Here is a 126,538-nt window from a genome sequence, read left to right as displayed (position 1 = left end):
ATTCGGTTAGGATATCTGGTGGGCATGGATGAGTTGGACCAAAGAGTCTGTTTCCATGCTGTACTTCGCTATGACTCTCTTGGTCTCTGGTGATCAGCACTGCCTGCTAGCCCGTCTCAGGCCACAGTGATCAGCACCATTTACACACCTCCTTTCCAGACTCGAGAAAAACAAGGACAGCAGGAATAAAAGCAGGAGATGACAGTGTATTGAATGAGGACACTTACGGACCTTTCTCAACAGAAAGCAATTCCCCTCCTTCATCCCACATTGATGCCCGTATCTGCCTAAGACAGTTCTCATACAGAAAAGCGAATGGGATGTTGAAAAACTCTTTAGGTACTAGCCATGCCAAGGCGTGGATCAGAATGTTGCCCAGAGAGAGAGAGAGAGAAAGAGAAAATGGCCACAATCATCCTTGTGTATTGCATATTGAACAATATCACCAATTATAAGGTCTAGACTAGGTCAGCCTGGTAGAGGTCCTGGGAGGCATAACTGAATAAAAACATCCTGGAGGTGAAACAAGATGTGAATGTTGAATCGATGCTGGGGGCAGCTGAAGTTACGCAGCAGGTAACCCGTAGGCAAGGCTGTCAGTTGCCAACTCACGGGCACCTCCTTACACAATAAAACCCAACTCATACGCTGAGACATTTCACAAGTCCCAGAGCTTGTGCATCTTCTGTGTACTTCCACTTGCATCCATTTCTCCTGTCCCTTCTCTCATGTGTAATCAACTCCCACATCCCTTTCGTGCGTCATTGCCTTGGATGCTGTGGGTCTTCCTGCTCTGATCTGGTGTCAAATGCATCCGAGGATTCACATCCCACACTGATTTTGTCAGTTTGAAAGTCTCCAAGGAAGAAGAATGCACATTTCTAAACTAGAAATCTCTGTCAAACATTTACCAGGGGAACTGAGACAGCAGCTGCCATAAGGTGGGGTTTTACTCAGATGGGACAATGACAAGTTTAAATCCCCACCTGATCTGCTGCTCAGTCACCTCCATTTAACGGGTCAGTTTCCCGAGTTTCATGAAACTCATATTAAAGAACAGAAACCAGCATATCCTATTATAATAGATTAAAGTTTTAATCTAAGATTGTTTACTATATCACATTTTCCGTGATACTGGACTCCTTTGGCTATAAATTCTGTGAGCATGATCTTAACTTCCACAACCATCTGATAGAGGAGCGGCGCTCGAAAGCTCGTGCTTCCGAATAAACCTGTTTGACTTTAACCTGATGTTGTATGATTTTTAACTTTGCCCACCCCAGTCCAACACCGGCACCTCCACATCAGAAATATTTGGATTGACTGTGAGAGACGTCAATCAGAGAGTCCACCCACTCTGCCCATTGTCTCCTCTTCCTCTTCCAGAGCTGGTTCACTTCCTATAGGGACTGAAACCAAGTGAGGAGATGGTGAGTGAAGGAGCAGCTTTTATACAAATTGTATCCCATAATATCCACACCAATCTTCAGGCAGTCTGACTATCCTGTGGGCAGTCAGGGGTGGAAATGTCCCTTATGCTGTGTGAGAAGATCCAGCTGAGAGAGCGGTTTACTCGGTGCTTTGTGCTGAACTGTTTGACTGGAGCTGTGTGTTGGATATTGAGTGTGTTTATTGGAAGCATTTCCCTCTGATTTCCAGACTGAGTTTTGTTGATGGCTCATTCCTGAATATCAGAACGTGAGGTGACATTATCTGGGAGATGCAGAATGTCTGGGGATTCTTATTAATTTCTTACTATTGAGTTGTGTATGTGTTGGGAGTTGACGATTATCCTGCAGACTGGGAATAGTCAGTTCTTTTTATGTTGGGACCTGGATTTTGTCTGTCTTATTTAATCCTTCCATGGTATCACAGTACCCTGTCTCTGTGAACCTCTTATGAAAAATAATTACAATGGCATAGAGCTTTTCACTGTGGGAAATACTTCAATAATTTCAGTTCGAGACAAGATCTGAAGCAACAGTATCGTCTATTATACGCTTGCAAGCGTGCCTAAAATAGACACGCAGAGTTTAGCAAGTACATATCTTAGAGTCATAGAGATGTATAGCATGGAAACAGACCCTTTGGTCCAACCCGTCCATGCCAACTAGATATCCTAACCCAATCTAGTCCCACCTGCCAGCACCCAGCCCATATCCCTCCAAACCCTTCCTATTCATATACCCATCCAAATGCCTCTTAAATGTTCTTACATAGGGTTTGTTTCTCTTTCCCTCCTCCCACTACTCTAAACCTGGCGCCCATTACTATTGCCTCGCCTTATCTGGCCTTGTGCACAACAAAATACAAGTTTTACTTGGCCATTTCACCACATCCTGCTGTGGTCCACTGTTAGGTATATCCTCCTTCACTACCATCTGTTTCCCTTACTTGTAATATTTCCTCCCATCCATATTGAGCCTTATGACCTTTTAATTGTGGTTTGTTTTTGTTTTGCAGAAGTGGGAAACAGATGCTTATAACTACTGTTTGTACAAGCATATCTGGCTTAATCTACACCCTCACAGTACCTTATCTATTTGTCTGTAACATCTACCATTGTTTGCAGGCATATTTCATTATTGTATGCACATTTTAGCTAATACAAAAACAATTATATATTTCTTTCACATAATTTTCATTCTTGTTGACTCAGCTCTTAGTTGAAACAATTATACACTGGTGTGAGTTCATTTACCTTGCACAAGTAATTATGATTACAGAAGTAACACTACTTTACCTATATCCCACATGACAAACACAGATGTCCCACAATGCTTAAAATCCAGTTAAAATCTCAGAAGTGTGTTCTCTGCTGTTCTGTCAGAAACATGGCCATCAAAGTGCGCAGAGCAAGCTCCCATAAATATCAATGTGATAATTTAGGTCATTTTTTTTGGTGGTGTTGGCTAAGATATACATGGGATCCTGACGAAATTTTAAAAGGCATTTGAATTCCAAATGACATGATTTCACATCTTATGATGTTTATTCTGACAAACCAGGTCAAAGCAACATTGTGTTAAACAATCCTTATCCACAACTAAAACAGTAAACTGCAGAGGAGGCATCCCTTCTTAATTTTTAACACCACGATACACTCATGCTACAGTTGTACTTTATATTCTGCAATCTGCTCTCAGTATTTATAGGTGCCAGTCCAATGACATCCTTAATTTGCAATGGGCTCGGTTATTAACACATGAATTTGGTGCAGGAGTAGTCAATCTGGACCTTTGACCCTGCTCTGCTATTCAAAAAGATCATGGTTGATATCTATGTTGTCCTTTTTTCATGTAAGGGGGGGCATGGTGGCTGTGCTTAACACTGCTTCCTCACAGCACCAGGGACCTAGGTTCAATTCTAGCCTTGGGTGACTGTGTGGAGTTTGCGTGTTCTTCCTGTGTCTGCGTGAGTTTCCTCCAAGTGCTCCGGTTTCCTTTCTCAGTCCAAAGATTTGCAGGTTAGGTGGATTGGCCAATGCTAAATTGCCCACAGTGTCCTGGGGTGTGTGAGTTAGTCTTGGGAAATGCAGGGTTATAGGTAGGGGAGTGTGTATCTGGGTGGGTGCTCTTCGGAAGATTGGCGATGGGCCAAACAGCCTGCTGCCACACTGTAGGGATTCTATGTACTTCATGATGATAATCCTGGAATGAGGGCTGAGAGATTCTGGTGAAATACAGGGCTGCTGCTGCTGCTGCTGATAATGATGATGATAGCTCACTGCGCTTCATGGACATCTGGTTTTTGGATCTCTCCTTAGCCTACTTCCCTCATGATGATGAAGTACCCATTCATCAGTTGGAAGGGGAGTCATAGTTTTCCTTGAACTTGTTTCACCTGAAGCCCTGGCAATCCTTGGAGGCAATATTAAGGACTGTTCTACCTCCCAGTAGAATGGAACATATCCAAGGACAGTGACCATGAGTCTGGGATGTATCCAGATTGATATGATTTAGTGTTGATAGTTCACCGTGAATTAATGGCCCACTCTAAATTCTGTCTGTCTTTCCCATTGCCCCAATGGTGCCTGGGACAACGGGGGATGTGGAGGGGTGGTTATGCTCGGTGAAGGAAAAGAAAGTAGTCACATTGTCTGCTCTGAGTCACTATCCATGGTTCCTGCTAGAAACACAGAGCGTGTTACAAACAGTTGTGGAAAAAGAAAGCACTTGTATCTGATTCCCCCAAACAGTTGAATAGGAGCCTATCACTCACTGTGGAACAGTCTCTAACTGAGCAGTCAGCCCCCTCAGCAAAGGAGGAGAGGGAGTTGGAAAAAATCATGTTTCCTCTTGCTGTTTTACAGAAGGATTGCACTGTACTACACCAGAGAATCAAAGAGGATATAGACTGTAGATAGATCCTGTTCATCACCCAAGGAGCAATTGCACAGTCGTGGGAAGACATTTAGTCCTGCACAGCATTGCTCAACACAGAGAAGGTTGGGCAGTGAAATTGTCATCTGGAAATCAGTCAGGTCGGGGAGCTTTGACATATCATCAGATCTGAAATGGGTCAGTGGTGTGGAGCACTCCATCAGAACCAACCTTTCTGAAGGTTCGATTGTGGGTGATCAGTCAGGGTAAGGCTGGGAAGAAGTGTGAGTGGCTTCAAGTGTGGTGACAGCTTCAATCATTCATCAAGCCTCAAACTACTGACCCATTCCTCTGGGTAAAGAGGCTTTTCAACTGTGAGATTTGTGAGGAGAGTTTCACAGGCTCATCAGATCTCCCAGCAACAGTGAATCACTATTAGTACAAGGTCAGCTGCATGGAAGAAAAACCTTTCAAGTGTGAATTGTGCAACAAATCATTCTGGTGCTCGTCAGACTTTCTTGTGCACCAACGCACTCACACAGGGGAGAAACCATTTACCTGTGACGTGTGTAAGAAATCATTCTCTCAGTCAGCGACCCTACGTGTTCACCAACGCATTCATACAGGGGAGAAGCCATTTACATGTGAGGTATGTGAGAAATCATTCACACAGTTATCGAGTCTCCGGGTCCACCAAACAATCCATACAGGGGAGAAACTCTTCAAGTGTGAAGTTTGTGATAAAGCATTCGCAACATCTACGAGGCTCCTGGAACACCAGAGCATCCATACAGGGGAGAAACCCTTCAGGTGTCAGGTGTGTAACAAATCATTCTCACGCTCAACTCACTTCCGTACACACCAACGCATTCACACCGGGGAGAAACCGTTCACCTGCCAAGTGTGTAACAAATCATTCTCACGGTCATCGAACCTCCTTGAACACCAACGCCTTCACACTGGGGAGAAAACTTTCAAATGTGAGGTGTGCAATAAGACCTTTGCACAATTGTCAGGCCTGGTGAAACACCGACACACTCACACAGGGGAGAAGAAAATATTCACTTGTGACCTGTGTAATAAGGAGTTTGAACAGTTGTGGGGAATGTTGGATCACCGTCGCATTCACACAGTCAGGGAAGCTAAATGAGGTGTGTGACTGAGCATTCACACAGACAGTGACATTCATCAAATATGGACACAACCACACCGAGAAAGACTTTTTACTAGGCTGTGACAAATGCTCCACCACGCATCATTGCTGACCAAAGAGAAACCATTGAAATGTAAGGTATGCAGTTGTGTATTCACACTGTCAGTGACACTGACATGTCCACGTAATGCAAGGTGTTTAATGAGGCCTTTGTACAGTCATTAGGCTTGATGTATCACAAAAGTATTCCTGCTGGGAAAAGAACTGTTGATGTGTGAAATCTGTAACATTTTCTTCACAAACTCATCAAAACTGCTCCCTCAGAGAATCTTCACGGTGGAGTGACTGAGTGCGAAATCCTTAACTCTTTTGTAACACCAGAAGGTTCAAGCAGGAGATGAACTCTTCCAGTGTAAAGTTTATAATAAGATATTCACCCCAGATTTCCAAAAATACCACTGGATCCAGACTTGTCTAAAATGTGATACACAGTGAGTGTACCTCCGGTCTGTCAATGCATTCATGTAAGGGAGAAACACTGTCTGTGTGAGTCCTGTAATAAAGCATTCAATTCTTGGCTCTCCTGGTACATCAGTGAATCCACACGAGAGACAAATCTTTCCAGTGGTGATGTATGTCCAGATTGTTTCACATTGTCCTCGTCCTTCTCCTCTCACCAGACACCGACATCTCCTCATGGGCTCAAAGCTGAGTCACCTGCTTCCATGGCACTGAGAGCTGTCTGTGTTATTTACCCTGCAGTGCTCACGCAAGCGAGTTATCGTTCCAAAGTACTGTCTGTCTCAACAGTATCTATTTCAATCCTCTCCCACTATCAGTCCTATTGTTTCAAAAATGTGTAACACTGGGCCTGATTACCAAACATCACCAGAAGATATCAATATGTACAGAAGCTCCTGTATAAATTCAGCATTCTTTCACTCTGACCAAGAAGACAGTCAGGTAGTCAGTAGTTTGATAGGCTTCAGTTTCTGATTGACCAGCACAGGCACCAGGGGTAATAACGGAGATACCTCAATTAGCCTCAGTATCTTTGGACTGTGGAGAAGGAGAAGAATCAACCAGCAATCCCATTCCTCATCAGTGGGCCCAGCTGGGAGGTCAGAAGGAGGGCAGGATGTGCCTCTACTGTGACAGTCTCCACTGTCTCGCAACATTCACTCTGTCGCTGTCCACATGCTAAGTGGTGACTCGAATAGAGCAGTAGAGGCCAGTCAATATCCATAGACTGTCCTCCAGGCTAGTACCTTGAAGACAGAAGAATAAGCAGACAACAGCTTGTATATATTTAAGGCCCAAAGTGTTTCCTAGAGATGTGATCCGAAAGAAATTAAAGCAGCAGAGACAAAGGATTGACAAGAAAAAGATTAACTAAAATATGGTGTAAGTGATGGGTTTAACAATGGTGCTAAACAAGAGGGCACAGGTAATGATGCAGAGAGGTTCAAAGAGGGAATTCTGAAAATTACTGTATGCTCAGGGGCATTACACATTGTTAACATGGGGTGGGGGAGAAGAGAAACCCTTCAAGTAAAATTTACATTCAAGCTTTCATGATACTTTGAACCTTCTGAGACACAGAGGAATCAGGTGTGTGACTGATCCCCCAACCTCATACTTCTTCTCGCCTTCTTCCCATGGTACTTTCATATTTTACAGTTCTCTCTTGAATTCTCCATTGAGCCTGCCTCCACAACTCTTGAGTCTTATGTTCCAGACCCTAACCACTCACTGTATAAAATATTGTTTCTAATGTCATCACTACCAGTTTTGCCAATCACCTTAAGCGTCTGTCCCTTCACACTGGATCCTTGCATGAGTGGGATCAGTTTCTTCTTGTTTGGTCTATCTGGACCCCTTGTGATTTTGAAAACCTTCATCACATGTGCTCTTAACCCACTCTTCTCCAGTGAGAACAGTCCCTCTTCTGCAATTTTATTCTATATCTGAAGCCTGTCATTCCTGGAGCCATTCACATGAATCTTTATTCCACCATCAATAATATCTCAGGCCTAGTGCTCAGAACTGGACACAGCTCAGGTGAAGACAATGTTTAATCTGGGTTTCATATGTAATTATCTTGCTTTTGTAATCTGTGCCCTTGTTGATAATTCCTGGGATGCCATTTGCTTTATTAACTAATCGCTCAAACTCTCCTGCAACTTTCATTGATTTTGCACAGCTTCACAGAGATCCTTTTGCTCCTCCACCCTTTTAGAATTGTACCTTTAGATTCGGTTGCTTTTCTGTGCTCTGTTTATCAAAATAAACCACATCACACTTTTGAGCATTAAATTTTATCTCCCATCTCTCTGCCCCATTTCACAAACCTGTTTATTTCCTTTTGAAATTTTACAGCATCCTCCTCACAGTTTATAACATTTGCACATTTAATGTGAATGTTGTTATTGTGCTGTGCACACCAAGATCTAGGTCATTAATTATATCTCAGGAAGAACTATGTCCCTTAGCACCAATCCTGGAGAACATCACTATAAACCTTTTTCCCACTTGAGATACATCCATTAATCATTCCTCACTATTTATTGTCACTCGGATCATGTTATAACCATGAAGCAATTTTCCTTTTCCTTAACTTTACTCACAAAGCTGTGTGTGGCATGTTTTCAACTGCATTTTGGATGCCCATGTACACTATATTATCCAGGCTTGAGCTGACATGTGGCAAGTATTATTTGCACCACACACAGGCCAGGCAAGAACTATCTCAACTAAATGACCCTTTGGTATTCAATGTTAGCACCACTGAATCCCCTACTATCAATATCCTGGGGGTTACCATTAACCAGAAACTCAACTGGACTTGCCACATATACACAGTGGCTATAGGAGCAGGTCAGATGCTAGGAATACTGTGGTGAGGAACTCACCTCCTAACTTCCCAAAGTCTGTCCACCATGCACAAGGCATAAGTCCGGAGTGCAATGGACTACTTCCCACTTACCTGGATGGGTGCAGCTGCAATAACACTCAAGGAGTCTGACACCATGCTTCATCAAGCCTTTCTTTTGCATCATCAAAAGATTTCTGGAGATTAGTAAAATACTCATTGCCCTTTATCTTTCCTTAGTAAACTCACATTTGCCCAAGTGACCTATTTTGTCCTGACTTATTGTTTCTAGAAGGTTTACTCCCACTAATGTCAATTACTGCATTTATCTTACATTCATATTTGAACGAGGCTGTAATAATTGCAGTTTTTCCAATCTCCTGCTCCACACCCAATTCTCAGGGAAGACTGGAAAATTATGGCCAGTGCCTCCACAATTCTCACTTCAGCCAAATAATCTAATCTTTAAAGGCAGCCCAATGTACATTTACCATTTCACCTGATAATCTTTTATTCTAATTTATCTTACCAGATCTGTTCCTTACCCAACTGCAGTTGGTTTTTCCTTGTTAACTATTCTTGTTCATGGTTGTTCCTTGTCTTTCTCAGTCACCACATCTAAACCTTCTGATATAATGGTCACTGTACCCTGTGAATACCCCTCCTGATACTTGTACCTGTTCAGTAACATCCTCAATCCTGGCATTAGCAAGGTAACATACCATCCTGAATTCATGTCTCAGGCCACAAAAACATTTGTCTATTCCTTGAACTATCAAGTCTCTTACTGCTGTTCCAGTCTTCAGGTACCTCCCTGTAAAGATGTGCCAGCTGTGGTGCCATGGTTCCTAGATCACCCATCTCTTTCATCAGGATTCAGAGCTCAGGACTGGCTGGAGAGTGAGATACATTCAGAGGTCCTGCACTACTTGCCTTCCTCTAACTTCCTAAACCTATTCCTTAACAGCCTTGCTCCAATTTTAATGTAATGGCCACTGTGCTTGTAAAGGTATCCAGTTCCCAGGAATGGGTAAGGGGTAGAAACAGACCTGTTGTGATGTGAATTATTGACAGATCTTCCTCAGGTGCTGGGTGTTTGAATAATACTATGGTGAATATTTGTACTCTTCTGTCTATGAAGACTACTATCCTGAGTATGGTGAGGGACTGGGGATAAGCCTCTACAGATCTCTTGCATTCCCTCAGCCTGTAAACACCTTGGTGTTATAACAATGTGATAGGTTCACTTTACACCCTTCAGAGATTCATTTCATGATTGGGGAAACATTTTGAGTTATTTTCAGGTGCTTTGATATTTTGGCTTGATTCTAAATTTGGTGTAAGCTAAATATTGCGGTGATGTTCCTGTGTTGTTTTAACTCACATTAAATTCACTGTTTAGCTTAAGCCAAGCAGTCTTAATGTCTTAGCCCAGTGTGTTTTTTTTTTCACACAAACACTTAGGATCCTATGTAAGAGTCTGGTACACAATATACTGATCCATGTCTCTATGAACTGGGACAGTCCAGGGGTTTATAATGTCAGTATATAGTGTCATGGAATTGTACTGCACGGAAACAGACCCTTAGGTCCAATCAGTCCATGACGACCATAAACCCACAATAAACCAGTCCCACCTGCCTACGCTTGGCCCATACCCTTCTTAACCTTCTGTATTTGTGTACTTATCCAAATGTTTTTTCATTTTTTTGACTATTAAAGATCCCAAAAGAATCACACCAAAAATATTAAACTACTGAAATGTAATAACTTTCATAATTTAGAAGCAAACCTGCAATCTCAGGTGCTCTCAGTCCACTATTTCCCATGAAGCATCCATATTCCTAAAAGAAAAACTTGCATATGTCAACTTTCACCACCTCAGGGTATCAAAAAGCACTTCACAGCCAATGAAGTTAACGGTTGTAAGTAACTGATTTCATAAATCATGTGTTCCCAAAAGTAGCAACATGTCAGAATCAGTACTCTGGTTTTTGAAGGGAGCCAAGAAACTACAACCTTCTAACTCAGAGACAAAATGTGCACTAAACTATAATCAGCCTTCAGTCACACAAACAGCCTCCTACCACCACCCTCTGCCTCCTGTCACGAAGCCAATTTTGGATCCAACTTGTAACTTACCTTGGATCCCATGTGCTTTTATCACCTTTAATCTTTTTTCCACATGAGACCTTATTAAAGGCATTGCTGAAATTCATATAAACGACATTAGCTGAACAGCCCTGATCAACATTCAGCCAGATTTGTTAGGCATGACCTTCCTCCGACAAAGCCATGCTGTTTCCCCCCAGATAAAACCTTTCTTCATTGGGTATATGATAAAGTGGATATGAAACAATTGGCTCAAAGTGGTGTTGAAGGAAGAGGTTTTGATTAACTCTTGTAATGCACATAAGAAATCCTGAGGATTTGGCATGTTTTAGAATTGAGCAAGTGGTGACCACCAACTTGTTAAAGACTGAAAAAATAGAATAAGTATAAATGAGCCAGAAACAATAAAACTGAATCTGAAGCTTTTACAAATGTAGAAGAAAGAGAGCGACTGAAGTAAATGCTTTGGTCCTTCAAGCCAGAAACGGGAAATTGTCACAAGGAATGAAGGAAGAGAAAACAATTTGTTACATACCAACAATAGATTGCAATTAAGGATCAAGTAAAAATGAGGAATTCCAATCTTTCTCTGTTTCTGTTATTTACTTTCGGAGAAACTTGAGACAAAAAGCTGATGAATTTCTGATATGATTCTGAGATTATGAGATGGTTAGGTTCAAAGAATAAATTGTTGAATACTCCAGAGAAACACTGCACTCATTTTATCTTGGGATTTCAGTCCTCACTTTTACCAACATTTGAATACACTCTTATGCATTGTGACTGAAGTTTTAAAAAAAACACATTCTACTGCCACAAGAGGTTCATTTAATATATTTTCTACTTCTCCACCAACATTGATTACTGTTATTGGATTGCAGTTCTCCTTGTATTGGCTTAAATAGGATATTATAAAATGGGAAAAGGTGCAGAAAGATTTACAAAGATATTACTGAAGCTGGAGGGTTTGACTTATAAGAAGAGGCAAGATAGTCTAGGACTTTTTTCACTGGAGCATAGGAAGCTCAGGGGTGACCTTACAGAGATTTCTAAGACCATGAGGAGTATGTTGCCAGGATTGGAGAGCTTGAGCTATAGGAAGACATTGAATAGGCTGGGGCTGTTGTCCCTGCAGCACTGGAGACTAAGGGGTGACCTTATAGAAGTTTATAAAATCATGAGGGGCATGGATAGGGTAAATAGACAAGTTATTTTCCTTGGGATGGGAGAGTCCAGAATTAAAGGGCATAGGTTTAGGATGAGGGGGAAAGATTTAAAAGGGACTTTTGGGGCAACTTTTTCACGCAAAGGGTGGTGTGTGCATGGAATGAGCTACCAGAGGAAGTGGTGGAGGCTGGTAAAATTACAACACTTAAAAGGCATCCAGATGGGTATATGAATAGGAAGGTTTAAAGGAATATGGCAAGTACTGGCAAACGGGACTAGTTTAATTTCAGATATCTGGTCAGCATGGACGAGTTGGTCAAAAGGCCTGTTTCCATGCTGTACATCTCTGTGACTATAGATAAGGTGAATGGCAAATGTCTTTTCCCTTGAGTAGGGGATAATTTTAAGGTGAGAGGAGAAAGACTTAAAAGAGGCAACTTTTTCACTCACAGTTTGTATGTTGTACATTCGAACTGCCAGAGGAAATGTTAGATGTAGATGCTGTTCTAACATTCAAAAGACATTTGGACAGGTACATGAAAAGGAAAGGATATGGACCCAGTTTAGATTAGGATTCTTGGTCGACAATGAGAGGCTGGGCTGAAGATTCTGTTTCCATGCTGTAGACTCTATGACTGACAACAACATATAATATTTCTGTGTAAGGGGTTATGTCCCAAGGCCATGTACAAAAGGCTTTTCAATTTCAAACCTTAAAGTTTGATTTGATTTTAAAGTGGTGACCAATTAGAGCTGCAGGTGTCACTTTTGTCTGGGTCCCTGAAGCTGTGAAAGGTGGTAAAGTCCCTGGTGTCAGGAGGCATAAAACTGATGGAGAAAACTGGGCTGACTCCAGAAGTGATGAACAACGTACTGAAAGAGGTTCCCCACATCAATAAAGCCCCAACATCAGAAATCCTTCTGGATAATCCAAGATGGAGGATGGAAAAAAATTTCTGGCTGTAACAGCTGCTCCTTTTTTGAGATATTTTAGGTGCTGGAGGTGACTTCTTCGAATTCCAGGAGCAGCAATTACTGTTTTATATGCTGTTGCACCGATTTGGAACTTTGGGGAAAAACAAGTCAAAACAACAGCAGTTTTAAAAGGGAGACGAGCAGACAAAGAAAGCACATGGTGAGGACAGTGCAGGGAAGAGAGAGAGAGAGCCTGCACAGTTATTGCCTTTGATGTTTGAATTTGTGTATCACTGGACATCGGAGTGCGTCTGGGAAAATTAACAAACAGTGAATTTCGCAAATGATCTTAGAGGAACCGGTTTGGACGAAGTTCACAACACAGAAGTAGATAAGTGTATTTTTTTTAAGTGGGACATACAGAAAGTCTGCAGGAGTGAATAGTGTTCGTTCTTTCTTGATTATATGTTTTTGGAGATATGTCTCTTGATTAAACTTAAAATATAAGCCATAACTATTAATTTAACCTGGGGCAGTGTTTGTAGAGGAATAAGACGGTGTTATTTTCTGGGTCTGTAGATTGTGAAGGAGCAAAAATGGTCTTTAATAGAGTGATATGTGCTTCTTGTCAAATGTGGGAGTTTAAAGAGAGTTTAAGGGTTCCTGCAGATTATATCTGCAATAAATGCTATTGGTTGCGAATCTTATCAGATCGAATGGATTGGTTGGAGAGACAGATAGAAGTGATGAGGAATTTGCAACAGCAACAGTGTATGATGGATGGCAGTTATAGCAAGAGGGGAAAGTCTCAGATACAGTCACATAGATGGGTTAACTCCCAAAAAGGCAAGAGAGGTAGGAAGCTAGTGCAGAAGCCTTCTGTGGCTATACCTATTTCAAACAAGTATTCCGTTTTGGAAAATATAGAGGGTGATGGGTTCTCAGGGGAATGTAGCATGAACAGCCAAGTTTCTGGTATTGAGACTGGCTCTAACGAGGGGTACGTCAGGTTCCAAGAGATCAATTGTGTTAGGGGACTCTCTAGTCCAAGGTACAGACAGACGTTTCTGTGGCCAGCAGTGAAAAATCAGAAAGGTGCCAGGATCAAGGATGTCTCTGAGAGGGTACAGAATGTTCTCACGGGGGAGAGGGGCCAGCAAGAGGAACCAACGACATAGGGAGGACAAAGGTTAAGATTCTGAAAGGAGATTACAGAGAGTTAGGCAGGAATTTAAAAAGGAGGTCCTCGAGAGTAGTAATATCTGGATTACTCCCAGTGCTACGAGCTAGTGAGGGCAGGAAGAGGAGGATACAGCAGATGAATACATGGCTAAAGAGCTGGTGTATGGGAGAAGGATTCACATTTTTGGACCATTGGAATCTCTCTTTTGGGATAGAAGTAGCCTGACAAGAAGGACAGTTTGCACCTAAATTGGAAAGGGACTAATATACTGGCATGGAGATTTGCTAGAGCTGCTCAGGAGGATTTAAACTAGTAGAGGGGGGGTGGTGGGACCCAGGGAGAGAGTGTGGAAAGAGATCAATCTGAGACTGGTACAGTTGAGAACAGAAACAAGTCAAACAGTCAGGGCAGGCAGGGACAAGGTAGGACTAATAAATTAAACTGCATTTATTTCAATGCAAGGGGCCTAACAGGGAAGGCAGATGAACTCAGGGAATGGTTAGGAACATGGGACTGGGATATAATAGCAATTGCAGAAACATGGCTCAGGGATGGGCAGGACTGGCAGTTTAATGTTCCAGGATACAAATGCTATAGGAAGGATAGAAAGGGAGGCAAGAGAGGAGAGGGGGTGGCATTTTTGATAATGGATAGCATTACAGCTGTGCTGAGGGAGGGTATTCCTGGAAATACATCCAGGGAAGTTATTTGGGTGGAACTGAAAAATAAGAAAGGGATGATCACCTTATTTTGATTGTTTTATAGACCCCCCCTAATAGTCAGAGGGAAATTGAGAATCAAACTTGTAAGGGTATCTCAGTTATTGTAAGAAAAATAGGGTGGATATTAGGGGGATTTTAACTTTCCGAACATAGACTGGGACTGCCATAGTGTTAAGGGTTTAGATGGAGAGGAATTTGTAAAGTGTATAAGAAAATTTTCTGATTCGGTATGTGGATGTACCTACGAGAGAAGGTAGAAAACTTGACCTACTCTTGAGAAATAAGGAAGGGCAGGTGACTGAGGTGTCAGTGGGGGAGCACTTTGGGGCCAGCGACCATAATTCTGTTAGATTTAAAATAGTGGTGGAAAAGGATAGACCAGGTCTAAAAGTTGAAGTTCTAAATTGGAGAAATGCCAATTTTGACGGTATTAGACAAGAACTTTCAAAAGCTGACTGGGAGCAGATGTTCACAGATAAAGGGATGGCTGGAAAATGGGAAGCCTTCAGAAATTAGATAACAAGAATCCAGAGAAAGTATAGTCCTGTCTGGGTGAAAGGAAAGGCTGGTAAGTATAGGGAATGCTGGATGACTAAAGAAATTGAGGGTTTGGTTAAGAAAAAGAAGGAAGCATACGTAAGGTATAGACAGATCAAGTGAATCATTAGAAGAGTACAAAGGCAGTAGGAGTATACTTAAGAGGGAAATCAGGAGGGCAAAAAGGGGACATGAAATAGCTTTGGCAAATAGAGTTAAGGAAAATCCAAAGGTTTTTACAAATACATTAAGAACAAAAGGATAACTAGGGAGAGAATAGGACCCCTCAAAGATCAACAAGCCAACCTTTGTGTGAAGCCACAGGAGATGGGGCAGATACTAAATGAGTACTTTGCATCAGTATTTACTGTGGAAAAGGATATGGAAGATATAGGAAGTAGCGAAATAGATGGTGACACCTTGCAAAATGTCCATATTACAGAGGAGGAAGTGCTGGATATGTTGAAATGCATAAAGGTGGATAAATCCCCAGGACCTGATCAGGTGTACCCTAGAACTCTGTGGAAAGCTAGAGAAGTGATTGCTGGGCCTCTTGCTGAAATATTTGTATCATCAATAGTCACAGGTGAGGTGCCGGAAGACTGGAGGTTGGCTAAAGTGGTGCCACTGATAAAGAAGAGCGGTAAAGACAAGCCAGGGAACTATAGACCAGTGAGCCTGATGTCGATGGTGGGCAAGTTGTTGGAGGGAATCCTGAGGGACAGGATGTACATGTATTTGGAAAGCAAGGACTGATTCAGGATAGTCAACACGGCTTTGTGTGTGAGAAATCATGTCTCACAAACTTGATTTGAGTTTTTTGAAGTAGTAACAAATAGGATTGATAAGGGCAGATGTGATCTATATGGACATCAATAAGGTATTTGACAAGGCTCCTCATGGGAGACTGTTTAGCAAGGTTAGATCTCATGGAATAAGCCATTTGGATATAGAACTGCCTCAAACGTAGAAGATGGAGGGGGTGGTGGAGGATTGTTTTTCAGACTGGAGGCCTGGGACCAGTGGAGTGCCACAAGGATCGGTGCTGGGTCCTCTACTTTTTTTCATTTACATAAATGATTTGGATGCAAGCATAAGAGGTATAGTTAGTAAGTTTGCAGATGACACCAAAACTGGAGGTGTAGTGGACAGCGAAGAAGGTTACCTCAGATTACAACAGGATCTTGACTAGATGGGCCAATGGGCTGAGAAGTGGCAGATCGAGTTTAATTCAGATAAGTGCGAGGTGCTGCATTTTGGGAAAGCAAATCTTAGCAGGACGTATACACTTAATGGTAGGTCCTAGAGAGCAAAGAGACCTTGGAGTGCAGATCCTTAAAAGTGGACTCGCAGGTAGATAGGATAGTGAAGAAGGTGTTTGGTATGCTTTCTTTTATTGGTCAGAGTATTGAGTACAGGAGTTAGGAGGTCATGTTGTGGCTGTACAGAACATTGGTTAGGCCACTATTGGAATATTGCATGCAATTCTGGTCTCCTTCCGATCGGAAAGATGTTGTGAAACTTGAAAAGGTTCAGAAAAGATTTACAAGGATGTTGCCAGGGTTGGAGGATTTGAGCTATAGGGAAAGGCTGAACAGGCTGGGGCTGTTTTCCCTGGAGCGTCGGAGGCTGAGGGGTGACCTTATCAAGGTTAACAAAATTATGAGGGGCATGGACAGGATAAATGGACAAAGTCTTTTCCCTGCGGTCGGGGGGTCCAGAATTAGAGGGCATAGGTTTAGGGTGAGAGGGGAAAGATATAAAAGAGACCCAAGGAGCAACTTGTTCATGCAGAGGGTGGTACGTGTATGGAATGAGCTGCCAGAGGAAGTGGTGGAACCTGATACAATTGCTACTTTCAAAAGGCACCTGGATAGGTATTTGAATTGTAAGGGTTTGGAGGGATATGGGCCAAGTGCTGGCAGGTGGGACTAGATTGAGTTAGGATATCTGGTCGGCATGGATGGGTTGGACTGAAGGGTCTGTTTCCATGCTGTTTATCTCTATGGCTCAAGCACAATCCATTTCTCCTCTGAAAATCCGTGGGATTTTTCAATTAGTCTGAATTGCAGTGACTGTCCCACCACTGGAAGTGCTGAGCCTGAAGGGTTTTATCCAGGTGCTGCTCCTAAACCTACCATCCCAAGACATTAAGGTCAGGAATACAGCTGTGTGTGAGTAACTTACGCAGCGCAGTCTTGATCCTGATTTTTAAAAATTCATTTGTGGGATGAGGGTGTCACCAGCTCAGGCAGCATTTATTACTCATCCATAGCTGCCCTTGAGAAGGTGGTGCTGAAGTGCCTTCGTGAACTGCCACAGCCTGTGTGCTATAGGTTGATCCACAATGCCCTTGGGAGGGAATTCCAGGATATTGACTCAACGACACTGAAGGAACGGCGATGTGTTTCTAAGACAGGATGGTGAGTGGCTTGGAAGGGAACTTTCAGGTGGTGATGTTCCTATGTATCTGTGGGTGAAATTCTGCATTTTCGAAAGGCAAATCAGCGCAGGACTTATACGCTCATGGTAAGGTCCTGGGAAGTGTTGCTGAACAAAGAGACCTTGGAGTGCAGGTTCATAGTTCCTTGAAAGTGGAGTCACAGGTAGATAGGATAGTGATGATGATGTTTGGTATGCTTTCCTTTATTGGTCAGAGCAGAGAATTGGGAAGTCATGTTGCTGCTAATTAGGACATTGTTTAGGCCACTTTTGGAATATTGCATGCAACTCTGGTCTCCTTCCTATCGGAAAGATGTTGTGAAACTTGAAATGGTTCAGAAAAGATTTACAAGGATGTTGCCAGGGTTGGAGGATTTGAGCTACAGGGAGAGGCTGAATAGGCTGGGGCTGCTTTCCATGGACTGTTGGAGGCTGAGGGGTGACCTTATTTGAGTTTATAAAATCATGAGGGACATGGATAGGGTAAATAGACAAGGTCTTTTCCCTGGGTTGGAGAGTCCAGAACTAAAGGCACAGATTTAGGGTGAGAGGGGAAAAATTTAAAAGGAACCTAAGGGGCTGCTTTTTCATGCAGAGGGTGGTGTGTGTTGCCAGTGGAAGTGGTGGAAGCTGTCCAATGGCAACATTTAAAAGGCATCTGAATGGGCACGTGAATAGGAAGGGTTATTCCATAGAATCCCCACAATGTGGAAACAGGCCATTCAGCCCATCAAGTCCACACCAACCCGCCGATGAGTATCCCATCCAGACCCATTCCCCTATATTTACCCCTGACTAGTGCACCTAACCTGCACATCCCTGGATTGTGGGAGGAAACTGGAGCACCCAGAGGAAACCCACGCAGACATGGGGAGAATGTGCAAACACCACACAGACAGTCGGCCAAGGCTGGAATCGAACCTGGGTCCCTGGCGCTGTGAGGCAGCAGTGTTAACCACTGAGCCACTGTGCCACCCATGTGGTATTTATTTGGAGGGATATGGGCCAAATGGTTGCAAACGGGACTGGATTAGGTTAGGATATCTGGTTGGCATGGACAAGTTGGATCCAAGGGTCTGTTTCCATGCTATACATCTCCATGACTCTATGACTCCAAGTTAGGATTGGTGTGTTAAGGGATATTTGTTCATACTGTGAGGGTTTGCAGTGAAAGAGAAAACATTAAGCTATTACGTTAGCAGAAGCTTGGCTGAGCAAGAATTTTAAAAGATTAGTTGATAAACTTTTGGGCCATTAGACGGAGACCTGACTGGAGCCCGAAGCAAGTAAAGTTTGTCTGAGAAAAATAGATTGATTAGAGTAGTTGAGCGAATGTTACCTCAGCGAAAGAGTTTAGTTTGTGAAACATCCAGAACATTACCTGGTCTCTGGATTCAGCTATAGTACCACCAGGCTATCATCTCCCAAAGGAACCAAACGTACACACAACACCCCAAGTGCAGTCTCACTAATGCCTTGTACAGTTGCACTTACTTGCCTATTTTAATATTGTATTATTTTAGCAATAAATGACAGAATACTATTTGCCTTCCTTATTACCTGCTGCAGCTCAAGCACAAGGACACCCAGATCTAACTGATATTTGACTCTAGACTAATTGCCCACTAGCTAGCAATGGTCATATGCAATGAATTACTTAAAACTAAACTGTGAATTTGAAGTAGTTGAGAAGAGATTTACCAGATTAATTCCAGAGTTTTAAGGTGAGAGGAGAAAGATTGAAAAAGGGAGTAACTTTTTCCTGCAAAGGGTGGTGCATGTATGGAACAAGCTGCCAGAGGAAAAGGTACAATTATAACATTTAGACCAGAAGACATAGGAGCAGAAATTAGGCCTTTCAGCCCATCGAGTCTGCTCCACCATTCAATCATGGCTGATAAGGTTCTCAACTCCATTCTCCTGCTTTCTCCTCATAATCCTTAAATCGTCTTGATACTCAAGAACCTATTTATCTCTGTCTTAAATATACTCAATGACCTGGCCTCCTCAGCCTTCTATGGCAATGAGTTCCAGAGATTCACCACTCTTTGGCTGGAGAAATTTCTCCTTAATTCCGTTCTAAAAGGTGTTCCCTTTACTCTTAAGACTGCATCCTCGGGTCCTATTCTCTCCTATCAATGGAAACATCTTCCCAGCATATATTTTGTCCAGACCATTCAGTATTCTTTAAGTTTCAACTGGATCTCCCCCTCATCCTTTGAGTATAGACCCAGGGTCCTCAAATGTTCCTTGCCTGTTAAGCTTTTGATTCCTGGGACCACTCTCGTGAACCTCCTCTGAACACGCTCCAATACCAGTACATCCTTCCTGAGATATGGGGCCCAAAACTGAACACAATACTCCAAATGTGGTCTCACCAGAGCCTTACAGAGCCTCAGAAGTACATTCCTGCTTTTATATTCAAGTCCTCTCAAAACAAATGACATCACTGCATTTGCCTTCCTAACAAATGACTCAACCTGCAAGTTTACCTTGAGAAAATCCTGAACTAGAACTCCCAAGTCTCTGCACCTCAGACTTCTGAATTTTCTCCCAATTTAGAAAATACTGTAGTCCATGCCTGTATTCTTCTGCTACTTGTTTGCCCACTCTCCTAAGCTCTCCAAATCCTCCTGCAGCCTCCCTAATGCTACCTGTCCCTCTACCTATCTTTAGGTCGGCTGCAAATTTAGCCAGACTGCCCTCTGTCCATTCATCTCGGTCGTTTATATATAAAGTGAAAAATTGTGGTCCCAACACTGCCTTGCAGAACACCACTTGTCACCGGCTGCCATCCTGAGAAAGACCTTTTTATCCCGACTCTCTGCTTTCTGCCTGACAGCTGAGCTTCTATCCATGCTGGCACCTTGCCTCTAACATCATCTTACACATAAAGTCATAGAGATGTACAGCACGGAAATAGACCCTTCGGTCCAACTCGTCCATGCCGACCAGATATCCTTACCTAATCTAGTCCCATTTGCCAGCATTTGGCCCATATCCCTCTACACCATTCCTATTCATATACCCATCCAGATGCCTTTTAAATGTTGTAATTGTACCAGCCTCCACCACTTCCTCTGGCAACTCATTCCATACACGCACCACCCTCTGTGTGAAAAAAGTAGCCCCTTGGGTCCCTTTTAATTTTTTCCCCTCTCACCCTAAATTATTTACCCTATCCATGCCCCTCATGATCTTACCCATGACTGAGGTTAGGCTTAATCGATCAGTAATTTTCTGTCTTTTGCCTTACTCTCTTTTTAAACAGGGGTGTCATGTTAACAATTTCCCAGTCCTCTGGGACTCTCCCTGATTCTACCAATTCCTGAAAGATCACCACTAACACCTCCACTATCTCTTCAGCTATCTCCCTTAGAACTCTGAGGTATAGACCATCTGGTCCAGGTAATTTATCCATCTTCAGGCCAGTCAGATGTTCTAGCACCTTCTCCTTTGTGATGGCCACCATACTCAGCTCTGCCCCCTAACTCTTCAGAATTTATGGGACATTACTCGTGTCTTCCACCGTGAAGACTGATGCAAAGAAATAATTCAGTTCCTCAGCCACTTCCTTGTTCCCCATTACTATCTCTCCAGTATCATTTTCCTGTGGCCCAATGTCTACTTTTGCCTCTGTTTTGCTCTTTATATATTTAAAGAAACTCTTTCAGTCTTCCTTTATATTACTGGCTAGCTTAACCTCATATTTAATCTTCTCCCTCTTTATTTATTTTTTGTTGCCCCTCTGTTGGTCTTTATAAGCTTCCTAATCCTCTGGTATCCTACTGCTCTTTGCCACATTATATGCTTTCTCTTTTGCTTTTATGCTATCGCTGAGTTCCCTTGTCAGCCATAGTTCCCTCATCCTCTCTGTACTCAGCCTCTGAAGTTGCCTTTATTCAGCTGTAATATTGATGATTCTATCTTCTCCCTCTCAAATTGTAGAATAAATTCAGTCATGTTATGATCACAGCTTCTTAAGAGTTCCTTCACCTTAAGCTCCCTTGCCAAGTTTGCCTCACTGCATAACACTAAATCCAGTATTACCTGTTCCCTAGTGGGCTCCACCATAAGCTGCTCCAAAAAGCCATCTTGTAGACATTCCACAAATTCCTTTACTTGCAATCCACTACCAACCTGATTTTTGCAGTCCTCCTGCATAATGAAATCCTCCATGATCACTGTAACTTTGCCTTTCCTGCACATCTTTCTATTTCCTAGTCTATCTTGTGTCCCAGCTCCTGACTATTGTTTGGAGGCTTGTATATAACTCCAACTATGGTTTCCTTTAACATTGCAGTTCCTCAATTCTACCCACAGAGAATCTACACCACCTGACGCTACTTCATTTCTTACTATTAATTGAATTTCATTTCTTACTAATAAGGCAACCCCAACCCCTCTGCCCACCTGCCTATGTTTTCAGTAGGATGTATATCCTTGAATATTCAGCTCCCATTCCTGATCCCCTTGCATTGACATCTCCATGATACCTACCATGATCATACCTGCCAATTTCGATCTGCGCTACAAGCTCATTTACCTTATTCCTTATACTGTGTGTATTCAGATATAACACCTTCAGTCCTGCATTAACCGTCCCTCTTCTCATTGTCATTTGTTTGTCCAGTGTGGTTGAAGTTTGATTGCTAATCCTTTCCATACACTCTGCCGTATTAGTGTTTGTGCTGGAGATTTTAATAGCCTCTCGAGTTTTGCACTCTTACCTCCTCCTTTATTTCGGGTTTTCTAATTTCCCCTAGAACTGAACCTTCCCATCCCCTATTTAGTTTAAAGCTCTGTCTATGGCCCTAGTTATGCAGTTTGCTCGGACTCTGGTCCCAGCACAGTTCAGATGAAGACCGTCCCATCAGAACAGGTTCCTTCTTCCCCAGCACTGGTGCCAATGTCCCATGAATTCAAATCCAATTCTCCCACCCCAATCTCTGAGTCATGCATTTACCTGCTTAATCTTATTGACTCGGTGCCAATTAGCTCGAGGCCCAGAGTTTATTACCTTTCTGGCTCTGCTTTGTAATTTAGCTCCTAGCTGTTCATACTTCCTTAGCAGAACCTCTGCCCTAGTTTTACCTGTGGCGTTGGTACCTACGTGGACCACGACCACTGGATCTTTACCCTCCCACTCCAAGTTCCTCTGCAGCCCAAATGAAATATCCCGAACCTGAGCACCAGGCAGGCAACACAACCTTCAGGACTCTTGATTCCAGTCACAGAGAACAATGTCTATGTCTCTAACTATACTATTCCCAATTAAAACACTAAAAATCACACAACACCAGGTTATAGTCCAACAGGTTTGTTATCTGATGAAACAGCAGCACTTTGAAAGCTTGTACTTTCAAACAAACCTGTTGGACTACAACCTGGTATTGTGTGATTTTTAACTTTGTCCACCCCAGTCCAACACTGGCAACTCCACATCATGGATCCCAATTACAACCACATTTCTCGCTCTCCCCTCACTTGAATGGCTCCCTGCACCATGGTGCTGCGGTCAGTTGGCTCATCCTCCCTGTAATCCCCATTCCCACCCACACAGGGAGCAAAACTTTTGAACCTGTTGGATAATGACATGAGCTGAGGCTCCTGCAACTCTACTTACCTTACTCACAGCCACACCCAGGTAAAAACAATGACTGCAGATGCTGGAAACCAAATTCTGGATTAGTGGTGCTGGAAAAGCACAGCAGTTCAGGCAGCATCCGAGGAGCAGTAAAATAGACGTTTTGGGCAAAAGCCCGTCATCAAGAATACAGGCAGAGTGCCTGAAGGTTGGAGAGATAAATGAGAGGAGGGTGGGGGTGAGGAGAAAGTAGTATAGAGTACAGTAGGTGAATGGGGGTGGGGATGGAGGTGATAGGTCAGGGAGGAGGGTGGGGGAAGGTAGCAAAGAGTACAATGGGTGGATGGGTGTGGGATGAAGGTGATGGGTCAGAGAGGAGGGTGGGGTGGATAGGTGGAAAAGAAGATTGGCAGGTAGGACAAGTCATGGGGACAGTGCTGAGCTGGAAGTGGACCTCTCCATCTCCATTAATGCCGACCAACTTGACACCGACATTTTTTACAAACCCACCGACTCCTATAGCTACCTGGATTACACCTCTTCCCACCCTACCTCCTGCAAAAAATGCCATCCCGTATTCCCAATTCCTCCGCCTCCATCGTATCTGCTCCCAGGAGGACCAGTTCCACCAAAGAACACACCAGATGGCCTCCTTCTTTAGAGACCGCAACTTACCTTCCCACGTGGTTAAAGATGCCCTCCAATGCATCTCGTCCACATCCCGCACCTCCGCCCTCAAACCCCACCCCTCCAACCGTAAAAAGGACAGAACCCCCCCGGTGCTCACCTTCCACCCAACCAACCTTCACATAAACCAAATCACCCGCCGAAATTTCCACCACCTCCAAACAGACCCCACTACCAGGGATATATTTCCCTCCCCACACCTTTCCACCTTCCGCAAAGACCGTTCCCTCCATGACTACCTGGTCAGGTCCATGCCCCCCTACAACCCACCCTCCTGTCCTGGCACCTTCCCCTGCCACCGCAGGAATTGCAAAACCTGCGCCCACACCTCCTCCCTCACCTCCATCCAAAGCCCCAAAGGAGCCTTCCACATCCATCAAAGTTTTACCTGCACATCCACTAATATAATTTATTGTATCCTCTACATTGGAGAGGCTGGACATCTCCTAGCAGAGCGCTTTAGGGAACATCTCTGGGACACCCACACCAATCAACCACACCGCCCTGTGGCCTAACATTTCAACTCCCCCTCCCAGTCTGCCGAGGGCATGGAGGTCCTGGGCCTCCTTCACCGCCGCTCCCTCACCACCCAACGCCTGGAGGAAGAACGCCTCATTTTCCACCTCGGAACACTTCAACCCCAGGTCATCAATGTGGACTTCAACAGTTTCCTCATTTCCCCTTCCCCACCTCACCCCAGCTCCAAACTTCCAGCTCAGCACTGTCCCCATGACTTGTCCTACCTGCCAATCTTCTTTTCCACCTATCCACTCCACCCTCCTCTCTGACCTATCATCTTCATCCCACCCCCATCCACCCATTGTACTCTTTGCTACCTTCCCCCACCCTCCTCCCTGACCTATCACCTTTATCCCCACCCCCACTCACCTATTGAACTCTATGCTACTTTCTCCCCATCACCACCCTCCTCTCATTTATCTCTCCACCCTTCAGGCACTCTGCCTGTATTCCTGATGAAGGGCTTTTGCCCGAAACATCAATTTTACTGCTCCTCGGATGCTGCCTGAACTGCTGTGCTTTTCCAGCACCACTAATCCAGAATCACAGCCACACCCTCCAGTCCCTGATCACTGGCCAAATTTGAGTTCGTTCGTCTAAGGTGTGTGACTGTTTCCTGAAACACAGCATCCAGGTAACTCTCCCCCTCCCTGATATGTTACAATGTTTGAAGCTCAGCTCAGTTCATTGACTATGGGCCAGAGTTCTTCCAGTAACCAACATTTACTGCAGATATGGTCACTGGGAACCACAATACAAAAGGCATCCGGTTGCATACACGAATAGGAAGCATTTAGAGGCATATAGGCCAAATGCTGGCAAATGGGACTAGGTCAGATCAGGATGTTTAGTCGGCATGGACCAGTTAGACAGAAAAAATTGTTTCCTTGGTGTATGACTCTACCTAAACCAAATATATTAGTTAGAACTCTGCAGGTTATTAAAGACTGAGAAAGTCTAAGGTCTCAGTTGTGTGGTTGGTCAAGGGAAAAGATCTCACAAACAACACGACTTCAACTGGGAGCAAGCAGCTAAGTCAAAACTACAGTTTTGATCGGGAAGGAATTTCTCTGCATTTTGAAACAGAGAAACTCCTCGCATTTTAAATTGAAAAAAAAGATGATTCATCAATCAGATTTCATTCAGGGATCTGACTTGTAGTAACATTAGCTGGGAGCATAACAATTTCTCAGAAGTTTTATCTATTGAACACATATTCTCGGGTAAAATTGGTCTTTGCCAGCGCAACTCAAGCTAATGATGAATTAAGAGTCAGTTGTATACTCTGTCTGACTGTCCTTTCCATTGATCTGTTATCTAGGGAGATGAGGTGCCGCTAGGCAGAGCAAAGAAAGAAGCCACATTGTCTGCTCCCGATCACTATCCAGTGTCTCTGCTGGAAACAGAAGATGTGTGACAGTCAAGTGAGGAAATCTGCATCTGATACCCCGCACAAGGGAATAGAACCCGCTATGGAACATTGTCTCATTGAGAAGTTAGTCTCTTCAGTAAAGGAGATGGCGACGTAGCAAGAAATCATGTTTCCTTTTCAGTTTTACAGAAGGATTGCACCACACTCCACTAGAGAATACAGAGAGGATAGACTACACAGATATATCCTAATTATCACCCAAAGAAATCCAGTCCCCTCACAGCATAGAGAAGGTTGTGCAGTGAAAGCATCATCAGGAAATCAGTTGGGTCTGGGGAGCTTTGATATCTCAGATCTGAAACTGATCAGTGGTATGAAGACTTCCACCAAACCAACTTTTCCAAAGCTTCAGCTGTGAGTGATCAATCACGATGAGGCTGGGAAGAACTGCGATTGGGTTCAAAGTGTGGTGAGCTTCAATCATTCATTAAGTCTCATGAGCCACTCAATCATTCGTATTGGTGAGAGATGGTTCAATTGTAAGGCTTGTGAGGGGGACTCCATTGATGCATAAAATCTCCTAACACACAACCCGCATCTTTTGAACAATTGTTAACATAAAAGCAGCCACATGTAAGTGACGCCATTTGAGTGTGAGGTGTGTCACTGAGCCTTCGCACACTCATCAACATGAGATAGCCACCAGCATATTCAAACTGGAGAGAAGCTGTTGAAATGAGAGGTGTGTAACAAGGTTTTGCACATTTAACAAGCCTCATACAACACTGCCTTACTCACACAGCCATTCACATGCAATGTGTGCAAACAATTGCTCTCCCAGTTGTCAACTCTTCAAGTGCACCAACACATTCACACGGCAAGAAATTATTTACCTGCAAAGCGTGTGACGGGACATTTGTATCACCATCACGTGTACACAAATGAATTCACACAGGAGAGATGTGCAAGAAATCATTCTCTTCACCATCGAACTTCCATAAACACAAGCACATTCACATAGAGGGAAAAACATTCATGTGTGAAGTTTGTGCCAGATCATTCGCAGAATTACACACACAGGGGAGAAACCATTAACAAGTGATGTGAGCAATGAGTTGTTCTCACAGTCACAACAATTCCACTCCATTAGAGAATTCACACTAGGGAGAAAGCATTCATATGCAACGTGTATGACAAATCATTCCCCAATCAATGGGCCTCCATGGCTGCCAACATATTCACATGGGAAGAGAAACCATTCATGTGAAATATGTGACAAATCATTCTCAAGGTCTCATCATACCTCCTGCTCCATCAGCAGATTCACACACAGGTCTGAAGTTTGTGCTGAAGCATTTCTGATGTTCTTGACCCTCCTGGGCACCAAGGATTCAAACGGGAAAAACATTCTTCAGATGCAATGCATTGATAAGTTTTCACTCATTCCTTAAAATTCTTGAAGCAACAGCAGATCCACATTGGTGAGAAGCCATATTAAAGGGTGACAAGGCTTTCGAACAGTGTATATGCTGAACAATAAAGCACTTAGACTGGGGAGAAATTCAATTAATCTAAATTCTATAGTAAAGCCTGAACATTGTTGCTTTATTTCCCAAAACATTACTGATCCTACACAAGGACTACCTGACTGGCGTTCTTGTCCAATTTGTAGTCAGGATGTGTTTACCTGTACCCAGTCTCACTGTGCAGGGTGTTCAGTGGGACTGGGACAGAGAACAAGATGCAGCTTTCACTCCCATCAAACAACTAGTGATGACATCACCAGTACTGAGGGATTATGATGTAACAATGGAGTCACCCTGCAGTGTGATGTCAGTGAAACAGGACTTGGAGTAACCCCCAGGCAGTGAGGACAACCCGCTGTGTTTGTATCCAGAGTGTTTACACAAACTGAACAACACTCTCCACACATTAAGGAGCCTGGCTATTGTCTTTCATTATATACTTTTCATCCATGTAGCTGTACAAAAGAGAGAAAATGATAGTAGGATCTGACCACAAGCCAATGCAAATGATCTTTCTTGAACCCGCTTCTTTCTGCTCCACATCATTTGCAAGATGTTTAAAGGATGATTCATTTGCAGAGATATCATTTGGAAATGAAATATAAGAAGAGAAGCAGATGTACATCATTGCCATGCTGTAGGGAACTGCACTGTCTTTGAAGGAAATTGATGCTGGTACAGAGTGTGAAATATTTCAGATTCAACAAGAAGCAAGAAGACAAGAGTGGTCTGAAACCATTCAGGGACACCTATTGTTGTCAGAGAGTATTGGACAAGTGTATAGTATATTTTAGAAAGGATATGGTTCTCTTGTGAGTTCTTCTGACAATACGTTTTCTCCACTCATGATATTTGTGTTTTGTCTTTTTTAATCTATGTATATGTGGCTGTGTGTGAGTGAGACAGAGAGAGCGTGTGCACGCGCATGGGAGAAACAGGGAGAAAAACACTTTTCAAAAACCAAGGATTGTTGAAAGCAAACAACCTAGCACCCATTAGCACCATTTACTACAGCTGCTGATTCAAGAAGTAGCAAAGGATGGAGATGAACCAAGGGTGTGTAGCAGTGAAGATTCAACCAGCAACAACTAGTTGGTTTGTGGACTACTGACAAGTTTTCAATGGAAAAAGCCTTCTGCCTGTCGACAACTATGTGATTAGTTCTCAGGTATCTGAACAAGACAGGGGGAAAGCAATCAGACCTCTCTCTGTTCTCTGCTCTAAAACCACTAAGTCTGAAGAACATTAGTTTATTTTTCCTTCAGCAGATACTGTAGGTTGTGACTTTTAATAAATAAGTCAGACCTTTTTATGTTTGAAACAGCCATCCTGTGCCTCCTGCAAACCAATGAAAGACTCCAGAGAACGAAGACCAACAATTAACATACTGATCAGCATAAAAACCATCTCAGCAGATTGTCTGAACAGAGACCTCTTTCCCAATTTTCCCTTCATCAGTAACACCCATGTTTTTCCATGTACTTGTTTGTTTATGAGGGGTGGTTTATAAAGGTATTAGAGTTTTATTTTCTGTTGATATGTGGAGACAAATAATAATTGTTGATTTGTAGCCAGAGTCTATTTATTTGTAATAAGTATAGAAACTTTTACTGTACTTTCTGCCAACTTGGATTTGAAAGACAGGTAAATTAGGGAGTTCTGCATACTTCAATAAAATGCTTAATGATTGTGATGACTCTGGGAATAATAGCGCTTCATTTCCAGTTCACTCTCCCTGTGAAGTGTGACAGTATGTGTAGGTGTCTGTGTTTGTGTGTGCGGGAAGGGATTTGAAAAGGGTAAAGTTTAATGTACATAAATCAAAAATTCTGTTCTTGTTAAAAGTTAACAATATGTTATAATAAATAGTTTTTTATTGTTATTGAGGTGAACTGGTATGGTGTACTTTTATTGTGGAGAGCAGTTCATCAAAGATAAATGGACAACTTTAAGTATTTATGGTGACTTCAGGAATACAGGGTTTTGATATTCAACAGAGCTTTTAATTCCAGATTTTTGTTGTGGTGGGATTTGAATCTGAGTCCCCAGAGAATTAGGAGAAAGTGAGGACTGCAGATGCTGGAGATCAGAATCGAGAGTGTGCTGCTGGAAAAGCACAGCAGGTCAGGCAGGATCCAAGGAGAAGGAGAATCGACGTTTTCGGCATAAGCCCTTCATCAGGAATCTCTAATGAAGGGCATATGCCCGAAATGTAAATTCCCCTGCTCCTTGGATGCTGCCTGACCTGTTGTGCCTCCCCAGAGAATTAGTCCAGTTGAACCGCTACACCATCACCTTCCTCATGCTTCCACCTTGCACTGCTTACTGCCATATGTTTGATACCATCATGACCTGACAAAGTTGAAGACTGTCTTTAAAGGGCATTTGCCTGAACTGCTGTGCTCTTCCAGCACCACGAATCCAGAATCTGATTTCCAGCATCTGCAGTCATTGTTTTTACCTCGTTTAAAGGGCATTTGTAGAGTGGACTTAGATGCAATGCTGATTTTTTATTCTTTATTTGTTGACAAAAAGATTAACCCTAGTGGTTTATAAAATCAGGTGGATTGGAAAGGTTTAGAGGGCCACGGGCCAAACGTATGCAAATAGGACTAAGTTCACTTTCGGAAATCTTCTTGGCATAGACAAGTTGGGCTGAAGGGCCTGTTTCTGTACTGTATACCTTTATGAATTCCAGAGTACCACCTCAGTGAATCATAACACCAATAACACTTGGCATGGCAACAATATTCCCCAGAGTCGCAAGAACCATCAGACACCAGATGAACAGATAACAGTATTGCACACATATCCCAAAAGAAGACCTGAGCACTTAAAAGAACAAGACAGATTAAGAAGGCTTTTGGTACGCTTGCCTTTTTTGGTCAAAAACGTTTTAAAAATTCACACAACACCAGGTTATAATCCAACAGGTTCTTTGGAAGTACAAGCTTTCGGAGCGCTGCTCCTTCATCAGGTAGCTAGTGGGGCAGGAACACAGGACACAGAATTTATAATAAAAGATCAAAATATCATACAACTGATGCAATGTATTAAACAAACCTAGATTGCTGTTAAGTCTTTAATTCCTTAGAATGGGGTTGCAGGTTTTGATTGATTAGTATATAAATATCAGAACTTCTTTGAAGTCACAGTCCCAAGATAACTTAAGATTTTATCAGTGTAAACAGAGGGTGACATCTCAGCTCAGACAATGCATTAAAGATGTGAGGTTAGAGTCTGTCTGTATCCTAACCTTCAGTCAGACTGGTCCAAAGTAGGAATTTATTAAATGTCACATTTAATGACTGTCTACAGATTGTGTGCTTTTTGAACAACATAGAATGTATCTGCAAATGCAAATTCATCCCAAAGACTTTTATGTGTATGTGCATTCTTGTGTGCATGAGGGGAAAAGAGACAGTGTGTGAGTGATTGACAGAGAATGTGCATGAGTGTGACGGAATATCTGCCTATGAGAGGGTGTGTATGTATGTGCATGTGTGCTTGTGTGTATGTATGCGTGTGCATGAGCGTGAGAGAGAATGTATTGAACAACGGGGTCACCTGTAGTGTGACATGAACTCAAGATCCTGGTTAAGGCCATCCTCATGGGTACCGAACTCGATCAGTGCATTGAGTATAGGAGTTGAGATGTCATGTTGTGGTTGTACAGGAGATTGGTTTGGTCACTTTTGGAATGTTGTATGCAATTCTGGCCCCCCTCCTATAGGAAGAACGTTGCAAAACTTGAAAGGGTTCAGAAAAGATTTCAAAGCATGTTGCCAGGGCTAGAGGGTTTGACTTATAGGGACAGGCTGAATAAGCTGGGGTTGTTTTCCCTGGAGGCATAGGGGCAACCTTATAGATTTTATAGATTTATAAAATCATGAGGGTCATGGATAGGGTCAATAGAGAAGGGCTTTCCCACACTCCTAATGAAGAGCTTATGTCCAAAACATCGACTTTCCTGCTCCTCAGATGCTACCTGACCTGCTGTGCTTTTCCAGCGCCACACTTTTCAACTCTGATCTCCAATATCTACACTCCTCACTTTCTCCTGAATAAAGATCTTTTCCCTGGGGTGAGGGAAGTACAAAACTACAGGTAAACATTTAAGGTGAGAGGAGAAAGATTTAAAAGGGACCTAAGGGGCAACGTTGTCACGCAGAGGGTGGAGCCTGTATGGAATGAGCTGCCAGACGAGGAGGTTGGTACAATTACAACATTTAAAAGTGGTATATGAATAGGAAGGGTTGAGAGGGATATGGGCCAAATGCTGGCAAATGGGACGAAATTTATTTAGGGTATCTGGACAGCATGGATGGAGTCGGACTGAAGGGGTTGTTTCCATGCTGTACAGCTGTATGAGTCTATGTGCAGGGACAGAGGAAATTGGAACTGAGTTCTTATTCCATGTGACATTTTTTTTAAAGAACTTATGTGGAGAAAGTTGGAAATAATGTGTGTATTCTTTTCTTTTTTATGAGAAGGAACATGTTTGGACATATACTTTTTAAAACTGTGGCATTCCATTAATATGACTTCTGACATTATATGTATGTGAAGGTATAAGGACAGCAACATTTTACACAGTGCATAGAGTACTGTTTAAAATTCAAATTATTCCAACTATTTCTGGAGCAACATGAGTTTCCCAAAGTTAGGAAACTGACTAGTGAATGGGAGATGATTTTCAGCAGCAGATCAGGTGGGGATTTAAGCTTGTCATAATCTTACTTATGGGGCTCTGTTTCCCTGGTAATTGCTTGACAGAGATTTCTAGTGTGGGAATAGTATGCTTCATCCTTAGAGCCTTTCAAACTGACAGCATGAGTGTCGGTTGTGTATTTTTGGATGTGTTTGACAGCAGATCAAAAAAGAAAGACTCACAGTATCCAACGCAGAGATGATGATGTTCAGTGGTGGGATCAGCACTGGAGAGAAAGGCTCTGGACAGTGTGGGTTCTCTGAAGAAAAGGAAAATATGCCCCCACCACCCAACCTGGTCTCTAAAGAAAGTTGATCTTGATCTGAATTGCAATCTATCTTTTTCTCCACTACTGTTAATTTCAAACTTCTTGACTAAATTATCCAGAGCTTATACTTTCTTTAAAGTGCATATACTCAGCTCTTAAAACAATGGGAAATTATGTGAATGTTGAAAATGTCAGAAGTATTGAGAGGCTGGAAATACATAGGCGACATCTATGAAGAGAGAAGCCACCATTCTGCAGCCGTTGACATGCCTAATCATGTTGTCCTCCTCTTCTCAGTTGTCCAATGAGTGCAACTGTTATTGGTTGGCCACTTTGGCCTCTTCTGTTGAAGCCAGAGAAACTCCTTCAATGACTCTGTAGTGTAATCAAGGGTTTATTCTAAGCTCTCACCTATGTCTCACTCACATGCTGACTCCCAGTGCAAATCCATCTGACGACACGGACACAAATTTCCATTCCTGCTTGGGGTAGAGTTAGAGGAATTCCCATCTCTGCAAAATCAACTTTTAGAAAGTGGGTAGTTGGTCTTCCTATGTTCAATGTATGGCTGATGGGGCTGGTTAGGGTGAGTGACACAGGAAGACCTGAGGATGGATGCCCAGTGTGACAGCAGGATGAGCAGAAAACTTCTTGGGCACTGCATCAAAAGTTTAAAATCAAGAATTAACAGATAAAACGTACCCCTACTCCTCATAACTTCCTCACACCCCACCACAGACTCTCCATGCCTCATCCAGGCCATCCAATAACCTATCTTCACCACATGATCCCACACCTTCTAGCCAATCAATGTCCCTGCACTTGCCACCCATGGTCTTTTATTGCCCCTATGACAACTCTTGCTAAAATTATGCCAACTCACTTAGAATCCACAATGAGCAGATCTCGGGGACCATGTCCATAATTTGAAGAAATAAGTTTTGCAGACTCAGTACATTGATAAAAATACTCATTCATAAAAGCACATTTACTATGTTTATATCCTTCCGCACGATGAAGCCTCAAACCAAAAAATATTTAATTCAACTGTAACAAACCTTGGAATTCACAGTCCCATACTGAAGAGTCAAAAAGCATTTGTGTTTGTCAAATTATGGAAATGAAGGCACCTTCTCTGATAATAGATCTTATGAAATCGGAAATGCAACACTAATCCTTTATTGGAAACTGTCAGACTTGTATCCATGGAATATAATGAAAAACAATAGCTATATTTTTTCACAATTCCCAAACTTCTTTTCAAATATTAAAAGGTTTGGAGTTTTAAATGCCTCCACAGTCTTTGAAAGATTTGGCTGATCCATTTGATATCTTTGAGAGCTCTTTAGTACCTTAACAGTCCTTTGACAATCCTTCAATAGCTTTGACTGGCCTTGGCCAGCTATGACCACAATGATTTAATGTACTTCCTAATGCACAACCTTCTTCACTTTTAATCATTTGAAAAGTCACCTGACCTCTCCTAACAGCCTTCATTGCCCAGATCCAAATTTCTCCAAATGGGACTACTAGCTTTCCCAATGAAATGCACTGAGAACAGACCACATCTGCTCCACATCTGCATTGTTACCTGACTGCAGCAATACCAAACTGTGATTTAAATGGAGATAGCTGATCATTTAAAATGACAGATGACCTGTGAAGTGCACAACTATGAAATCAGGGCCATCACTGTGAGAAACAGAGCTCACTCAATTCAATAATTTCAGTCCGAAACAAGATCTGAAGCAGTAGTATCATTTATTACGCTCTTGCAAGAGCGGTGTGATGTCTATTTACCAGGTAGTCACACACACACACACCGAGTTTAACAAGTACACAATATTTATGTAATTCGTTTCTCTTCCCTCCTCCCATTGCTCCTCCCCTGTTTACATTTCCCACTACTCTAAACCCGGCTGTTTATCTCTAAACTCATCTGGCCTTATCCGTGACAAAATGTTTATCTCTGGCCTCATAAGTCCATTTGACCACATCCCTCTGTGGTCTTATTGTTATATAGCCTTCTTCACTGCCATCTGTTTCCGTGCTTGCCAAAGCAATAATTCCTTTTATTCTTTGCCCAAACTGAAACTTACGACCTCTTGATTGCGTTTTGTTCTTGTTTTTGCAGAAGTGGGAAACAGATGCTTATAACTACTGTTTGTACAAGCATATCTAACTTAACCTCCTCCCCTCACAGCACCTTATCTATTTGTTTGTAACATCTACCATTGTTTGCAGGCACATTTCATTCTTGTATGCACACTTTAGCTAATACAAAAACAATTATATATTTCCTTCACACAGTTTTCATTCTTGTTAACCCAGCTCTTGGCTGAAACAATTATACACTGGTGTGAGTTCAGTTACCTTGCATAAGTAATTATTGTTGCAGAAGTAACACTACTTTACCTATATCCCACAATCACCAAAACTGCTGCCATGAAAATGGGAAATTAAATGTTACAGGGATGGGGAAAGAAAAACCAATGAATGTATTTGAGACACAATTGCGTCTGAAGTGCACAAGAGATCTGAACCAAAGAGACAGAAAATTCTACTCCAGAGACTTAATTTCATAAAATTATATTCAACAAATAAATTCACAAGCAAAATTTTGGTAGCAAACACTCTGAAGCACTAAGATCCAAGTGCAGAGGAAAAAAAAAATCTTCCAATTATAATATCATCAAGACTGTATATTTTTATTTTCCTGTATTTTTGATTGTGGACTAAAAGGGAAAAGAACTGCTTTGAAACCAAAGTTTGTCGAAGCACTTTAAAAGCAACAGATAGGTGGATTTTACATGTGGCCTTAAAATAAGTCTGCAGTAGTGAGTAGAGTGGGTTCTTTTTTGATTATATGTTTTATTGAGCCAAGTCTCTGGATTAAACTTAAAATATAAGCCATAACTATTAATTTAACCTGGAGCAGTGTTTTGCAGAGGAATAAGACAGTGCTATTTTCTGGGTCTGTAGATCGAAAGAAGCAAAAATGGCCCTTAGTAGAGTGATTTGCTCTTCTTGTCGGATGTGGGAGTTTAGGAAGAGTTTACGGGTTACTGAGGATTATATCTGCAATAAATGGATTGGTTGGAAAGGAAATTAGAGGAAATGAGGAATTTACAAGAGCAAGGGGGTGTGATGGATGGCAGTTAAAGGAAGGGGGGAAAGTCTCATATACAAACACTCCAGGAAAGGTAATAGAGGTAGGTAGGTAGAGCAGGAGTCTTCTGTGACTATCCCCGTTCCAAACAAGTATGCTGTTTTGGAAAATGTAGGGCGTGATGGATTCTTAGGGGAATGTAGCACGAACAGCCAAGTTTCTGGTCTTGAGACTGGCTCTAATGTAATGAGAGGTACGTCGGGTTCCAAGCGATCGATTGTATTAGGGAACTCTCTAGTCCGAGGTACAGACAGACATTTCTGTGGCCAGCAGCGAAACATCAGAATGGTGTATTGCTTCCCTAGTGCCAGGATCAATGATGTCTCAGAGAGGGTGCAGAATGTTCTCAAGGGGGAGAAAGGCCAGCAGGAGGTCATTGTACATATTGGAACCAATGACTTAGGAACGGAAAAGGTTGAGATTCTGAAGGGAGGTTACAGAGTTATGCACGAATTTTAAAAGGAGGTCCTTGAGAGTAGTAATATCTGGATTACTCCCGGTGCTACGAGCTAGTGAGGGCAGAGCAGATGAATGCATAACTGAGGAGCTGGTATACGGGGGGAGGATTCACATTTTTGGATCATTGGAAGCTGTTTTGAGGTAGAACTGACAAAAAGGATGGATTGCATTTAAATTGGAAGGGGACTAATATACTGACAGGGAGATTTGCGAGAGCTGCTCAGGAGGATTTAAACGACTTAGGTGGGGGGAGGGGGTGTGGGGGTGGGACCCAGGGAGACAGTGAGGAAAGATTTCAATCTGAGACTGGTACAGTTGACAACAAAGGCGAGTCAGTCAGGGCAGACAGAGACAAAGCAGAGAACAAGGTAGGAGTGATAAATTAAACTGCATTTATTTCGATGCAAGAGGCCTAACAGAGAAGGCAGATGAACTCAGGGCATGGTTAGGAACATGGGACTGGAATATCATAGCAATTACAGAAACGTGGCTTAGGGATGGACAAAACTGGCAGCTTAATGTTCCAGGATACAGGAAGGATAGAAAGGGAGGCAAGAGAGGAGGTGGACTGACGTTTTTGATAAGGGATAGTATTACAGCTGAACTTAGGGAGGATATTCCCAGAAATACATCCAGGGAAGTTATTTGGGTGGAACTGAGAAATAAGAAAGGGATGATCACCTTATTGGGATTGTATTATAGACCCCCTAATAGTCAGAGGGAAATTGAGAAGCAAATTTTTAAGGAGATCTCAGTTATCTGTAAGAATAATAGGGTGGTTATGGTAGGGATTTTAATTTTCCAAACATAGACTGGGACTGCCATAGTGTTAAGGGTTTAGATGGAAATGAATTTGTTAAGTGTGTACAAGAAAACTTTCTGAGTTGGTATGTAGATGTACCTACTAGAGAAGGTGCAAAACTTGACCTACTCTCGGGAAATAAGGCAGGGCAGGTGACTGAGGTGTCAGTGGGGGAGCACTTTGGGGCCAGTGACCATAATTCTATTAGTTTTAAAAGACTGACGGAAAAGGATAGACCAGATCTAAAAGTTGAAGTTCTAAATTGGAGAAAGGCCAATTTTGACAGGATTAGGCAAGAACTTTCAAAAGCTGATTGGGCGCAGATGTTTGCAGGTAAAGGGACGGCTGGAAAATGGGAAGACTTCGATAATGAGATAATGAGAGTGCAGAGAAAGTATATTCCTGTTAGGGTGAAAGGAAAGGCTGGTAGGTATAGGGAATACGGGATGACTAAAGAAATTGAGTGTTTGGTTAAGGAAAAGATGGAAGTACACGTCAGGTATAGACAGGATAGATCGAGTGAATCTTTAGAAGAGTATAAAGGCAATAGGAGTATACTTAAAGGGGACATGAGATACCTTTGGCAAATCGAGTTAAGGAGAATCCAAAGGGTTTTTATGAATACATTAAGGACAAAAGGGTAACTCGGGAGAGAATAGGGCCCCTCAAAGATCAGCAAGGGGGCCATTGTGTGGAGCCGCAGGAGATGAGGCAGATACTAAACAAGTATTTTGCATCAGTATTTACTGTGGGAAAGGACATGGAAGATATAGAATGTAGGGAAATAGATGGTGACATCTTGAAAAATGTCAGTGTTACAGAGGAGGAAGTGCTGGATTTCTTGGAATGCATAAAAGTGGTAAATTCCCAGGACCTGATCAGGTGTACCCTAGAATTCTGTGGGAAGCTAGGGAAATGATTGCTGGGCCCCTTGCGGAGACAGGTTAGATCTCACGGAATACAGGGAGAACTCGTGATTTGGATACAGAACTGGTTCAAAGGTAGAAGACAGAGGGTGGTGGTGGAGGATTGTTTTTCAGATTGGAGGCCTGTGACCAGTGGAGTGCCACAACGATCAGTGCTGGGGTTCACTACATTTCATCATTTATATAAATGATTTTAATATGAGCATAAGAGGTATAGTTAGTAAGTTTGCAGGTGACACCAAAATTGGAGGTGTAGTGGACAGCAAAGTGGGTTATCTCAGATTACAACAGGATCTGGACCAGATGGGCCTATGGGCTGAGAAGTGGCAGATAGGGTTTAATTCAGATAAATGTAAGGTGCTGCATTTTGGGAAAGAAAATCTTAGCAGGACTTATACACTTAATGGTAAGGTCCTAGGGAATGTTGCTGAACAAAGAGACCTTGGAGTGCAGGTTCATAGGTCCTTGAAAGTGGAGTTGCAGGCAGATAGGATAGTGAAGAAGGCGTTTGGTATGCTTTCCTTTATTGGTCAGAGTACTGTGTACAGGAGTTGGGAGGTGATGTTGTGGCTCTACAGGACATTGGTTAGGCCTCTGCATGCAATTCTGGTCTCCTTCCTATCCGAGAAGGGTTCAGAAAAGATTTACAAGAATGTTGCCAGGGTTGGAGGATTTGAGTATAGGGAGAGGTTGAATAGGCTAGGGCTGTTTTCCCTGGAGCATCAGAGGCTGAGGGGTGACCTTATAGAGGTTTATAAAATCATGAGGGGCATGGATAGGATAACTAGACAAAGTCTTTTCCCTGGGGTGGAGGAGTCCAGAACTAGAGGGCATAGGTTTAGGGTGAGAGGGGAAAGATATAAAAGAGACCAAAGGAGCAACGTTTTCACTCAGAGGGTGGTACGTGTATGGAATGAGCCGCCAGAGGAGGTGGTGGAGGCTAGTACAATTGCTACATTGAAAAGGCATCTGGATGGATATATGAATAGGAAGGGCTTGGAGGGATATGGGCCAGGTGCTGGCAGGTGGGACTAGATCGGGTTGGGATATCTGGTCGGCATGGACAAATTGGACCAAAGGGTCTGCTTCCGTGCTGTACATTTCTATGACTCTAATACTTTAAGTAAACTGAAATTCAGTGTAAGTACTGTTTCACAATAGTGGTTATAGTGGAAGTGGAGTTGGAGACGAGCTAAGCCAAATTGTGTACAGAAACTGAGTTTTGGTTTACATAAGTTTGATTAGATTCCACACAGTGCGAAGCAGACCCTTTGGCCCAACAAGCCCACACTGACCCTCCAGAGATTAACTCACCCAGACTCATTTCCCCCTGACTAATGCACCTAACACTGTGGGCAACTTAGCATGGCATTCCTGCACACCTTTTGGAATTTGGGAGGAAACCAGAGCACCCAGAGGAAACCCATGCAGATGTAGGGAGAATGTACAAACTCCACAGACAGTCAACTGAAGTAGGAATCAATCTCAGGTCCCTGGCAATGTGAGGCTGCAATGCTAACCTCTGAGTCACCATGTTGTCCTCAAAGGCCAATGATGACAAAGGTGATGACAAAGGCCTTCTAGCTGCCAACAAATATTTGATTGGCTTCCAGGTAACTTAGCAACTTTGTGTGATGAATATTTTGGCAGAAACTCTCGGACTTCTGGCGTAGAAGCCATTCTTGCTCACCAGTAAAGAGCATCTCAAACCTGAAGATAATCAGTTTATTTCTCCTTTCCATTTGTTGTAAGCTGTGATTGATAAGCGAAAAGTCTTTATTTTTACATTAAATGTAAACCAGTAATGCAATGCCTTTTCCTTTTTGTCTGTCATTCCTAAATCCTGAATATTCCTGAATGTTCACTTCCTGTTGGAAAGTAGGATTAGGGTAGCTTGGAGATGTGTTTTATTGTTGTTGCAAATGTGTTGGGTCGACTGTGTGGCTCTATGACTTCAAAGAATCTGCAGAATCAGAATCAAGGAGCAGCACATCCCAATAACCCAAAAACGACCATCTCAGAAACCTTGTGAACAGGAAATATTGAACCGCCTTACCAATCATTTCCTCCACGCAAAACACCCATTTTTTTTTTCTTCTTGGCTGTCTCTGTCTGAGTGTGTTCAGGGGGAGTTTATAAAGGTGGTTAGAATTTTAACTCGTATAGTTATGTGTTGGTGGCTCATTATTGTTTATCCATAATTAGAATTTATTTATTGGCAATAGTCAAGTACAGAAATCTGATCTGTGCTTTTTCTGAACATGGGTCTAAAAGATGGGAAAGATGGGGAATTCTGTGCACTTTAAAAAATTTTTAATATCTGTTTGGAATACCCGCACTTGATATCCAGCACACTACTCCATGAAGATGTAACTCTATGAAGGCTATTGCAATAAGTTTGCACTAGTGAACTGGATTAGATGATGTACAACACAGACTCAGGAAGGAGAATCAAGCAGCAGTGAGAGTTGGGTACAGTTCTTCTGATGGAGGTACGTGTACCTTCATGACCTCTTGTTAGTATGGGTTAATATGCCACAACATTAATGTAAATTGTTATAGTTACTGATATGAACTAAAGTACATCTTTGTGCTAAAGAAAAGTGCCTCTTCTTACTCATGGTCTATACTCCGCTATAAACCACCAACTAACTCCTTAAACTAACAGAAGTATGGTTGTTGGCAACCAAAGAGCCAAGATATAAACAGCATATATGTGGTGACAATGATAGGCATCATCATACAATCTGTGTCAGTGATTGGTTTTGTAATAAATATTAGGCCCATTTCATTCTCAGACTCACCTTGACACTGGACACCTTTTCATTGCCCTGACTGGTTCACCTTTCAGTGTCTTGCCTGATTGATTTGATTAGATTACTTACAGTGTGGAAACAGGCCCTTCGGCCCAACAAGTCCACACCGACTCTCCGAAGAGCAACCCACCCAGACCCATTCCCCGACATTTACCCCTTCACCTAACACTATGGGCAATTTAGCGTGGCCAATTCACCTAACCTACACATTTTTGGACTGTGGGAGGAAACCGGAGCACCCGGAGGAAACCCACGCAGACACGGGGAGAATGTGCAAACTCTACACAGTCAGTAGACTGAGGTGGGAATTGAACCCGGGTCTCTGGCGCTGTGAGGCAGCAGTGCTAACCACTGTGCCGCCCACAAATTAGCTCAGAGGAAATAATCAGTCTGTAAGGGAAGGGGAAATGTTTGAGAGAGAATCAGGGGAAAAGGAGATAGTGGAAACTTGTGAAGATCACATGGTTAATTTTTGGCACTTGTTGGTATGTGACTTAGTGGAGGTGATCTATTGGAGTGAAACAGAATCTGCCAAGGTCTCCAATGGATAAGCCCATAATTAAAGTGCAGATCAGTTCAAAAAAAGAGCAAATATTACCCTCATGGAACTAAATGGCTTAGAATTAATAAATAACAGACTCACCATTTGAGAAACTATATTTCTATATCCTGAGAAATTAGCCTAAAAACAAAGGACAAGAATAATTACCTACTTTGAAAATAACAGGATCTGAATAATACTCAATAGTTTTCCACGAGCTGTGCAAGAGTGTGTGTACCCTCCACATGCCCGAGATATAAAATCCAGGATTGTGGTGCACTCCTTCCTGTCATGTTCTGTACTTGGAGACCAAACCAACCAGCTCGAACACCTCGACTTGCTGCTGAAATTACCGAGAAAGTCAAAAGGACATATTGACCATAAAACCTCATCAACAGATTGCTGGTTTTTAATGTGGCCACTAACACGGGGATGTAATTTATCTGGTGGGACAATAGGCGTTGAGTAATGTCTCTACAAAAGCTTTGCCCACAACTTCCACTGTGACCATCAGAGCAGGTTTCACACAAAACAATCCAAAATTTCAAATCCTTCCTCATAAACATGTTTTAAATCGGGTTTAATGACTCCAAATATGCTTTATCTCGCTTAGTGGTATTATCCCTAGACTAATAATCCAGAGAACCAAGTAATGTTTCAGGGACCTGGGTTCAAATCTCGCCATAGCAGATGGTGGAATTTGAATTCAATAAAGAGTCTAATAATGATCAAGAAACCATTGTCAATTGTCAGGAATAAAACCCATCTAGTTCACTAATGCTCCTCAGGGAATCAAATCTGCCATCCTTACCTGGTCTGGCCAATATGTAACTCCAGACTCACAGCAATATGGTTGATTCTTAACTGCCCTCTGGGCAATGAAGGATTGGCAATAAATACTGGCATGTATGAACGAAATGTAAGTTCCTGTAATCAGTGTTAAAACGTTGTTTACAAATGTAACATATCAGCAAGAACAGACCATTCAGCCTAAGCCTACTTATTTGTTTGTGCTCTACTTTCCCATTAGAAATGGGGTAAAGTGTTGTTTTTGCAGATATAGAAAAAGCATACAGAAAAGGGGTACAGCAAGAGAACTTTTAACCCTGCAGGTATTTAGGGACTTTTCAGTGTATAATTGTGGTTAATTAAATACTAACTTTAGTGTGTAATTACTATAACAAAAAGTTATTTTTGTAAAATTACACTTTCAGCAAAAAGCTGAGATAACCGAAGTGCTTGAGCTATACAAAATGATACAAGTTAATGAAATGTCCGAGGATGGAATGTACCAGCAGAATTGATACAAAATGTTAAACCAGATCTAGATGTACTGTCGACAAAATAAATGTATGTGTCGGCACTTACAGAAAGGAAGGTTGCCAATCTAGGGAAGGGGGAAGTACAGCTGGGCAGTGGTCTGGCACAGTAAGAGAGATTGGGTAATTAGGAGTCTGGAGAGATGACCTCACTCAGCTCAAAGGGTATAACTGTACACTAACCGAAATTCTAATTTGCTCAATTGTCTTGTGCAATTGCAGCCCATACTTGCAAGTTCGTCATAAATTGTCTTGTTTCCAGTTTTGGTGGTCTCGTCTAAATTTTATTGAATTTTGTTTCTAACACCATCAATCCCAATAGCCCTTGATTGTTTGCGTTAAAGGTTTGTTTTAATTGGTGTTAAAATGACTTAAGAACACTCACACCCCTCATAGAAGTAGAAATGTTAACATTTATCTGTTCGTCCCAAGATCTTGTGAAAACCCAACATCTCCAGATATATCTCAGACTTTACAGCAAAAACTCACATTTGCTGAGAAAATGTTGAAGACATTTTGCCTTCCTGTGTTTGATGGAAGGAGGAACAGGCAATCTCCTCAAACATGACTGAATTGCAGCCCCAAGTCCAGAATGCTCCGCCTTCACTGAGGTTATTTAAAACATCCACAGGGACTCAGCTCAATTCATCCAACCCCCTCACAATCCCGCTTCGAACTACATTACCCATGCTGCTATGGGGTCTACGCTTGCGCGATGACCGACGTTAGTATAGAAACATGGAAGAGCCGGTCCGCAGTGCCTGGCGGGAGTTGTAGTTCTGACTCCTTTCAATGTCGGTTGGGAGCTAGCGTTCGGGAGTTCGAATCTTACGACGCGCGAGCTCGACCAGCTGTCACACGGTGAGTGTTACAATTGGAGGTGCGTCCCTGGCGGCGTGAACAGGATTCACAGCCTCTTCCGCCTCCAGCCAATTGCCCCCATCCAAACAGAGTAACTGTTGGCCAGGAAAAGGATTGGGCAATGGTCAACCTTGGAGAATCAATAGCTGCTAACAGGGTCCATTATTGAAGCTCAAAGGCTTGCATCATTCCCAAGTGAAAAATGAGCTTCCCCTAGCACTTCCCCCATTGTTTCCCTGGAGGGGCTGCCTCACGACTGCCCTCAGGATTTGGAGATTCCATTTCTGCTCCGACGAATGTGATATTATTTGAACAGCTTGTAGCCATGAATAAGATGATGGACAGTCTTTGGCAAGTCATGAAGTGAGTTACTCGCTGCAGTAATCCTCACCTCTTGACCTACTCCTGTAACACTGCATATATACAGCTAAAAGTCACACAACACCAGATATAGTCCAACAGGTTTATTTGGAAGTACTAGCTTTCAGAGCACTGGTCCTTCATCAGGTAACTCCAAAAGCTAGTACTTCCAAATAAACCTGTTGGACTATAACCTGGTGTTGTGTAATTTCAAACTTTTTCCACCCACTCCAACACTGGCACCTCAACATCATATATATGACTGGTCTAGTTCAGTTTCTGGTCATAGGTAACCCAAGATAATGATGGATTTGGTGATGGTAATGACTTTGAATATCAGGGGGTACTGGGTAAATTGTTTCTTGCTACTTTTCATTGGATGTTGTCCAGATATTGCTGCGTTTGGATTTAGATTGCTTCAGTATCTGAGGAGTTGTGAATGGTGCTGAACATTGTGCAATCATCAACGACCATCCCTACCTTTGAACTTATGATGGAGCTCATTGATGAAGAACCTGAAGATGCTTGGGTCTACGATACTCCCTAAGAAACTGTTCCGCAGAGCTGTTCTGAAGCTAAGATGAATGACCTCCAACAATCACAATCATCTTCCAATATTCCGGGTCGGACACAAACCAGCAGACAGTCTTTCCCGATTACCATTGATTGCACTGATTTTAAGGAAGGGTCACTCGACCTGAAATGTTAACTCTGACTTCTCTCCACAAATGCTGCCAGACCTGTTCAGCTTTTCCAGCAATCTCTATTTTTGTTTCCCATTGATTACAGTTTTGTTAGGCCTCCTCAATGTCACACTTGGTCAAATGTGGCTGTGATGTTGAGGGCAATCACTCTCACCTCTGGATCTCAGTTCTTTTGTCCATGTTTGTAATGAGGTGAGAAGCTGACTGGCACTGAAGGAACCCAAACTGGATTACTGTTGAGCAAGTGTTGCTTGGTTGTACTGTTGATGACACTTTCCATCACTTTGCTGATGATCGAGTATGATGGGTTGGTAATTGGCTGGGTTGGATTTGTCCTGCTTTTTGTGGATATACCTGGACAATTTTCTACATTGCTGGGTAGTTTGGTTAGTTCTACAGCACAAGTCTTGAGTACGTTTGCCACAATGTTGCCAGGGCCCAAAAACTTTGCAATATTCAGTGTCTTTATCTCTAGCTTGCTATCACATGAAGCAAATCAAGTTAGCTGAAGACTGCTACCTGTGAGGTTGGGGACCACTGTATAAGACCGAGATGGATCGTTCACTAGGCACCTCTGGCTGAAGATTGTCGTGAATGTTTCAGCCTTACCTTTTACACTGATATGCAATTCTCCCCTGTCATTAAGGTTGGGGATATTTGTGGAGTTTCCTCCTCCAGTAAGTTGTTTAATTGTCCACCATCATTCACGACTGGATGTAGCAGGACTGCAAAGATTATATCTGATCCATTTGTTGTGAGATCACTTAGCTCCATATGTGATTGGCTGTTTGGTGCATAATTAGTCCTGTTTTGTAGGTTCACTAGGGGGACACCTCATTTTGAAGTATGTCTGCTGCTCCTGCTATGTCTTCCTGCATTCTTCATTGAACCAGGGTTGATTTCCTAGCTAGATGGTAACAGGAGAATGGAGAATATGCTGGGCCATGATGTTACAGGTTATGCTGGAGAATGACTGTGAAGCTGCTGTTAGTCCTCCATGTTTCATAGAGTCATAGAGATGTACAGCATGGAAACAGACCCTTCGTTCCACCCAACCATGCCGACCAGATATCCCAGCCCAATCTAGTCCCATCTGCCAGCACCCATCCCATATGCCTAGGCCTGAGTTGCTAGACCTGTTCAAAGTCTGTCTCATTTAGCACTGTGATAATGTCACACAACACAGTGTAAGGTATTCTCACTGTGAAGTACGACTTCATTTCCGCAAAGAGAGTGCAGGAGGTAGTCTGTCATGGACAGATGCATCTGTAGATTGTTGAGGATGAGGTCAAATACATTTTATTCTCTTGTTGGTTCCCTTATTGCCTATGATAGACAGTCTAACGGAAATAACATGCAGGCTACTATTAGCAGAGGACCAGGGAACAGGGAAGTTACATTGAATTTGTACAGAACCTTAGTTCAGCCACCCAAAGTACTGTGCAGTTGAAAAGGACACCAAAGAACTGGAGAAGATGCAAAAAAAATTGATAAAGATGAGATTGAGAATTGAGAGACTTTCACTACAGGATTTTAACTACAGGAAAATCCAGCACTTCTCCCAGAAAATAGAAGGCTGAGGTAATAAATGTCTTTAAACTGATGATGAGGATATAGAACTTGCAGCCAGAAGGAATGGTTGAGGAAATAGTTTAGATGCATTTGTTAGGAAGCAGGGTATATTCCATGAGAACGGAATAGAGGAATCCATTGAACAGGGTGAGATAAAATAGGCAGGGAGAAAGCTTATGTGAAGCCTTCCATCAAAAGAAAGCAGTTGGACCAAATGGTCTGTTTCTGTGCTTTAAAATTTAAAATGAAATGAAAATAATGCTGGAAATTCTCTGCAAGTCAGGCAACATCTGTGGAGAAAAACAAGTTCACTTTCAGCTTGAGATGATTCTTCATCAGAAACTAGACTGAAGTTGGTTTTCTCTTTTATCGGTTAACTCTCCCCATTTTTGCCAACACTAACTGGTACCACCTGCACTTCATAGTTGAGCTGCTTTTCATTTTCATTCCTCAGCGCTGGTCAGCCTGAAGTCAACAAGTCACAATCGCTTCCAAGCACAGACTCTTCAAGTCACAGACACTTTGCAAGCACAAGACCCACCTCGAGACTGGAGTACTTCCCAAAGTCACTGCCATATCTGGTTTTCGCTCACTCACAGCATAGAATCATTCCCTGAGACCCAGAGTCACTCCCAAACAATGGCTCAATTTCTACTCCTGCTCTGTTCTCAGTTCTCCCTCTGCCTTTCAGTCTTCTGTGCTTATCCCACTTGTGCACATCATGATTGACTTGGATGATATGGGTTTTCCTCTTCTGATCTACTGACAAACAGTTCAAAGCTACACTGATGTTATCAGTCTTAATGCCTCCGAGGATGAAGAATTCACACTAGAAATCTCTGAGCAACATTCACCCGGGAAACAGGTGGGACAATGTCAAGTTGATATGCCACCTGATCGCAAAGTCGCCATCATTTCAGTGGTAACTTTAGACAATGCCCCACACTGTGTGTAAAATCATTCTTGCCAACAAACCTTTATTTACCCATGATTAAATCAAAGTCACATGAATATGGAAAGCCATAGTGTTAAAACTTATGTTTCCTAATGTTCCTGTTTCATCAAAAAAGTTTGCATGCACTATCATTTGCAAGTTACTTCATACACATAGTCCATGAAGAAATTGATCATATATGAACAAAACAACTCTTCGCTGTTTCAAATCATTTTTGGTTTCAATTTTGTCAGCTACCATGTAGTGCGACACACATTTTTAAAGCATTCAGATCTTCTGATGTTATATATGTAGTTGTTATACATTCATCCTGGTTTCTGCTGGTTCCTGGGGTAATATTATCTTTCAGGGATATGTTGTTGTCCATGGTAACTATTGCAGTTGATTACATTTCTTGAGGACCGACTGACTTCTGAGATCAATGGTCGTTCAGTTCCTTACTTTTTAAAAAATGTATTCATTTTGTGAGAAGTGGGCGTTACTGACTGACTAGCAGTTATTGACTGTTCTAGTTGCCTTTGAGAAGGTGATAGTGAACTGTCTTCTTGAATTGCTGCAGGTTAACGCACAATGCAATTAGGGAGGGAATTCCAGGATTATGACAATAGTGAAGGAACGACAATATATTTCCAGGTCAGCATGCTGAGTGGCTTGGAGGGGAACTTGAAGTGGTACTGTTCCCATATATCTACTGCCCTTGTTCTTTGAGATGGAAACAGTCATGGGTTTAGAAGGTGCTGTCTACAGATCTTTGGTGAAGTTCTGCAGTGTATTTTGTAGATAGAACACACTGCATCGCTGGGGAAGGGAAGGGAGTGGATGCTTATGGATGTGGTGCTAAATCAGTCTGCTTTGTCCTGGATGGTATCAAGCTTCTTGAGTGAGGCTGCACTCATCCAGGTAGGTGGAGAGTATTCCATCATATTCTTGACTTGTACCTTGTAGATGGGGGACAGGCTCTAGGGAGTCAGGAGGTGAGTTACTCACCTCAGTATTCCTAGCCTCTGACTTGCTATTGTGGCCATTGTGTTTATGTGGTGAGTCCAGTTGAATTTCTGGTCAATGATAACCCCCAGGATGTTGATAGTGTAGGATTTAGGAATGGTAACACCATTGAATGTCAAGAGGCGGTCGTTAGATTGTCTCTTATTGGTGATGGTCATAGCCTGGCCTTTGTGTGGTGCAAATGTTACTTGCCACTAATCAGCCCAAGTCTGGATATTGTCCAGATCTTGCTGCATTTGAACATGGACTGCTTCAGTATCTGAGGAATGACAAACTGTGCTGAACATTGTGCAATCATTAGTGAACATACCCACTTTTGATCACATTATGGAAAGAAAGCCATTGATGAAAGAGATGTACTGGAGCTGAAATGACTGACCTCTAACAACCACAACCATTCTCCTTTGTGTCAGGTATGACTCCAACCACCAGAGAGATTTTCCTCTACTACCCATTGATTCCAATTTTGCTATGGCTCCTTGATGTCACTCTCAGTCGAATGCAGCCTTGATGCCAAGGGCTGTCATTCTCACCTCGCCTCTGGAATTGAGCTCTTCTGTCCAATTTTGAACCAAGGCTGTATTGAGGTCAGGAGATGAGCAGCTCTGGCAGAATCCGAACTGGGCTTCACTGAGCAGGTATTGTTGAGCAGGTGCTGCTTGAAAGCAGTGCTGATGACACCTTTCACCACTTTACTGATGAGCAAGAGTAGACTGATGGGGTGGTAATTGGCTGGGTTAGATTTGTTTGCTTTTTACGTTCAGGACATACCTGGGCAATTTTCTACGTTGCTGGGTAGATATCAGTGTTGTAACTGGACTGGACTTGGTTAGTGAAATCGAGTTGACCTCATCAGCTGTGGGCTGTTAAGGAGCAGCTTCCTCAGTTCACTTTCACAATGCATGATTGAGGTGACAACTTTTCGACACAGACTCAAGTTTCCAAGTGAACTAATTTCTGATGACTAAATTGAATGTTTGCACTTTGAATAGTTTCCTAATTCTGAGCCCTGGCAACGATTTTTAGATTTATGGAAGTGAGATATAGCTTTTTATTATTCATTCAATTTTGTCACATTTTTAATGGTACTTCAAGTCTCAATAATATTTTAACAATTGGAACAGTTGCCTAGGTGCCATATGACATTAGTCTCTAGACTGTTCAACTTCCCCTGTTTTCAGTAGCTATGTTATTCCCTCTAAGTTTGCCTCCTACAGATGAGTACCAGGTCTGTTGATTAATTTTTCAATGACAGCTTTGGCAAATTTTACCATCACATTTCCATTTAACTGGGGTTGTGAGGAGATGGTGTGTGGTGCTGAATTTTCCCATCATTCAGGAAGTGTCTGAATTGAGATCTTTGTCACTGATCACAATGTCAAGAATGTCATGTCGACTGAAGTGTGCTTTCAGAAATTCTACAATCTCATTGGGAGTCCTTGATGTCAGCTGCTGTCACGCCCTGCTGTCTCAATAGTAGTCAACTGTGATGAAATAATCAGTTCCAGTGAGAGTGAACAGCTCGACTCCAAGCTTCATCCATGGGTTGTCTGGGATGTCACAAGTCATGAGCAGCTCTTTATCTTGTTTACCTTGATGTTCAAGCACTGCATTGGCTGATGTGGTCCATCACCTCATTGCTCATGTTTGACCAGTAGAGCACTTCTCTGACCTTCCTCAGACTAGACTCAATTCCTTGATAGTTTGTGTCAGGTGTGTTTCAACAATCCTTTTTTTCATCTTTTTAGAGATAATGAGCCTGTTCCCTTTGTAAAAGATGCCAAGTTGGATGATGACTTCATCTCTGTTTGCTCAGTACTCTCTTACAGTCACAGGGGTGTCCTTGATGGTTTCAGGCTATCTTTTCATCACAACTTATTGTAACATTGTTAAAAACCACACAACATCAGGTTATAGTCCAACAGGTTTATTTGGAAGCACTAGCTTTTGCAGTGCTGCTTCTTCATCACTGATGGAGTTGTGGAGTATAAGATCGTAGGACACAGAATTTATAGCAAAAGTTTACAGTGTAATGCAATTTAAATTATATATTGAAAAAGACCTGGATTGTTTGTTAAGTCTCTCATCCTTTAGAATGGGCATGTTGGTTTCAGTTTTTTCATATGTAAATCCCAGAATTTTCTTAAAGTTACATTCTCAAGGGAACTTTAACAATAGGTGCCATGTTTGCCCCGATAATGCATTAAAGGTGTGAGGCTGTCTGTGTGCCCCAATGTTCAGACTGATTCTAATCTAAAAAAGGGATTTACGGAATCTTACATGGATTCATGCAGTTTTTGAGCAAAATAAAATATAATTCTGCAAGTACAAAGGTGTGTCTGTGTGTGTGTGTGTGTGTGTGTGGGGGGGGGGGTAGGTATGAGTGTCTATGAGAGACTGTGAGTATGTTTATGTGTGTAACTGTGAGTGTAAAGGGGTATAAGTCTATGAGAGGGTGCGTGTATGTGTGAGCGTATGAGAGAGAGCTTGTGTACGAGCGAGGGGCTGCGTGAGTTCATGTGTCTGTAGGTGTGTGTGTGTGTGTGTGTGTGTGTGAGATATGAACCCAAGGTCCTGGTTGAGGCTATCAGCCTCTGCTCGGCCACTTTGTGTTGTTGCCTTCTGCCTGTAACATTTGAGGAGGTGCATTTCATTGAGTAGATTGCTTGATCTTAGTAAGACACTTCGTCTGTTACATTCTTCTCTCTGCTTTGCTGCTGATTTGCAGTGTATGTCGTGCTGTTGCTTCTGGTTGAACCTAAAAGATTTCTGTACCAGTATCAAGTTTTATCAAAGACAATATGGTTCTCAACAGCACATTTGTGATATACATCTGCTTCCCTTGCTTGTACCTAATTTCCAGAGATATCACTTGGAAGTGAAGTTATGTTTCTTGCAAAAACTTTGGAACAAAGAGAAATAATTTGAGAAAAATCAGTTGAATTGGTTGTAGTCAGACTCCACCATCACTTTCTCTCTCCCAAACAGGTGGTGGTTGAAATCCTCACATGTAAAGATGATAGCCAGGTTCTCTTTCTCAATCTGTACAGTTTCGCTCAGTGTCTAATAGTGCTCTGGATACAAACACAACAGATTTATCTTCACTGCATGGGGGTTATTCCAAGTCCTGTTTCACTGACATCACACTGCAGGGTGACTCTATTGTTGACATCATAATCCTTCAGCACTGGTGATGTCATCACTAGTTGTTTGGAAGTGAAAGCTGCTTCTTGTTCTGTGTCCCAGTCCCACTGAACATCCTGCACAGTGAGACTGTGTACAGATTCATACTCTGAGCACAAGTTGGGCTAAAATTTGGGCAGGTTCATATTCCAGGAGGTCCAACAGTTGTGTCAAGACTTTATTACATATATCTTGATTACAAAGTTCACACTTGAAGATTGAATCCACCATGTGGGTCCTCTGATGCAGCAGGAACTTTGATAAACAGGAGAACAATTTCTCACACAGCTGGCACATGAGCAGTTTCCCCCCTGTGAATGCGTTGGTGTCTGCGGAGGGTCGATGACTGCGAGAATGATTTGCTGCAGACCTCACACTTAAACGCTTTCTCCCCTGTGTGGATAATTTGGTGTCTGCGGAGGGCTGATGATCCCAAAAAGGATTTGTCACAAACCTCACACGTGAATGGTTTCTCACCTGTGTGGATACGTTGATGCGTGTAGAGGTTTCCTAACTGCGAGAAGGATTTATTACACATCTGACATGTGAATGGTTTCTCTCCTGTGTGAATGCGTTTATGTCTGCGTAGGGTTGAGGATTCCAGGAACGATTTGTCACAAACATCACATGCAAATGGTTTTTCTCCTGTGTGAAGGTACAGATGTGTGCGGAGATGTGATGATGACAAGAATGACTTGTCACACACCTCGCATACAAATGGCTTTTCCCCTGTGTGAATCCTCTGGTGTGACAGGAGATTGGATGATCTGTAGAAAGCTGCCTCACACAAATCACACCTGAAGGGCTTCTCCCCTGTGTGAATCCTCTGGTGTCTCAGCAGTGTCGTAGATGTCAGAAAGGTTTTCTCACACACCTCACACTTGAATGGCTTCTCCCCTGTATGACTGTATTGGTGTCTGTGGAGATTTGATGACTGTAAGAATGATTTATTACACACTTTGCACACAAATGGTCTCTCCCCCGTATGAATCCGTTGGTGTCTACGAAGGGTTGATGACTGTGCGAATGATACGTCACAGACCTCACATGTGAATGGTCTCTCCCCTGTGTGAATGCGTTGGTGTGCTTGAAGGTTTGATGAATCAAAGAATGATTGGTTGCACACTTCACAGCCGAACAGTTTCTCACCTCTGTGAATCCGCTGGTGTCTAAGCAGGTTTCCTAACTGTGAGAATGCTTTGTCACAGACCTCACATGTGAATGGTTTCTCCCCAGTGTGAGTACTCTGGTGTCTCAGAAGAATTGTAGAAGTTGTAAAAGCTTTACCGCAAACCTCACACTTGAATGGTTTCTCTTCCATCTTCCTGTTCTTGTGTTAACAACTGTGCAACAGATACACCCTTGTGTCAAGGGATTGTATGAGCCTGAGGAGCCCCCTTCACAAACCTAACACTTGAACAATCTCTCACCTGGAGAAAGCAGCAAGTAATTCATGAGGCTCGATGAGTGATTGAAGCTCTCACCACACTTGGAACCACTCACACTTCTTCCCAGTCTCACCCTGACCAATCACCCACAACCGAACCTTGAGAAAGTTTGTTTCTGGTGGAAGGCTCCAGACCACTGACCAGTTTCAGATCTGACCTGACTGATTTCCAGATGATGGTTTCACTGCCCAACCTTCTCTGTGTTGAGCAATGCTGTGAAGGAATTGGATGTCTTCCCACAGTTGTGCAGTTGTTCCTTGGGTGGTGGTCAGGATGTATCTGCATTGTCTATTCTCTCTGGTGCAGTATGGTACAATTTTTCTGTAAAACAGGAAAAGGAGACATGATTTCCTCCAGCATCCTTTTTCTTTTGCTCACGGGCTGACTCCTCAGATTTTTTTTATTCATATCTTCACGGGATGTGAATGTTACTGACGAGATGAGCATTTGTTCCCATCCCTAATTGCTTGGAATAGGAGGTGCTAGGCTGCTTTTATGAACCACCTCTGTCCATGGTGGTGTAGGGATCTCCACAGCACTGTTTGTGATGGAGTTTCAGGATTTTGAACTGGCCACAATGAAGCAGTGGTGATACAGTTCCGAGATAGATTGCTGTGTGGTTCGGAGGGGAATTGGCAAGTGGTGGTGTTGAACACAAAGTAAGAACAAGAGGAGGCAATTCAGTCCCTCAACTTACTCCGCCATTCAATAAAATCATGGCTGTTGTAATTTTGGCTTCAACTACACATACCAATCTACCCATTGCTGTTTCTTGTCCTTCTAAGTGTTGGAGGTCACAGGGTTGGAAGATACTTTCAAATGTGTCTTGCTGAGTTATTGCAGTGCATCTTTAAGATGGTACACACTGTTGCCAGAAAGTGGCAGTGTTGAAAAGACTGTAAGTTCAAGATGCTGGATGGGATGGCGATCAAATGGACTTCTTAGACCTGGACAGTCTTGAGTTTTCTCAGTATTGTTGGAGCTGTGCTCGTCCTGGCACATGCAAAGTATTCCATTGCACAAAGGATGTTGAAAGAGAACTAAGACATCATTAAAATAACATAGAGTCATAGAGATGTACAGCACGGAAACAGACCCTTTGGTCCAACTCGTCCCTGCCAACCAATATCCCAACCCAGTCTAGTCCCATCTGCCAGTACCTGGCCCAAATCCCTCCAAACCCTTCCTATTCATATACCTATCCAAATGCCTTTTAAATGTTGCAATTGTACTAGCCTCCACCACTTCCTCTAGTTTTCCAGGTGTGGTGAAACCAAAGCTTCGTGCCTCCAAAACATGATTTCTACCCCAAGTACACAAAGGGGTAGAAATCATGTTTTGGATGCACAAAGCTTTGGTTTCACCATACCTGGAAAACCAGGTATAGTTCCAGGAGGAGACATTACCCTTGGAGGGAGTGCAGTGTAGATTTACTGGTTTGATCCTTGGACTGTAATGGTCACATGATGAGGAGAGACCAAACAAACTTGGGTTATATTCTCTGCACTTCGGAAGATTTGATCAATACTTCCAATTCATTATGGGGACAGTCACAAAGTTTAAATACCCATTTGATCTGCTGTTCAGTCACCTCCACTTCACCAGTCACTTTCAGGAAACTTATTTCATTCCAAACATATTTGGATTGACTGTGACAGACAACAAACAAAGAGTCTACCACTCTATCCATTCTCTCCTCATTACCGTCAACAAATAATTCACTAATTACTATTCCACAGAATAATAACAAACTACCAACACACAGGACTCAACAATCGGAAATCAGTAAAGATCATCAGACACTCTGCACTTCCCAGATAATTACACGTCACCTGCTCATATACAGGAATGAGCCATCAACAAAACTCAGTCTGGAAATCAGAGGGAAATGCTTCCAATTCGCACAATATCTAACACACAGCTCCAGTCAAACAGTTCAGCACAAAGTACCGAGTAAACAGCTCTCTCAGCTGGATCTTCTCACACAGCATAAGGGACATTTCCACCCCTGATTACCCTCAGGATAGTCAGACTGCCTGAAGATTGGTGTGGATATTATGGGATACAATTTGTATAAAAGCTGCTCCTTCACTCACCATCTCCTCACTTGGTTTTCAGTCCCTATAGGAAGTGAACCAGCTCTGGAAGAGGAAGAGGAGACAATGTGCAGAGTGGGTGGACTCTCTGATTGACGTCTCTCACAGTCAATCCAATATTTCTGGAGCAACATGAATTTCCTGAAACTTGGGAAACTGACCGGGAAATGGAGGTGATTTGCAGATCTGGATTCAAACTTGTCACTGTCCCATCTGAATAAAACCTCACTTATTGCAGCTGCTGTCACAGTTCCCCTGGTAAATGTTTGACAGAGATTTCTTGTGTGGAAAGAGTATTCTTCATCCTCAGAGACTTTCAAACTGTGAATATCAGTGTGGGATGTGTACCCTTGATATGTTTGACAACAGATCAGACGAGGAAGAGCCCCACAGCATACAAGGAAGACATGACATGCACTGGTTGGATTAGCACAAAGAACTGAGGAACACAGGAGGGTGGGTACACAGGAGTGGGGACAAAGGAGCAGCAAAGTAGCTGGGAGAGGAGATTGAGCCAATGTTCGACGAGCAGTGTTCCTCAAGGATTGACTCTGACTTATAAACATAGAAAATAGGTGTAGAAGTAGGGCACTTGGCCCTTCGAGCCTGCACCACCATTCAATATTATCATGGCTAATAATGTAATCTCAGTGTCCCATTCTTCCATACCCCTTGATCCCTTTAGCTGCAGGACATGTCCAGCTCCCTCTTGAATATATCGAATGAACTGGTCCCAACAGCTTCCTGTGGGAGAGAATTCCACAGGTTCATAACTGAGTGAAGAAATTCTTCCTCATCTCAGTCCTGAATGGCTTACCCCGATTCTTAAGACTGTCATCCCTAGTTCTGGACTTGCCCAACATCGGGAATGTTCTTCCCACATCCAGCCTGTCCAGCCTCATCACAATTTTATATGTTTCTATGAGATCCCCCCCATTCTTCTAAATTCCAGCGTGCATAAGACAGCTGATTCAGTCTTTCCTCCTATGTTAGTCCTGCCGTTCCAGGAATCAGTCTGGTAAACCTTCACTGAACACCCCCAATAGCAAAAATGTCCTTCCTCAGTCTAGGTGACCAAAACTGCACACAATACTCAAGGTATAATATCCTTACTCAAATCCTTTTCCCAGCATGCCATTAGCTTTCCTCACTGTCTGCTGCACCTGCATGCCAACCTTCATCAACTCTTCTACCATGACACCCAGATCTTGTTGCACGTCACGTTTTCCTAAACCGCCGTTATTCAGATAATAATTTGCCTTCCTGTTTTTGCAACCAAGGTTGATAACCTTATATTTATCCACATTTTATTGTATTTGACAAATACACTATATTTGCCCACTCAGCCAATGGCCAAGTCACTTTGCAGCCTCTTAGCATCCTCCACACAGCACACACTGCCACCCAGCTTAGTGTCATCTGCAAATTTGGAGTTATGACATTCACTTCCTTCAACCAAATTGTTCATGTATTGTGTGAACAGCTGGGATCCCATCAGTGGACCCAGTGGTACCCCACTCGTCACTGCCTGTCACTCTGAAAAGGACACCCATTTATTCAACTCTCCGCTTCCTTTCTGCCAACCAGTTCTCTATCCATAACTTCCGATACCATGAGGAGAAAGTGAGAACTGCAGATGCTGGAGATCAGAGTCGAGAGTGTAGTGCTGGAAAAGCACAGCAGGTCTGGCAGTATCCAAGGACCAGGAGAATTGACATTTCGGGCAAAAGCCCTTCATTACTGAAATGTCGATTCTTCTGCTCCTCGGATGCTGCTTAACCTGCAGTGCTTTTCTAGCACCACACTCTCAACTTCGATACCATGAGCTTTAACTTTGCTTCCTTGTCTCTTGTGTGGAGCCTTGTCAAAAGCCTTTTGTAAGTCCAGACACACAACATCCATTGATTCACCCTTGTCCACTCTACTGGTCACATCCTCAAAACATTCCAGAAGATTTGTCAAGCATGCTTTCCCTTTAGTGAATCCACGCTTACTAGAACTGATTCTGTCATCACTTTCCAAATACTCAGTTATTAATAATTTACTCCAGCATTTTCCGCACCACCGATGTTAGGTTAACCAGCCTATAATTCCCCATTTTCTCTCTCCTTCCTTTTTTAAAGAGTGGCAAATGTTTGTCCTCTAGGAACAATGCATTGCTCAGAGAGTCACATTATGCCTAGTACGGTGGCAGCACGGCGGCACAGTGGTTAGCACTACTGCCTCACAGCGCCAGAGACCTGGGTTCAATTCCTGCCTCAGGCGACTGACTGTGTGGAGTTTGCACATTCTCCCCGTGTCTGCGTGGGTTTCCTCCGGGTGCTCCGGTTTCCTCCCACAGTCCAAAGATGTGCAGGTCAGGTGAATTGGCCATGCTAAATTGCCCGTAGTGTTAGGTAAGGGGTAGATGTAGGGTTATGGGTGGGTTGCGCTTCGGTGGGGCGGTGTGGACCTGTTGGGCTGAAGGGCCTGTTTCCACACTGTAAGTAATCTAATCTAATCTAAAGTAATCTAATCAGTAAAGTGACTCTTTAGTTGGTGTGTGATTGTGGTTTGGAGACTGAGTCCAGCGTGAGCAACTCTGACAAAATAAAATGATGGACATTTGGACAGATTTTTGACCTATTGATCCAATGGTGGGAGAGGAGCTGTTGAGGGAGAGAGGTTGGTGTGAATACAGAGGGTGGTATGGATAATTAGTGATAGTCAGACCTTGTTTAATTTCTCCCTACATATTTATAGGAACATACGAACAGTAATGGGTCATTCAGCCCCTCTCGCATGTTCCTCCATTCAATGAAATCATGGCTGATCTGTTGCCTAACTGCACTTATCTGCCCTAGCCAATCTTCTTTAAAAACTTTGCTTAACAAAATATTATCCATCTCAGATATAGCGTAGGCCCTGTAGTAGGGGTGTGGAATGCATTGCTTGAAAAAGTAGTAGACTCGCTAACTCTAAGGGCATTTAAATGGTCACTGGATAGATACATGGATGAAAATGAAATAGTGTAGGTTAGGTGGGCTTCAGATTGGCTCCACAGGTTGGCACAACATTAAGGGCCAAGGGGACTGTACTGTGATGTAATGTCCTATATTCTATAAACCCTTCTTATTCACATACCCATCCAGATGGTCTTTTAAAGACTGTAAGTGTACCAGCCTCCACCAGTTCCTCTGGCAGCTCATTCCATACTCGCACCACCCTCTGTGTGAAAACGTTGCCCCTTAGTTATCATTTATCTTTCCCCTCTCACCCTAAACATATGCCCTGTCGTTCTGAATTCCCCCACCTCTATGACTCTAAGAGGGATCTCTGTTTGTTAAAGAATTGGTGTCCAGTCTCCCTCCTCAGCACAGACTAGAAAAGCTTTGCCGGTGTAATTTCAACTTGCCTTGGCACCATGCTGGACCACATATCCACACAGACGGCTGGTTCATTCACAATAACGTCCACATAGAGTCATACACATGTACAGCATAGAAACAGACCCTTCGGTCCAACCCATCCATGTCGACCAGATATACCAACCCAATCTCGTCCAACCTGCCAGCACCCGACCCATATCCCTACAAACACTTCCTACTTATATACCCATCCAAATGCCTCTCAAATGTTGCAATTGTACAAGCCTCCACTTCCTCTGGCTGCCCATTCTATACACGTACCAAATTCTGCATGAGAAAGTTGCCCCTTAGTTCTCTTTTATATCTTTCCCCTCTCACCCTAAACCTATGCCCTCTAGTTCTGGACTCCCTGATCCCAGGGAAAAGATTTTGCCCATTTATCCTATCCATGCCCCTCATAATTTTGTAAAACTCTGTAAGGTCACTCCTCAGCCTCTGACACTCCAGGGTAAACAGCCCCAGCCTGTTCAGCCTCTCCTTATAGCTCAAATCCTCCAACCCTGGCAACATCCTTGTAAATCTTTTCTGAACCCTTTCAAGTTTCACAACATCTTTCCAATAGGAAGTCGACCAGGATTGTACACAATATTCCAACAGTGGCCCAAACAATGTCCTGTACAGCTGCAACAGGACCTCTCAACTCCTGTACTCAGTACTCTGACCAATAAAGGAAAGCATACCGAATGCCTTCTTCACTATCCTATCTATCTGCGACTCCACTTTCAACGACCTATGAACCTGCACTCCAAGGTCTCTTTGTTCAGCAACACTCCCTTGGACCTGACCATTAAGTGTATAAGTCCTGTTAAGATTTGCTTTCCCAAAATGTAGCACCTCGCATTTATCTGAATTAAACTCCATCTGCCACTTCTCAGCCCATTAGCCCATCTGGTCAAGATCCTGTTGTAATCTGAGGTAACCCTCTTCGCTGTCCACTATACCTCCAATTCTGGTGTCATCTGCAAACTTACTAACTGTACCTCTTTTGCTCACATCCAAATCATTTATGTAAATGACAAAAAATAGAGAACCCAGCACCGATTCTTGTGGCACTCCACTGGTCACAGGCCTCCAGTCTGAAAAACAACACACCACCACCCTCTGTCTTCTACCTTTGAGCCAGTTCTGTGTCCATGAGATCTAACCTTGCTAATCAGTCTCCGATGGGGAACCTTGTCGAACGCCTTACTGAAGTCCATATAGATCACATCTACTGCTCTGCCCTCATCAATCCTCTATGTTACTTCTTCAAAAAACTCAATAAAGTTTGAGAGACATGATTTCCCACACTCAAAGCTATGTTGACTATCCCGAATCAGTCCTTGCCTTTCCAAATACATGTACATCCTGTCCCTCAGGATTCCCTCCAACAAATTTCTCACCACTGAGGTCAGGCTCACCGGTCTTTGTTGCCTGGCTTGTCTTTACCGCCCTTCTTAAACAGTGGCACCAATTTGCCAGCCTCCAATCTTCCGGCACCTCACCTGTGACTATCGATGATACAAATATCTCAGCAAGAGGCCCAGTAATCACTTCTCTAGCTTCCCACAGAGTTCTAGGGTACACCTGATCAGGTCCTGGGGATTTATCCACCTTTACCCATTTCAAGACATCCAGCACTTCCTCCTCTGTAATATGAACATTTTTCAAGATGTCACCATGTATTTCCCTACAGTCTATATCTTCCATATCCTTTTCCATAGTAAATACTGATGTAAAATATTCATTTGGTATCTCCACCATTTTCTGTGGCTCCACACAAAGGCCGCCTTGCTGATCTTTGAGGGGCCCTATTCTCTCCCTAGTTACCCTTTTGTCCTTAATATATTTGTAAAAACCCTTTGGATTCTCCTTAATTCTATTAGCCAAAGCTATCTCATGTCCCCTTTTTGCCCTCTTGATTTCCCTCTTAAGTATGCTCCTACTTCCTTTATACTCTTCTAAGGATTCACTCAGACTACCCTGTCTATACCTGACATATGCTTCCTTCTTTTTCTTAACCAAATCCTCAATTTCTTCAGTCATCCAGCATTCCCTATACCTACCAGCCTTTCCTTTCACCCAGATAGGAGTATACTTTCTCTGGAACTTGTTACCTCATTTCTGAAGGCTTCCCATTTCCCAGCCATTCCTTTACCTGCGAGCATCTGCCTCCAATCAGCTTTCGAAAGTTCTTGCCTAATACCGTCAAAATTGGCCTTTCTCCAATTTAGAACTTCAATGTTTAAATCTGGTTTATCCTTTTCCATCATTATTTTAAAATGAATAGAATTATGGTCGCTGGCCCCAAAGTGCTCCCCCACTGACACCTCAGTCACCTGCCCTGCCTTATTTCCCAAGAGTAGGTCAAATTTTGCACCTTCTTTCGTAGGTACATCCACATTCTGAATCAGAAGATTGTCTTGTACACACTTAAGAAATTCCTCTACATCTAAACCTTTAGCAGTATGGCAGTCCCTGTCGATGTTTGGAAAGTTAAAACCCCTACCATAACTACCCTACTATTCTTACAGATAGCCAACATCTCCTTACAAGTTCGTTTCTCAATTTCCCTCTGACTATTGGGGGGGTCTATAAAACAATCAAAATAAGGTGATCATCCTTTTCTTATTTCTCAGTTCCACCCAAATAACTTCCTTGGATGTACTTCCGGGAATATCCTCCCTCAGCACAGCTGTAATGCTATCCCTTATCAAAAATGCCACTCCCCCTCCTCTCTTGCCTCCCTTTCTATCCTTCTTGTAGCATTGGTATTCTGGAACATTAAGCTGCCAGTCCTGCCCATCCCTGAGCCATGTTTCTGTAATTGCTATGATATCCCAGTCCCATATTTCTAACCATGCCCTGAGTTCATCTGCCTTCCCTGTTACGCCCCTTGCATTGAAATAAATGCAGTTTAATTTATTCATCCTACCTTGTCCCTGCCTGCCCTGACTGTTTGACTGATTTCTGTTCTCAACTGTACCAGTCTCAGATTGATCTATTTCCTCACTCTCTCCCTGGGTCCCACCCCCCCAACTTACTAGTTTAAATCCTTCCAAGCAGTTCTAGCAAATTTCCCTGCCAGTATATTAGACCCCTTCCAATTTAGGTGCAATCCGTCCTTCTTGTACAAGTCACTTCAACCCCAAAAGAGATTCCAATGATCCAAAAATGTGAATCCTTCTCCCATACACCAGCTCCTCAGCCATGCATTCATCTGCTCTATCCTCCTATTCCTGCCCTCACTAGCTCGTAGCACTGGGAGTAATCCAGATATTACTACCCTTGAGGACCTCCTTTTTAAATTTCTGCCTAACTCTTTGTATTCTCCCTTCAGAATCTCAACCTTATCCCTTCCTATGTTGTTGGTTCCAATGTGGACAATGACCTCTTGCTGGCCCCTCTCCACCGTGGGAACATTCTGCATCCTCTCTGAGACATCCTTGATCCTGACACCGGGGAAACAACACACCATTCTGCTTTTTCTCTGCTGGCCACAGAAACATCTGTCTGTTCCTCGGACTACAGAATCCCCTAACACAATTGATCTCTTAGAACCTGACGTATCCCTCGTTGCACGAGAGCCAGTCTCAATACCAGAAACTTGGCTGTTTGTGCTATGTTCCCCTGAGAATCCATCACCCCCTACATTTTCCAAAACAGCATACCTGTTTAAAATGGGTATATCCACAAAAGACTCCTGCCCTACGTGCTGACCTCTCTCACCCTTCCTGGAGTTAACCCATCTATATGTCTGTATCTGAGACTTCCCCCCCTTCCTATAACTGCCATCCATCACATACTGTTGGTGTTGCAAACTCCTCATCGCTTCTATCTGTCTCTCGAACCGATCCATTCGATCTGATAAGATTCACATCCAACAGCATTTATGGCAGATATAATCCACAGTAACCCTTAAACTCTCTTTAAACTCCCACATCTGACAAGAAGTACATATCACTGCAAAGGCCATTTTTGCTCTGTCACAATCGATAGACCCAGAAAATAACTGTCTTATTCCTCTACAAACACTGCACCCGGTTAAATTAATAGTTATGGCTTATATTTTAAGTTTACTCAAAAGACTTATCTCTAAAAACATATAATCAAGAAAGAACCCACTGTACTCACTACTGCAGCCTTTCTATTGGACAGACTTAAAACAAGACTAACTTATCTGATTCTGTATTGTAAACTTCGCCCAAACAAGTTCCTCCAAGATTAGTTGTGAAATTCACTGTAAATTTTCCTAGATGCATTCCAATATCCAGCGATACATGAATTCAAAACAGCAAAGGCAGTAACAGTGCAGGTTCTCTTGCGCGCTCTCTCTCTCTCTCTCCTGCACTGTCCTTACCATGTGCTTCCTTTGTCTGTACTTCTCCCTTTTAAAACTACTGTTGTTTTGACCCTTTTTTTCCCCAAAGTTCCAAATCAGTGCAACAGCATATAAAACAGTAATTGCTGCTCCTGGAATTCGAGGAAATTACCTCCAGCACCTAAAATACCTCAAAAAAAGGAGCAGCTATTATAACCAGAAATTTTTCCCGTCCTCCATCTTGGATTACCTATGCTCCAGGACATGATCCATTTTTCCCAGAGGGTTAGCTTGTCGAGCAACTTCTCTCTTGATCAGGAAAAAGCATTCAATAGAGTGGATCACGAGGATCTGCTCAGGACTCTGAGCTTTCAGATTCGAGATGTACCTTTTTGCCTGAATCCGATCACATTACAGCGGAATGCCTTGTGAAGGTTAATGGGTATCCCTATGCTTTGGAAGAGTAGTACTTTAGGGCTGTCCCCTTTCAGGCCAGCTTTATACTTTCTGCAAGGAGCCATTCCTGCGACTCTTGCATAAGCAACTGTTGGATCTGGCTGTATGTGGGCCAGGGCTGGTTGTGATCCTTTCAGCTTATGAAGATGACATACTCCTCATGTTCACGGACCCAGTGAACTTGCAGAGAATGCATGAGTGCAAAGAGGTCTACTCTGTGGTGTCTTCCGTGAGGATCAACTGGAATGAAAGTTCCAGATTTCTGGTAGGTCCATGGCAAATGGATCCCCTGCTGGGGGACCTCCGGTGCCTCTCACCTCCTCTACCTGGAATGCAGTAGCCCACAACCTGAACTGTCTCGAGGAGGTCTCCCCGTGACCGTTAGAATGGGATGGCGGTGATTCCTGTTACGGGCTGCTCCTGTACACTGTCCACTTTCTTACCTTTGCCTGCCACTTGGATATACCTTGGCATGACATTTTGCTCTCCGGCATCAGAGAGCCTCAGTAGAGGGCACTCAACAGAGCCTTCTCCATTGGGAATCTGGGTGTGGAGAGTGCTGCATGCTGTGGTCCCATGCAATCATAGATTAACTTCACAGGTTCCAGGCCATGTCTACTTTCTGGTGGCCTGGAGCAAAGTTTTTCAAGATTGTTTTTCAACACAATCTGTTTGCAGCCTGCTTTTAGTTTTTTGAAGGGGGCTGCTCCTTAATTTTTGGTTGTATTTCACTCTAAACTCCCAATCTACAGACACCCAGTGTGAGAAAGGGTGGACGATTCTGAGGACCTTGTCCTGGGCCTGCTCCTGGGCCTGGCCAAGGTCCGGTTTGTCTGCACCTCTTTTGCGGTTACATCCGGGCTCTGATGTCACTGGAGAGAGAGCATATATTGCTCACAGGCACTGAGGTAGGTGCACCACAGGTTTGGGGTACATCATCAGCCCAAACAATGTTATATTAATTTATAACGTTTCTATTTTGTTCTGTAAGTTTCCATTGGACTGTTAATTTGTATTTGGTTTCGATATGATGCCCCAGCAAGGGCCATTTTATCAGTATTATTATTGTTGACCTTTTGTTTTTATAAAAGAGTCAAGAGAAATTTACTTTGTATTTAACCCCTAGCTGTCCCTGTCCTGGGGGTGTTTGATAAGGATGGTGAGGGAACTTTACTTTCAGTTTTCTTTTATTTCAAAGAGTGGAAGGAGTTTTGCTGTGTATTATGTCTCATGCTGTTGCTGTCCTGGGAGTGTTTGATGTTTCCCTTCAGTTTTAAACGAGTAGAAAACCTCTCCTCTGTATCTAACACCATGCTGTCCCTCTCCTGGGAATGTTTTCCTGGGACATTGCTTTACTTCCAGTGTAAAAGAGTAGAAAATAGTTCCATGGACTAACTAATCCAAAATTTTAACTCATTGACAAAAATATTCCTGTAATCAATGTTAAAATATTTCAGTTTGAGTCTGTAATAGTATCCCTAATAGAAGGTCTGTCCCAAAGTCTTAAGGTCCTCCTTCCCCTCCCTTCACACAATCCACATCCAAGACCTGACTTTATTCAATTCCTATCAAGTTCTTTTTGATGTCTTGAGTTTGTTAAAGTGGATACATACTCCTTCTCTTTCAGGAAAGTTCTGCTTCCTATGAACCTGAAATTATCAACCTACTGATTGAGACACTATCCCAGCTCACAGTGACATTGATCAATACACAATGTAGAGAAAGAACTAAAGCATATTAGCATTAATGGGAAAGTGGTATTGGGGAAATTGATGGGATTAAAAACTGATAAGTCTGATAAGTTAAATCCAACAGTATTTACAGAAGTGGCCCTAGAAAGAATGGATGCATTGTTGGGCATTTTTCTGAAACAGTTTCAATGTCACTCCACTTTTTACAAAAGGAGGTAGAGAGAAAACATAGAAACTAGTTAACCTGACATCAGCCGCTTGGAAAATGCCAGAGTCCGTTCTAAAAGATTTAATTACAGGGTTAGACAGGGCCAGCAGGGACCAAATACTCAGAGGCCTTGATAGGGTGGATGTAGAGAAGATGGTTCTACTCTGACTTTGTGCGTGGAAAATCATGTCTCACTAACGTGATTGAGTTTTTTGAAGAAGTAACGAAGAGAATTGATGAGGGCAGAGTGGTGGACATGATCTATATAAACTTCATGAAGGTGTTCAACAAGGTTACACATGGTAGACTGGTTAGCATGGTTAGATCACATAGAATACAGGGAGAACTAGCGATTTGGATACAGAACCGGCTCAAAGGTAGAAGACAGAGGGTGGTGGTGAAGGGTTGCTTTTCAGACTGGAGGCCTGTGATCAGTGGAGTGTCATAAGGATCGGCGCTGGGTCCACTGCTTTTTGTCATTTTTATAAATGAATTAGATGCGAACCTAGGAGGTATAGTTATTAAGTTTGTAGATGACACCAAAATTGGAGGTGTACTTGGCAGATGGGCCAGTGGGCTGAGGAGTGGCAGATGGAGTTTAATTTTCATTTTGGAAAGGCAAATCAGGGCAGGACTTATACACTTACAGGTAAGGTCCGAGGGAGTGTTGCTGAACAAAGACACCTTGGAGTGCAGGTTCATAGTTCCTTGAAAGTGGAGTCTCAAGTAGATAGGATATTGAAGAAGGCATTTAGTTTGCTTTCCATTGTCAGTCAGAGTATTGAGTACAGGAGTTGGGAGGTCATGTTGCAGCTGACCAGGACATTGGTTAGGCCACTTTTGCAATTTTGTGTGCAATTCTGATCTCACTCCTATGGGAAGGATGTTGTGAAACATGAATGGGTTCAGAAAAGATTTACGAGGAGAAAGTGAGGACTGCAGATTCTGGAAACCAGAGTTGAAAAATGTGGTGCTGGAAAAACGCAGCAGGCCAGGCAGCATCCGAAGAGCAGGAGAATTGATGTTTCGGAGGGCTTATGCCCGAAACATCAATTCTCCTGCTCTTCGGATGCTGCCTGGCCTGCTGTGTTTTTCCAGCACCACATTTTTCAACTTCAGAAAAGATTTACAAGGATGTTGGCAGGGTTGGAGGTTTTGAGCTATAGGGAGAAGCTATTCTCCCTAGAGCATCGGAGCCTGGGGAGTGGCCTTATAGAAGTTTATAAAATCATGAGGGGCATGGATAGGGTAAATAGACAAGGTCCTTCCCCTGGATTTGGGGAGTCCAGAACTAGATGGTATAGGTTTAGGGTGAGAAGGGAAAGATTTAAAAATAGATATGAAGGGCAACTTTTCCACACAAAGAATGATGTGTATATGGAATGAGCCGCCAGGGGAAGTGGTGGGGGCTCGTACAATTACAACATTTAAAAGGCTGGGTACGTGAATAGGAAGAGTTTAGAGGGATATGGGCCAAGTGCTGACAAATGGGACTATTTCATTTCGGATATCTGGTTGGCATGGGCAATTTGGACCAAGGGTCTGTTTCCATGCTGTACATCTTTATGACTCTCATAGTAGTCTATGACCTGAGGGCACAGCCTTAGAGTGAAGAGATGACTCTTTAGAACTGAGATGAGAAGGAATTTCTTCAGCCAGAGGATGGTTAATATCTGGAACTTTTTGCTGCAGAAGACTGTGGAGGCCAAGTCATTGAATGTATCGAGTCCAGAGATAGATAGGTTCTTGATTAGTAAGGGAATCAACAGTTTGGGGCAGAAGCAGGAGAATGAGATTGAGAAACATATCAGCTATGATTGAATGGAAAAGCAGACTAAATGGGCCAAATAGCCGAATGTTCATCCTATATTATATGGTCTTATGGACTTACAAAAGCAAAATCATGCTTGACAAACCTACAAAAACTTTTTGAGGATATAGCAAGGAGAGTTGATAAGGGGGAGATAGTGAATGTGAATGTGGTTTACTTGGACTTTCAAAAAGCTTTTGATAAGGTCCCAAATAAATTCATGTGCGTGGGACTTTGGACTTTGATAGAGAATTGGTTGGCAAATTGGAACAAGAGTCAGAAAAATGGGTCTTTTTCCAAGTGGCAGGCACTGACTATTGGAGGCCAACGGGCTCATTTCTTGGACCCCACCTATTCACAATATACAGTAATGATTTCGATAATGGAACTAAATACAATATCCCCAAGTTTGTAAACAACACAAAGCTGAATGGGAGGGTGAGCTGTCAGAAAGATGCAGAGATGCTTTAGTGTGATTTAGACAAGTTGAGTGAGCAAACAAATGCATGGCATGACATATAATATGGATAAATGTGAGGCTATCCACTTTAGTAGCAAAATAAACGAAGACACATTACCTGAACGCTGACAGGTTGGGAAAGGCAGGTGGTAACAAAGAGACAAGGGTGTCCTTGCACGCCAGCCATTAAAAGTAAGCAGATAGGTGCAGCAAGAGGTGATGAAGGTAAACGTTTTTCATAGTGAAAGGACTTGTGGAGCAGAGGTGACTTGCTGAAGTCGTACAGGGCCTTGATGAGACCACATTAGAAGTACAGGTAGCTCTCCAATAACATCATAGTTGTGTCCCACCGAAACCCCACTTAATAGAAAATCATTTAATTAGAAATAATGGGGCCTATAAGAAAAGTCGGTTAGGGACAGACCACCAAAAGAGAACACTCACAATCACCAAAAATCACCCAAAAACCTAACGCAAAGCATAGCACAGCCTGAATGAAGGTTTAAATCACATTTATTAACTAAACAAAAGTAAATTTAACACATTATATTGAAAAACATATTGTTAATGCAGGGATGGAGGATCATCATTGTCACCACCTCTAGGTGCAGTTGTGGTTACAGAAGTGGATGGCTGTGGTTGATTTCATCTCATTGTTTCTTGGTTTAGCTCATGTGATATGCAGATACAAGAACAAATTAGAAAGGCAAATGGTATGTATAAGGGGAACGCGACCCTGAGGAATTATATAGGGCTTATACAAGAATGCAGGAATTATACAAGAATATTCTTGTCTCAAAGGGAGAGCGATGAACATTCATCAGTTTAATTTTCAAGATGAAGCTGCTCAATGTATAGTACTGTACCTCTCACATGCTCTGACAGCAGCTGATATCGGCACAAGCGCAGAATGGCACAGGCATTTCGGCGCTGATGTCAGCACATGCACAGAGATTTCGGCACTGATATTGGTGCATGCACAAAATGGCGCAGAGACTTCAGCGCTGATATCGGCACATGCACAGAACGCAGCATGCAAAACAATTGCCGATGAAATCACGCTATTGCAAACAGAGGTGAGCATTCTGAAAACTACCATTCCCTAATTCTTCAGCAACGTTATAGCCAAACTGCACTGCCAAAACAAGCTTTATACAAGAATGGCCTGTAATGTATGCAGTTTTGGTTTCCTTATTTGAGGAAGAATGTTCTGGCTCGGGAGGGAATGCAATTAAAACTTACCAGAATGATAAGTCACCATAGACCAGAGGATCATAGGACTGCACTCTTGTTAGAAAGAGACAATTGGTGACATGTTTAACCTAAGAGTCACCCCGCCTTAGGCAAGGTTGACAGGTGGGACCTTCAGGGTAACCACAGCTGATTTGGGAATTGAATCTGTGCGGTTGATATCACTCTGCATTACTAACCAGCCATCCAGCCAACGAAACTAACTGACCTCCAATGAACAAATAAAGAGAGACTGGCTTGGTTTTGGTCTACATTCTTTGGGATTACAACAGTGAGGTGGGTATTTCATAGAAACCTATAAAATTCTGACAAACTTAGACAGGGCGAATGCAGGAAGGAATTTCCTGATGACCAGGGTGTCCATTCTAAGGATATGGTTTAGACCATTTAGGACTAAGATGAAGAGAAATGTCTCCACCCAAAGAGTGGTGAACGACAGGAAGCATTTGATGCCAAATTTTGAATGTTTTCAACAAAGAGTTCAATGTAGTTTTTAGAGCTAAAGGGATCAAAGGTAATGGGGAGAAAGCAGGAACAGGGTCCTTAGTTGGAGGATCATATCGAATGGCAGAGGAGGCTTTAATGGCCTAACCTGACTCCTATTTTCTATGTTTCTGTGTGGACAGTACTTTTACTGTAGCTTTCTGAGTATTTCCATAATTAAAGACACACCATGCTCAAGTATAGTCTTGATTAAATTTTTAAAATATGCATTATTGAGAGTTATAAATCTATACAGAAGATTAATCAAATAACAAACAAACAACTCCATATTCAAATAAATATAATCTGCATATTCTGGACCAAACACTGAGAATGCCAGGGAAACTTGGCAGATAGGTCTGGCACTATCTGTGGAGAAGGAAACAAAGTCAGTGTTTTGAGTCTGGTATGGCTTTTCTTCAGAATTGAGTATTTTTATACTTTTGACAGAGGCAGACGAGGAGCAAGAGGGCAGAAGGTGTGGAGATCTAGAATAAAATACAAAGGTGTTGTCACTGGTGGCAGAAGAGAAAAGTATGAGATGTGTGAGGGGGGCTTCACAGGCTCCGAAGATTTCCTAATGCACAAGTTGCATGTGTTGTACAAACTGTTAACACAAGGCCAGAAAAATGGAATAGAAACTCTTCAAGTAAGAAAGAGCATTTGTGCAGTTATTGATGTTCATTACATTCCCATTAGGGATAATCCATTCATATCTGAAGTGTGTGACAAATCATTCACAGAATCACAAGATCTCTACAAACTCTGATGCAATCACACAAGAATGTAACTATTTATATTTGAGTTATATGATAAATCATTTGCAGAGTTGTCAAACTTCCGAGCACACAAACAGGCGAGAAATCATTGATATACTAGGTGTGTTATATATCATTGTCAAGGTTATCCAATTTCCTGTTATATTAGAGGATTTAACCATGGGGATTTCACTTCAGTTGGGAAGTTTAGTATAATAGTAAATAGACATCTTCAAAACTCCTGTGACATTTGAGGATTCGCAAAAAGGAAAAGCTCTTAAGCTGCAATACAAGGGACAAACTTTTCACTCAAACCTTTGACTTTCTGAAGCATTAGAAGATACTGGTAAAGAGAGCTGTGTTACAAGACTTCCACACTGTCAGCCTAACTCGTGGTCCATCAACCCAGTCACTACAAAAGAAACCTGCTGGATTGAGTTCTATCATCAAACCTTCCCAGTGAGCCCACATGAGAGACAAACATTTCCAGAGTAAAATGTACTCGGATATTTCTCTCTCATGAGACACTGATATCTCAATATGGGCTTGGCGGGTCACCTACTTCTGTTGCACTGAGAACTGTCTGTGTTGTTTCCACGCCAGTGCTCACACAGCAGGCGCTGTCATTCCAAAGCACTGTCTGTCTCAGCAGGATCTGTCTCAAATCTCTCCCACCATGAGTCCAATCATGTTAAGGTGGACAAGTCAATCTTTGATCTAATTGTCAGGAATCACCAAATGAAGACATTGATATGAAGCTCCTACTTGAGCATATATGCCACAGTGTCTCTAGTAGGAATTCCTCAGCAACAGCAATAAGGTGATTCAGGAGAATGTAAGGCAGGATTTTCCTGCTGTGGATAAGAAATACTAGAGGAGAAATAATATTAAATTATTCTGCAGAATAAAAGACTTCATTAAATTTAAGACAACATTTAGAGAGCAGTAATAGAATTTGCTGGGGTTTTATGCAAAAGCTGCTTCCCAAGGGCAGATATTGAAGGTCACCCTGGAAGACCCACAGGTTTCCCTGAGCAGAAAGCGATTCCCCTCCTTCATGTCATGTGTAATGGGCCATCTGAGAATACCCCATGTGAACCTAATCACGCTGGATAATCCCACGATGCTTTCATTGTCAGGAACTCCGACATCACACCCAGATTTGGGGAAGGTGAGGGAGCTGATGGTCGACTGATTAGGGACCAGGTCTATCCTTTCCTTCTGTGGCTGATGCCACAATTTCATGCAGGACAGACTGAGGAGGAGGTGTTTTTTATTGATGTCCGTGTCTGTCCGAGGCAGCTCGCAGAAATAAATGGGATGTTAAAGAACTGTCTCAGGTACAAGATGCAGAAAGGCTTCAGTGTGACTTGAATAAGTTGAGTGAATGGTCAAGTACATGGCAGTTAAATGTAATGTATTTAAGTGTGTGGTTATCCATTTTGGTAGCAAAGGCAGGAAGGCAGGTCCTTTCCCATTGTCTGAATGGGACAGACTGGGAAAGGGGGAGGTGTAATGAGACCTGTCGCTGAAAGTAAGCAAGCAGGTGCAGCAGATAGTGAAGAAGGAAAATGGTATGTTGGCCTTCATATTTATAGGATTCAAGTACAGGAGCAAGGACGCCTCACTGCAATTGTACAGGGCCTTGCTGAGACCTCATCTAGAGTGTTGTGTGCAGGAAGGATGTTCTAGATATGGAGGGAGTGCAATGATGGTTGACCAGACTGATAGTAAGAATGGCAGGACTAATGTATGAAGAGAGATTGGATCTATTGGGACTATATTCACTGGATTTTAAAAGAATGATTTGATTTATTGTTGTCAGGTACAATACAATGAAAAGTGTTGTTTTACCACTTTTGCAGCTGGTATCATACAAAGTGTACCAGGGTAGTAGAATAGAATGCAGAATATAATGTTACAGCCATAGAGAAGGTGCAGAGAGATGGAGAGATCAACATTAATATCTGAGAGGTCCATTCAAAAGTCTGGTAACAATGGCTAAGGAGCTGTTCTTCCATTTAATCTGATGTGTATTTAAACTTTCATATCTTCTGCCCAACAGAAGAGGGAAGAAGAGAGCATAATTGGTGCGAGAAGAGTCTTCAATTATGTTGGCTATTTTCCTGAAGCAGCACAGGGGGAAGATCAAGGAAAACTAAACAATTCTAAAAGGACTAGACAAAGTAAACTCAGGAAGAATGTTTCCACTGACTGTGGAGTCCAGAACCAGAGGTCATAGTCTAAGTTACAGAGTAGGCCATTTCAGACAGGGATAAGGAGTAATGTCTTCACCGGTGAATTGTGAGCCTGTGGAATTCTCTGCTCCAGAAAGTTATTGAGGTCAAAATATTGAATCTTTTCAAGAACGAGGTAGATTGGGCGAAAGGGATCAAAGGATACAGAGAGAAAGCGGTACAAGGTACTGAGTAGGATGATAAACCATGATCAGATTGAATTGTGCAGCAGGCACGAAGGGCTCAATTGTCAACTACAGCTGCTATTTTCAACATATCTATGATAGGTGAGTGAATCAGGACATTCCAAGAGAGGTGAAGGGAGGTGGAGAGGCACTAGAAGATGTGAATGTTGAGAGTTGGAAATTGGAGCTGAAGAGAGCTTGACCTCTACAGGAGGTGACTACTAGACAAGGCAGGCTGTCAGGTATCAACTCACAGGGTAGATACACAATGAGTCACAACTTACTTTCTGAGTCATTGAGACAATGCAGTAATCTCATAGAACACTAAGGATAATCAGTCTCCTCTCTTGTTCCCTTCTGTGCCACTAATCCTTGTGTGCCTTTCAAAATGTCCATATTACAGAGGAGGAAGTGCTGGATGTCTTTGAATCCGTATAGGTGGATAAATCCCCAGGACCTGATCAGGTGTACCCTAGAATTTTGTGGGAAGTTAGAGAAGTGATTGCTGGGCCTTTTGCTGAGATATTTGTATCACTGATATTCACAGGTGAGGTGTCGGAAGACTGGAGGTTGGCGAATGTGGTGCCACTGTTTAAGAAAGGTGGTAAGGATAAGCCATGGAAGGCCAGTGAGCCTGATGTCAATGGCGGGCAAGTTGTTGGAGAAAATCCGAAAAGACACGATGTACATGTATTTGGAAAGGCAAGGACTGATTAGGGATAGTCAACATGGCTTTGAGCGTGGGAAATGAAGTCTCACAAACTTGATTGAGTTTTTTGAGGAAGTAACAAAGAGGATTCATGAGAGCAGAGCAGTCGATGTGATGTATATGGACTTCAGGAAGGCATTTGACAAGGTTTCCCATGGGAAACTGATTAGCAAGGTTAGATCTCACAGAATATAGGGAGAACTAGCCATTTGGATACAGAACCGGCTGAAAGGTAGAAGACAGAGGGTAGTGGTGGAGGGTTGTTTTTCAGACGAGAGGCCTGTGACCAGTGGAGTGCCACAAGGATCGGTGCTGGTCCTCTACGTTTTGTCATTTACATAAATGATTTGGATGCGAGCATAAGAGGTACATTTAGTAAGATTGTAGATGACACCAAAATTGGAGGCGTAGTGGACAGTGGAGAGGGTTATCTCAGTTTACAACAGGATCTTGACCAGATGGGCCAATGGGCTGAGAAGTGGCAGATGGAGTTTAATTCAGATAAATGTGAGGTACTGCATTTTGGGAAAGAAAATTTTTAGCAGAACTTATACACTTAATGGTAAGGTCCTGGGGAGTGTTGCTGAACAAAGAGACCTTGGAGTACAGGTTCACAGCTCCTTGAAAGTAGAGTCGCAGGTAGATAGGATAGTGAAGAAGGCGTTTGGTATGCTTTCCTTTATTGGTCAGAGTACTGAGTACAGGAGTTGGGACGTCATGTTGCAGCTGTACTGGACATTAGTTAGGACACTTTTGCATACAGTTCTGGTTGCCCTGCTAGAGTAAAGATGTTATTAACTTGGAAACGACGTAGAAAAGATTTTGCAAAAATGTTACTGGGACTGGAGAGTTGGAGTTAAAAGGAGAGGATGGATAGACTGGAATCTTTTTCCATGGACCATAGGAGATTGAGGTGCGATCTCATAAAGGTTTGTAAAATCATGAGGGGCATAGTTCTGGTGACTCGCAACGGTCTTTTCCCCAGGGCAGGTGAGTCCAAAACTAGAGTACATCGGTTTAAGGTGAGAGGGGCAAGATTTAAAAGGGACTTGGAGGGCACAGAAGGTGGTGCATATATGGAATGAACTGCTAGAGGAAGTGGTAGTGCAGGTACAATTGCAGCATTTAAAAGACATTTGGGCAGGTACATGAATGGGAAACATAAACAGGCCAAAGGGAAATGGGATTACTTATATTTCAGAAACCTGGTCAGCATGGATAGTTGGACTGAAGGGTCAGTTTCAATGCTTTATGACTCTGTGACTGTAAGGCTAATAGCAACTCCTTCAAGTTAACATGCGGTATTTTTTTTCATGTGATGTGGGTTTCTGCCTTGAATATCCTTATAGAGAGTGAGTTTTAAGTCATCACCACCAGAAATATTCGGATTGGCTGTGAGAGACGTCAATCAAAAAGCCCACCCACTCTGCCCATTGTTTCCTCTTCCAGAGCTGGTTCACTTCCTATAGGGACTGAAAACCAAGTGAGGAGATGGTGAGTGAAGGAGCAGCTTTTATACAAATTGTATCCCATAATATCCACACCAATCTTCAGGCAGTCTGACTATCCTGTGGGTAATCAGGGGTGGAAATGTCCCATATGCTGTGTGAGAAGATCCAGCTGAGAGAGCTGTTTACTCGGTGCTTTGTGCTGAACTGTTTGACTGGAGCTGTGTGTGGGAAATTGAGTGTGTTTATTGGAAACATTTCCCTCTGATTTCCAGGCTGAGTTTTGCTGATGGCTCATTCCTGAATATGAGAAGGCGAGGTGTCATTATCTGGGAGGTGCAGCGTCATAAAGTTATACAGAATGGAAATAGACCCTTCGGTCCAACCAGTCTATGCCGAACATAATTCCAAACTAAACTAAACTCGTTGCTGCTGACCCATATCCCTCCAAATCTTTCCAATTCACGTACCTACCCAAATGTCTTTTTAAACGTTGTAATTTTACCCACATTGACCACTTCCTCAGGAAGTTCATACCACATATGGCACCGACCCTCTGGGTAATCCAAGATGGAGGACGAGAAAAATTTCTGGCTGTAACTGCTCTTCCTTTCTTGAGGTATTTTAGGTGCTGGAGGTGATTTCATCGAATTCCAGGAGCAGCAATTACTGTTTTATGTGCTGTTGCACTGATTTGGATCTTTTGGAAGAAAAAAGTCAAAACAACAGCAGTTTTTAAAAGGAAGAAGAACGGACAAAGGAAGCACATGGTGAGGTCATTGCAGGAGAGAGAGAGAGAGAGAGAAAGAGAAAGAGAAACCGCACAGTTACTGCCTTTGATGTTTGAATTCGTGTATCGCTGGGCATTGCAGTGCATCTGGGAAAATTATCAAACAGTGAAATTCACAAATGATCTTGCAGGAACTGTTAGGTGAAGTTCACAGCACAGAATCAGATAAGTTAATCGTTGTTTTAAGTGTGGCCTACAGAGAATCTGCAGTAGGGAGTAGTATAGGTTCTTTCTTGATTATATGTTTTTGGAGATATGTCTCTTGATTTAAGCTTAAAATATAAGCCATAGCTATTAATTTAACCTGGGTAGTGTTTGTAGAGGAATAAGACGGTGTTATTTTCTGGGTCTGTAGATTGTGAAGGAGCAAACATGGCCTTTACTAGAGTGATATGCGCTTCTTGTCAGATTTGGGAGTTTGAGGGTTACTCCAGATTATATCTGCCATAAATGCTGTTGACTGCGAAACTTATCAGATCAAGTGGATCAGTTGGAGAGACAGTTAGAAGCAATGAGGAATTTGCAACAGCAACAGTATGTGATGGATGGCAGTTATAGGAAGGGGGGAAAAGTGTCAGATACAGTCACATAGATGGGTTAACTCCAAGAAAGGTAAGCGAGGTAGGCAGCTAGTGCAGGAGTCTTTCGTGTATATGCCCATTTCAAAAAGGTGTGCTGTTTTGGAAAATGTAGGGGGTGATGGATTCTCAGGGGAATGTAGCATGATTAGCCAAGTTTCTGGTATTGAGACTGGCATGAATGCAATGAGGTGTACGTTGGGTTCCAAGAGATCAATTGTGTTAGGGGATTCTCTAGTTCGAGGTACAGACAGATGTTTCTGTGGCCAGCGGTGAAGAATGGTGAGTTGTTTCCCTGGTGTCAGGATCAAGGATGTCTCAGAGAGGGTGCAGAATGTTCTCATGGGGGAGAGGGGCCAGCAAGAGGTCATTGTCCATATTGGAACCAATGACATCGGAAGGGAAAAGGTTAAGATTCTGAAGGGAGATTACAAAGAGTTAGGCAGAAATTTAAAAAGGAGGTCCTTGAGAGTAGTAATATCTGGATTACTCCCAGTGCTACGAGCTAGTGAGGGCAGGAAGAGGAGGATAGAGCAGATGAATGTATGGCTGAGGAGCTGGTATATGGGGGAAGGATTCACATTTTTGGATCATTGGAATCTCTTTTGGGATAGAAGTGACCTGTACAGGAAGGACAGATTGCACCCTAAATTGGATGGGGACTAATACTGGCAGGGAAATTTGCTAGAGCTGCTCAGGAGGATTTAAACAAATAAGGTAGGGAGACGGTGGGGAGGGAAGGTGGAGAAGACCAAGGGAGATAGTGAGGAAAGAGATCAATCGGAGACTGGTACAGTTGAGAATATAAGGGAGTCAGTCATGACAGGCAGGGACAAAGTAGGGCTAATAAATTGCATTTATTTCAATGCAAGGGGCCTAACAGGGAAGGCAGATGAACTCAGGGCATAGGTAGGAACATGGGACTGGGATATCATAGCAATTACAGAAACATGGCTCAAGGATGGACAGGACTGCAGCTTAATGCTCCAGGATACAAATGCTATAGAAAGGGAAAGGGAGCAAGAGGGGAGGGGAGAGTGGCATTTTTGATAAGGGATAGCATTACAGCTGTGCTGAAAGAAGATATTCCTGGAAATACATCCAGGGAAGTTATTTGGGTGGAACTGAGAAGTAAGAAACGGATGATAACCTGATTGGGATTGTATTATAGACCCCGCAATAGTCAGAGGCAAATTGAGAAATAAACTTGTAAGGAGATCTCCATTATCTGTAAGAGAAATAGGGTAGTTATGGAGATTTTAACTTTCTGAACATTGACTGGGACTGCCATAGTGTTAAGGGTTTAGATGGAGAGGAATTTAAGTGTGTACAAGAAAATTTTCTGATTCAGTATGTGGATGTGCAAAACCTGACTTACTCTTGGGAAATAGGGCAGGGCAGGTGACTGAGGTGTCAGTGGGACAGCATTTTGGGGCTCGCGACCATAATTCTATTAGATTTAAAATAATGATGGAAAAGGATAGACCAGATTTAAACATTGAAGTTCTCAATTGGAGAAAAGTCAATTTTGAAGGTATTAGGCAAGAACTTTTGAAAGCTGATTGGGGGCAGATGTTAGACAATAGGTGCAGGAGTAGGCCATTCTGCCCTTCGAGCCTGCACCACCATTCAATATGATCATGGCTGATCATCCTTAATCAGTATTCTGTTCCTGCCTTATCTCCATAACCCTTGATTCCACTATCCTTGAGAGCTCTATCCAACTCTTTCTTAAATGAATCCAGAGACTGAGCTTCCACTGTCCTCTGGGGCAGAGCATTCCACACAGCCACCACTCTCTAGGTGAAGAAGTTTCTCCTCATCTCTGTCCTAAATGGTCTACCCTGTATTTTTAAGCTGTGTCCTCTGGTTCGGCACTCGCTCATCAGCGGAAACATGTTTCCTGCCTCCAGAGTGTCCAGTCCTTTAATAATCTTTATATGTCTCATTCAGATCCCCCCCCCCCCCCCCCCCCCCGGGTCTTCTAAACTCAAGGGTATACAAGCCCAGTCGCTCCAGTCTTTCAGTGTAAGGTAGTCCTGCCATTCCAGGAATTGACCTCCTGAACCTACGCTGCACTCCCTCAATAGCCAGAAAGTCTTGCCTCAAATTTGGAGACCAGAACTGCACACGGTACTCCAGGTGTGGTCTCACCAGGGCCCTATACAGCTGCAAAAGAACCTCTTTGCTTCTATACTCAATCCCTCTTGTTATGAAGGCTAGCATGCTATTAGCCTTCTTCACTACCTGCTGTACCTGCATGCTTACCTTCATTGACTGGTGTACAAGAACACCCAGATCTCTTTGTACTTCCCTTTACCTAAATTGATTCCATTTGGTAGTAATCTGCCTTCCTGTTCTTGCCACCAAAGTGGATAACCATACATTTATCCACATTAAACTGCATCTGCCGTGCATCTGACCACTCACCTAACCAGCCCAGGTCACCCTGTAATCTCCTAACATCCTCTTCACATTTCACCCTGCCACCCAGCTTTGTATCATCAGCAAATTTGCTAATGTTACTATTAATACCATCTTCTATATCATTAATATATATTGTAAAAAGCTGCGGTCCCAGCACGGATCCCTGCGGTACCCCACTGGTCACTGCCTACCATTCCGAAATGGAGCTGTTTATCACTACTTTGTTTCCTATCAGCCAACCAACTTTCAATCCAAGTTAGTACTTTGCCCCCAATATCATGCGCCCTAATTTTGCTCAGAAACCTCCTATCAAAAGCTTTCTGAAAGTCCAGGTACACTACATCTACTGGATCTCCCTCGTCCATCTTCATAGTTACATCCTCAAAAAATTCCAGAAGATTAGTCAAGCATGATTTCCCCTTCATAAGTCCATGCTGACTGTGACCTATCCTGTTACTGCTATCCAGATGTGTCATAATTTCATCCTTTATAATAGACTCCAGCATCTTTCCATCACTAAGGTCAGACTAACTTGTCTATAATTTCCTGCTTTCTCTCTTCCCACCTTTCTTAAAAAGTGGTACAACATTAGCCACCCTCCAATCCGCAGGAACTGATCCCGAATCTATCGAACTCTGGAAAATAATCACCAATGCATCCACGATTTCTCAAGCCACCTCCTTCAGTACCCTGGGATGTAGACCATCAGGCCCCAGGGACTTATCAACCTTCAGACCTAACAGTCTCTCCAACACCAATTCCTGGCAAATATAAATTCCCTTCAGTTCAGGTCCTTCAGCTACTGTTACCTCAGGGATATTGCTTGTCTTCCCCAGTGAACACAGATCTGAAGTATCAATTCAATTCTTCTGCTATTTCTTTGTTCCCTGTAATATATTCCCCTGTTTCTGTCTGCAAGGGCCCAATTTTAGTCTTAACCATTTTTTTGCCTTTCACATAATAAAAAAACTTTTACTATCCTCCTTTATATTTTTGGCCCGTTTACCTTCGTACCTCATTTTTTCTCTGCGTATTTCCTTCTTAGTAATCCAGGTAAAGGGTTTATTGGTCAGATAAAGGGTTCGCAGGTAAAGGGACTGCTGGAAAATGGGAAACCCTCAGAAATGAGATGATGAGAATCCAAAGAAAGTATATTCCTGTCAGGGTGAAAGGAAAGGCTGGTAGGTATAGAGAATGCTGGATGACTAAAGAAATTGAGGGTTTGTTTTAGAAAAAGAAGGAAGCAGATGAAAGGTATAGACAGGATATATCGAGTGAATCCTTAGAACAGTGTATAGGAAGTAGGAGTATACTTAAGAGGGAAATCAGGAGGGCAAAAAGGGGACATGGGATAATTTTGGCAAATAGAATTAAGGAGAATCCAAAGAGTTTTTACAAATACATGAAGGACAAAAGGGTAACTAGGGAGAGAATAGGGCCCCTCAAAGATCAGCATCGAATGTGTGGAGCCACAAAAAATGGTGGGGGGGGTACTAAATGAATATTTTGCATCAGTATTTACTGTGGAAAAGGATATGGAAGATATAGACGGGAAATAGATGGGGACATCTTGCAACATGTCCAGATTACAGAGGAGTAAATGTTAGATATCTTGAAATGCATTAAAGTGGATAAATCCCCAGAACCTGATCAGGTGTACCCTAGAATTCTGTGGGAAGCTAGGGAAGTGATTGCTGGGCCTCTTGCTGAGATATTTGTATCATCGATGTTCACAGGTGAGGTGCCGGAAGACTGGAGGTTGGCTAACGTGGTGCCACTGTTTACGCAGGGTGGTAAGGACAAGCCAGGGAACTATAGACCAGTAAGCCTGACGTAATTGGTGGGCAAGTTGTTGGAGGGAATCCTGAGGGACAGGATGTACATGGATTTGGAAAGGCAAGGACTGATTAGGGATAGTCAACATGATTTTGTGTGTGGGAAATGATGTCTCACAAACTTGATTGATTTTTTTTTGAAGAAGTAACAAAGAGGATTGATGTGGGCAGAGCGGTAGGTGTGATCTATATGGACTTCTCCCCATGGGACACTGATTAGCAAGGTTAGATATCACGGAATACAGGGAGAACTAGCCATTTGGACACAGAACTGGCTCAAAGATAGAAGACAGGGTGGTGGTGGAGGGTTGTTTTTCAGACTGGAGGCCTGTGACCAGTGGAGTGCCACAAGGATCAATGCTGGGTCCTTTACTTTTGTCATTTACATGATTTGGATGCGAGCATAAGAGATACAGTTAGTACGTTCGTAGATGACACCAAAATTGGAGGTGTAGTGGACAGCGAAGAGGGTTACCTCAGATTACAACAGGATCTGGACCAGATGGGCCAATGGGCTGAGAAGCGGCAGATGGAGTTTAATTCAGATAAATGCGAGGTGCTGCATTTTGGGAAAGCAAATCTTAGCAGGACTTATACACTTAATGGTAAGATCCTAGGGAGTGTTGCTGAACAAAGAGACCTTGGAGTGCAGGTTCATAGCTCCTTGAAAGTGGAGTCACAGGTAGATAGGATAGTAAAGAAGGCATTTGGTATGCTCTCCTTTATTGGTCAGAGTATTGGGTACAGGAGTTGGGAGGTCATGTTGCAGCTGTACAGGACATTGGTTATGCCACTGTTGGAATATTGTGTGCAGTTCTGGTCTCTTTCCTATCAGAAAGATGTTGTGAAACTTGAAAGGGTCCAGAAAAGATTTACCAGGATGTTGCCAGAGTTGGAGAATTTGAGCTACAGGGAGAGGCTGAACAGGCTGGGACTGTTTTCCCTGGAGCGTCGGAGGTTGACAGGTGACCTTATAGAGGTTTACAAAATTATGAGGGGCATGGATAGGGCAAATAGGCAAAGTCTTTTCCCTGGGCTGGGGTGTCCAGAACTACAGGGCATAGGTTTAGGGTGAGAGGGAAAGATATAAAAGAGGTCTCAGGGGCAACATTTTCACACAGAGGGTGGTGTGGGTATGGAATGCGCTCTCAGAAGAAGTAGTGGAAGCTGGTACAATTGCAACATTTAAGAGGCATTTGGATGGGTATATGAATAGGAAGAATTTGGAGGGATATGGGCCAGGTGCTGTCAGTGGGACTCGATTGGGTTGGGATATCTGGTCGGCATGGACAGGTTGGACCAAAGGGTCTGCTTCCATGCTGTCCATCTCTATGACTTTATATGAACCACCCTTTCTCTAAAAAATTTACACCTCATCTTTTTAAATCAGTCTCCTCGCACCTTAATAATGTGCTCCCTTTCCTTGAAATCCCCCATCTTAGGGAAAATTAACTTTGTGTATACCTCTCATTATTTTTATCAACTTCTGTCAGGTTGCCTCTCAATCTCCTATGCTCCAGTGAAGAGACTCAGCCTATCCAGCCTTTCTGTGTAAGCCAAGCTTTCCATATCCAGTAACATCCTGGTAAGTCTCTTCTGAACCCCTTCCAGCTTAATAATATCCTTCCTACAACTGGGCGACCAGCACTGGACACAGTATTCCAGATGAGGCTTCACCACAGGATTTTCACTGATTTCCTATTGTTGAGTTCTGTGTCTGTTTGGAGCTGGTTTGTATCCATAAATTTGATTGATAAATTATTTATAGAATGGAGGCAATCTTTTCCTGGGTCTTGGTGATCAGCACTGTCTGCGTCTCCCTTCGCTCACCACTTACCATCCCCCCGCCCCCCCATCATATATTCATACATATGTGTGTACATACACACACACACACACACACACACACACACACACACACACACAAACACACACAAAACACCTTAACTGGTTTTTCCATTTAAGTACAGTGACACAAGAGCAGGTCAGCAGCTAGGAATCCTGTGGTGAGAAGATAACCCGAGTCCCCAGAGCTTGTCCACCATCTATAAGGTACAAGTCAGAAATGTGATGGAATACTTTCTGCATTACTGGATGACTGCAACTCTGAAAACACTTAGGAAACTTGACACTGTTCAGGACAAACCTGCCCACTTCATTGGCACCCCATCCACCACCTTCAACATTCACTCCACCAGTGAGGCACACTTGCAGCAGTGTATAACGCTCTCAGTTATAAGCGGAGGCAGTGGCCTAATGGTATTATCGCTAGACTATTAATGCATAAATTCAGCTAATGTTCTGGAGACTTTGGTTTGAATCCCACCATGGCAGATGGTGTAATTTCAATTCAATAAAAGAATTTGGAATTAAGAATTCATTGATCATCATAAAACCATTGTTGATTTTTGCAAAAATTCATTTGGTTCTTGGGAAGGGAATCTGTCATCCTTCAATGGTCTGGTTTACATGTAATTCCAGACCCAGAGCAATGTGGTTGGCTTTTAACTGCCCTCAGGGCAATTAGGGATGTGCAATAAATGCTGGCCTAGCCTGAGGTGCCCACATGCCATGAATAAATATTAAAATATCAGCTTGGCCAACCTCCTCGCTAGGTGGGCCTTATTACAATTTTTCACTTAGTTGGGAGGAGTATGCAAACTTTAGAAAGGCAAGGTTTGAAGGTTTGCCATGAATGTGAACCTGTATTTCAGGGGGTGGGAAGTAGTTGGAGGCTGGGGAAAAACAATTCCAATCCATTAAACTGATCATTTCCATGAATAATTATTAAAAATGACATTTCAAAACTTCTAGCCAGCACAACAAACTTGCTGTCTGGTTAAGAAGCAAAGCTACGGAGTGGCCAGGTCTCAAATCCTGGTCACCAGGCAAGGGAGGAGGAGAGACCTGCCCAACTATGATCCTACCCATACCATCTCACTCCTCACCCATACCTTGGCTCTATATCACAAACACCCCAGGACCGACTCTACTTCTCCTCACACATGACCTTACTCTTGCTCTCCATGCCCCCTCCCCTGAATTTCACTGTCCTCCTCTTTGAAAGCTTCCCTGCCCCCATCCCACATAACCACCTCACCATAGCAGAGCAACAATTCACAGCCCTTCCGACAGCACCTTCTAAACCTGCAACCTTTATCATTGAAAGGACAAGAGCATCAGATACATGGGAACATCATCTCTGCAAATTTCCTTCCAAACTATGCACTAACCTGACTTGAGACGACTTCACTGTTCTGTCACTGTTACTGGCAATCAATCTACACCAGATGAACTGAAGCAGTTCAAGAAGGCTTCTCATGGGCAGTTAAAGATGGGCAATAAATGCTAGGCAGTTAGATCCTCTGAAATTATATTCAAAAAAACACCAAGGAGTTGGACCCTTCAGCTCAGGAGGAGAGGGGCTTGGAGGAAATCATGTTTCTCTTCCTGTTTTACAGAAGGATTGCACTGTACTACAGTGCAGAGAATACAGAGAGGACATACACCACAGACAGATCCTGACCATCACCCAAGGAACAACTGCTCAGCTGTGGAAAGACATCCAATTCCTTCACAGCATTGCTCAACACAGAGAAGGTTGAGCAGCGAAACTATCATCTGGAAATCGGTCAGATCAGAGGAGCTCTGACATATCATCAGATCTGAAACTGGTCAGTGATGTGGAGCCTTTAATCAAAACCAGCCTTTCTGATTCTTCAGCTGTGGGTGATCGATCAGAGTGAGGCCGGGAAGAGGAGGAAGTGGCCCCAGTCATTCTCTGAGCCTCATGAACTCATTCTGACAAGGTGGAAACTGTTCATGTGTGAGGTGTGTAAGGAGGATTCCACAGGCTCACAAGATCTAGCACAAAAGTTGCATCACTAAACAGCCACCTGGTGGAAAAAACATTCGTGTGAAATGTGTGACCAGGGTTTCATGCAGTCATCGATGCTCACGAAACACCAAAATATCCATAGTAGGGAGAAGCCATTCATTTGTGGAGTGTGCAATAAATCATTCTCTCGGTCATCACATCTTCGCAATCACCGATATGTTCATACAGGAGAGAAACCGTTTAAATGTGAAGTTTGTGATAAAGCTTTTGCAACATCTACGACCCTCCTGAATCATCAACGCATTCACACAGGGGAGAAACCCTTCAGCTGTCAGGTTTGTGACAAATCTTTCATCTACTCTTCTGATCTGAAGACACACCAGAGGATCCACACAGGGGAGAAACCTTTCAGGTGTGACATATGTGACCAAGCCTTCACACACTCGTTGACTCTTGTGAATCACCGGCGCATTCACACTGGGGAGAAACCATTCAAGTGCAAGTCGTGTGAAAAATCATTCTCACAGTCATCACACCTCCGCTTGCACCTACGCATTCACACTGGGGAGAAACCATTTGCTTGCAAAGTTTGTGACAAATCATTCTCACAACCATCGCACCTCCGCATCCACCAACGCATCCATACAGGGGAGAAACCATTCATATGCAAAGTGTGTGACAAATCATTCTCGCAATTATCGAACCTCCGACTCCACCAGTCCATGCACACAGGGGAGAAACCATTCACATGTGATGTTTGTGACAAATCATTCTCGAAGTCGTCATGTCTCCTTGACCACCAACGCATTCACACAGGGGACAAGCCATTTATGTGCAAGTTGTGTGACAAATTGTTCTCACGATCATCAGCGCTCCTCAACCACCAACGCATTCACACAGGGGACCAACCATTCACGTGTGACGTGTGTAACAAATCATTCTCTGTCTCGTCAACTCTCCGCGTCCATCAACGCATTCACACAGGGGAGAAACCATTCAGGTGTGAAGTGTGTGACAAATCATTCACTGACTCATCAACTCTCCGTGTACACCGCCGCACTCACACAGGGGAGAAACCATTCACATGCGAAGTATGTGACAAATCATTCTCGGACTTGTCGACCCTTCGTGCACATCGACGTGTTCATACAGGGGACAAACCATTCATGTGTGTCGTGTGCAAGAAATCATTCTCACAGTCGTCAAACCTTAGGAGACACCAGCGTTTACATACAGGGGAGAAACCATTCAGACGTGAGATTTCTAATTAGGCTTTTACTGACTCCTATGCTTTTGTGAGACACCAAAGAATTCATGAAGGGAGAAGTCCTTTGAATGAGCGGTATATGACAAAGCCTTCACATGATTATTGAGCCTGGAAGTCCTTCACTGGAGTGTTGGTCCACACTGGAGATAAAGTCTTCAGGTGTGATATTTCAACAAAATGTTTGGGACATCATTGAACCTCCTGATATAGCAGATGATTCACACTTTGAAGAACGGAATGTGAGAAATGTTACAAATCTTTCTTGTATTCAACAAACCTCTGCATGTACCAACACATTCACCCAGGGGAGAAACTAGTCAACTGTGAGGTGTGAGACAAAGCCTAGGTAGATTTAAACAGCCATCTGCAGTACCAGGGGAGAGGCCCATCCATTGTGTATGTGATTTGTGATAAAACTTCTGTGACAGCTTCTTCCTGTGTAGACACCTGTTTTCTGTGTGTGGTTGTTTAAACAGAAGCGGAGGACGACCAGGTGTGCGTCGGCTACATGGCCCTGCACTTTATATGGAATAGTGCTCTTGATAAACCAGAAGATGCAAAAGATTGGAATCAAGCAGCACTATCCCAGAGTCATCATAGATGTGAATACGCTCAACTGAACCCTTCAAAGTTCCCAACTTACCTGACTGACAAATGCAGGTTCAAAGAACTCATCAGATCTCAATCCAAAAGAAGAAAACCGCTATTCATTGCAAATCAATTTTTTTTTAACTGAAGGCAGAAAAGAAACATGAATGACTAAATACACCTCCCTATAACTTAAATGTTACCCCTTTGCACAATTCCCATAGACACACAAACAGATGCACAAAGTGATAGGATAAAATACAAATAATAAAGATGGAAGACACAAAATATCACTGAAGCACAGTTCTGGCACCAATTTGGATTACAGGCACTCATTCGATATTTTCTTTCGACTCTTCGATGATGACATGAGGTTGTGGACACACAGATTGTCACTGCCCCTTTTCCTTTCACAAAGGGAATTTGCAATGTCCTTTTACCTCTGTACTCTCAGAACAGAGGGCAAGAAAGATTTTTTTTTCCTCCATAGACTAAATGTTCCAGCTGTACTCTCCAAGCACAAAGCTATAGCCACTGGCCAGGAGCTAGTCAACAAATTGTTACTGTGCTGAGTACTGCTGATCACACACAACTAATCTTTGTTCAAAGAACTGATTAAAAGTCTGTCACAGGGACTCAAACCTACACAGCAAGGTGTCTATCACTGCTGGACAAGGGCCACATTGTGGATAAACATTTTTATGTTCAAAATTGCAACAATCCATTGTTTTATTGTATCTTTTTTTACTATGTTTAACTCTACCATCCAAAAAAAAACACAGGTATTCCTTGTAATGTTGAATAGGGTTAAGGTGAGTATTGGCCAGACCCCTCCATGCCCTTCTCCCTTGCCCGAGATATACTCAAAATTGTCTGTTGTGAAGGAATGTTTCAATAACTGTCCTGATACAGGTTGGAAGCACGCTTTAAGTGCAAGTATGTGACAATGTGAAACATGTTAAAGTCCCTGGTATGAGCTGAAATGGACATCGTAAGGGATTGTCTTTAATATACTGCTGATAGACTATTCTGTTTTCATTCACTGAGGAAAGTTTGATTGTTTAGACACTGTTCTGACATGAATAAATCTTGTGGAATAACCCACTCTTCCCAGGAAATCTTCATCCCTCCCTGCTGCTAATCTCCTCGAGCCCTCAGTCTTATACTGGAGTGTCAAACAGCAGTTGTTGTGCTCAAGTCCCTAACTCTAGATGAATTCGTCCATGAACGTGGATTAAAGTTGTTGGGCCAGGAACTGAATGCCTGAGGCTGTAGACTCTCAGCACTACCCCACCACAGTTTAATGAGAAACAATTGTATTATAAATTGAATGAAGAAATGATCTTGTAAATGATAATATTGATCACAAAGCCAATCAGATCACTCTTTAATAAAACTCTTCCAATTGGTCACAAAAGGTGTAGTGTTTGCTTTAATAAAACTCCTTGACAAATATTCAGCAACACACTGCACAGATTGAACCACAAATGTTACAGTACAGAAGGAGACCTTTCGCCCCATTGCATCTGAACCTGTTCTGTTACCTGTATCAATCTCCTACCTTTCCCCATATTCATCCACACTATTTCTATACATATAATCATCCAATGCTGTCTGAAAGCTTCAAATGAATCTGCCTCCACCACATTTGTAGACAGCTAATTCTGTATCCTCTGCCTGACCTTCTGTGCTTTTCCAGCACCCCACACTCCAGCATTTGCACTTTTGCCTAGTTGATTCTCTCCAGGGATAACGATCCCAGATTGATCAGTCTTCAATCTGTTCTCATAACTGAAGTGTTGCATTCCTAGAACCATGCTTGTAAATCGCTTCTGCATTCTCTTGAATATTTTCGCATCTTTGCTATAATGTGGCACCCACAACTGTACACAATCCTGTACCTGAGGTTTGACAAGTGTCTTGCACAAGTTCAATATCATCTCCATGCTCTTGTACTCTATATCCCTAGTAATGAAGTTGAGAACACAATGATTTATTGACTGCTCTCTTCACCTGTCCTGACACTTCGATGATCTGTGTACGTGTACTTCCAGGTCCCTCTGCTCCTGAAACCTATTTAGAATTATACACCCTATTTTATAGGGTGCCTCACAGCGCCAGAGACCCGGGTTCAATTCCCGCCTCAGTCGACTGACTGTGTGGAGTTTGCACATTCTCCCCGTGTCTGCGTGGGTTTCCTCCCACAGTCCAAAGATGTGCAGGCCAGGTGAATTGGCTATGCTAAATTGCCTGTAGTGTTAGGTAAGGGGTAAATGTAGGGGTATGGGTGGGTTACACTTCGGCGGGTCGGTGTGGACTTGTTGGGCCGAAGGGCCTGTTTCCACACTGTAATGTAATCTAATTTATATTTCTTTAAATATTTAATGTCTCTCAGTTAGACTCCATTATTAAGGAAGTAATAACAGGGCATTTGGAAAGTCAAAATGTAACCATCAGAGGTCATCATGGTTTTATGAAGGGTAAATCATGTTTGATTAATTAGATAGAGGTCTTCAACGATGTAACAAGTAGGGATGTGCCTAGTGGAGTGCCACAAGGGTCGGTGCTGGGTCCACTACATTTCATCATTTATATAAATGATGTTAATGTGAGCATAAGAGGTACAGTTAGTAAGTTTGCAGATGACACCAAAATTGGAGGTATAGTGGACAGTGAAGAGGGTTACCTCAGATGACAACGGAATCTTGATCAGATGGGCCAATGGACTGAGAAGTGGCAGATGGAGTTTAATTCAGATAAATGTGAGGTGCTGCATTTTGGAAAAGAAACTCCTGGCAGGACTTATACACTTAATGGTAAGGTCTTAGGGAGTGCTGCTGAACAAAGAGACCTTGGAGTACAGGTTCATGGATCCTTGAAAGTGGAGTCGCAGGTAGATAGGATAGTGAAGAAGGCGTTTGGTATGCTTTATTGGTCAGAGTTCTTGAGTACAGGAGTTGGGAGGTCATGTTGCGGCTGTACAGGACATTGGTTAGGCCACTGTTGGAATATTGCGTGCAATTCTGGTCTCCTTCCTTTCGGAAAGATGTTGTGAAACTTGAAAGGGTTCAGAAAAGATTTACAAGGATGTTGCCAGGGTTGGAGAATTTGAGCTATGGAGAGAGGTTGAATAGGCTGGGGCTGTTTCTCCTGGAGCGTCAGAGGTTGAGGGGTGACTTTATAGAGATTTATAAAATCATGAGGGGCATAAATAGATGAAGTATTTTCCTTTGGGTGGGGGAGTCCAGACTAGAGGGCATAGTTTTAGGGTGGGAGGGGAAAGATATAAAAGAGACCTAAAGGGCAACATTTTCATGTAGAGGGTGGTACATGTATGGAACGAGCTGCCAGAGGAAGTGGCTAGTACAATTACAACATTTAAAAGGCGTTTGGATGGGTATATGAATAGGAAGGGTTTGGAGGGATATGGACCGGGTGCTGGCAGGTGGGACGAGATTGGGTTGGGATATCTGGTCAGCATGGACAAGTTGGACGGAAGGGTCAGTTTCCGTACTGTACATCTCTATGACTCCGTGACTAAGTGAAGTGGATAATGTAGATGTAATATATCAGGACTTTCAGAAGGTATTTGATAAGGTGCCACAGAGAAGGTTGATATGCAAGGTGAGATCACATGAGATGCAAGGTCATATTTTACTTTGGATAGAGAATGGACTAACCAACAAAAAGCAGAGTTGGGATAAATGGATCTTTTTCTGTGGGAAGAGTCTTCAATTATGTTGGTTATTTTCTTGAAGCAGCAGAGGGGGAAGGTCAAGGAAAACCGATACAATTCTAAAAGGACTAGACAAAGTAACCTCAGGAAGAATATCTCCACTGACTGTGGTGTCCAGAACCAGAAATCATAGTCTAAGTTACAGAGTAGGCCATTTCAGACAGGGATAAGGAGAAATGTCTTCACCGGTGAATTGTGAGCCTGTGGAATTCTCTGCTCCAGAAAGTTATTGAGGTCAAAATATTGAATGTTTTCAAGAAGGAGGTAGATTAGACAAAAGGGATCAAAGGATACAGAGAGAAAGCGGTACAAGGTACTGAGTCGGATGATAAGCCATGATCAGATTGAATTGTGCAGCAGGCACGAAGGGCTCAATTGTCAACTACAGCTGCTATTTTCAACATTTCTACGATAGTGAATCAGGACATTCCGAGAGAGGTGAAGGGAGGTGGAGGGGCACTAGAAGATGTGAATGTTGAGAGTTGGAAATTGGAGCTGAAGAGAGCTGGACCTCTACAGGAGGTGACTGCTAGACAGGGCAGGCTGTCAGGTATCAACTCATAGGGGAGATACACAATGAGTCACAACTTACTTTCTGAGTCATTGAGACAATGCACAAGTCTCATAGAACACTAAAGATAATCAGTCTCCTCTCTTGCTTCCTTCTATGCCACTAATCCTTGTGTGCCTCAATTATGTGTCACTGTCTCCTGTGGCCCTCCTTTCTGTGCATGTGCTAACCCCACTACTGCATACTATCACTGCCTTGGATTCCGTGAGACTTCCTCTTCTAATATGCTGTGAAAAACATTAAAGGCTACACATCGTACGCTGATGTTGTCAGTTTGAAAGCCTCCAAGGATGAAGCCTGCTACTCCCACATTAGAAATCTCTGTCAAACATTTAGCAGGGGACTGAGACAGCAGCTGCAATAAGTGAGGTTTTATTCAGATGGGACAATGACAAGTTTAAATCCCCACCTGATCTGCTGCTCAAAATCACCTCCATTTCCCCGGTCAGTTTCCCAAGTTTCAGGAAACTCGTGTTGCTCCAGGAATATTTGGATTGGCTGTGAGTGACGTCAATCAGAGAGCCCACCCACTCTGCCCATTGTCTCCTCTTCCTCTTCCAGAGCTGGTTCACTTCCTATAGGGACTGAAAACCAAGTGAGGAGATGGTGAGTGAAGGAGCAGCTTTTATACAAATTGTATCCCATAATATCCACACCAATCTTCAGGCAGTCTGACTATCCTGTGGGCAGTCAGGGGGTGGAAATGTCCCTTATGCTGTGTGAGAAGATCCAGCTGAGAGAGCGGTTTACTCGGTGCTTTGTGCTGAACTGTTTGACTGGAGCTGTGTGTTGGATATTGAGTGTGTTTATTGGAAGCATTTCCCTCTGATTTCCAGACTGAGTTTTGTTGATAGAGTCACAGAGATGTACAGCATGGAAACAGACTCTTCGGTCCAACCCATCCATGCCGACCAGATATCCCAACCCAGTCTAGTCCCACCTGCCAGCACCCTGCCCATATCCCTCCAAACTCTTCCTATTCATATACCCATCCAAATGCCTCTTAAATGTTGCAATTGTACCAGCCTCCACCACATCCTCTGGCAGCTCATTCCATGCATGTACCACCCTCTGCGTGAAAGAGTTGCCCCTTAGGTTTCTTTTATATCTTTCCCCTCTCACCCTAAACCTATGCCTTCTAGTTCTGGACTCCCTGATCCCAGGGAAAAGACTTTGCCTATTTATCCTATCCAAGCCCCTCATAATTTTGTAAACCTCTATAAGGTCACCCCTCAGCATCCGACGCTCCAGGGAAAACAGCCCCAGCCTGTTCAGCCTCTCCCTGTAGCTCAGATCCTCCAACCCTGGCAACATCCTTGTAAATCTTTTCTGAACCCTTTCAAGGTTCACAACATCTTTCCGATAGGAAGGAGACCAGAACTGCACGCAATATTCCAACAGTGGCCTAACCAATGTCCTGTACAGCCATAACATGAGCTCCCAACTCCTGTACTCAATACTCTTACCAACAAAGGAAAGTATACCAAATGCCTTCTTCACTGTCCTATCTACCTGCGACTCCATTTCAAGGAGCTATGAACTGCACTCCAAGGTCTCTTTGTCCAGCAACACTCCCTAGGACCTGACTATTAAGTGTATAAGTCCTGCTAAGATTTGCTTTCCAAAAATGCAGCACCTCGCATTTATCTGAATTAAACTCCATCTGCCACTTCTCAGCCCATTGGCCTATCTGGTCCAGATCCTGTTGTAATCTGAGGTAACCCTCTTCGCTGTGCACTACACCTCCAATTTTGGTGTCATCTGCAAACTTACTAACTGTGCCTCTTATGCTCGCATCCAAATTATTTATGTAAATGGCAAAAAGCAGAGGTCACAGCACCGATCCTTGTGGCACTCCACTGGTCACAGGCCTCCAGTCTGAAAAACAACTCTCCACCACCACCCTGTCTTCTACCTTTGAGCAGTTATGTGTCCAAATGGCTAGTTCTCCCTGTATTCCATGAGATCTAACCTTGCTAATCAGTCTCCCATGGGGAACCTTGTCGAACGCCTTACTGAAGTCCATATAGATCACATCTACTGCTCTGCCCTCATCAATCTTCTCTGTTATTTCTTCAAAAAACTCAATCAAGTTTGTGAGACATGATTTCCCACGCACAAAATCATGTTGACTATCTCGAATCAGACCTTGCCTTTCCAAATACATGTACATCCTGTCCCTCAGGATTCCCTCCAACAAGTTGCCCACCACCGAGGTCAGGCTCACTGGTCTATAGTTCCCTGGCTTGTCTTTACTACCCTTCTTAAACAGTGGCACCACGTTTACCAACCTCCAGTCTTCTGGCACCTCACCTGTGACTATCGATGATACAAATATCTCAGCAAGAGGCCCAGCAATCACTTCTTTGGTTTCCACAGAGTTCTCGAGTACACCTAATCAGGTCCTGGGGATGTATCCACTTTGAAGCATTTCAAGACATCCAGCTCTTCCTCCTCTGTAATCTGGACGTTTTGCAAGATGTCACCATCTATTTCCCTACAGACTATATCTTTCATATCCTTTTCCGCAGTAAATACTGATGCAAAATATTCATTTAGTATCTCCCCCATTTTCTGTGGCTCCACACATTAGATGCTGATATTTGAGGGGTTCTATTCTCTCCCTAGTTACCCTTTTGTCCTTAATATATTTGTAAAAACCCTTTGGATTCTCCTTACTTCTATTTGCCAAAATTATCCCATGTTCCCTTTTTGCCCTCCTGATTTCCCTCTTAAGTATACTCCTACTTTCTTGATACTCTTATAAGGATTCACTCGGTCTATCCTGTCTATACCTGACATCTGCTTCCTTCTTTTTCTTAACCAAACCCTCAATTTGTTTCGTCATCCAGCATTCCCTATGCCTACCAGCCTTGCCTTCACCCTGACAGGAATATACTTTCTCTGGATTCATTTTATCTCATTTCTGAAGGCTTCTCACTTTCCAGCCGTCCCTTAACCTGCGAACATCTGCCTCCAATCAACTTTCGAAAATTCTTGCCTAATTCCGTCAAAATTAGCCTTTCTCCAATTTAGAACTTCAATTTTTAGATCTGGTCCATTCTTTTCCATTACTATTTTAAAATGAATAGAATTATGGTCGCTGGCCCCAAAGTGCTCCCCCACTGACACCTCAGTCACCTGCCCTGCCTTATTTCCCATCAGTAGGTCAAGTTTTGCACCTTCTCTGGTAGGTACATCCACATACTGAATCAGAAAATTGTCTTGTACGCACTTAACAAATTCCTCTCCATCTAAACCCTTAACTCTATGGCAGTCCCAGTCGATGTTTGGAAAAAATCCCCTACCATAACTACTCTATTATTCTTACAGATAGCTGAGATCTCCTTAAAAGTTTGTTTCTTAATTTCCCTCTGACTATTTGGGGGTCTATAATACAATCCCGATAAGGTGATCATCCCTTTCTTATTTCTCAGTTCCACCCAAATAACTTCCCTGGATGTGTTTCCAGGAATATCCTCCCTCAGCACAGCTGTAATGCTATCCCTTATCAAAAATGCCACTCCCCCTTTTCTCTTGCCTCCCTTTCTATCCTTCCTGTAGCATTTGTATCCTGGAACATTAAGCTGCCAATCCTGCCCATCCGTGAACCATGTTTCCATAATTGCTATTATATCCCAGTCCCATGTTCCTAACCATGCCCTGAGTTCATCTGCCTTCCCTGTAGGCCCTTGCATTGAAATAAATGAAGTTTAATTTATTAGTCCTACCTTGTCCCTGCCTGCCCTGACTGTTTGACTCACTTCTGTTCTCAGCTGGAACTGTCTCAGATTGATCTCTTTCCTCACTATCTCCCTGGGTTCCCCCGCCCCCACCTTACTAGTTTAAATCCTCCCAAGCAGTTCTAGCAAATTTCCCTGCCAGTCTCCTTCCAATTTAGGTGCAATCTGTCCTTCTTGTACAGGTCACTTCTACCCCAAAAGAGATTCCAATGATCCAAAAATGTGAATCCTTCTCCCAAACACCAGCTCCTCAGCCATGCATTCATCTGCTCTACCCTCCTATTCCTGCCCTCACTGGCTCGTAGAAGTGGGAGTAATCCAGATATTACTACCCTTGAGAATCTCATTTTTAAAATTTCTGCCGAACTCTCTGTAATGTCCCTTCAGAGTCTCAACCTTTTCCCTTCCAATGTGGACAATGACATCCCGCTGGCCCCTCTTCCCTGTGAGAACATTCTGCACCCTCTCTGAGATATCCTTGATCCTGGCACCAGGGAAACAACACACCATTCTGCTTTTTCTCTTCTGGCCACAGATATGTCTGTCTGTACCTCGGACTACAGAATCCCCTAACACAATTAATCTCTTGGAAGCCAACGTACCCCTCGTAGCATTAGAGCCAGTCTCAATACCAGAAACTTGGCTGTTTGTGCTATGTTCCCCTGAGAATCCATCACCCCCTACATTTTCCAAAACAGCATACCTGTTTGAAATGGGTATGTCCACAAAAGACTCCTGCCCTACGTGCTGACCTCTCTCACCCTTCCTGGAGTTAACCCATCTATGTGACTGTATCTGAGACTTTCCCCCCTTCCTATAACTGCCATCCATCACATACTGTTGGTGTTGCAAATTCCTCATCGCTTCTATCTGTCTCTCCAACCGATCCACTCGATCTGATAAGATTCGCATCCAACAGCATTTATGGCAGATATAATCCGCAGTAACCCTTAAATTTTCTTTAAACTCTCACATCTGACAAGAAGTACATATCACTGCAAAGGCCATTTTTGTTCCTTCACAATGTACAGGACCTAGAAAATAACACCATCTTATTCCTCTACAAACACTGCCCCAGGTTAAATTAATAGCTATGGCTTATATTTTAAGTTTAATCAAGAGATTTATCTCCAAAAACATATAATCGGGCTCATTCCTGAATATAAGTAGTATGACTCAATGGCCTGTTTCTCACTGTAATTCTATCAATGTAACTTTCCGTGGTTGGATTTGAACTCTCAATCTCAGGACTGTTAAACCATGAACATAACAATTTAGCTGCATACCGAGAGGCACGTTTATTGAAGTTATTTTAATGTTTTCTTCATAGATTTTTACCTGAAGGCCTCGGCCTTTCCCAAAAGCCTGGCTTGGATTTAATCATTTTTCTCCAGTGCTATGGCTGAGTGCTGAAATTGGGATGTGCAGTCTGAGTGAGTACAGTGTTTCTAATTTCTCAGAATAAACCAGAACCCTTCAACTGGCTACTCTGAAGCAATTTTTTCCTTAGCCTTTAGTCCAATGTGGTGAAACTAAGTGGATGAAATTTCAAAATCTCCATTGAAATAACTTCCTCTGACTGTGTTTAACATGTAAGGCATACATCTGTGGCATGAACTGAGCACATTGTCATGTGATAGCCTTTTAACACACTGCCTGATTATAATTTCCATCATCCCAACAGCATTTGGGAAGAGAGGTGCCGGAAAGAGAAAACGAATTCGCCATATTGTCAGCTCCTGGTCACTGTCCAGGATCCGTGCTGGAAACAGATGGTGTGTGTCTGTCAAGTGAGGAAAAGGAAAGGACTTATACCTTATCCCTCGCACAGGCAAGAGCAGACTGCCACTCACTGTGGAACAGTCTCTAAACTAAGGAGTGAGAAGAATTGCACCATATTACACCAGAGAATAAAGAGATGATAGATACCACAGATAGATGCTGACCATCACCCAAGAAACAACTGCAAAACTGTGGAGATATATTGAGTTCCTTTGAAGCATTGCTCAACACAAAGAATGTTGGACAGTGAAACCATCATCTGGAAATCGGTCAGGTCAGGGAGCTTTGATGCTCATCAGATCTGAAATCGGTCAGTGGTGTTGAGCCTTCCATCAGGACCAACCTTTCTCAAGGTTCGGCTGTGAGTGATCGGTCAGGGTGAGGCTGGGAAGAAGTGTGAGTGGCTCCAAGTGTGGTGAGAGCTTCAGTCATTCATTGAGCTTCATGAACTACTGACTCACTCCTAAAGGTGAGATACTGTTAAAGTGTGAGGTGTATGCAGAGTGCTCTATGGGCTCATAAAGATCTCCTAAAACACAAGGTGTATCTGTTGTACAGCTACATGGAAAAGGAACATTTCAAGTGTCAAGTGTGTGACCAAGTCTTTGCACAATTAGCAATGCTCCAGAAACACCAACACTTTCACACTGCGGAGAAGCTATTCACGTGTGAGGTGTGTGATAAAGCATTCACACGGTCATCAAGTCTCAAGGTCCATCGGACAGTCCATACAGGGGAGAAACCCTTTAAGTGTATGGTTTGCAATAAAGCTTTTGCAACATCGACAAAGCTGCTAATGCATCAAACGATTCATACAGGAGAGAGGCTATTTACATGCAATGTGTGCAGCAAATCATTCTTAAACTTATCTGACTTTCATGTGCACCAACATTTTCACACAGGAGAGAAACCATTCTCATGTGAGCTCTGTGACAAATCTTTCTCAGGCTTATCAACCCTCCGTAGACACCAGCGGATTCACACAGGGGAGAAACCATTCATATGTGAGTTGTGCAATAAATCATTCTCACGGTTAACGAACCTGCAGATCCACCAACGCATTCACACAGGGGAGAAGCCATTCACATGTGAGGTGTGTGACAAAACATTCTCACGCTCAGGAACCCTGCGCAAACACCAACTTATTCACACAGGCAAGAAACCCTTTGCATGCGAATTGTGTGACAAATCATACTTGCAGTTAACCAGCCTCCAAATCCACCAACGCATTCACACTGGGGAGAAACCATTCACATGTGAAGTATGTGACAAGTCGTTCTCAGCCTCATCAACCCTCCTAGTACACAGCCGTATTCACACAGGGGAGAAGCCGTTCACATGTGAGGTGTGTGACAAATCATTCACACGCCCAGGAACCCTGTGTAAACATCAATTTATTCACACGGGCGAAAAACCCTTCCCATGTGAATTGTGTGACAAATCATACTTGAAGTTAACCAGCCTCCAGATCCACCAACGCATTCACACTGGGGAGAAACCATTCACATGTGATGTATGTGAAAAGTCGTTCTCAGCCTCATCAACCCTCCTAGTACACAGCCGTATTCACACAGGGGAGAAGCCGTTCACATGTGAGGTGTGTGACAAATCATTCTCACACTCAGGAACTCTGCGCAAACATCAATTTATTCACACGGGTGAGAAACCCTTCCCATGCGAATTGTGTGACAAATCATACTTGCAGTTAATCAGCCTCCAGATCCACCAACGCATTCACACTGGGGAGAAACCATTCACATGTGATGTATGTGACAAGTCGTTCTCAGACTCATCAACCCTCCGCAAACACAGCCGTATTCACACAGGGGAAAAGCCATTCACATGTGAGAAATGTGACCAATCATTCTTGGATTCATCAACCCTCCGCAGGCATCAACACACCCACACAGGAAAGAAACTATTCAGATGTGAGGTTTGCAGTAAAGCTTTTGTAACATCAACAAGTCTTCTAATACATCAGAGGATCCACACAGGGGAGAAACCATTTCGGTGTAAAGTGTGTGACAAGTCATTCTTGTGGCCCTCAAACCTCCTTCGACACCAATGCATTCACACAAGAGAGAAACCATTCAGGTGCAAGGTGTGCAACAAAGCCTTTGCACAATCATCGAGCCTCCTGGTCCATCAGACAGTTCACACAGGGGAGAAACCCTTCAGGTGTGAGGTGTGCGTTAAATCATTCTCACAGCTATCGAGCCTCCACCGACACCAGCGCATTCATACAGAGGAGAAACCATTCAAGTGTGAGGTGTGTACCAAATTGTTTTCACAGTCATCGCACGTCTGCAAACACCAACGTGTTCACATGGCAGAAACCACTTAAGAGCATGGTGTGGAACAATTCATTCCCCTCTATGTACACCAACGTTCACATAGTGGAAAAAACATACATGTGTGAGGTTTGAGATAAAGCTTTGTGACATCTTTGACACTCCTGAAGGACCAGAGCACTCACTGAGTGGAAAAAAAAATCAAATGTGAGCTTTGTCTTTCATCAAATCCTCTGCATTCCTGATACTTTAGTGGATTCACAAAAGGGAGAAACCCTTCAAGAGTGAGGTGTACAACAACTCCTTCTTGCACTCATCGATTTTCCACACATATCAACACATTCACACGACGGACAAGCTGCTCAAGTGGGATAAATCATTTTCAAAGTTTTGGAACCTCCTGTCCAATGCGGAGATTTGCACAGAGAAAGATTCCTCAGGTGTACTGTTTCTGACAAACCTGTCAGCTCTTTCTTTCACCTCTTGAAGGAACATCCATCCATCCTGGTAACAAACCATTCATGTGTGAAGTGTGTGATAAGGCTTTCACATCGGCATGTCTCCTGATGCATCAGCACGTTCACACAGGGGAGAAAACCTGTCAGTGAATTCTGGAATATCAGTGAACCTACATGGCAGAGTAGCCTTTCCAATGTGACTTGTGACAAGATTGTTTCACCTCTTCCTTCACTCTCTAAATGGACTCAGAGCTGGGTCACCTGCTTACTGAGGGCTGTCTGTGTTGTTTCCCCTCCAGGACTCACACAGGGAGAGCTGCCGTTCCAAAGCACTGTCTGTCTCAGCAGGGTCTGTCTCAAACCTCTCCCACCATCCGTCCCATTGATTCAAGAAAGTCATAGTAATCTTTGACCCAATCACCAAACATCACCAACGAAGACATCTGTACATATACAAGTTCCTGCTTATGCAGAAGCCATTGTGTCTTGAGAATGGTAGTAGAACCAGTGAAGAAAGAAATAGAGAGAAAAAGATCAGAGGGAATGTGCAGATGAGAAGTACAGAATGAGATAGAGAGAGGACTGGAATAGAGACAGACATTGAGGAAGTTTGGAAGTGGTGGGGATGTGGCTTGGGGCAGGACAGAAAGAGAGAGAGAGAGAAGCTATGACCAACATTCAAAAATACTCACTTTACACAGTTACAGTGTAATTTATTTAATTATGATTTTGCAACTTTTTTTAATGTTAGTCCATTATTTGGTAAATTATGTTGTGAGTAAAGCTTAATGTAGAGAGGTTTGGAGTAGAGAAGAAAACCTGTTCTGGAGTATGTACAATTTTGTTCTGTCCCCCTTATGATTTCTTTCAATGTCTCTGCTACAGAAGTGTCTGTCTGAGGATAGGCCTTTTCTGACTGTCTCTGTTAGGATGACTTTTGATGTGTTGAAGAGGCCTACATTCCAGGAAACTGCTGCTTCCAGACTAGTTTGATTTCTCAAATTTCTTCAAACTTCAGCTCTAAGGAGCCCCTGAAAATAGAAGCATGGCCTTTGAGTAAATCTCAAATGGAGACCTCAGTATTTTGACCACGGTTAGGTAGGGAAATAGGGCTAGATGTGACAGAGATAGGAAGGGTTTGAGGCCATGGGACAATTGTATCTGAGCATCCAGCCCGTTATCTGTGACCAACGACTCTGGGAGTCTATGTATTGCAATGTTTGAGAAATTAACATTTTGTGCGGCCAGTATGGAAAATAAAGAGCATGAAAGCATGGGAAGGGTTAAAGCATGAAGACCACTGGCAATCTGTGGTCTGTGGAAGGCAGGATGGGATGGGATGAGAATAGTGGAATGCTCTTACATCAATTAGCAGAGTAAGGTTAAGGCTGAAAGGTCACTATGGCGAGATGAGATAACAGTTAGTAGAGCTAGTTTTCCTGTTAAGTGTTATTATGACAGGATTGGGACCATACATATTTGGGACATGACATTAAAATATCTAACTAATAGTCGAGTCAGCTTGAGACAGGAGACTATTGTAATGGATGGAATAGCTAAATATCTATCATGACAGATTGGTCTAGAATGAAAGACCATTGTTGCAAAGAGTTAGTAATAAATATCTAACTGTAACATTAGAATAACATTAAGTAGAATGTACAACTAAAGAGATAATGGAAACTAACATCACTGGTTTAATGTGTAGCTAGAGTGAGGTACTGTGATTAATATAGCTGAAAATGTGTTGCTGGAAAAGCGCAACAGGTCAGGCAGCATCAAAGGAACAGGAGAATCGACGTTTCAGGCATAAGCCCTTCTTCAGGAATCCTGAAGAAGGGCTTATGCCCGAAACGTCGATTCTCCTGTTCCTTGGATGCTGCCTGACCTGCTGCGCTTTTCCAGCAACATATTTTCAGCTCTGATCTCCAGCATCTGCAGTCCTCACTTTCTCCTTTGATTAATATAGTTGGACATGCTGATATGCTAACAGAAACATGATAAAAAAAAGTTAAAAACCACAGACCCTGAGGTCCGTGGGCATTCGAGAATCTGCTTTCTTGGTGTCATGGTTTTTTGTTTGTAAATAAAAGACCAACTTCTTGAAGAACTCTCTGCATCTCCTGCTTCTCTACATTTTCTCCACGGCACCAACCACTTTGAGTGGGCGTCCACAATGACTAAGAGCATTGAGCTCATGAAAGGACCCACAAAGTCAATGTGTGACCAAGCCCAGGGTTTACCAGGCCACTACCATGAAAGTGGAGGAAGCTACTGGTGGTAATTTCTGTCCTTGTTGGCATTCTGGGCACTGTCCACCAATGCAACTCGGTCTGCATCCAATCCTGGCCACCGGACATGACTTTCTCCAACAATGTGGGCAGCACGATGGCACAGTGGTTAGCACCGCAGCCTCACAGCGCCAGAGACCTGGGTTCAATTCCCGCCTCAGACAACTGTCTGTGTGGAGATTGCACATTCTCCTCGTGTCTGCGTGGGTTTCCTCCCACAGTCCAAAAATGTGCAGGTTAGGTGAATTAGCCATGCTAAATTTCCCGTAGTGTTAGGTGAAGGGGTAAATGTAGGGGGGGTGGGTTGCTCTTTGGAGGTTCAGTATGGACTTGTTGGGCCGAAGGGCCTGTTTTCACACTAATCAATCTAATCTAATCTTCATTTTGGAAACCCCTGAGTTTAGCCAGTATCTGGCAGTGACGTTTGCTCTTGCTCCCTACGATATGTTGTTTTCTACTGTGATATGGTCTCTCCCAGTCATCCCTTAAGTTATAAATTCTAGATAAAACAGACTTAATTTGTATAGTTTCTCCTTAAAATCCAGATATCATTCTTATAAATCAACATTGTACTCCCTCCAAAGCTATTATATCCTTCCTAAGATCTAGTGCCCAGATCTGCTCACAGTTGTCCAAGTGGTTTTGTATAAGTGCAGCTTAATTTTTGCATCCTTGTCCTTCATTTCTCGAGATACTAAGGCCAGCATTCCATTAGCTTTCTTGATTATTTTCTGCATCTGTTTGTAACATTTTAAAGATCTCTGCACCTGAACCCCCAAATCTATGGACATCCTGTGGACATTTGACTTCATAGTAGCCTGAATTCTCCTTTTTTGATCCAAAATGAAAAACCTCACACTTGCCTACATTGAACTCCATCTGCCATTTTACCTATTCACTTATCGACACTATCATCGACACCATCTACAGTGTCACCTAACTTTTGGTCATCAGCAAATAAGGAGATATAACCTTCTATGCCGTTATCCAAGTTGTTAATAAATATTGTAAATAATTGAGTCCCTAACACAGATCCTGCAGGACACGACTGGTCACATCCTGCCAATTTGAGTACCTACCCATTATTCTTCCTTTACGTTTTGGAAGTCCATATAAACAACCACGGACATTCCCGTAGCCAGTAGCTTAGTCATCTCTTGAAAATAATCAATGAGGTTTGTCAGGCATGATATATCTGTCATCAATCTATGCTGGCTGTTCCTGAATAACTGAAAAACTGAGAGTATAGACTCGAACAATTTGTCCACCAAAGATGTTCGGCTAGCTGGTCTGAATGGGATAACCGAACACCTTGAAAATTTTCAATAATCGACGCTATCGGTTTTACTCGGCAATTCAAGAACCAAAGGAATTGGTATCTGGATTTTTGACAACATTAGGATGACTGGCAGAGGCATGTGTCTTTGGTTTAACTCTTAATGAGATACTGACAGACTGTCTGGTACATGGGATTAATGATGTAACCAAGCAAAAGCACCCAACTGGACGCTCAGACACCCTAGTTCTAGACTCCTCAAAGAGGGGAAAACATCCACCATCATCTAGTCTGCCTAGCCCTGGTAGAATTTTGTGTTTTTCAATCTTCTCTCACGCTTTTAAAATCACGTGAATATAGGCCCAATCCAACCAATGTCTTATAGGCAGTCCTGAAATCCCACTATTAGTCTCGTGAATCTCCATTGCATTCCCTCAATGACAAACATATCCTTTCTGAGGAAGGGAGACAAAAACAGATAAATTACTCCAGATTCGGTCTCACCAAGGCTCTGTATAATTGCAGTATGACACCCCTATTTCAGAACTCAAGGCCTCTTGTCATGAAGGCCAGTATACTATTTGCCTTCTAAACCGCTTGATGCTGTGTGCCTTCTTCAATTGAACAATCAGATCCCCTTTTACATTCACAGTTCCCAATATGTCCCTATTTAAATAATACTCTTCCTTTTTGTTTTTCATGCTAAAGTGTACACATTCACATTTAGTCATGTTGTACTTTATCTGGCACATATTCATCCACTTATCAACTTGTTTAAATCACCTTGCAGTTTCCTTGCATGCTCTTCACATTTCATAATCCCATCAAGTTTTGTATCCTGAGCAAACTTGAAAATGTTGCATTTAATTTCCTTATCCAGTTAATTTATCTGTTTTGTGAACAGCTGGGATCTAAGCACTGATCCGTCCAGTACTCCACTAGTCAGTGCCTGTCACTTGGTAAAATACCCATTTTTTTCCATTCTGATTTGTGTGTGTCAACCAATTCTTACTGCATGCCAATATATTAAACCTTATTCCATATGCTTTAATTCTATGAACCTCTTATGAAGGACCTTATCAAAAGCCTTCTAAAAATTCAAATACACCATATCCACTGGTTCTCCCTCATTTAGTCTACCAGCTGTATCCTCAAAAGAAACTCCACTAGCTTTGATAAGCATCATTTGCCTTTTATGAACACATTCTGGCTTTGTCCAATCCCATTATTGTTTTCCAAATGTATTATCAAATCTTTTATAATAGACTCTAGTATTTTCACGACTACTGATGTTAGGCTAACTGGTTTGTAATTCAGTATTTTCTCTTCCTTCTTAAATAGTGGGATTTAATTTGTCATTGTAGTAACTGCTTCAGAGTCCACAGAAGTTTGGAAGATGAAAACCAACATATTCAATATTTTCAGGGCCACTTCATTTAGTACTCTGGGACGTAGAGTATAGGCCTTGGTGATTTGTCAGCTTTTAACCCCATTAATTTCCCTGGCACTATGTTCTTATTAATACTGGTTTCTTTCAGTTTTGCTCTTTCACTAGATCCTTGATTCTCTAATATTTCTGGGAGGTGATTTGTGCCCTCTTTAGTGAAGACAAAACCAAAGTAAATGTTGAAGAGGATGACACTGACCAATTGTTCCTGGTGATGAAAGTGGAGACTATAAGCCAGAGGAAATTAAGTAATGTAGGAACAGGACTAATCCCATCAGCCTGTTGCGTCATTCAGTTAAATCATGGTAAATTTATATCTTAACTGCATTTACGCATCTCAACTCTGTAACCCTTAATCCCCTTTCCAGACAATAAACCTACCATTTGTAGTAGTCTGAGAATTTCCCCTGATGTCATTGTGTGTTAGTGAAGTGACCCAACTCTCCAGATGTAGAATGACCCCTACTTTAGTTGGTGATGTGTATTTGATGATCCACTTCAGATGGTGAATGTTTGATTAATACCATGGGTAATGGTTGTACTGTCCTCTCTGGAGTACAACTGTCCTGAGTATGGTGAGGGAGTGGGAGTGAGTCTGTACGGACCTGAGTTTCCTCAGCCCATCAAACCTTGATGTAATAACAAAGTGGCATGTTCACTTTACGGTCTTCCAAGATTCATTTCATATTCTAGAAACAAACGTGAGTAATTTTCAAGTGTTATGTGACTTTGAATGATTCAGTATTTGATAGCAGCTGAAAATTGTGTGCTTTATCTGGTGTTTCATCTATTACCTGTACAGATTTATAATTCATAAAAAAATCAGTTTTTCAGCTTAACTAAAACTTCCTGATTTGTCAGCATGCTGTGTTCCTATTCACCTGAAATATTCAAGATCCAAGGTAAGAGTACTATACACAATACATTGACCAATATCACTGTGAGCTGGTATATTTTCTCCACTAACATTTTTATCCCTTCCCATTCATAGGAAGCATAACATTTCCCTGAGGATTCAAGATTGGCATAAAAATATCAACTTCCATAAACTATGAAATCACTTTCCAGCCAATGAATTGTATTTAGTTGTTAAGACAGAAAATGTGGCCCGGTTTCTGTACAGCAAGTTCAAAACTCCAATGTGATAACAACTAAATAAGCTGTCATTGTGACAGTGAATGTGATCCATATTGGGCAGGATATAGGGATCATGGAATCCCTAAAGCGTGGAAGTATGCCATTCAGACCATCGAGTCCATACCAACCCTCTGAAAAAGCATCTGACTCAGATCTACCCCCTCCCTATATCCCTGCAACCCTGTATTTCCCATAGCTAATCCACCTAGCCTGCACATCCCTGGACACAATGGACAATTTAGTATGGCCAATCCACCTAGCCTGCACGTTTTTGTCTGAGGGTGCACACGGAGGAAACCTATGCAGAGGGAGAATGTGCAAACTCCACACAGACAATCACCTGAGGGTGGAATCCCGGGTCCCCAGCGCTGTCAGGCAGCAGTGCTAACAACGGAGCCTATGCACTGGGCCACTATAACACCTATGCTCTTTGATAATGTGATGTCATAGAGTCATACAGCACGGAAACAGACTATTTGGTCCAACCAGTCCATGTCGACATATAATCCCAAACTAGGTTAATCCCACCTGCCTGTGCTTGACCCATACCTCTCCAAACATTCCTTATTCATGCACTTATCCAAATGTCTACTGAACATTGTAATTTTACTCACATCCACCACTTCCTATGAAAGTCATTTCACACACGAACCACTCTGTGTAAAAACATCGCTCCTCATGTTTTTAAAAAATCTTTCTCCTCTCACCTTAAATATACACTCCCTAGTCTTGAAATCTCCCACCTTAGAGAAAAGACAACTGCCATTCACCTTATACCCCTCATTATTTTATAAACCTCTGCAAGGTCACCCCTTAACCTCCTACACTCCAGTGAAAATTCTCATCAGTGCTCCAGGTATTCTTTGAGGTATTTTTATAAGGATGCTTTCATTAGCATTTTCGCTATGTGACACTCCAAATTTTGTTTAATACTTCAGTACTATAGATGCCTCAGCGACACAGTCACGTTGCCTTCTTAACTTCCAAGCTAACCCCTGCTGACTGCTTTCTGACACAAGGCTTTCTGAGGACCACTGTAGATTTCTTCCTCTTAGCTTGAAACTCGGCAATGTCTTCAGTTACTTATCCTTTATGTTATCTCAACTGAGCTCAAATCCAACTTACATACCATGCGGTGAATAATAAAGATAATACTGTCATGTTTCACTGAGGTAGACCAGTGGAAATTTAGCTCCAGTGCTCCTGAAATTGTCACAAAATTTAAACACTTGAATATAAGTACACAATGTTTCCCAGTTTACCTGATTGGCAGATCCAGTTTGATAGAAAGAATGGACCAAGCTTCTGTACTGAAGAAGAATTACTATTTAATACAAGTAATTAGATTTTGGTTATAGATAAAACAATTATAAACCATCAGCAAATAACATGATAAAATGAAATCCTAATCACAATAACTCCACCTTCCATACACACGCAGAGAACAAACAGTCAAGGAAAAACAGGTTGTGGCAAAGGAGAACTATGGAGTAATTCTGTGGTTTCTATTCTGGAGAGTTTGAGCCATTCCTATGTTTTATTTGCTGGTCAGAACATTGCTTTCCGGTTGTCTTTCTTCAAATACATCCACTGGTTTGCAAGAGATAAAAGGTGGTTGCTTGCCAGGTCTCTGACTTATCAGTTAAAAAGTTGCAGCTTATCAGTCGTGACAACTGCGATAGGAATGATAAATTGGTTTTCTTCAGCTTCAAAGTAAGTTTTTAATGCAGAAAGCAGATAGACGTAGCTTCTGTGCCGGTAGATGTCAAATCACTTCTAACTTGTTCCCAGCCCAGAGGTGTTAGTTACCCAAGAACCAATCACACATTTTTGTCTTTGATAACTGGTTACTAGTCCATGGACCAATGCAATTCCTTGGTTCCTGTTTATCTGCAACCACTTCAACTATCGCTTGTTCAAACAGCTGTACAAGCACAATGCATGCCGTAAGTGTCAGGTTAATCGCTTTTTAGAACATGCAGCAAACCTTTAAAACACTGATTTCAAAACAATTCCTACTCATTTCAGACCATAATTTTAAAAAGCATGAAAATAAAAAGACAATCCTTACAGTACTTTTTTCTGCTTTATGTGCAGGTCTGCCCCTCCCTATCTGTGTAATCTTTTCCATCTCCCCCCCCCTTACTGCACTGGAGTGTCAGCCAGGACGTTTTGCACTGGAGTCAGAGAGCAAGACTTGAACCCACAACCTTCTGACTTAAAGAGCAAGGTTGGAGGTTCAAGTCTAACTCCAGATGTATTGTTTCATGAACAAGGATTAGAGTTGCTGCCAGGGTCACACAAGAACATAAAAATTAGGTGCAGAGCCTGCTCTGCCATTTAATACCATCATAGCTGATCTCATCTTGGCCTCAACTTCACTTTTCTGCCCACTCCCCATAACCCCATTAATCCTCTTATCATTAAAAAAAATGTCTATCTCAAAGTAATTCCTCAGGTTCAGGGCCCCTCCACAAACATTTCCCATTGCCTTTTATTGAAACAAACATGTTGTAAGATGAGTGGAGACATTATCCACTCAATGTTTATACAGTGGATTGATCAGGAAGCCAATCAGGTCATTGGTCATAGTATCATTTTTTAAATGATTGCTCCAAAAAATCTTTTAACAAAGATGCAACAATAACATGTACATCAGTTGCAGACAAGAGTTAAAACAAAAATGTCAAATGCATCACAAAGCTTCATTATAACCCTCACACCTGAAGTGTTACATGCATGTAAACGGCTTTTCAGTGTGAATTAGTCGGTGTTGCATGAGAGTCGATGACTGTCTGAAGCTTTTTTCACAAACCTCACATTTGAAGGGTTTCTCCCCTGTGTGGATCCTCTGATGGAGAAGGAGGTACCATGACCGTGAGAAGGATTTGTTGCACACCTCACATGTGAATGGTTTCTCTCCTGTGTGAATGCGTTGGTGTACACGCAGGTTTGATAATCGTGAGAATGACTTGTCACACACCTTGCAAGTGAATGGCTTCTCCCCTGTGTGTATTGTCTGATGTGTCAAGAGATTGGAAGATTGACTGAAAGCCACCTCACAGATCTCACACTTGAATGGTTTGTCCCCTGTGTGAATCCTCTGGTGTCTCAGCAGCCTTGAAGATATCCGAAAAGCTTTATCACAAACCCCACACTTGAAGGGTTTCTCACCTGTGAATGTGTTCTCTCCAGTGTGTATAAGTCGGTGTTGCATGAGGGTTGATAACTGTCCAAAGGTTTTGTCACAGACCTCACACTTGAAAGGTCTCTCCCCTGTGTGAATCCTCCGGTGTTTTAGGAGCCTTGTTGATATTGCAAACCCTTTTTTGCAGATCTCACACTTGAAGGGTTTCTCCCCTGTGTGGGTTGTCTGATGGACCAGGAGGCTTGATGAACACGTGAAGGCTTTGTCACACACTTCACATCTGAATGGTTTCTCTCCTGTGTGCACAGCACGGTGTACCCGTAGGCATGTTAACTGTGGAAACGATTTATCACATACCTCACATGTGAATGGTTTCTCTCCTGTGTGAACACGTTGGTGTGCACGGAGGCTTGATGACTGTGAAAATGATGTGTCACACACATTGCACGTGAATGGTTTCTCTCCTGTGTGAACGCGTTGATGTCTGCGGAAGGTTGATAAATCGGAGAATGATTTGTCACACACTTCGCATGCGAATGGCTTCTCCCTGCTGTGAGTGCGTTGGTGAGCACGAAGGGATGATGAGTGGGAGAACAATTTATTGCACACATCACATCTGAATGGCTTTTCTCCCGTGTGAGTGCGTTCATGTTCAAGGAGGGTTGATATACGTGAAAATGATTTGTTGCAGAGTTTGCAAATGAAGGGCTTCTCCCCAGTGTGAATGCGCTGGTGTGCACGAAGAGTTGATGAATGAGAGAATGATTTGTCACAAACCTCACATGTGAATGGTTTCTCCCCAGTATGAATGCGCTGGTGTTCAAGCAAGGTCGATCTACGAGAGCATAGTTTGTCACACACTTCACATGTAAAAGGCTTTTCTCTAGTGTGGATGTGTTTGTGTTTCTTGAGTGTTGATGACTCTGTGAAAACTTGTCCACAGATGTCACACTTGAATGGTTTTGCCTCCATGTCGCTCTAAAGATGCACCTTGTTCAGAAATTTTATGAGCCTGTGGATCTGTCCTCACACATCTCACACCTGACTAGCTTTTGACATGTAAGAATGAGTCATGAGCCTCAATGACTCTCACCACACTTGGGGAGACTCACACTTCTTCCCAGCTTCACCCTGACCAATCACTCACAGCCAAACTTTCAGAAAGGTTGGTTCTGTTGGAAGGCTCCACAGCACTGACCAGTTTCAGATCTGATGATATGTCAAATCTCCTCTGACCTGACTGATTTGCAGATGGTTTCACTGCCCAACCTCCTCTGTGTTGAGCAACACTGCAAAAGGACTGGATGTTTGCCCACAGTTATGCAGTTGTTCTTTGAGTGAGGGTCAGGATATGTCTATCCGCTCTGGTTTAATACAGTGCAATCCTTCTGTAAAACAGGGAAAGGGAACAGAAGTGTGAATTTTCCGTCTTTCAGTTAAGAGGTTTTGTCAAGTGAGGTTCCTGGCTCCCAATCTGCCATGGCTCAGGGTAACATTTTTCATTGTTTCCCACACTTCTCCTCTTGATTATGCAACTGGTCTGTTGGGCGCCTTTCTCAAAGAATCACACAACCAGAGAGGTAGAAGTGCTCCCCACTGCTGTGACCTTCTCGTGTTCATGCACTGATGCTTCACCCACTTCAGACACTCCAAAGCAAGAACTGGCCTTCATTCTGTGGAGTTTGACTGTTATTATCTGGGACATGGCCCAGCAGCACCCGCTTCACAGACAGGGACAGGTAGGTGTTGCTGGATGGGGTGGTGGAGTGGAAGGCAGTGATGGACCACAGGAGACCACACAGCCAGCCCCAGGCCAGCCTGAATGCAAACTGCAGCCTGTGTTGGTGATGCATCCCGGTACAAAGGGACACCAGCAGTATATGAGGAAAACAAATGATCTTCTCAGCCATCTTGCACTCACAGGGTCACTACTTAATCTAACTCTGCTACTCCATATGCCTGTCTCCAAGGTTCATGGAATACAACTCTCAATATTGCACGTATCATGTGCGTTCTCACCAACCCCACACTGCAAACCCTTCCTGCACTCTGCATTTCCTCTGCCTCTCCTGCTTATGCATCACATTGTCTCAATGTCAGAAAAAAGAGTTCCACCCCACCAGATTCATGTCTCTACAGCACCCAGACTAACCTGCCTGTAATCCCTGGACTGAGTCCTCTTCAGCTTCAGGTCTTAGATCCCCAAATTCTGGGAGGACCAAGTGTCTGACAGAATGTGATCAAAGCCCTGGACTGTAATAATACAAGTTTCTTGGCTGATTGTGGTAGTATCTGTTCCTGATCTTCACCTCACCAGGACTGCTCCCATTTGACTTTCATACATGACCATTGACTTGAAGCATATACAATGAGTTTGCCACGTAAGCTGCTGAAACATGCCCCAGGTCTGTCATTGAGTAAGTAGGGTGCTGTAAGCCTCCCCTTGACTGTTCATTGCTCCCCACTGTGACAAGCTGACTGCTTCTCCCTCTGCACTAACAAGCAATACAAGCCACAGGGGCACAATGACCTGGATGAGGGCAGAGAAGGACGGGTTAGTAAATTTGCGAATGACACTAAGGATAATGCCAAAGGATGTTGTCCGTTACAGAGGGACATAGATAAGCTGTAGATCTTGGCTGAGAGATTGGCAAGTGGAGCTTAATGTGGAAATGTGTGAGGTGGTTCACTTTGGAAGGAGTAACAGGAATATAGAGTACTGGGCTGATGGTAAAATTCTTGGTCGTGTAGATGACAGAAAGATCTTGGTGTCCATGTACATAGATCCCTAAATGTTGCCACCCAAGTTGATAGGGTTGTTAAGAAGGAATACGATGTGTTAGCTTTTATTGGTAGAGGGATTGAGTTTCGGAGCCATGAGGTCATGTTACATCTGTACAAAAGTCTGGTGCGGCCACACTTAGAGGATTGCGTACAGTTCTGGTCACCACATTATATGAAGGATGTGGAAGCTTTGGAAGGGGTTTAGATTAGATTCCCTACAGCGTGGAAACAGGCCCTTCAGCCCAACCAGTCCACACCGACCCTCAGAGGAGACCCTTCAGAGGAGGTTTACTAGGATGTTGCCTGGTATGGAAGGAAGGTCTTACGAGGAATGGCTGAGAGACTTGAGGCTATTTTCCTTAGAGAGAAGAAGGTTGAGAGGTGACTTAATTGAGACACATTAGATAATCAGATGGTTCGATAGAGTGGACAGAGAGAGCCTTTTTCCTTGGATGGTGATGGCTAGCATGAGGGAACACAGCTTTAAAACCTCTCTCTGTTTCTCATTGAGTGGCATAGTGGATTAATGGTTAGCATTGCTGCCTCACAGCGCCAGAGACCCAGGTTCAATTTCAACCTCAGGGAACTATCTGTGTGGAGTTTGCACATTCTCCCCGTGTCTGCGTGGGTTTCCTCCGGGTACTCCAGTTTCCTCCCACAATCCAAAGATGTGCAGGTCAGGTGAATTGGCCATGCTAAATTGCCCGTAGTGTTGGGTGCATTAGTCAGGGGTAAATGTAGGGTCGGGGAAGGGTCAGGGTGGGTTACTCTTCGGAGGGTTGGTGTGGACTTGTCGGGCCAAAGGGCCTGTTTCCATACGGTAGGAAATCTAATCTAATCTAAATTGAGGGGTGATAGATGTGGGACTGATGTCAGAGGTAGTTTCTTTACTCAGAGAGTAGTCAGAGCGTGGAATGGTCTGCCTGCAACAGTAGTAGACTTGCTGACTTTAAGGGTATTTAAATGATCATTGGATAGACATACAGATGAAAATGGAATAGTGTAGGTTAGATGGGCTTCAGATTGGTTTCATCACAGGTCAGCGCAACATTGAGGGCCGAAGGGCCTGTGCTGCACTGTAATGTTCTATGAACATTAAAGATAGTGAGTGCTAATAAAGCAATACGACCCACAAAGAGGCTGGAAGGTTGTTAGCCAGTGCTGAAGTCAATGAGTGGACGCTGAGAAAGCAATATGAAGTGGACAGAGGCTGGCAGCCTCCAAGTAAGCACAGAATGATTGAACACTAAGAAAGCCAATCTACAGCCATAAGGTGACTAGTGTTTATGCAAGAGATGCCTGTATGTTACTATGCACATGAATTCCTGAGATCCATATTGAAGAATTGAAAGTCTAAGGTACTGTGAGTTGGTGCAAGAGCAAGTGTGATGAAATGATGGTTTGTTGATGAAGGTTCAAGGTGGATGGTGACAATGGAACATTCAGGGACATTATTGTGAGGATGTATTTGGAATGACTGGGACAAGGAACTCAATGTAATGCAGCCTGCAGGTTATCTTTGTGTCCTGGTCAACATTAGCCCCTCAATTAAAATCAGCAAAACCAGATTGGTGAGAATGCACCAATGTCATTCTCACATTGCTGTTTGTGGGAGGTTATTGCGCACACCGGCAGCCATTTTCCATTCAGTACAACAGTGAACACTTTATTGGCTGGAAAGTGCCTTAGGATGTCTGGTGGTCATGAAAGGCTCTATCTAAATGCAAGCCTTGTTTGGAAAGAGATGCAACATCTAGACCTCAAAGTAAAAAAGTGTCAGAAACCAAGGGGTGACCTTACAGAGGTTTATAAAATAATGAGGGGCATTGACAGTTATGAATAGCCGAGGTCTTTTTCCTAGGACAGGGACATCGAATACTGAGGGATATAGGTTTAAGGTGAGGGGAAAGGTTTTAAAAAGACCTGAGTGGTAACTTTTTCACGCAGCGTGTGGTGCATGTATCGAACAAGCTGCCAGAGGGAGTGGTGGAGGCTGGTACAATTACAACAATTAAAAGGCATCTGACATTGGTATATGAATAGGAAGGGTTTAGAGGCATTTGGGTCAAATGTTGGCAAATGGGATTAGGTCAGATTGGGATGGCTGGTTAGCTCAGATGAGTTGGACTGAAAGGTCTGTTTTTGTGCTATGTAATTCTATAACTGACCATTCACAGTCCACACGACAATAACCAGTTCCCAACACCCACACACATCTGGACAACAGGAAATCAATAAGAATCCTCACAGACTCAGCACCTGCCAGATAATGACACCTCACCTTCCCATATTCAGGAATGAGCCATTAACAAAGCTCAGCTTGGAAATCAGAGGGAAATGCTTCCAATAAACACACTCAATATCCAACACACAGCTCCAGTCAAACAGTTCAGCACAAAGCACCGAGTAAACCGCTCTCTCAGCTGGATCTTCTCACACAGCATAAGGGACATTTCCACCCCTGACTGCCCACAGGATAGTCAGACTGCCAGAAGATTGGTGTGGATATTATGGGATACAATTTGTATAAAAGCTGCTCCTTCACTCACCATCTCCTCACTTGGTTTTCAGTCCCTATAGGAAGTGAACCAGCTCTGGAAGAGGAAGAGGAGACAATGGGCAGAGTGGGTGGGCTCTCTGATTGACGTCTCTCACAGTCAATCCAAATATTCCTGATGTGGAGGTGCCCGTGTTGTACTGGGTGGACAAAGTTAAAAATCATACAGCATCAGATTATAGTCCAACAGATTTATTTGGAAGCCCCGAAAGCTGGTGTTTCCAATTAAACCTGTCGGACCATAACCAAATATTTCTGGAGCAACATGAGTTTCCTGAAACTTGGGAAATTGACCGGGAAAATGGAAGTGACTTTGAGCAGCAGATCAGGTGGGGATTTAAACTTGTCATTGTCCCATCTGAACAAAATCTCATATTTCTCTCAGTTCCCACCGTTGTGCAGTTGTTCCTCTGGGTGATGGTCAGGATATATCTGATGTGTATCTCCTCTCTGTATTCTCTGGTGTGGTGTGGTGTATTATAGAGTCATAGAGATGTACAGAATGGAAACAGACACTTCTGTCCAACTCGTACATGCCGACCAGATATCCCAGCCCAGATAGTCCCACCTGCAGCGCCCAGCCCATATCCCTCCAAACCCTTCCTATTCATATACCCAACCAAATGCCTCTTAAATTTTGCAATTGTACTAACCTCCACCATTTCCTCTGACAGTTCATTCCATACAAGTACCATCCTCTATGAAAACGTTGTGTGTGTTTATTGGAAGCATTTCCCTCTGATTTCCAGGCTGAGTTTTGTTGCTGGCTCATTCCTGAATATCAAAAGATGAAGTGTCATCATCTGGGAGGTGCAGATTGTCTGAGGATTCTTACTGATTTCCTTTTGTTGAGTTCTGTGTGTGTGTGTGTGTGTGTGTGTGAGTTGGGAGCTGGTATAATCCAGTTGACTGGGAATTGGTTAATTGTTGTAGGAGAGGAAGGGAAAAGAATAAAAACAGAACAGTTCACCTCTCTGACTGACATTTCTCGCAACCAATCCAAATAATTATGGAGCAACAGAAACAACATTTTTAAAAAAATTCTGTGTCTGTACATGACATTTTAATGATGGCTGGGTCCCCAATTCTCTTTAAACTACCACTACTGTTGGTTAATCCCCATTTGCCTGTATGGGTGCAGCTGAAATAACACTCTCAAACTTGACATCATCCAGGAATGAGCTACCCACTTGACTGGCACCACATCCACCACCTTAAGCATTCACTCCCTTTACCATCAAAGAGCATTGTGGCAGCAGTGTATCATTTAAAAGATGCACTTCAGTAACTCACAAAAGCTCATTCAACAACTCCTTTGAAACCTATGACCCTAACACCTCAAGGACAAGGGTAGCACATGCACAGGAACTCCAAGTCACCAACCTGACTTGCAACTATATAAACATTTCTTCACTGTAGTTGGCTCAATATCCCAGAGCTCCCTTCCTAACAGCCCTGTCAATACCCTGACACCCCTGACCCAATGAACTGTTGTGGTTCAAGAAAGCAGCTGAAGATAAAGGGCAGATGTGGATGGACAATTGTGGCAGCCATATCCTGTGAATATATGAATAAGAAATGATTGAGGAGTCAGCCCCTTCAGCAAAGGAGGAATGGGAGTTGGAGAAAATCATGTTTCCTTTTCCTCTTTACAGAAGGATTACAGCGTACTATACCAGAGACAAAGAGAGGATAGACATTACAGACAGATCCCGACCATCAGCCAAGGAACACTGCATAACTGTGAGAAGATATCCAGTCCCTTCACAGCGTTGCTCAACACCGAGAAGATTGGGCAGTGAAACCAACATCTGGAAATCGGTTGGGTCAAAGGAGCTTTGACATATCATCAGATTGGAAACTGGTCAGTAGTGTGGAGCCTTCCATCAGAACCAACCTTGCTGAGGGTGATCAGCTGTGGGTGATCGGTCAGGGTGAGGCTGGGAAGAAGTGTGAATGCACTCCAAGTGTGGTGAGAGCTTCAATCATTCATTGAGCCTCATGAACCACTGACTCATTTATACAGGGAAGAGGCATGCAAGGATGACAAACAGGCTCATAAGGTTTCCTAACACAAGGTCCGTCTGTTGACTGCCTTCAGCACAAAGATAGGTAAATGGAAGTGAAACCCTTCAAGTGTAAGATGTGGGAGCGAGCTTTTGCAAGGTCATGGATGCTCATGAATCATCAACACATTTACATGGGGAGACATCATTCACGTGGGAGGTGTGTGACAAGAACTTTGCACAGTTGTCAGGTCTGTTGAAGCATTGGCTCATTGGAAGAAAACCATTCACATGTGAGGTATGTAACAAGTCATTCTCACAGTCTTTGACACTCCATGAGCACCAATGTATTCACACAGGCAAGAAACCACTCAGGTATGAGGTGTGTGACAAATCATTCTCATGTTCAGGGAATCTCTGTAACCATCAATGCACCCACACAGGGGAGAAACTATTTAGGTGTGAGAAGTGTAACCAAGCTTTTGAACAATTGTTATGCCTGGTGAATCACCAATCACACTGGTAAAAAACCATTCACATGCGAGGTGTGCGATAAATCATTCTCACAATCATCAACCCTCCTCATGCATCAATGCAACCACACAGGGGAGAAACTATTCAGGTGTGAAGTGTGTGACAAATTGTTCTCATAGTCAGCGAATCTCCACACACACCAACATATTCATACAGGGAAGAAACCATTCAAATATGAGGTGTGTGACAAATCATTTTCAATGTTCATGGAACTCCAGAAACACCAACATGTTCACACACGGGAGAAACCATTCACATGTAACATCTGCAACAAATTACTCTCACAGTCAGAGAACCTCTGCAGACACCAAGGCATCCACACAGGGGAGAAACTGTTCAAGTGTGAGGTGTGTGAGAAATCATTCTCTGATCCATCAAGACTCCTGTTCCATCGGACGATTCACACGGGAGAAACCATTCACATGTGATGTATACAACAAATCAGTCTCACAGTCAGAAGCCTCTGCCAACGTAAATCCAGCTGCATGGAAGAAACCATTCACATGTAAAGTGTGCAACAGGTCATTCTCTACGTGCTGGAACCTCCTGCTCCATCAGGTGATCCACACAGGGAAGTAATCCTTCAATTATGGAGTGAGTGTTGAATCCAGTGATGTGTTTGACTACATGGTAAAAGATAGGATTCACACGGGGGAGAAACTCTTCAGGTATGATGCTTGTAACAAGGCTTTCGCACAGTCAAAATATCTCCTGTTCTGTCAGTGCTTTCACACAGGAAAGAACCCCTGTCAGTGTGATCTCAGTAATAAAGGCTTCACACAATCTTCCTGGAAACTTGCTGTTTTCTACATCAACTTCAAATGCTCTCTTTTCCCTTTTCTTCATCTCTCTCTGTCTATCTCTCCATTCCACCATCACAATGACCAGGGATAGTGAGAAAGTTCCCCATTTTAAACTGTGAAAACGAAGCAGAAATTCCATTCAATAGTATTAGGTTAACAATGCTTTTAAGACTACATCAAACAATTTTTAAACTTTTTCTCCTCTTTATGTGACAGAACAAAAGCCTGGCTATTATCTGTGGGTTTGAATGCTGCTTAAGTAATTGCTGACCACAGCTCCTGCTGATGTATGAATCTCTACCTTGCAAAGGCTGAGCATCAGCTATCAGACACTTCCACCTATTTCCCTCTGGACCATGGCCCCACCACTCTTCATCAAACTGGCATTTCCATGGTTGTCACTGATCTCATCTCCTGTCACTGACCTTCTCTCCACAGTTTCCACACCAGATAGCTCGCTTCTACCTTCTTCCTAAGATCTATAAACAAGACGAACCTGGCAGATCCTCATTTCAGCCTTTTCTTGCCCAATGAACTTGTCACTTTCTGTCTTGATTCTGTTTGCGCCCCCTACCCACCCCCCTTGTCCAGTCGCTTCCCACTCACATTTATGGTTCTTCTGACGCATCACATTAGTTCATCAATTTCCAGTTTCCTGGTATCAGCCATCTCCTTTTCACCACAGACCATGCAGTCCTTCCACACATCTGTCCTCCCATCAGGATGGTCTGAAACTTTCCATTTCTTCCTCATCAGTCTCCATTCACAAAGAGCTTGTTCTCATTTTGAACAATTTGTCCTTTAGCTCATCTCGCCATCTCCAAGTCAGAGCAGTAGCTATGGGTATCCCAATGGGTTGTACCTACGCTTGTACCGGATATTCAGTTGTCTAGGGTATACGTGAAATATTCATTATTCCAGTTTAAGTTGGCTCCATGCCACAACCCTTTTCCAATACATCGATTACATCATTGAGACCTTCCTGGTCTCAACTTGAAGTAGAAAGATTCATCTATCCTTTTCCCAGCTTCACCTAATCCATCTCTGAATCTTTCCTTCCCTTGATTTCATGGTTTCCATCACTGGGGACGGAATTACTGTCACCAAAATCCACTACAAACCTACTAACACCCCCAGTTACCTTGAATACAGTTCTTCTAATCTGTTTTCTGTAAGGACTCCATTCCTTCCTCAGGGGTACTTCAACCTTTTATCTCAGTGAAGCATTCCCCCAGTCATCATGGCTGACAGCTGTATCCGACCCATTTCCTGTTCAGCTGCCTCCTCTTATTCCCAGTAGTCCAATCCACTGTCTCTCCTGACACACCTCCTCACCCACCCTTCTCATGTAGCAAGTATACCACTGGCCAATTTTACTCCTCCCTCTTTAGTGCCTCAGGGCCCAAATATCCTCGTCTATTCTATTTGCTGCTCTCCAATGGAGAGAACAAATGCAGATTGGTAATCACTTTGTGACATCTCTCTGTTTTTAAGCATGACCCTAACCTTCCAGTTGCTTGCCATTTCATGGCGTGCCCTGCCATGCTAACATTCCTGTCTTCAGCCCACTGCAGTATTCCAGCAAAACCTAATGCAGGCTGGAGGATCAGCACCTATTTACACTGAGGCACTTTACAGCCATCAGGACTCAGCATTGAATTCAACAATTTCAGACTGTGAACTCTGTCTTCCATTTTGATTATAAACCCTCCATTCATTCACCACTCCCATTGTCATGTTTGCTGAATATACTCCCTATTTCCTTAATACCTATACTGCATCAATATCACTCTTCTACTACCATAAACTTCTTAGCCTTTTACTCTGGGCACCCTCACCATCTGTTCCAACTGCTCCTCCTCCCCCTTTGTTAACAGCATAAAAACCATCACTTATCAGCCCCCTTCAGTTCTGAAGAAGAATCATATTGGATGTCAAACATTAACTTTGTTTCTATCTCTACAGATGCTGTCAGATCTGCTGCGTTTCTTCAGTTTTTCTGTTTTTTTAAAATATATACTGGAGTCATCAATATGGTTGTTGTTGCCTCAATATCGAACAACACTGAAAAGGTTGAATGTAATTTGCAAATAAGCATAACTTGCAGAAAAATCAACACTCTCAATATTCCCTTCTTTAAAAACAATTTGTTTTTAAAAATTGTGTGACAATTGAGGCAGTTTTATTTAAGACTCCTACATTGTGATCTGATTAGTTTCATGATCATTGCAGCACATAAGCATCCACTGGATCATGTTCCAAGCATTGAGATATATTTTATACCCCTTTTCATTGACTTTTAGCCCAAGGAATACATCAATTTAGTAATTTATGTGCTGATTTTTATTAGTATTTGATAGTGGATTTTGCACTTAGATATTGAATTGTAGACATCATTCAAAATCCCACATGTGGGGAATGGACAAAAAGGGGTTGAAGAGAGGAAAGTAAGTGTCTGAAGAGATCGACAATAGACAGCCTTCTAATCACTACTTAGTGGACAAGGGTTGAAAACGTGTGTTTTTTTGGCTTCAAATATCTGCAAGATCTTGTTATTTTCTAATTGACAAGATAAGAACTGCGGCTGTTTACCTTTAAGAAGTCCTTGGATAAGGAGTGCCGAAGTTTTTTTATAATTAAAGATCGAAACCTGATGACCTGAAAAGAACTGCCTTAAAAAGCCACAAGATGGGCAGGGCCAAATGTGAATACAACAACCTGGAAACAACTCCAGAGCAGACAGAAACTGTTCTGAGGAAATCTTACTGAATGCAAAATAATAACTCTGTTTCTCTCTCTTCAGGTGCGGCCAGACCTGTTGAATTTATCCAGCATTCTGTTTTTGTTTTGAGCATGCACAGTATTTTATCATTATCGCAATTCGGTGAGGATTGGATTTTAAAAAAATGTGCTACTGTTGTCTGACATCCAGAAGGGGGTGCAAGCATCGGCCTGAGTGACACACTTCACACAATAAACTTCAGAAGCTTGAGAAGATCAGCGTATTCATCAGAGGAATTGGTCAGGTCAACCTTTGAAGTCTTTAACAGTCTTGTTCGGCAGTTTGACTACCTCAGAATGGACCTGGAAAGGCCAATTGCCAGTTTTATGAGTTTATTTGTTGCAGCTCCATGTACAAATATTTATGAATATATACTCAGTAAAGAAACTGGATTTCACTACACACTTGTTCTGCAATGTGATGTATCCAGAGGAGGAATCAAGAGGGTGGTTAGTTGGGTAAAAAAAGGTGTGTACAATTTCTTCACTCATTTTACAACGAGGGTGTTCTCCAATAGATGGAGGTCAGGGACATGGTGTAATGTAAGTACAGGAAACCTAGACCTATTCATGTGATCCTAACAACTTTAATCCATATCCATGGAATATTCCATCTGGAGTTAAACTTGAAGCAACAATTTTGTTCTTGGAGTCAGGCAGACACTGCAGCGTAGGACTAAGGAGTGAAAGTGACTACAAAGATAGAAAATAATGAAGTCATGGAGGGATTTGAAAACAGAAATCTCCCTCAAAATAACACTGGGAAGAGAGAGCTATGAGTTTTATTCCTGAACACTGTTGGAACTGTGTTTAATAAACAGAATTTCACTGACTCAATGAAACAGAATCGTTCATCAGCAGAGCTGGAATCTTAAGATGTCCATTCAAGTTTATAACAGGGTCTTTACCACCTCACAGTTTCAGGAACCCAAACACAAAGATACGACTGCCATCTGCAGATCTAACTAGTTATGACTTTAAATCAAATCAAACTTGCAAGCTGCCAAGTTTACAGGGTCAGGAACAGTCTGTAGACGAACTTCAGATGGAATCTGTTAGAAACTGGATCTAATAGAACAGAAATATTACAAGTTTTTAAAAATTATTTGTGGGACATTGGCATTGCTAGCTGGCCAGCATTTATTGCCCATCCTTAATCACATTCTTGAACTGCTGTATTTCAGATGCTGAGAGTTAACGCACAAGTGAGGGAATTCCAAAATTTTGACCTAATGACAGGAAGAAAACAGCGATATATTTCCAACACAGGATAGTGAGTGGCTTGGAGAGGAACATGCAGGTGGCGTTCCAATGTGTCTGCTGCCCTTGTGCTTCTAGATAGCAGTGGTCGTGGGTTTGGCTGGGGCTAAGGATCTTTCCTGAACTTCTCCATTGCACTTTGTAGGCAGTACTGCTGCTCCTGAGTGCCAAAGGTGGAGGGAGTGGAAGCTTGTGGATGTGGTGCCAATTAAGTGAGCTGCTTTGTCCTGATGGTGTCAGATGTCTCGAGTTTTGTTGAAGCTGCACTCATTCAGACATGTGGGGAGTATTCCCTCACACTCCTGACTTGTTCCTTGTAAATGGTGGGCAGGCTTTGGGGAGTATTTCTCGCCATTGACATGTTCATGCAGCCACTGTGTTTATGTATGGCAAGTTAGAGTCATAGAGTCATAGAGACGTACAGCATGGAAACAGACCTTTCGGTGCAATCCGTCCATGCCGACCAGATATCCCGACCCCATCTAGTCCCACTTGCCAGCGCCCGACCCATATCCCTCCAAACCCTTCCTATTCATATACCCATCCAAATGCCTCTTAAATGTTGCAATTGTACAAGCCTCCACCACATCCTCTGGCAGCTCATTCCATACAAGTACCACCCTATGTGTGAAAGAGTTGTCCCTTAGGTCTCTTTTATATCTTTCCCCTCTCACCCTAAACCTATGCCTTCTAGTTCTGAACTCCCTGACCCCAGGGGAAAGACTTTGCCTATTTATCCTATCCATGCCCCTCATAATTTTGTAAACCTCTATAAGGTCACCCCTCAGCCTCCGACGCTCCAGGGAAAACAGCCCCAACCTGTTCAGCCTCTCCCTATAGCTCAGATCCTCCAAACTTGGCAACATCCTTGTAAATCTTTTCTGAACCCTTTCAAGTTTCACAACATCTTTCCAATAGGAAGGAGACCAGAATTGCACGCAATATTCCAACAGTGGCCTAACCAATGTCCTGTACAGCCGTAACATGACCTCCCAACTCCTGTACTCAATACTCTGACCAATAAAGGAAAGTATACCAAATGCCTTCTTCACTATCCTATCTACCTGCGACTCCATTTCAAGAAGCTATGAACTGCACTCCAAGGTCACTTTGTTCAGCAACACTCCCTAGGACCTTACCATTAATTGTATAAATCCTACTAAGATTTGCTTTCCCAAAATGCAGCACCTGCATTTATCTGAATTAAACTCCATCTGCCACTTCTCAGCCCATTGGCCTATCTGGTCCAGATCCTTTTGTAATCTGAGGTAACCCTCTTCGCTGTCCACTACACCTCCAATTTTGGTGTCATCTGCAAACTTACTAACTAACTATACCTCTTATGCTCGCATCCAAATCATTTATGTAAATGACAAAAAGTAGAGGGCCCAGCATCGATCCTTGTGGCACTCCACTGGTCACAGGCCTCCAGTCTGAAAAACAACCCTCCATCACCACCCTCTGTCTTCTAGTTTGAGCCAGTTCTGTATCCAAATAGCTAGTTCTCCCTGTATTCCATGAGATCTAACCTTGCTAATCAGTCTCCCATGGGGAACCTTGTTGAACGCCTTACTGAAGTCCATATGGATCACATCTACTGCTCTGCCCTCATCAATCTTCTTTGTTACTTCAAAAAACTCAATCAAGTTTGTGAGGCATGATTTCTCATGCACAAAGCCATGTTGATGATTTCCCACGCACAAAGTCATGTGTTGTTGATAGTGGGGATTCGGTGATGGTAACACCACTGAATATCAATGAGGTGGTGGTTATATTGACTCTTTTTGGAGATGGTCATTACCTGACATTTGTATGGTGCGGATGTTACTTGTTACTGGTCAGCCCAGGTTGGATATTAAACAGATCTTGTTCCATTTCAACATGGACTTCGTCAGTATCTGAGGAGTTGTGAATGGTGCTGAACACTGTGCAATCATCAGCAAACATCCCCATATTATGATGGAGATAAGGTCTTTGATGAAGCAGCTGAAGATGGTTGGGCTTAGGATACTCTGAGGATCTCCTTAGGAGATGTCCTGAATCTGAGGTTACAGATCTCCAACAACCACAATCATCTTTCTTTGTGCCAGGTATGACTCCAACTAGCAGAGTATTCCTTTAAGTTCTGCTCGGGCTCTTTCATGCTATACTCAATCAAATGTGGTCTTGGTGTCAAGGGCTGTCACTCTCACCTCACGTCTGGAACACAGATCTTTTGTCCAAGTTTGAACCAAAGCTATAATGAAGTCAAGAGCTGACTGGCCCTGATGGAACCCAAACTGGGCATCACTGAGCAGGTTATTGCTGAGCAGATGCGGCTTGATATCACTGTTGATGACACCTTCCATTGCTTTACTGATGATTGAGAGTATACTGATTGGGCGGTAACTGGCTGGGTTTGATTTGTCCTGCTTTTTGTGTACATGACATACCTGACAACATTGCCAGGTAGATGCCAGTTTTCTAACTACTCAAACAGGTGAGGAGAGTGGCAAGTTCAGGAGGACAGGTTTTCAGTACTACTGTTGTCATGGCTGTTAGCCTTTGTGGTACTCAAAGCCTCCAACCACTTCTTGATGTCACATGGAGTGAATCAAATTGACTGAACAGTGGTACTTGTGATGCTGGGGACCACTGGAAGAGGCGAACATGGATCATCCAGTCAGCACTTCTGGCTGAAGATAATTGCGAATGCTTCAGCTTTATCTTTTGCACTGATATATTGAGCTCTTCCATCGAGTTTGGGAAATTTGTAGAGCCTCACCCTTAATCAGTTGTTCAATTGTCCACCACCATCATGACTGGGTGTGGCGGGACTGCAGAGCTTGGCTCTGTATATAACTTGCTGCTTTTAATTTTTGGCATGCAAGTGTTCTTGTTTGGTAGTTTCACCAGGTTTCCACCTTATTTTTGAGGTATCAAAAAATAAATTGCTGGAAAAATTCAGTAAGTCTGGCAGCATCTGTGGACAGAAGTCAGAATTAATGTTTCGGGTCAAGTGACCCTTCCTCAGAAGTCCTTATTTTTAGGTACTCCTGGTGCTTTTTCTGGCCTGCCCTCCTGCACTCTCTATTGAACCAGTGTAGATCCTCTGGCTATGTCGTAATGGCTGCTTGGGGTATATGTGGGCCATGAGGTTGCAGCTTGTGCTGGAGTTAATTCTGCTTCTGTTGATGACCCACAGTGCCTTATGGATGCCAGGTCTTGAGTTGCTAGATCTGTTCAAAGTCTGGCCCATTTCAAACGGGTGATGGTGCCACACAACATGATGAAAGGTATTCTCATGGACAGATGTATCTGCAGTTGGCAGATTGGTAAAGATGAGGTCAAGTATGTTTTTCCCTTATTAGTTCTCCCACCGCCTACTGCAGACCCAGTCCAGCAGCAATGTCTTTAGGACCCAATCAGTCGTCTGCTGCCACACCACTCTTGGTGATGGACATTGAAATCTTCCACCTAGAACACATTTTATGTCCTTGCCATCTTCAATGCTTCCTCCAAGACACACAATGTGGAGGAGTACTGATTCATCAGGTACCTGGTAATCAGCAGAAGGTTTCCTTATGCATGTTTAACATACGTAAGGAAATTCATGAGGTCCAGCGTCAATATTGAGGACCCCGAGAGCAACTCCATGCCTTTGTCATACATGACTTAGTTAGCACTCTCATATCTCAGTCTCTGTCGGTAGGAGCTCATTGTATACAAAAGGGATGCTGCATTTTCTAAATAACAATTGTAACAAACAACACATTTAGACACTGAATTTGTCGAAGTTGCTACATATATACAGAAACATTCTGCTTCCTGAAAATTATAAACCCATTGATGGAGATAGTGACAATACCCACAGTGAGACTGATCAATAAAGTTTGAGATAGGACTCTTATTGTAGGATCCTGAGTATTTCAATGAATTGGGACACACTATGCTGACAAATTAGGACATTTGGATTAAGAAGGATAAATTTATTTGTAGTTATAAATCAATAGAGAGGATAGATAAAACAGCAGACAGACAACACCACAATACTAAACTCTGAATCAACCAAAATGACAAAGCATTTGAAAATGACTCAAGATTTTTCCTATTACATGAAATGAATCCCAGAATAGTGTAAGGTGAACATATCACACCATTATAACATTGAAATATGATAGGTTGAGGGAACCCAGGTCTGCAGAGACTCAAACCCCCACTCTCTCCCCATACTCAGGATAGCTGTCCTCCCAGGCAGGAGTACAAACATCACCAATGGTATTAGTCAAACACCTGTCACCTGCAGCGGATCTGTCTATGGGATGAGGTCTTGAATTCATCAGGACACTTTGCAAGAAATACCAAATTCAAGGAGAGGCAACATTCATACTGTTTGAGTGGACAGTGCTGGTTGGCAGGTGAACTCTGAATGGTAGAGATAGTGCTATGAATAATGATCACATTAATGATCAGTGACGGAAAATTGTTAATTTTAAATGTAGGAATTTTAACTTGTCATTGATTAGTCAAGATATTGTCCTGAGAAATTAACCAGAAAACCATCTTTTTTGATGAGTTGAGAATGGTGGTCAATGTTTTATTTATTGTGAACAACCAAAAACTTATATTTGTTTCATATGTTCCAAGCTATAGGAAGATTACCTAATTACCAGCATCACACTAGCACTGAAATTCATATCCACCATTGCTCATTTATTAAGGTAGACAGGACATACCTTTGGCTTGATGGCCACAGCCTGAGAGTGGTGAGCACTATTCATGTCACTACGCTATACCTCTAAGTAGAAATTCTGGGGACGGGATAGATATCAATTTTAGGGAACAAATAGAAGGACACTAAAATAATAAAGGAGAAAGCCATGAACATGTTGGCAATGAAGAGGATGACTTAGATTCGTAGAGTCATACTGCACAGAAACAGACTGTGTCCAACTTGTCCATGTAACTAAGTTTCCCAAACTAAACAGTCCATTTGCCTACATTTGGCCCATACCCCTCTAAACATTTCCTAATAATGTACCAGTGTAAATGTCTTTTAAATGTTGTAATTGAACCTGCATCTATCACTTTCTCTGGCAGTGCATTCCAAATATGTGCCACCCTATGTGTCTCAACATTGCCCTTCAGATCCCTTTTAAATTTGATGTACTTAACCTTCTTGCTGGAAGTTAAATGGTAAAGCCAATATAGTTGTAGGAACACTGTAAAGAAATGTACCAGGAAAGAAATGGGTGTTAAAACAGCAGTGCTGATACTGGTGAAATGTGTTCCCTTGGGATACACTGGGGAGTGGTGCCTCTGGGTAGTCAAAAAATTCTTCATTGACAGTGATAAAGAAAATCACAGAATATTTTATTTCACAGAAAGGGGTATTTCCTCATTCTTATATTCAAGGAGCTAAAGCAATAAAGATGTTGACAGTTACTGGAGCAAGACAGTTACTAATGCTGGCTGATGATACAATTTGTCATCCAGAGGGCTTAATAAAGAAGGAAGTACTACCTGAAGATACATGTGGAGGTTACAAACTGATCCAATTATATAGACTTATACTAAAGAGCAAATAGTGATAAAGACATTGTAGTTGGAGTTGTGCAACAAATCCTGTAGAAGGAATTGATTTTATCTTGGAGAACCTGGCTGATTCCAAACTATTGGCCTCACTGCAGATGTTGGGATAGTTTCCTGACTGTGATATGACTAAATCTTGAATTAGAATTAGACTTGAAGAGGTGTCCAGAAAAGGAAGTGACTGGGAACTCAGTTATCCAACAAAGTTTTGAAAACTTAGATACAAAGGATGAAGTAAAAAGAATGAGGCTTATAGGTTTAACTCATCTTTTTTAAAGAAATGCACAAGACAGATCTTGATCAAAGAATATCAGACAGCCTACTCAGAATCTGAATCAAAACCAACAACTGAGTATTATTATTTATAACATAAAATGTTAATGAGAAAACAGAGAACACTCAAATATCAACCAATAAGGAATGGGATTTGGTCAATCAGGTGGTGGTTCCAAATGAGTATGAATGGCTCACAAAATTTCAATGCCAATTCACTTAAATATTAGGAAAATTCCAGTTAAAGTACTAAAATATTTCTGTTGAACCACAAGACTACCTGAGGACTTCACCAGACATGCCATTTATGCCAGGTAGCAGGGAAATCCCAACCATTAATTAAATTTGCGTTTTTAATTCCAGTGCCAGCTCGTGAAGGACCACTTACTAGCACCTTAATAGAATGCATAGAACCCAACCTGAGTTCAGTATTGGGAATTGCAACTTTTTAAACAATTATATATGTTTCAACAAGATCTCCTGAAACAGTGCCTTGGGGAAAATAATAATAAAACATGAGAGTGGAAAGGTTTTTTTTACAAAATATGGATAACACGAAGAAATCTAATCATATTAGGATTCAAATGTGTCTCGGGATTGATTTAAATAAATCCTGCATAGTTGCAGGGAAACGATTTAAATCTCAAGGAGCATTAGATGAATACCATTGAATTTGAGGGGCCATAATTCGAATTTACTGTTAAGAATGCACAAATTCATTGAGATAAAGGAATTCCCTTGCTACAGTTTGCCGTTAATGATGCTGTGATGATTCCATGATATCCAGTCCTTTTGAAGACACTTAGAGGTTCCCCTAAATTTTGCAATCAAAATTTGTTAACCAAACTTTCCAAACAGTCGTACATATAAAAGGTAGAGCCCCTATAGACCGACCAAACCGTAGGATTACTTTCTCATCAAAAGGAGATGATTGGTCGTAGTTTAATCTGAAGTGCACCACACCTCATGCCAGGGGAGAAATCGAGACCAGTCCTTTGTGGTAACCTCGGACAGTTGCAATGCAGAGTAATGCTGTCAGCATGATTTCAATT

The 126,538-nt window shown here is 42.8% G+C and overlaps 4 protein-coding genes across 9 annotated transcripts; 2 read left to right on the top strand and 2 right to left on the bottom strand.

Annotated features, from left to right (window-relative positions):
- Window positions 1–41,201: 41,201 nt before the first annotated feature.
- On the bottom strand, window positions 41,202–53,239 carry LOC140455643 (uncharacterized). Its single transcript, XM_072550618.1, has one exon. It carries the CDS (start codon window positions 52,086–52,088, stop codon window positions 51,048–51,050), a length of 1,041 nt encoding a protein of 346 aa, XP_072406719.1. The 5' UTR covers window positions 52,089–53,239; the 3' UTR covers window positions 41,202–51,047.
- Window positions 53,240–73,710: 20,471 nt separating this feature from the next.
- LOC140455637 (uncharacterized) lies at window positions 73,711–86,438 on the top strand. 6 transcript variants are annotated; one of them, XM_072550601.1, is made up of 3 exons: window positions 73,716–73,760; window positions 80,838–80,929; window positions 82,806–86,438. In XM_072550601.1, the coding sequence occupies exon 3, from the start codon at window positions 83,266–83,268 to the stop codon at window positions 84,451–84,453; it is 1,188 nt and encodes a 395-aa protein (XP_072406702.1). In that variant the 5' UTR covers window positions 73,716–73,760; window positions 80,838–80,929; window positions 82,806–83,265; the 3' UTR covers window positions 84,454–86,438. The 6 variants fall into 6 exon arrangements, with proteins under 6 accessions (XP_072406705.1, XP_072406702.1, XP_072406704.1 ...); XM_072550603.1 differs by lacking the exon at window positions 73,716–73,760 and adding an exon at window positions 73,981–74,333; XM_072550602.1 differs by lacking the exon at window positions 73,716–73,760 and adding an exon at window positions 74,340–74,484.
- A 3,433-nt stretch (window positions 86,439–89,871) lies between these two features.
- LOC140455612 (uncharacterized) lies at window positions 89,872–99,367 on the top strand. Its single transcript, XM_072550528.1, has 3 exons — window positions 89,872–89,950; window positions 94,418–94,520; window positions 94,772–99,367. Exon 3 carries the CDS (start codon window positions 95,366–95,368, stop codon window positions 97,211–97,213), a length of 1,848 nt encoding a protein of 615 aa, XP_072406629.1. The 5' UTR covers window positions 89,872–89,950; window positions 94,418–94,520; window positions 94,772–95,365; the 3' UTR covers window positions 97,214–99,367.
- Window positions 99,368–105,080: 5,713 nt separating this feature from the next.
- LOC140455622 (uncharacterized) lies at window positions 105,081–112,355 on the bottom strand. The gene is made up of 2 exons (XM_072550564.1): window positions 112,251–112,355; window positions 105,081–108,305 (listed from the first exon to the last, which is right to left on the bottom strand). The coding sequence occupies exon 2, from the start codon at window positions 107,887–107,889 to the stop codon at window positions 106,501–106,503; it is 1,389 nt and encodes a 462-aa protein (XP_072406665.1). The 5' UTR covers window positions 107,890–108,305; window positions 112,251–112,355; the 3' UTR covers window positions 105,081–106,500.
- Window positions 112,356–126,538: the final 14,183 nt, after the last annotated feature.

Source organism: Chiloscyllium punctatum, chromosome 30, assembly GCF_047496795.1.
Source record: "Chiloscyllium punctatum isolate Juve2018m chromosome 30, sChiPun1.3, whole genome shotgun sequence".
Lineage (NCBI taxonomy): Eukaryota > Metazoa > Chordata > Chondrichthyes > Orectolobiformes > Hemiscylliidae > Chiloscyllium > Chiloscyllium punctatum.
The sequence above is the reverse complement of the archived record's forward strand: the minus strand, read 5'-3'. Positions and strand labels throughout refer to the sequence as shown.

Excerpts from the sequence above, each read along its gene's own strand:
- LOC140455643 (XM_072550618.1), bottom strand. The coding sequence starts at position 52,088 with ATGGAAGAGAAACCATTCAAGTGTGAGGTTTGCGGTAAAGCTTTTACA.
- LOC140455637 (XM_072550604.1), top strand. The coding sequence starts at position 83,266 with ATGTGTGACCAGGGTTTCATGCAGTCATCGATGCTCACGAAACACCAA.
- LOC140455612 (XM_072550528.1), top strand. The coding sequence starts at position 95,366 with ATGCAGAGTGCTCTATGGGCTCATAAAGATCTCCTAAAACACAAGGTG.
- LOC140455622 (XM_072550564.1), bottom strand. The coding sequence starts at position 107,889 with ATGGAGGCAAAACCATTCAAGTGTGACATCTGTGGACAAGTTTTCACA.